Here is a 144,179-nt window from a genome sequence, read left to right as displayed (position 1 = left end):
TCAGGACCATGGAGTGAATCCTTACCACCACTACACCTGGCTATCAGCGGAGCCTTGTCTGGCAGCGAAACAGTTAATTCAGCCTCATTTACTGCCTTTTGAGAAAACATAGCTGATATGGCTGATTTGCTTAAACAAATGGGGTTTCTACTGACAATTGAGATGTACAAACTTATGGCATAAGGGAACGACGAACGCATAAGAGGCAATCTGTAATTTTGATTAAGACATTAATGAGCGAGCAAGGACGGACATAGCTATCAATATAACTATTTGTTCAGCACATTCAGAATTCAGAACAAGTCAGAACCGTAGGATAAAAAAAGGGGGCATATAAGCAGACAATGAAAGCTCTTACAATATTAAATGATTACATTCCTCTAAAACAGGCTACATGTGCACCACGAAGTCAGAACGGTAGGCTAAGTTACTAACAGGGCACATGGGCTACTAACAGCTTACTACACAACATACACTTAGTATTACTTTCTTAGCCACATTCTACATATCTCCCTGGCATATTACATCATTTATGCAGCAGCATACAAGACATTTTTGGACTCACCTTGTTGTGCTGTGCTCACTTGAACAGGAAGGTGGCGTGGTGTTCCTTCTTGTGAGCAAATTTTGTCATCAAAGTCTGTCATTCTCTGGATTTATGGTGCTTTCAAGACAACTGGGAACTCTGAAAAAAACAAGGTCGAAACATGATGTCCGTGATCTTCAGATCGCAGCTCTAGGAGGCCTGAGTTCCCAACTTGGAATTCCTGAGTTGGATGACCGTTCAAAACGTATTTTCCCAGTCAGAGCTAGTTTTTTCTCAAGTTTCCAGTTGTTTTGAATACGGCAGAAGCCATGCTGGATTGACAGCATGAACAATATATTCAACCTTTACTGGCCCACGGTGTGTTGCTTGGAAAGAGACCCTTAAACCCAGACTTGGACCTCCACTGAATAGCAGGCTAGTGATTGCTTTGCAAAGCTTGAAGATGGTCACTAATTCCTTCCAAACCACACATTGTTGAATTTAAAATTTCCAACTTGTTGTGTAATGTTTATGTCCAATGGCCGATAAGCACTGATACGTTTTATCTATAATTTCTCTTCACATGACAAGGATTGAAAGGGTTTTGCCAGTAGATGGTCGACTTGATTCATGATGATGACTGCTTGCTAGCTAAGATTTTGAAACTATGATGTTGACCTGATCAGTCCAATCAAAGCTACGGTAGATATAACATGATTTGATGTCATTTTATCTCTGGCCAATGACCTTGAGCCTTCTTGGATGGGCACAACTAATGTAAATCTATGGAAGCACCCAAGGGGCTTTGCATTTTGAGCTCTCCCTGTATATTTTGCAGTGATGCAGTGTCCCCATGAGTGACAGAACAGTGAGCCAATCACGGCACAACTAGAGAACATTGCCAACCAGTATGCGCCGTATTTTCCGCTTGCTGCCCCACTAGCACAGAAAGCACTGAGCTGCCTTACTCAAGAAAGCAAAAAAGAGACCATGTTTTTATGCGGCTTTATTAGCTAAATTATTATTATTTTTGACATTGTTTGCAAACTGATATGTGACGTGCATTAATGCCAAAATAATATGCAAAACAGGGGTCTCTGCCCCACCTGTCCTGGATGAAGGGTTGCTACTGCCATAGCCACATGCAAAACAGCAGAAACTGGATCAGCAGCACGACCATGTGGACTGGGGACAATCAGGAGTCATCAGGCCAGGTAGTCCTGAGGCATAGTCCTAGCGCATCTGACGATACCCCCGGATAGGGCCAACCAGACAGGTCCAACCAGGCATGATAGAACCCCACTCACTATGCCAATGCACAGCCCCCACACCACTAGAGGGATATCGACAGACCACTAACTTTCTACCTTGAGATAAGGCTGAGTATAGCCCATGCAGATCTCCTCCACCGCATGAGCCCAAGGGGGCGCTTCAGCACTCGGCTATGCGCTTCAGCACATGGCAGTCCCATTCTGTGAACTTGTGTGACCTACCACTTCGCGGCTGAGCCGTTGTTGCTCCTAGACATTTCCACTTCACAATAACAGCACTTACAGTTGACAGGGCAGAAATTTGACGAACTGACTGGTTGGAAAGGTGGCATCTTATGATGGTGCCACGTTGAAAGTCACTGAACTGTCCATTCCCCTGCCAATTTTTGTCTATGTCTATTGTGTAACCGATCTGAAATGGCTAGCTAGTTAGCGGTGGTGCGTGCTAATAGCGTTTCAAGCGGTGACGTCACTCGTTTTGAGACCTTGAAGTAGTGGTTCCCCTTGCTCTGCAAGGGCTGCGGCTTTTGTGGAGCGATGGGTAACGATGCTTCGTGGGTGACTGTTGTTGATGTGTGCAGAGGGTCCCTGGTTCGAGACCGGGACCAGGAACAATTGCATGGCTGTGTGCTCAATTTGATACACTTGTCAGCAATGATGGGTGTGGCTGAAATAGCCAAATCCACTAATTTGAAGGGGTGTCCACATGCTTTTGTATATATAGTGTATCAGACTAATTTCAGTGTCCCAAATTTTCGTTTTCTATGTTACATCTACTCTATGAGACCAGCCTGGTACTAACAGCCCCCTACACAGATTCTACAAGTACCACCGTCCTCCTCCACACCGACGGCCAAAAGCAGCAGTGCCTAATCATTACTTCTCAGCACTCCGTAAAGCCATCTCCAGGTGGCGTGGTGGTGGTGGTGGGGGGGGGTTGAGAAGGAGAAGGGGGGCTCTGGAATAATCACACCTCGCTTGAAAACTTTGACAAACACACTCCTCATCACAGTGAAGTGTGGGGAGCCGGGAGGGGGCACAGGTCAGTGGAGCTGTGAATAGGCCTCATCAGCGAGGGTGAGGGATCAGATCCTCATATTAGTTACACTGCAGTCACTCTCAGCGACCCAAGCCGCTTTATGCAATTATTTGCAATCAGCAAATGTGGGATTCATTATAAAATATTTTTTACCCTGACATAATTTGCTATTGTTCATGTAAAAAAGCCACACAAAAGAACAGTTTTAAGTGTTATTGTGAAGAGCAGGACCTCTGTTTAAGACACTTTCACATTGCAGCTTTGAAAGTCTGATTAAACTTTCAAATTGTGAGCAAATTGTGAGCAAATTATGCACTGACCCTTGCTGAGAGAGAAAGTGGCAGGCTTCTTGAGCACCCTTTCTATTGGGCTGATTTGTAAATATAAGCTTTTGAAATATTGTACTGTACAAGCTCATGAATATTTCAATTTGTTGCGTCTCATGGTGCCATAGTAATCCTTTGCATCTTGTGTTTTAAGGATAGACAATACTGACCCAGCTAACTACAATCTCCATATATTCTATATTGATGGCGGGAAGAACTCAGTGTAGGCCTTAAACTGCTGCTGACACTCTCATAATGAGATATACTTTAGACTTTCAAATATAACCTGAATTCTAAGAGGCAATTAACCGCTCGAGGTGTTTGTCTGTACATCTGTGTTTGTCTTAGTTTCATTTGTTGACAGGAAATATATGGAGCCCAAACTCTTCAGCATGCTGCTATCTGTTTTGGTTGGACTGTGCTAGTTAGTAATGCCAAAGAAATATCAGTCTAATTAGCAATTTCCTCACGTTGCTATACGTTGTTTCGCTCTGCATATTTTTGCCTTCCAGATAGTAATGCAATTAGGCACAAAAAAAAATTCTCCCAACAAAATTGCTTAAGTAGATGTAATTACGAAGTACATGCAGTGATGAGGGGAACATAACTTAAAGAATATAGCCATAAACCTCTATAGTGTAGAATCGCCACATTAGAAAAAAAGCTATTTTTTGTTTCGCAATTTGTTCTTTAATCCTATAAAAATGTATTGTATGTTAGTATAATGCATAAGTTTATGGACACCCTGTTTATATGGATTTGGAGACATTTTTCAAATAGTCAATTGAGTTTCACACTAGCTTGAGAAATTCTGAGTGAATGTGGGATAACTCTGTTGTCCACGAAATGTGAATTCCTATGTTTGAGAGTCAACCTCCTGGCTTGTCACAAAATACCCCACAGCATATGGTATACCATTTCAAATTGGTTGGTTGACAAGAAGATAATTATGTGATAGCATAGACTGCATTGTTTTCTATTGTTTAATTAACATTGTGTCGTGACCCAATCTCAGCACCCAGAACCAAAACAGCTACTCAATGTTAATGTTGTTGTTAGAGATTAGTGACCAAAACACACCAGTTATTGCATGAAGTGTTTTTGTGTTTTGTACAAGTGGGAATACTCAATGAGCAAACAATTCACTCAGGTATGGAACGCCGTTTGGGTCTTTGCATGTCAAAAACTATACATGTCAATTAACACTATTTGACGCGTCAAATAAGCTTTTAATTTGACACGTCAAATAATACAATTATATTAATGCAGGGAAACTTAAATCCGTTTTACCTCATTTCTACCAGCATGTTAAGTGTGCAACCAGAGGGAAAAAAACTGTAGACCAGCTTTACTCCACACACAACGTATACAAAGCTCTCTCTCACCCTCCATTTGGCAAATCTGGCCGTAATTATATCCTCATAATTCCCGTTTACAAGCAAAAACTAAAGCAGGAAGCACCAGTGACTCGGTCAATAAAGAAGTGGTCAGATGACGCAGCTGGTCGTCCCCACAGTGAATGTACGTACATACCCCAACCAGAAGCCATGGATTATATACCACCATAGTCCCTGTGCCCAAGAACACTAAGGTAACCTGCCTAAATGACTACCAACCCATAGCACTCACGTCTGTAGCCATGAAGTGCTTTGAAAGGCTGGTCATGGCTCACATCAACACCATTATCCCAGAAACCATAGACACACTCCAATTTGCATTGTGCCCCAACAGATCCACAGATGATGCAATCTCTATTGCACTCCACACTGCCCTTTCCCACCTGGACAAAAATAACACCAATGTGAGAATGCTATTCATTGACTACAGCTCAGTGTTCAACACCGATGTGCCATCAAAGCTCATCACTAAGCTAAGGGACTAATCACCTCCCTCTGCAACTGGATCCTGGACTTCCTGACAGGCCACCCCCAGGAGGTAAGGGTAGGTAACAACACATCTGCCACACGGATCCTCAATCTTGGGGCCCCTCAGGGGTGCGTGCTCAGTCCCCTCCTGTACTCCCTGTTCACTCAGGATTACATGGCCAGGCACAACTCCAACACCATCATTACGTTTGCAGACGACACAACAGTGGTAGGCCTGAGACAGGCTATAGGGAGGAGCTCAAAGACCTGGCCGTGTTGTGCAAGGAAAACAACCTCTCCCTCAACGTGATCAAAACAAAGGAGATGATTGTGGACTACAGGAAAAGGAGGACAGAGCATGCCCCCATTCTCATCGATTGAGCTTGTAGTGTAGCAGGTTGAGAGCTTCAAGTTCCTTGGTGTCCACATCACCAACAAACAAACTATCATAGTCCAAACACACCAAGACAGGCGTGAAGAGGGCATGACAAAGCCTGTTCCCCCCAGGAGACTGAAAAGATTTGGCATGGGTCTTCAGATCCTCAAAAGTTCTACAGCTGGCTGCACCTCTGAGAGCATCCTGACTGGTTGCATCACTGCCTGGTATGGCAACTGCTTGTCTGCCGACCACAATGCACTACAGAGGGTAGTGCGTACGGCCCAGCATGTCACTGGTGCCAAGCATACTGCCATCCAGGACCTCTATACCAGGCGGTGTCAGAGGAAGGACCTAAAAATTGTTGAAGACTCCAACCTCCCTAGTCATAGACTGTTCTCTGTGCTACCGCACGGTAAGCGGTACTGGCGCACCATGTCTAGGTCCAAGAGGCTTCTTAACAGCTTCTACCCCCAAGCCATAAGACACCTGAACAGCTAATCAAATGGCTACCCAGACTATTTGCATTGTTGCCCCCCCTTTTACGCTGCTGCTATCCTCTCTTTATTATCAATGCATAGTCACTTTAACACTACCTACATGTACAGTACATATTACCTCAATTAGCACATTGACTCTGTACCAGTACCCCCTGTATATTGCCTCGCTACTGTTATTTTACTGCCTCTCTTTAATGATTTGTTATTTTTTACTTATCTATTTTTTACTTAACACTTGTTTCTCTTAAATTGCACTGTTGGTTAAGGGCTTGTATAAGTAAGCATTTCACTGTATGGTCTACACCTGTTGTATTTGGCTTATGTGACAAATAACATTTGATTTGATTTATTATAGAATGTCGTGTGTGCTGAATTTGCAAGTGCATGCCGAGCTCCACCACTAGGATCAGTTGCACTGTCAAAGCAAACAAGCACACAACTGCCACGAACGATGTGTTTACAATGCCGCGTTGGTAATAAGGCATTATTTGTTTGACGGAATGGTTCAACTTCTGTGTGAGCATTTGAAATAAGTATAAAAATATTTGCAAATATCTTTGATACAGATGTTATTAGCAACTTCTGCGGTAGCTAGCTAGCTTTAGCTTTGTACCTAGCTAGCACCAATGCAACCAGCCTGAAAACAATGAGCAGTAGAAACTGCAGTCATTTTCAATATTCTTAGCAATGATTAGGAATCCATGTGAGTAAGTATTAGCTAGGTAATCATTACTCTGTAAAGCCATCCCCAGGTATGGGGGGGGGGGGGGTGAAGGGTTCAACTTGTTGTTGAACTTCAGTTTATGAAAATAACTAGCTAGCTAGCTATTCAACCCTGTTGCCCAAAGCTGACATTATAAGCGGCCAGATAGCTTCCTCTGGCTAGTGAGGATTGACCACACCGGATATGTGTCGTGAAGCTAGCCACAAAAAGGAATAGCCACAATAGTAGAATTTGAGATCGGCCATCAAAGTCCCTCTTTGTTTATTTATGTAACTTTTATTTAACTAGGCAAGTCAGTTAAGAACAAATTATTATTTACAATGACGGCCTACCCTGACCAAACCCTAACCCAGACGACGCTGGACCAATTGTGCATTGCCCTATGGGACTCCCAATCACGGCCGGTTGTGATACAACCTGGAATAAAGCCAGGGTCTGTAGTGACACCTCTGGCACTGAGATGCAGTGCTGTAGAACGCTGTGCCACTCGGGAGCCTTTGAAAGTGACGCAGAACATTACAATTGGTGGATTCATGCCATATTTAGACTAGATAATGTTAAACAAGGTTGGAGGGTTGTAATGTACAGCAATGAAATGGGGTATCAGTCTACTGCTTGGTGACACCCGCAGAACACAACTGTGAAGGGTTTACACAAATATTAGCGTAGTAGCTCTTATCAGGGACTTTGACTGAGAGAAATCACCTGCCCTGTCAGCCTATTTTGCACTGACAATCATACTGCACTGTACAGCCTTACCTAAGGATTGGGGATTAATGAAATGGGGGTATCAGTCTACTCAGTACCCAAGTGATATTTTACCAACATCCTCCTCAGAGTTATCAGACTCCAAAACATCCACTTGTATTGTTTTTCCTCTGGAATAGTGTTCAATACACATTGAAGGTTGACTGGTACAATACAGGTTCTCTGGGTATCATTGACAAGACTGATACCCCCATGTCATTGATCTACAATCCATAGCTAAGGCTGTACAATTAAATAAGTATGTGTCACGGATCCCTCTGGAACTTTCATTGCGCACACCTGGCCCCTATTCCCACTGATTGTATTTGTATATATGTGCCCTTTGTTCATCATGGTGCTGTTGATTATTGTTACAAGGTCCGTTGGTGCGTGTGAGTACCTGTGCTGTGTGTTTTGGCTTTCGTGCCATTGTGGATCGCGCAGATGATTACCGGTCTCGTCCCGTGTGTTAATCATTGTGCGCGTGTGTTATTTATTCGAGGTACTCCTCGCTCTTTCGTTTTTGGGTTTCTTCCCCGTGTTTTTTGTTAAGTGTCTTCGTCCCGTGCCTTTACTATTACGCATTTCTGCACCTGTCTCTCGAATCATTTATGTCGACGTGGCAGAATAATCGGCCATTAAGGGAGACAGCGGGAATGGCCTGTCCGATGACGCTGCGACTCTGACTCTGGTCCATCTGGCACCGCTACAACTTCGGCAGCTGCAACTGGGCCATACGACGTCGCCACAATGGGTCCGTCCGACGACGCCACTTCAGCAGCTACAACTGGCCCGTCCGTCGCCACTGCTGCTGGTCCGTCCGACGCCACCGCATCTTCGGCAGCGCAACTGGCCTGTCCGACCACGACGCAACTGACACAACTTCGAACTGATCGACCAGCACTGAGTTCCTGTGATCATCCTCGAGGTCGATGTCATTGCGCTGCTGGTCTTCGTCCCCGTGCCTTTACACGGCGTGCTGTAATTTGGGATCAATTAAAAAAAAACTATATTACGCATTCCTACACCTGTCTCCCGAATCATTTATGCCGACGTGACAGTATACCCCCAATACAATTCTAAAGTCTAATACATTTTTATTTTTGTATTCATTTAACTAGGCAAGTCTTAAGAACTAAGTCTTATTGACAATGACGGCCTACCCTGGTCAAACCCTAACCCGGACGACGTTAGGCCAATTGTGCTGGAACTCCCGATCACGACCGGTTGTGATACAGTCTGGAATTCAACCAGCATCTGTAGTTATGCCTCTAGCACTGAGATGCAGTGCGTTGAACCGCTGTGCCACAATCCAGTGTGATTTCAACAGATTTTTGTCAAATTAACAAAATTATTGTATTTTGTTGAATTGATATAACATTCCAACCTCGTTTAGCATAATCAATTAAATTATTCCATAATTCCACTATTTTTATTAATTTGCTTCACCGTCAATGACGTACTTTTATTTTGAAGGCGAACCGCAAATTCCACTAGTGTGGCTAATCCTTATTGTGGCTAGTTTAATATAGGGGAGCCTTCCACCGTTAATCAAATAAGAACTGTCTTATAAATTAGGGGTATTTTAGATGATGATACCTAGCTATATAGTAACCTAGCTAACTATAGCTACTGAAACAGATTGTCGTTTTGCTATGTTTTTGTTGAAAGAACATCCAACTTGCTAGCTTTTTGTTTATAACCAGCACTGCCCACAGTTTGGGGAATTGAGTCTGTGCTCGTGCGGCTGCGTTAGGTGCGCGAGACAACTTGACCAGCATCATAGCATATGTATCGGTGAATCGTGACATATGACATACGAGTGATAGTGTAATCCATGTGTAATAACTACGTAAAAAATGAATGATCCTGTTAAATTATTATGTGACGTCCATTGGTCAACAAGTTTATTTGACTCATCAAATCGCGTTATTTGACGTGTATCTTTTTTGACACGCAAAGACCCAAACGGCGTTCCATACTCAGGTTCTAAAACAGCTCCCTCTTGTTCCCTTTCCCATATCATGCATAGTGAAGGCATGCAGAGAGTTTATGAACATGTGTTGGCATGTGCATGCATCTGGGTGCAGCAGAAGGATGCATTACCATCGCCCATATATACGATCAGTTACAATGGAAATAAATAATTCATGACGGGGAAATGAGTCTAATTAGCAGGCAGTTTTGGGTCCTTTGATAAAGCTGAGGACTAATTCTGTGAAGGGCAGGAAGCTCTGTCATCAGTCAGCCCTGAACAGATTAGCATCTATTATGAATGAGGGACGAGCACCCTGGTGAAACCAAGTGTGTCCTAGAGACAAACTTAATAGCTCCTGCAATGGGACAAACTTCACCTCCCCCTTCCCTCCTCCCTCAGCCAGCTCCACACACACTAGTGAGTCCCCGCAGGGCTATTGTGTGCAGGTAGGAGCATGCTGCTACTGTGGAATTCCCAGCCTCCCTGTCCATCATTTTGACAGCTGTGGAAATACATTCGCCAAGCAGTATTTAAAAGCATCCGCTGTGTTCAACAGCACTTTAAGCACAAAAGGAACCTATAATTCAAACTCTGCCCTTGGGGTAACTATGCATGTGTCCAATTTAAGAGTTTTGGCAACGGATTCTCCAGCGTTTAAAATATTCGGGGAAGGTGTTGTGATGTTTTGTAGTTTGTTTTTATTCCACAGGATGCTGGCACGTGTAAAAGCCTGATATTTAATCTAAGAGTAGTGTATGTGATAAGGTGTGTTAGTTTTGGTGAGAAGTAGAAGTAAATCTTACTGAGCTGAGTGATGTCATATTTATTTTCTCTGATGAGAGCCCAACACAATGAGGGCCAATTAGAAGCTGGTGTCATGGCAGTGGCGGCTGGCGTGTGTGAGGTGCTGGGGACAAGTGAGGGCCCGGTGTCAGGGGGACACGGGTGGGCGTGGTATGCCTGTCAGGAGTGCATTGGGAAAGATAACAATAAATGGCTAGTAATGACACTTAATGAGCTTGATTAAGTTGATTTGTTACTGGGAAAAAATGAAGTAGCAAAGGGTGGATGTAGGCGATGTAATAAGAGATTCATTTTAATAGATAGCAAATTCTGTAGGGCTTTGAAACACAATGGGACTGGAGGGGAAATTAGTGCAGGGTACAAAGGGATGCTAAATTAATTCTTACCAGACATATTTAAGATAATTACGAAAAATGAATATCATCTCTCATTTAGCTGAGCACACTCTAGCTCTGTTTATACCTGGTTCTAACATGTGGCCTTTGTCCTGATCTTGTCTTCATTCTGATTGTGCCCACATTTTTAGACAAGTGTAGAGAATCAAAAGACGCATTGTGACCTGATTGTGATCATATCTAATAAGTGTAAACAGACAAAATCAGGTTACGATCAGGACAATGGACGCACGCTAACGGCAGATGTAAACAGGGCTGTTGACTGTGTTATGGCTTTCAGGTGTACTTTTTCAACATATTTCATAGTATTTTCCAGATGTCCTTGGGTTTATTATTTTTTTTAACACATTTTTCATGAGAGAACAAGTTGAAAATGTTCCCATATGAATATATCATACTGCTATTATGGATATGCTGATGACTGTCAGGTAATTATCTCACCCACTCACAGTGTTGAAGGCTGTAGGATTCCTTTCATTCCATCTGATAATTGACTATGAATGGGTGGGAAATGTTATATACAGTTCATATAAGCTCACTTTCCCTTACACAATACCAGTGGAAATTATTACAGCCTATACACGTTTCTGAATGAATCTGTAAACAAAATGCCATATTATACAATGTTTTTCACTGCTTTTGAATATGCCTCTCCCAATTTTCCTTTGAAAGCATCAGAAAGTCAGATGAAGGGAAGTTTAATTAAGTAAGAACCTGTTGAGGAAGATTTCCAATCATGGTCTTCAGAATGAGTGCATTCACCGTATTCATCTCCAGGCGATATCCTCTCTCTTTATCCAAGTGTGCGCTGGAGTTCTCTAGAGGGACCCCAGTTAATTGAATACATTAAAGGAGAGCGCCGGGGGCTTTATTTATTTTCTACTTTTCTTAGACTTGTTTAAATGAGACCAACTGCTGCTGTTTGGTCCCTTCTAGAGTCTAAAGGGTCTCTACACTGGGATTGGTGGGTGGCAGTGGCTAGAGCACAGGCTCAGTGGAATCCAAAGTGTTATTTATTCATGTTGGACCCCTGAGAAAGACGATCTCAAGCATTTGCCAATCATTCAAAGATAGTAAGGCCATTGCCAAATGTCCCATATAGCTGCTGTATGAAGTGGTATGAGCTGTTGAAACCACTAGGCCTTATATTTGATCTGTCTGGCCCTCTATACCTCTAAATTGCAATGTTGTGTGGAACTTTTGTCAAGAAAACACAGAGGTGGGTTGTTCTCCTCTTCGTCCTTTACATTGTTGGTATTATTCTCCTCTCTAGGACAAAGCTGAGCACCATCCATTTCCTCCTGGCCTGGTTGGCATAGCTGCCCTCTGTGGTTTCAGACAAAATGTAAGATTACTTGCGTAGTAACCTCGGTTCTCTGATATTGTGAGTGAGATATGGAGGTTCGCAAGGACCACCTACTCTCTCGGAAGGGGAAAGGTGATACCTAGTCAGTTGTACAACTGAATGCATTCAATTGAAATGTGTCTTACGCATTTAACCCAACCCCTCTGAATCAGAGAGATGCGGAGGGCTGCCTTAATCGACATCCATGTCTTCGGCACCCGGGGAACAGTGGGTTAACTGCCTTGCTCAGGGGCAGAACGACAGATTTTTACCTTATCAGCTCGGGGATTAAATCCAGCAAACTTTCTGTTACTGGCCCAACGCTCCTACCCACCAGGCTACCGGCCGCCGTACCTATCAAAAGAGTTGGATACAGACAGGTAGAGTGGTGAGTGGCGAATAAGGGGAGACCCTCACTTTCCAAACCTGTAAAATGTCATGTAAAAAAAATGTAGATTTCCGCCTAAATAGACACCCAAAAGTATTGATTTATCATAACAGAGCCATAAACAATACCCTGTAATGCTTATACTGCCAGAAATATTCAAATCTCACCATTCTGGTAAATATAGTTAGCAAAATATCTGCGGTGTAGTCACTTTTGAGGACACAAGCTCAAGTACACCGTACAAATATGATAAAATTATGAAAATATGAAAGATTTGCTAAAAAAGTGGGGGAATACAGCTTGAAATGATTAACTGCTTTCTATATATAGTAATTATCAAATCATAAACTATTTACTGTAATATTTCACCTGTCTTATAACTGTAAAATAAATATGATCATACTTAGCGACAGGACAAAATTGGCACCATTTCATATAACTGATGACAGAGCATTTTCTGCCCAGCGTCCTGTGAGCGACACACAGATGCCATTCAAATGCCTGCTGACTTGTTACAACTTCCACTTTAAGCACAAGGGGACTTCCTCCCTCTGTGACCAAGAGAAAGTGGTCTTGTTTAAATTCTACAAGATTGTTTTGTATTTCATGTTGAGAGCTCTAAATCCTTCTGAGAACATTACGGCGAGATTAAACTGTTTTTGCTGCAATCGCTAGTCTCCCATTCATATGCCATATTGTAAGCCATATTGTAAGCCGAGCTGCGAGGTTGACAGACAGGGAAGGTCGATCTTTCATATAAAATGTATAAAATGTGACGTGTCGCTCCTTATGAAAATTAGTTGTACGATAACACATACTGCATTTTAGATGAGAACGGCTTGCGAAGCGATCAGAGCTGTCACGGAGTGCACAGCAATTGATGTTGCTCCATTTACAGAAACCTTTTAGTCGGAACTAGTCCCCCAAAAAGGACTTTGTGTTTAAGTTAAAAGGACAACTCTCCCGCCTTCTGTTTATTATCAAGCATGCCTATCTTCTTCACGCTCTTGTAAGCAATGGAATGCTGAGAGATACCTCACTCACAATATCAGAGAATCGGGGTTACGCAAGTAAGCTTAAGTTCTCTTCAATTTTACGTTTTGATATCTCACATGGGGGGATATGGCCAACTCCCGTATCGTAAGACATGCTCTCCGAAGCCAGGGTAGTCCCAACATCAGCATCCCTTAAAGGTCCCGAAACTAAGGGAGTACGCATCAAAAATGTTCCAAGACAACCCATCAGAAAACACCTCATTACAAAGTGAGGGGAAGCCCAATACAAGGTGCACACAATCTTAGTTTAATGAGATATGTCCCAAAAACAGTGCCCAAGAGGTAAACTCCTCTGTAGGATTGGGCCCTTCCAGTCCCCTCCGAAGGCTATCACCCTCTCGCCATTATAAATCAATATAATAGTCCCAAATATCCGGCAGGATTAACGTCAAAAAGAGAGGGTGGTTGCCCAATGATCGAAGAGCATAATACCCTTGCCCGAACACGCCTACAATCCAAGTAGATGTGCACTGCGCGTACTTGACAACGACAGCCTTCTAGGGAAGGTGACAGCTGAAAATCCTTAGGCTCCAAGGTGCGCCAATAGGAAAAAGTTGTCTCGGGCCAAAGATTGGGTTAGGTACATTAACCTAAAAAAAACAACCAGGGCAGACTGTGGGCGTGACCAGTGGTTGGTAGAGCCAGTCCACACGTACACTTAGGGACGCCAAGGGCTGTAGCAAAGTGAAATATCAATGAATTTGACATTTTCCCACTTTTCAGAGGCTATTAGCTGCTGTGGAAAGATCTTAAGGACAATAGACATGTTCCAGGACGGGCTAAAGGCCTAGAGCAGGGTTCCCCAACTGGTGGTATGCGTGATCGTATACTGTAAAAAAGGTTTGAAATTATGTTTTAGTCAAATATGATATCTGTTTGGGCTTCTTGCGGTCAATTCGTAGTCCCTCCAACCGTCTGCTCAAGAAAAAATCGTCCCGTGGTTTGAGACTAAGGCTTTTTTGGCCAGCAATGCCCCAGCCCCCTAAAGAGACAACACAGCTGTTATGGGTAAACTGTATCACTGTCTGGTCCTATGCACCTTGCAGGATCTTTTTGATTGAGACAAGGTTGATTGATGTTAGGTCGTCCTGGGATGTGTCTATTGTGCTTAAGATATTTTCACAGCAGCTACTAGCCACTGAAAAGCGGGGAAAGGTAATATTCCTTGATATTTCAGCCCTTCCTTGCTACAGCCCTTGGCGTTACTAAGCGTATGTGTGGACTGTGCTCTACCAGCCACTGAACAACAATGAACCTTCTCTCTGTCCAAAAGATCCTGCAAGGAGCATTGGACCATGGAAAAAGTGTAGGAAGAAACATAGTCACACCACTTTTCCACACAAAAAATCACACCAACTAAAACAGAGAGTGTACATAATGGGCTGGCACTCTTTTCCAAGAGTCGTGGTTTTGTCTCTTTCTTTTTTTCTTTCTCTCTTACTGGCTATGACCCGAAGGCTAAAGCATCCAAGTGAGGATAGAGAGTGGCTTTGTTCGCTAGGGTATAAGCCCTGCATGATGATAGCTGCCAGGACTGGTCGTAAGCAGCATTGACTGGAAAATCACTGGTCATCGAGGGGCTCGAAGATGAGGAGGGAAACCATGCGGCATCACCAACATTTCCCTTGGTGTGTCAGCAAGTCCACCCCAAACTGCGTGGTCCCTGTGTTTTGGTTCCTCATAGGGTTGTCGCTTCTACCAGGCTGCAGCAAGTCAGTCTGGATAGATGCAGGAAGCGGACTGTCTCGGGACAGAGCAGCCAGCGCCATGACGTCAGATCTCAGGAAATACAGGACAGCAGTATTCCTAATGCTGGGCAGTAGGACAGCTACGTAACTGGTATGTCTTGGTCCTGCTCCGTGGAGGATGGCTGTCAAGAGCAAAGATAGTTCCTCAGCCGCTCGCTCCTCCATTGGGAGGCAGAGCAGGCAGTGGTCTGGCTAAGTGAACCAATCGCTGTAAAACATGGGACGAGGAAAACCAAAGCTTTGTGGACTCAGGAGTACCAGATAGCTGTCTGGGGCTCTGATGCCTGATTAGGGAATTACTATACTTACTGATCTCTAGCTCAATGGAGAGTGTTCTCAAGAACAGAGCCAAGTTCCGCCACTCAGAATCCTAAAAAGAGCTGAGGGGGTTTCAGAGTGAGCCCTGGAAACCTGTCCTCCAGTAGAACAGGGGAGCGGAATGTTTATGGTTCCCCTGCCGTGTTGTATAAAGTAGCAGTGCCCTCTGGCAGGAAAACCGGAGTGGCGCACACAAGAACTTGCTTGACTGTGATAGCTTGCGCCATAGCAGTCAGAAGCAAATGGGCCACACTGGATGGCGAAAGACAGATTCCTGTCCTGCTCCATGTGTCTGTGAGACCGGAGGGAGGGCTAATATGCTGACTTCTGCTCCCGACACGAAACCTGAGGGGAGAGCCTCAGGGAGGGAGGCATTCGGGGGGCAACAAAAAAGTGCATCTCCTCCAGGAGTAGCAACCGTTAAACCTGAAAAGAGAATGTAGGGGAGAGGGCCGTAGGCCCTACACACTATACTCCTCAGCCGCCAGGGCTTCGCCCTAGGTTAGCTAACCATTCTTACCTCCCTTAAGAGGGTTAGAGGGGCACAATACTGTTTCCCTACAAGTTTGGCCTGGCTCATTTGGCAGACTGCTGAGGTCGCCGGGGATCTTAGTCCCCCAATGCCAGCTTGTTGTCCCCTCCCTAAGGCTGGGGCGAGATGCAGAAACCAACAGGCTGTCACGGAGCCCGGATCTGTGGGGCAGGCAGAAGATGAAGGCTTCGTCTTCTTTTTTGTTTATGTCACACTTCTGCCGCATGGCAGCGACAGTGGGCCTGAACAACTCCTTGAATGTCACTGGAGCATCCAAGAGGACCACTTTATCTTTGTCTGTTAAGCTAGATGAGCTCATCCAAAGTGCCCTTTCTCTCACTCTCAGTAGGCTCATGGTACATCCACATCCTTGGATGACACTACGGGATGCATGGAGGTTCAGGTCTGTAATCTCACAGATCTCCTAAGCATCTGGGTCTAGGGTGTCAAAGTTCATTTGCTTCCCCACCACCTCCAGTAACTCAGCCTAATATGCCAACAATAAAGAGGTCACATTCAGAACTCTAATTGCTTGGGCTGAGGCCTTGTACATCTTCTGAAAAACCGGAGGCAGTAATGTGCTTCATCTTCCCAGGGACTGAGGCACTGATGTCGTTAGCAAAATGGTACAAGGTGGTTGGGGTGGTAAGAATCTTTCTGGTGAGGGTTGTTTCCCACAATCTCCGAGCTTCCATGAGGCAAGCTGGTACTGCTGGGAGTAGTTACTAAAACGAAGCTGTATAGGTCATCCCTAACTAGCCTTCCCCTGACACTACATCGTCAGTCAGTGAGGGGAGGGAGTCGAGGCTATCCATGACCTCGACCCAAGTTGCGGAGAGCTGAGCCTCATCTTTCGTTGTTGGCTCTGAGGCAAGAGGGGCTATCGAGATAGAAGCATGTATAAGCATCCTCTTCACTTGCCCTCATCAGCAGTGCTCACAGAACTCAATATCTTCGAGCGCCTCTAGAGCATGTACCTTATCAAAGCAATTGCTGCATAGAGGGTGGGAATTGTTTCCTTCAATCATGGAACCACAAGCACAAGAACGTGGGGGTTAGAGTGCTGGGCTAGGCTCGTCCTGGGATGGGATAGTAGTAGCCATTGTGAGGAACAAGGCTTGCTAGGGGGACCGAACAACACCTGTCGTAGGAACAACGTGTAGACAGTGTATGTTGCAAAAAATGTGGGAAAGAAATACATTTTATGTCCTGAATTCAAAGTGTAATGTTTGTGGCAAGTACAACACATCACTGAGTAACCCTCTTTATATTTTCAAGCATGGTGGTGGCTGCATCATGTTATGAGTATGCTTGTCATTGGCAAGGACTGAGAGTTTTTAAGGATAAAAATACATGGAATAGAGCTAAGCACAGGCATAATCCTAGAAGAAAACCTGGTTCAGTCTGCTTTCCAACAGTCACTGAGAGACAAATTCACCTTTCAGCAGGACAATAACCTACAACAAAAATATACACTAGAGTTGCTTACCAAGACGACATTGAATGTTCCTGAGTAGCCTAGTTACAGTAAAAACACCACGCACAATGAATCTTACAAAGGCAAAATGATCTTCTCTCCTATTGCATAATTGTTCATTTTTGTCACTTGACTTTTGATTTTGCCCAATATTCTGTGTTCCTACCTTGCCACCTAATTTCAAAGGTCTATGCACAACAAGGACATCATCATAAAATTTGTTCCATGTTTCATGAGCTGAAATAAAAGATCCCTGAAATGTTCCATATGTACAAAAAGTTTATTTCTCTCAAATGTTGTGCACAAATTAGTTTACATTCCTGTTAGTGAGCATTTCTCCTTTGCCAAGATAATCCATCCACCTGACAGGTGTGGCATATTAAAAAGCTGATTAAACAGCATGATTATTACACAGGTTTACCTCTAAAATGTGAAGTTTTGTCACACAACACAATGCCACAGATGTCTCAAGTTTTGAGAGAGTGAGCAATTGGCATGCTGACTCCAGGAATGTCCACCAGAGCTGTTGCCAGATAATTTAATGTCAATTTCTCTACCATAAGCTGCCTCCAACATTGTTTTAGAGAATATGGCAGTACGTTCAACCATCCTGGGGGGGGGGCTGAGTCACTGGCTTGCTGGGGCTCTCTCGTGCCGTCCCTGGGGGGGGTGCGTCACCTGGGTGGGTTGATTCACTGTTGTGGTCGGCCTGTCTGGGTTTCCCCCCCCCCCTTGGGTTGTACCGTGTCGGAGATCTTTGTGGGCTATACTCGGCCTTGTCTCAGGATGGTAAGTTGGTGGTAGGAAGATTTCCCTCTAGTGGTGTGGGGGCTGTGCTTTGGCAAAGTGGGTGGGGTTATATCCTTCCTGTTTGGCCCTGTCCGGGGGTGTCCTCGGATGGTGCCACAGTGTCTCCTGACCCCTCCTGTCTCAGCCTCCAGTATTTATGCTGCAGTAGTTTATGTGTCGGGGGGGCTAGGGTCAGTTTGTTTATCTGGAGTACTTCTCCTGTCCTATTCGGTGTCCTGTGTGAATCTAAGTGTGCGTTCTCTAATTCTCTCCTCTCTTTCTTTCTCTCTCTCGGAGGACCTGAGCCCTAGGACCATGCCCCAGGACTACCTGACATGATGACTCCTTGCTGTCCCCAGTCCACCTGGCCATGCTGCTGCTCCAGTTTCAACTGGCCTGGGCCCTAGGACCATGTCCCAGGACTACCTGACATGAGGACTCCTTGCTGTCCCCAGTCCACCTGGCCATGCTCCTGCTCCAGTTTCAACTGACCTGAGCCCTAGGACCGTGCCCCAGGACTACCTGACATGATGGCTCCTTGCTGTCCCCAGTCCACCTGACTGTGCTGCTGCTCCAGTTTCAACTGTTCTGCCTTATTATTATTTGACCATGCTGGTCATTTATGAACATTTGAACATCTTGGTCATGTTCTGTTATAATCTCTACCCGGCACAGCCAGAAGAGGACTGGCCACCCCACATAGCCCGGTTCCTCTCTAGGTTTCTTCCTAGGTTTTGGCCTTTCTAGGGAGTTTTTCCTAGCCACCGTGCTTTTACACCTGCATTGTTTGCTGTTTGGGGTTTTAGGCTGGGTTTCTGTACAGCACTTTGAGATATCAGCTGATGTACGAAGGGCTATATAAATAAATTTGATTTGATTTGATCCTCACAATCGCAGACCACGTGCAACCACGCCAGCCCAGGACTTCCACATCCGGCTTCTTCAGCTGAGCGATTGTCTGATAACAGCCACCCGGACAGCTGATGAAACGATTGGTTTGCACGTCCAAAGAATTTCTGAACAAACTGTCAGAAACCATCTCAGGGAAGCTCGTATGCATGTTCATCGTCCTTACCAGGGTCTTGACCTGACTGTAGTTCAGCGTTGTAACCAACTTCAGTGGGCAAATGCTCACCTTCGATGGCCAGTGGCAGGCTGTAGTAGTGTGCTCTTCATGAAAGAATTTCGGTTTCAACTGTACCGGGCAGATGGCAGACAACATGTTGTGAACAGAGTGCCCATCGTGGCGGTGCGGTTATGGTATGGGCAGGCATAAGTTACGGACTATGAGCGGAATTGCATTTTATCGATGGCAATCTGCTGCCATCACCTCTTGTTTCATAACAATGCATAGTCCCATGTCACAAGGATCTGTACACAATTCCTGGAAGCGTAAAATGTCCCAGTTCTTCCATAGCCTGCATTCTCACCAGACATGTCACCCATTGAGCATGTTTTGGATGCTCTGGATCGTCGTGTACGGCAGTGTGTTCCAGTTCCCACCAATATCCAGCAACTTCGCACAGCCACTGAAGACGAGTGGTACAACATTCCACAGGCCACAATCAACAGCCTGAGATGTGTTGCGCTGCATGAGACAAATGGTGGCCACACCAGATACGGACTGGTTTTCTAATCCACGCCTCTATCTTTTTTTAAGGTCTGTGACCAACAGATGCATATCTGCATTCGCAGTCATGTCAAATCCATAGATTAGAGCCTAACGCATTTATTTCAATTGACTGATTTCCTTATATGAACTGTAACTCAGTAAAATCTTTGAAATTGTTGTGTTTATATTTTTGTTCAGTGTAATTATCCTTGAAACATTACTTTTAAACAAATCATATTTTTGTCTAGTAATATATTTAGTACCTTTTTTACTACCACGTCAGTAAACTAAGCCTATAGGCATTAACAAGTGAAATATTAATCTTTGCTGTTGAAAGATGTCTTTGAACATCAATAGACCTGGCCACAATTCCTCACTGAATATAAAACACTATAATTTGTGGATTGAGATCCCTTTTAATAAAGAGACTAAAGTAAAGATTTAAAATGAACACGATGATTAAGAGCAAATGTGCCAGGCATTTATATAGCACGACTGCAAGATAATTAATAAAGATTCATGCTCTAGACCAAAATTTGAATTTTGAACAAAATGTGCCTGATGTGGGCAGCATTTAATCACCTTACTGACAGGAGTAACTGCTTTCATTTAACCTTGACTGAAGATCATGAATTCTAACGCGTTTAATTGGATACATCATTTAACAGAATGAACAGAGCAAATTTCCCCCAATTCAAAGGCTCTGATTGACAGACAGTGGCAGTAAGACCTGCTACAATTAAAGCTGATCTGTATTCACTGCCCCCGTCACCCAGCTCCATAAGTGATGTGACTGTTTGATCATCGCTGCAGAGAAACTTTGCTGAACTTCACCTTGTTTTGAAAGGGCTAGACGCTGAATAAAAGGGGAAGGTTTTTTTTGGGGGGGGCACCCTCAAGGGTGGAGACACACACAAGCCCCTTGGGTGCCAGCGATGCCTCCCACCTCTGGCCCAACAGCAGTTACCCTCCTGATTCCTGGCAGGGACATGACAGGACAAAAGACAAAACTGGAAGTCTCACACCATTATGTTTATTATCACCATCAGCAGCTTAATTGAAATGTTTCAAAATCAGGAAAATGACAATGCCACCTTTCCGAGACATTGGAAATAATGACTTTGTCTCATAGCCCTCTGCAGACAATTGCCCCGATGATGTGAAAACTGTGTTAAGTGGCATACAGTGAAATGTGTTGCAGACACTTAATTGTTTTCTTGCCTTTGACTCTCGAGAGAACAAATTTAATCTGTGAGCCAGACATTTCCTCAGCGTTGAAGCCTATCCAGACAAAGCATGTTTGGTTAAGCAACCATGCTCCAGGGTTAAATTTCATATTTTGCAATTACAGGGTTTATTTTTTCGAACAAAAAATGTAATGCATTATTTAAATGATCATAGCTTTGGGATGTTTTCAGGGATCATGCTTCCAGGATGTTATATTAGGGAGCTTAAACTGTCAATGTGTGAACCAGTGGCATATAGGCTACTGGCTAATGGATGTATAACCCTGTCAATTGAATGATTCATTTCTTTTGACGTTTGTGTTGGAGAAAGACCCTTGGTTTGGTGCTAAACCTTCTCTTGTTGTTGCAGCATGTGGTACAAAACAGATGGATGTGTAACAGTGAATCTCTGAGTGAAAGTGAATGTTTAACTCACTGACTTCATAGCTTCGAAACATGTACTACCTGACCTGATCAACGAAGAGGTGTGTTGTTTTGGAGATAAGCAAGGTTACGACATGTTATGTGGACAACAAATCTCTCACGCTTGTTCATTGGGAACAATCTGTGGATGTTGCAATAGGCTAACTGGGGGGATGTTGACACAGTGGTTAGGCCAGCTGGGTCAGATCAACACTGATATTAAGGAATAGAAGAAAAAACGTGTTAAAGGAAAAACACATTTAGGGGATCAGATCCAGTTGAGTGTTGTTCATTCTGTTTCACCACAATAATACAAACCATCTGTGCTGATTTGAAGTGGTGAGAATGATGTTAAGATTATTGAGTGGCTTCTGGTGCTAATTATCTAAGAGCTCTTTTCTTTCTCTCAACTTTAGACTGACTACCTCAAAATGTTTTCTCTGTTTCTTTTGTCAACTGATAGCTTTGTGGAGATATTGTTTGAAAGTTGGCTAACGACCATGACAGATCCATTATTTCAGCATGTGTGGTGAAACAGATGTCACACGATGTTCTTCAAGGCAGCAGTTCTAAATGACAATACGTTGAAATGCAGAAACTTCAGAAGCCTCTACTGTCTCTCCAGAAGTCTACAGACAGCCAATGCTTTACATTTGCTACTTTTACCACTGCACATTATTTTGAGTCTGACTCTTTCCTCATTCTCCAGTATTAGACCATATACCAAGTCAAGCGTCAGATCCAACACTAGTAAGACTAGTAAGACTAGTAAGACTTGTTTGTCCAGCTGTTGTACTTAGCGGTCAATCTACAAGGTCACGCCTGGGTGAATTTGAAAGTCACCCCCTATTGCTGCCCCGCCTCCACCCGTTTCCTCTGCGCTGTAAACCAGTATAGTCAACCACCATGGGTTAATAGAGACAGTAGATATTACAGGGCAAAGAAGCATGCGGGTGCTTTCATGATTGATTGATATTGTTGGGTTTAAGACTGTGAGACTATAATATTAAACAAATGGTCCATTGAAAAGTAGGAGGTGCCATGGCAATGATGGATATCCTTGCTGAGGGAAAAGGGACCGCTAGATGTCCATAGATGTTTCAGAAACAGAAGAGTAAACCAAGAGGGCTCATGAGATACTTGCCTTTGTGTGTCTTTCAACTCTGCCCGTCCACACCACTGAGTAAACAGTGGTTCATACATGATTCGTTCATTAATGTACTGCTTTTTCTCGGTCAAGGCAAGAGGGCCTTTTGACGGGGATTTCTATGGTGACATTTTGACGTGGGAACAAGGGTCCGCAATTTATTGATGTAGCAAACATCGTGACGCAACGTAGTTCACAAACATGCAGACTCCTCTGCCAATTATCAAAGTGTTTAACTTTTGAAAACATGGAAAATGACCTTTGCTCCATTTGAACCTCCACAGAACAAACGTACAGTAAATTCCTCTGGATATCAATTCCAGACAGTGTTTATGCTTAACTTCAGTCCCTAGACAAGTCCTGGGATTGTTTCTTAGCTTTTGTTTTCGGGTCCTCACAGCACTGCGGATATAAAGGAGCTTTCACAATAGGATTTATTTGAGACATCATTATATCATTTCTGCAGTTTAATATAAATGCTTCATTTAACTAGCTAGAGTAAAGAATGCTTTGTTTTTCAGACATGTTTTCCAAATGTGAAGACATTGATCAAATGTAGTGAGCTAACTCATAAATACCAAATGCCCCTAAGGTTCTGCATTTTGCATGTGTTTGTGATTTATTCAGACTGTGTTAGTCAGTATATCCATTGCATTGTCTTGTATGTACAGTTGAAGTCGGAAGTTTACATACACTTAGGTTGGGGTCATTAAAACTAGTTTTTCAACCACTCCACAAATGTATTGTTAACAAACTATAGTTTTGGCAAGTCGGTTAGGACATCTACTTTGTTCATGACACAAGTTATTCTTCTAACAATTGTTTACAGACAGATTATTTGACTTATAATTCACTATATCACAATTTCAGTGGGTCAGAAGTTTACATACCCTAAGTTGACTGTGCCTTTAAACAGCTTGGAAAATTCCAGAAAATGATGTCAATGCCTTAGAAGCTTTTGATAGGCTAATTGACATAATTTGAGTCAATTGGAGGTGTACCTGTGGATGTATTTCAAGGCCGACCTTCAAACTCAGTGTCGATTTGCTTGACATCATGGGAAAATCAAAAGAAATCAGCCAATACCTCAGAAAAAAAATTGTAGACCTCCACAAGTCTGGATCATCCTTGGGAAAAATTTCCAAACGCCTGAAGGTACCACATTCATCTGTACAAACAATAGTACGCAAGTATAAACACCATGGGACCACGCAGCCATCATACCGCTCAGGAAGGAAATGCGTTCTGTCTCCTAGTGATGAACGTACTTTGGTGTGAAAAGTGCAAATCAATCCAAGAACAACAGCAAAAGACCGTGTGAAGATGCTGGAGGAAATAGGTACAAAAGTATCTATATCCACAGTAAAACAAGTCCTATATCGACATAACCCGAAAGGCCGCTCAGCAAGGAAGAAGCCACTGCTCCAAAACCACCATTAAAAAAAAGACAGACTACGGTTTGCAACTGCACATGGGGACAAAGATCGTAGTTTTTGGAGAAATGTCCTCTGGTCTGATGAAACAAAATAAAACTGTTTGGCCATAATGACCATCGTTATGTTTGGAGGAAAAAGGGGCATCATGGGGATGGAAAATGATGTGGATATATTGAAGCAACATCTCAAGACATCAGTCAGGAAGTTAAAGCTTGGTCGCAAATGGGTCTTCCGAATGGACAAAGACCCCAAGCATACTTGCAAAATGGCTTAAGGACAACAAAGTCCAAGGTATTGGAGTGGCCATCACAAAGCCCTGACCTCAATCCCATAGAAAATGTGTGGGCAGAACTGAAAAAGCGTGTGCGAGCAAGGAGGCCTGCAAACCTGACTCAGTTACACCAGCTCTGTCAGGAGGAATGGGCCAAAATTCACCCAACTTATTGTGAGAAGCTTGTGGAAGGCTACACGAAACGTTTATCCCAAGTTAAACATTTTAAAGGCAATGCTACCAAATACTAATTGAGTGTATGTAAACTTCTGACCCACTGGGAATGTGATGAAAGAAATAAAAGCTGAAGTAAGTCATTCTCTCTACTGTTATTCTGACATTTCACATTCTTAAAATAAAGTGGTGATCCTAACTGACCGAAGACAGGGAATATTTACTAGGATTAGATGTCAGGAATAGTGAAAGACTGAGTTGAAATGTATTTGACTAAGGTGTATGTAAACTTCTGACTTCAACTGTATCTGATATTGCTGTCCATTTTGCCAGTGCTCTGGATTCATGACCAGCAATGAATTGTGTGTTGTAGGCTCTGGAGGAGACAGTTAATTAAGTAAATTAATGAAGCATGGGAGCACCACCAACTCACGGTGGTAAGCTCCTTCCATGCTCCTTTCGTAATGTATGATCTCAATTCAATCAATCCAATGTACCAGTTCTCATTTAAGGTAAGATTAGATTTACACATTACGGCCCAGCACTTCCCTACATCATAATTAGCTACTCCCTCTGATCGGGACATAGTGGCATGCTGGACTCCCCTCATCTCCCTATTGCTACTCACAAATTTAATGAGAACTTTCACAAGGCTGTGCGCACTGACAATGTCATCACCATCTCAGGTCCCAGCTCTAGGCCCTGCCTGTGTGAAGCCCTCACTAGTGGGACAGAGTGAGCTACAAAGAATACAGACTAGTCCTCCTCCTCCTCAGCTCTCTTGTTCTCCTCAAGTCCCTCCTAAATCAGTCTCTCGGGGGGAATAAGCTACAGTAATGAAATGGCACTGTAAATTAAGCACTATGCTAGCTACAGTATGTACTTAGCCTACATGGATTGGCGACACATCGTTGAAAGTACTACTCTCGTTGACTAAAGACAAATGTATCTGTCAATTTCCTGTAGTTGCGGGTGAAACCATTACCACAACCTCATTGATAAGATGCTTCTGTTTCTCCACCAACTCTGTGGAAGAGTCACTGAAAGTTGTAGCTGTCAAGATGAGGCAGTGTACAGAGTTGCCTGTATTGGAGCTCCCCCTTCAGGAACAGCGTATTGGGTATCTTCCATCAGATGAGGTGATAAGATAGAAAACAAGCATTCAAAATTTGGTGATGGTGTGAGAAGCCATGCTATGTCTGTCCAAACTGCCCAAAATCAGGTATGTATGTATGGTCAAGAGTGTGGAGCATGCAGCACTGACCACCAATGATCATTTGTGTTTGACTACGGTGGTGCATGTGTGATCACAGAGCAGTTAGGGTTGCTGTGGTGAGGAGAGGGTCAAAGGTGAATGTAGTAGAGGTAGTGCATTGACTCATAGCCTAGCTATGGGAGATTAATGACCTTGTTACCCTTCAGAAATTCCCTTTCAGATGTATCACTTATAAACTCAGCAAAAAAAGAAACGTCCCATTTTCAGGACCCTGTCTTTCAAAGATAATAGTAAACCGTGTTTAAACCCCATTGTAAAGGGTTTAAACACTGTTTACCATGCGTGTTCAATGAACCATAAACAATTAATGAACATGCAACTGTGGAATGGTCGTTAAGAAACGAACAGCTTACAGACGATAGGCAATTAAGGTCACAGTTATGAACACTTAGGACACTAAAGAGGCATTTCTACTGACTCTGAAAAACACCAAAAGAAAGATGCCCAGGGTCCCTGCTCATCTGTGTGAACGTGCCTTAGGCATGCTGCAAGGAGGCATGAGGACTGCAGATGCAGCCAGGGCAATAAATTGCAATGTCTGTACTGTGAGACGCCTAAGACAGCACTATAGGGAGACAGGACGGACAGCTGATCGTCCTCGCAGTGGCAGACCGAGTATAAAAACACCTGAACAGGAATGGCAGTTTTCTGCCATGGCCAGGGAAGAGCCCGGATCTCAATCCCATTGAGCACGTCTGGGACCTGTTGGATCGGAGGGTGAGGGCTAGGGCCATTCCCACCCAGAAATGTCCAGGAACTTGCAGGTGCCTTGGTGGATGAGTGGGGTAACATCTCACAGCAAGAACTGGCAAACTTGGAGCAGTCCATGAGGAGGAGATGCACTGTGGTACTTAATTAATGCAGCTGATGGCCACACCAGACACTGACTGTTACTTTTGATTTTGACCCCCCCCCCTTTGTTCAGGGACACATCATTCCATTTCTGTTAGTCACATGTCTGTGGAACGTTTTCATTTTATGTTTCAGTTGTTGAATCTTATGTTCATATAAATATTTACACGTTAAGTTTGCTGAAAATAAACGCAGTTGACAGTGAGAGGACGTTTAATTTTTTTCTGAGTTTAGTAGAGGTAGTGCATTGAATCCTATAGCCTAGCTATGGGAGATTAATAACCTTGTTACCCTTCAGAAATTCCCTTTCAAATGTATCACTTATACCTGAAATATCCAAATAATCAGACAATTAGACTATTTAGGATATTGAACATATGCTCCTCAACAAGTTAGCTTTAAGGAAGCATGCAAAAATAACAGGATTGACAAGTTCAGTTGTATGATGTGTTTTTTCCCCCCCTCTGTGAAGAATTCTGTATTTATAATGTCATTTTGTCACGCGTTCTTTGAAGGCGGAAGCGAGTGCACTTATGCCTTCCTTTGTTGGGGTGAGTTGGCAATTTCCTCAGAGATGGAGCAACTGCAGGCAGCCTTTTTTTCTTGGAAAATGTCCCTGACACCTGGACCAAACTGCTGTTTCCATTTGCTCACAGTCTGGAGTCGGTGGTAAGATACATGTCATAAGTCTCCTGCCACCCAAGAGTCACTCGCTGCTGTTCCTCAACAGCGGCACACTCTCTCTACAGTCTACAGGACACAGAGGTCTGGGGGGAGGGGGATATTATCTAGAAACTTCTGTCCACCTGCACAAGGAATCACAGAAAAGAGAGTACTGAAGACATCTTAGTCCCCCTGAATGGGCTCTCCTGCCGTTCTTTTTGTGCTTGTGTGATCCAGGTCTTACAGTGGCTCCTAACATGGAACATGACATGACAATCTAGTTACGGCGTTCCATGGCAGTGAGCTGAAAAGGGTGTTTATTGCGGAGATCTGACAGATGCATTCTACATTGTAATTCATCTGTTGATTTTGACCTACAGATCCCATCGTGATCATGAATTGTGCGTTCCATTTATTCAGCTGTTATTCCTCTGGCTTCACAGTCACTAGACACTTAGGAAAGTAAAAGCAATTTTGCAACCCTGCAGCCATAATGAAAATATCAATCAATTAAACTGAAGAAAAAAAACATGCATGAAAAATCCTTTATGCAATCTGAAAACCTGCATGATAATAGCTATGCAGTTCAACCAGCACAATATCACTATCATTATTCATGTAACATGATTGTCATCATTACTACTCTAATTCCTCCAGCCCTGGCAGAAGAGGGCATTGTGGGGGCTGAGGGCCCATCTGTGTGCGGTCTTCAGATAAAGTGATGTAGTGCTGGGGTCTGGACAGACAGGACCAAGGAAGGGCTGTGGCTCTGTGTTGCTCAATGTGGCATGGCACTCAGGGCACTTCAACCCCCATTCCCTCCTTACAGGTACCCGACAGCCCACCACCGTGCGCTACTCATTTACTGCTACACTGGTTTTCATAATTAGCGCCGCAAGGCCTCATTAAATCCGCTCTAATGAATAAATATTGTATTTCATAGCCTGATTACCAGATCAGCTCAATGCTTGCACGTCGTAAACAATTATTTCCCTAAATATTCATCACCTCAAAGTGGATGATCATTGGTATTTAATACCAGTATTTTCAAGTGCATCTTTATTATGCTAATAATAGATTTTTAAAGATTTGTTTCTGGGGGAGAAAAAGATGATCCAAAAAATGTGAAAATGTAAATGTGGGAAACAGAGATGACCTAAACACAGCATCACTGTATGGATTTGTAGAGAACTGTTTAAAGCAGTAAAACTGGCTTCTTTTTCTTTGCACATCTCCAGATGTCTACGTTTATAAACTGAGGATGCTATTCAGACCAAATCTGTGGCGTGCCTTGATCAGTTTATGTGAAACTCCAAGATTTTTCCAATGTCAACAGAGCCATTTTCAACTGCATATGACAGAAGGCAATAGACTACAAACTTGTGACCAAACATGTATCCTTTCGTAACCCAGCAGGACAAGCTTCCAACTGTTTTCCAAATATTGAACAAAGCAGCGCACTCCGAATTAGAGTAGCTACTCCTGTAATAAGAGAAAGTCTTTCGCCGAACACACTCAAGCGTTGACTGAAATGTCAAAATGTAAAGTGTCAGTGTTAATGAGAGCATGCTCACTAGAGACGGTGCAGGTCAAATGCAGTACATTTTCAAAGGCTTAATAGCAATGAACCACCAAAGAGTCACCGCACATTTCCTGTGTGGTACCACACTACTGAAGAGAAAATACAGGCAATAACTTCTTTGCTACTTGAGTGACAACTGAGAACATTACTATTTGCACTGTAAAACATAGCTGGAAAATGAAAGGAGAGAACGAGGAGAGCGGGAAAGTGCTTTAATAGAATTGATTTACAGGTATGAGATTCCCATTAGACACTGCTAATTGTTTCCACACCATTAGTGACAGTTATCTAATGAAGGATATAACCAGGCACTGTCAGATATCACAGTTCCTCTCAGCCCGGGGGGGGTCCAATGGCTCACTGTGTCCTCTCCACCCCAGGGGCATTGTGGGACAGTGACAGACTACCAAATAGTCAAGAGTAACCGTGACAACATTTTGTACTTTCCAACAGCTGAGACTAAAACAGCAGATAAGCCTTATTGAAGTTAAAAGCTAATTCTCTTACAGAAAAATGTATGAATCTTGAGTACAATTACCATAGAGCCCAACTAGCCCTTACACATTTGATATATATTTGGGTTTATAACAACTTGCAGGTTAAAAGTGAGATCATGAGTAAACACAACTATAAACATTGAAGATATTCATCATAACAGTATAAACAGTGAGGAAGACTCATCAAACTACGTCATGTAATTGATAATAAAACTTTATACATTTAAAACAATGTAAAAAAAAAGAAATACAGAATCAGGAACAATAGAAGAATGAACCGTTTTGCATTATGGAATATAGAGATATTTAACACAGCGTTTGTCAGTCAGGTCCAAAATCAGGTGACGCCCTCTGTGGTTTACTGGCTCTCGTCCATTTCCTTTTTAAGGCTGCAGAGAGAGAAAGAGCCATGGTTGACTTCCCAACACAGTAGCAATCACAGTCTGTATACGATTGAAGTGCTTCAGCGGAAAGAACATTTACCTTTTTAAGTAGGCATGGGCGTTGTCATACCCGTGGTATTTAGCCAGGTAGACCAGGACTCCAGTGGCACAGCGACCCTCTCTGGCTCTACAGAAGCTGCAGTTGCAGATCCCTCTGCATGTCGGACACTCCCACTCCTGCAACATACCAAGGCGAGTTCAACCAAGGCTGCACAACAGTCAAAGAATGAGTCACCGTTTGATGGCTCGGGAGTAGAACAGTGCAGTACTTACAGGATCCAGCAGGGCATCTCGGACCTCCTCTCCGTAGCGGTTACGGAGACATGGGCCACAGAACTGACCCCTCACCCCCACACACTCCGGGTTACGGCAGTTGGTCTTGGTGTCGATCGTCTTCTGGCGGCACTGGTGGCAAGTGGATCCCTAGGTCAAGCAAACCAGAGGGGTGAATTTGCTGAACATGGCAGTACGAATGTGAAACCTTGCGTTTGAGAACCACTGTAGGAGAATAGGAACTTACAGTGGAGCTGTTGTACACCTTCTCCCGCACGTTGTTGGCAATCAGATCCAGCTCCATCTGGGAGATGTCCTCCACAGGCCGCACCACATGAGGAATAGCTAACCCTGAGCTGTAGTTACGCCGATGAGGCGCCTTCTATAAACACATTCACAAATATATCAACCGAACTGGCAATTCCTGGAGTTCAGATTCACTATTGTTGAACGGACAGATCAGGAAACATCTAAATATTTAACTTTACAACAAGGGTATGGGTGTGCCACTCACCGCCTCATCCACCTCCTCATAGTAGCGGCTCCTGCGCACCAGGTTGAACTTGTCCTCCTCTGCCTCTGGAGGAGGGCTGGGGGGGCCGTCCACCAGGGTGCGGGAGCGAGTGTGGGGCCGAGAGGTGCGTTCAGGGTTCCTCCTACGGGGTCCCGAGGCTCCCAGAGACTGGCGGGGGGCACGGCGAGGCTAGAGGAAATTAAAACATACCCAATCAAATACAGAAAAAAAACACAAAAAAAACACGGTTGCTAGACATCAATAGCCAAATCTTCGGTTTCCTGATATGCGTTTTATAGTACAGCCTCATCCTCCATCTTGACCCACTTACCGTATTCATCATAGGCAGAGATGATCTTCTGGGGAAGCCAGGTATTTTGTTGAGTTCTGCCATCAGCTTTGCAAGCTAAACAAAATATTTCAAAAATAAAAAAAATTAACACTCAAATGTCACTCAGCAGGCAACTGCCAGAATGACTCCTGTGAATGAGCCCGTCCTACCATTGCTTTGTTCTCCTTAATGTTAAGCGCTCTCTTGTCCATGAAGTTGCCTCCCTCCTTGGAGTCAGACTCTTTTTTGGGCTGTTTAGAGGGCTCTGTTGCAGTCGTCTTCTGGGTGGCCCTCCTGGTGGGGAACTTCATGGCCACCTTCAGGGTCTGGGACCGACGGCCCTTCCGCCGAGGCCCCAACGACTCCTCCGAGTCAGAGTCCACTCTCTGAAACGCACAAGCAACATTCTGAAAGGTTATTGTTTATAGTAGCCACCATTGTGTGATAAAATTAAGCTGGTAATATCAAGAACATGTTTTAATATTTTTTAAATTTAAATAATCACCATGGCACTCATTTTACTGCTGAAAGCATTCTCGAACCCAGTGAGAGACTCTTCCTCCGAGCTAGCCTCAAACACCTTGTCTCTCTCCGCCACCTTCTTAGCTTCTCTGAAGCTACTTTTCTGCACAAAGTAAAACCACAAACTTCAGTTTCATTAACAACGAACTCATTAAAATGAGTGAATATGGTAAAACATTAATTCTAACTGGGTGGAAACGTAACAATTCGGCTTACCGTGTTGGCAAAGCCACCGTCCGAGCCAAAACTATCACAGCTGTCATCTGAGGAGGAAGAGGATGTCTCCATGGGCACGTTACGGAAGCTCCGCAAACTCATCCTGGTGGAAGGAGGCTGGGGGGCCTGCTGGAGCGACAAGCGGAAAAAGTTAGGAAAAACTGAATGACCATAGACAAACACTGAGTACTATTGGTTTTAGAAACTGCCTGTACACTGCTGCCCTCCTAGACAGGGAGAGAAGCAGCAATACCTATGGTGGTAGGGGTGTGACTGCAAGATTCATTCGGGACACCACAAGGTAAGTTAGCTAACGTAGAGCTATATCACGGCTAACACAAATGGATCTTACAAGGTCAATGAAGTTGGCTATAGAAAAAGGAGTTGCTAGCTACAGTAGCCAAGTAAGATTCACTCACGTTGATTTAGGACACAACCAACATTTGAAATGACAAAACATGTAAGGATAAAATATGAATCTGAGTAGCCAGATCTGTGGTGTAACTAGTTAGTAGCCACTGAAATGGTTGATTAAAAACATAACTAGTTAACGTTACGTAATATATATTTTTAAACTGTTTAGATTCAGACATGGTAGCTAGTTAGCGAAGCAGGATACTTGATTTGAAGCAAAGGCAAAGCGACGGTTGCATTGCAACTCAAATGAGACTGCAGGCAGTCTGCAACAGCTTGACTAAAACGTGAGCAAGAAAATAGAAAAGTTAACGTTAGCTAGCTACAAGTTTACCACAGGAGAATTGTAGGTAGCTATCATTCTCTGCAGCTATCTAGAAGTACCCTATAACTTTGATATAGCTAGTATATATAATTATACATTCCTTACCCTAGAGCGAGATGGACTCATTTTGTTTTCTTAAAAAAAATAGCAAAGAAAGTCAATCTAAACTCGTGTGCTCACGCTTCTTCAGTCCTTTAATGAATGCAGAGAAACACCTCCCAGACTTGCAGATGGGGCAGAGAAATTTCCCGCGCAGGAAAATGTCCTAAAAGGTATATAAACTTCTTTTTTTTATACGAGCTAAAAGGAAAATAGAACACACAAATCTGCGACACCAAATTAGCAAACATATATATATTTAAATAAGGCTCTTCAACACATTTTTATTTTACAAATATTTGAAAATATTATGTCATATACTGATCCACCAACGTGTAACCTTTCAAGTACTACGCCCTGGCGCGAAATCATAGCGTAGAACTGTGCATAAAGGGGCGGGTTTATAGTAAAACTCCCGCGTCCTTGCCACCAGGTGTGGTGGTCGTGTTCTTGGATAATAAGAGAAGCGTATGAACTTCATATGTTTCTTTTTTTTAAACCCTACATATAGTTAAAACCTATATAAAACATATATTACGTACATGAACTTTTCTATATTGTAATAAAAGGCACAATTACCTCTCAAATAGAAATATTACAACAATGTAGTCAATACAATTTACAATAGCCTTATATAAAACAGTTCACATATAAAACTACACATATGTAGGCTTACATGTTAAATATAAAATATATTTGAGTGCATACAGTACAATTCAGAATTCAGCCCTAAAAGACTGAATTGTGTGCATTCCCTAAATCACAATTCTCACAAGCTCAAATGACTCATAAAAAGATCCCTCGAGAGAACGTTTAAAAATGTATATTTGTGAAGTAGTGTGAAGGATAATTTTCAAAGTAAACCTGCTGTCCAGTCTATTCAGACATGTAAACAGTTTCAAACAGCAAATGATCCTCAGCTTCGAACACTACAGCCACCTCTACCCCCTCTCCTCGGTCTTCCTCTGACCTGTTTATTGTCCTGTCGCGGTAACCTTTTCTGGCGCTCCACTTTGATCCATCCCCCCTCACTGACTTTAGCCCCCTCTTGCTCTGTACTGGGGTTTTCCACAGCTGGTGATATGCCCGGTATCACCCTGGGCCGGTTCTGAGCTACTACACTGTAACTATGGGACCGAGGCCTCCCTGTTTGCTGTGAGGTTCTGCTAGACTTATTCTGTGTGAAGTTTCCCCTTGTATTGGACCATGCACCTTTGTTGTGGCCCCCTGTCACAGTCAATGAGTTTTTAAAGTAGCTGCTGTGCCTGCGGTAACCTTGCACTGCCCCAGCACTGAGCGGGCGTTCACGCTCCAATGCGCTCTCTGAGGTGGTGCTGGAGGGGCTGCTGCCCTTTGACCCCAGGTAGAGGGGGGAGAGCATGGTGGACAGGCCGGTGGTGGGGGATGAGCTGCGGGAGCACCAGGGAGAGCGGGAGCTGTGGTTGGGAGACCTCCGCACTGCTGCAGCGTAGGAAGAGGCCTGGTCTCCATACGCAGACAGGAACTGAGACAGGGTGCAGGTCTCTGAGCCACCGGTGGGGGTCCGGGCACCATGCTGCTCTGCTGCTGACTGGTTCTTCAGCTGCCTCTGTCTCAGATTGTACATCCATCTGGGATCCACATCTGGAACAAGAAAGAACATCCACTGGTAGGATCGGCTACATAGAAGTGCTCATACATTTGTTCATTCTGTTTTTAAGACAGCTTTAAATGCACCACGTGTCAATGAAATCTGCACCTAAAGCACAATAGAAAGGAAAGTTGACCTTTTGAGTCTGATCTGCTTCTGGGGTTCCCTTCTATGTTCAACTGGGTTGTTTCTATCAGCAGCTCCACAGTCTTGATCTCATCTCGTCCACCGGTGGGGTTCCACATCACTGCATGGCTATATCGCGTAGACCTTGGTGATCTCACATCATTCTAGTGGCAAGTGTAGGGACACAACAATCACTGTAGGCGATTTTAAACATCAGATCACATTTACACGTCAAATTAAATTCTATGTATTTCTTTTTTTTTTAAGCGTACCATACGGTACACTGTGAACCTACATTTTACTGTAGAATTCTTATTATTGGTAATGACTAGCCTAAAGGTGGTGTAGTGTAGGCCTATGTAATGCAATGGTTAGGTCATTGTAGGACTGTCTCCCTATAGGATATGTTTTGAATGACTCACCTCATAATTAACAATGCAGTCAACAACCTGATTGTCCCGTAGTCCAACTACCCATTTGTCCATCACAAATGGGGGCTGCAAGGAAATAGTTTGATAAATGGTAATTAATCATCATGCATAAGCTAGCTAGCACTGTGCATCTTCAACACTGCAATGACATCAATTCAAGGAATAATTACATTTATCTTGAGATACAAAGAGGGACTTTAAATGTCATAACATTTAGCAAAAGGGTACGCTCCTTCAATGGTCATAAAAACCGCCAACAAAGAAATGTAAAGGACAAGTGACTGTTGATTTTAAGTCCGGATGCCCTTTCAGCACATGGCACGGCGTAATGCTTATGATCACACCTTGGTCATCTTCAGGACATCCACATCCTGTCTGTTGGCATCAAAGGTCACATCCTTGATGTACGTTATTGCAACTTCATCTCCGTCAAGTTCCATGTACATTTTCCATTTGCAGTCCTAAAAAAAGAGAGATTGTAGGTTTTACAGTATATTTATTTATCCCCGGCTGGCTCCAAACTGTTGCTTTCTGCAAAAAAATATATAAAATAGAACTGCTGTCAGTTGAGAACCTAACTTCATTTTTTCCTAAACCAACAGCACAGCCTAGAGGTAGTTCCTTAGAACTGAACATTTCTGTAATGTGAATGTATATGAAATTCTGATCAAATTTGACAGAAGCACAAGTTATGTTATACTTTTAGATTTGAATTCTGCTTTCACCTAGTATCCTGTGTGAGTTACGTTCAATTAAGACATAATGATTGAATATTGAGTGCTTTCCACACACTTTTGTTGTTGTTGATGTGCTCTCAAAATCACAGAGGATGGCATGTCTCTTGAATTATCATAGCATGAAGGATGACCTAACAAGTGGTCAAACATGAATAATAATAATGAGAATATTAACAACCTATGCTTGCAAAGACATTTATTTTACTTCAGGGGTAAACATAAGTTGCTATGGTGGATATCTAGTATTATTTCCTGTAGTGGATATGGTTTGCAGAATCTTGACACATGGTGCTATTTTTTGTGAAAAAAATACAGTGTAATGCTAATATTATTCCAGTTAGCTGAAAGTAAACTCCGTATTTCAATATTTTCTGCTCAATGGACATAGGGATCAAATCCTCACTAGGAAATACAAATCTGAGCAAACCCCAACGCCATACTCCTTCTGAATATTGCATGCTGACAAAGCAGTAATGATTTTGCCATCCCCAAAAGCCAGCCATGAAGCCACAGGTCACTGCTTAACCACACAGGGTTCACGGTGTGGACCAATCTATTGTGTGGAAGGATCACAGAAGAAGACCTCAAAGAAGTGCCACTAACACACTCGTCTGAGGAGCCTCAGCCCACTCCTGCACCGTCCCCAGGGGCTGGCCGGGGCTCAAAGGGGGAGCAAGTGTGAGGAAGGTTCTGGCTCCGAGACACACCAGGCAGCGGCACTGTGTCGGCCCTGGCCAGTCGCACCAGGGCCCCCAGGTCCACGCTGGTCTAATCACTCCAGCAGAAACAATGTCTGATAATGATGCCCAAGACCGGAGTACGTCTGCTCTAATGACAACTCATACATAATTCAGCACCTTTCTCTTGGCTGCGCGGTGATATCCTCATTAGTAGGGGACCCTCAGTGGTTGTCAGATGGTGGCCGCACAATCGCAGGCCCTCATTTTGTCTTTGAGAAGTGCAGCTGCTACCATGACACCGCCAGCAAAGAGAGGCGGGAAAAAAAGCAGTGCGGGTTTGTTTTATTTAGTGCAAAAAAACCTTCCAGTTTGTAAAAACAAGGCTGACACAGAACCTGACACCAGGCAGGGGAAAATAATTAGCTCTCATTTTCTCAGCCTCCTGTTTCCTTCTCCCTGCTGTGTTTTCTACCCACTAAAGCACCACATGTCAGAAGAAATGGGAGGCAATTAGCAGGCTCGTTTCAGCCCCGCCGAACTCACTGAAAGGGGACTATTTATGATGGGACAATGAACAGCTGAAAGATTAAATAACATTTGCCTTTTAAAAAGAAAATGACTTCTGGCTAAATGGGCTATTTTTTTATGAAATTCAAAAAGCAAGTGGAGAAGCAGCCTCTCTCCAACGTTTGAGACCCTAACAAAGGACGATGAGCAAGTGGGGGTGGATGGGATTATATGAAATATTTATTAATCTGTTTCTCTTGTAAGGATATGTCTTGAAGGCAAAGCAAGCTCAGTGAAACAGTGGTCAGTGTTTGCTTGAGTTTGATGGGGAACATATGGGCATCTTTACCTAGAGAAACAGCATCTTGAAGATGAGCATTTCCATCTTGACATACCAGTTTCAATCTTATCTGACAACAAGTTTGCTATGACTATATGCATTTGAACCAAACCAGAACTGAGACTAAATTATTTTACAGATACATTTGAAAATGCAGGGACAAAATAACAACAAAAAAGAGTCCCAAGACATCTTGGTTATTTGTCATATAATATTTTCAGTGTCCATTGAAAGCCTACCGAGTGACCTGTTCCTGCTTTCCAGTGGTACCCAAACACCAGCTCCAGATGAACAATCTTCCTCCTCTCCTCCTCCTCCTCCTCTGCCCACGCATCCTGTGGAACAGAGATTTCCAGATGGAACATATTGTAAGAGTAAACAATGCCAACCATTTCATAACATTAAAGAGAAAGGACATACAGTACCTTCATTAGTGGAGGGAAGTGGAAGAGCCCAATGTAGTCATTGGTTAGCTTCTCAATTTCACTCTGTTGGAGAAAGCATGTTATACATAGACTTCAAACTTCAAAATAATTAGTATGAGCATATTGCTCAATTTCAATAATTATACCATATGGACACATTGTGAAATGGCTGGCTAGTTCATGCTAGTGTGAAAGGTAATATGGTACCTTGAGGTGCATGATGTGACCTTTGGACCTGACCCCCAGGTCTCGCATGTCTGTTTCCGTGAGCAGCAGCAGCCTCTTGCCAGTGATGTGGTTTTCCTTAAACAGGTCACCATACAGCTGCATGCCATATGCCCCCTCTTCTGAGAACACGGGGGAAACAAAAGCAAATTAAAACACATACACGCCAAAACGATGGGTTCATTCATTTGAACATACCTACAATATAAGAAATCTATATGGTGACTTTGAACATACCCGCCCCAAATATCTGCTGCATCCAAAAGTACTGTGGGGATGGAATTGGAAAAGCATTACTATTCATAGTCAATGGAGGCATAAATGGTTATTAATGGTCAAGTAAACTAAATAAGTAATCGATTGATACGTGTTGATACTGACCACATGTTCCTCTGTCCAGGAATGAATATGAAGGTTGGGAAGGAGCTGTGTAAAAAAAGAGAGAAGAAGACAAAACTGAATTAGCACTAGGGAATACTGCTCTAATGGTCACATAGTACAAATGTGCAGAGCTCAAAAGAAAGAAATGCTGCCTATTCTTTATGTTTGGACTCTGACACAGATTTTGCATTCATGTGTGCAAGTAAATCATTATGAACATCGGTGCATTACATACAGTATACATTACATACAGGCTTACTTCATTCCAAGACATGTTTACCATGTCTTATAGCAATGGTTTTTGCAGCTAGTGTTCTGCAATCAAGATGACTGGGTCCTAAATGTCTATATCAAACTAAAATGTGTCCAACGACCATCTGACTGGTCTTTCATGGTCCATTTTAAAGATAAATCGTTTACTGTTCATTAAGTATAAACAGGCAGAAAGTAGCCAGACAAAATGCAAATGTCATCATTATGATCACGAGGCTGCTATGTGGTGGCAGAAACGATGCACCGGGAGAATTGAGGGGAAGATGACTACATTAATTACTAATCGGAGCATTCTCTATTTGCTTCCCATGGAATCGTATAACAGCCCAGAGCCTGAGATGAATGGCAATCTCAACAGATCGCATTCAAAGAGGGCCGTTTTAGAATTAGCGCGATACACTTCCTTGCAGCCTCCTTCTGAAGTCCTTCGCCCCCAGCTGCATTTTTCGTCTACTCCAGTGGTATGGTTCGGAAGTAATCACATAAAAAAAACACCACCCCTACACTACTGCCACAGTTCCATAACAGATTTTGCCTAATTAAAGTGACATAATATCGTGATTACAGGAGTCATATTGTATACATATGACTTCAAATCGTTTAATAAAATCCTTAGCATACTGTTGACAAACTGAAACAGATCTTAATTGATGACAGGAGGGGAAGGATGGGGGGATATCAGTAGCAATTGCTCAGCCTTTGGGATTCCTTTGGCAGGGAAGAGGAGTTCAGTAGTTCACCCAACTCTGCCCCCATGTGGAATGGGAGTATACTGTAGCAAGTTGATTACACTATAGAGGCGGAAAAGCATTGGAAACCTGTTGGCTAGTGGCTACACCACAAATTCAACATGACTTTGTCAATCCCCGCAGGGGCAATTAAGCAGACATTGTCCGTAAGTGTAACATATACAATACAAATTGATGTTCTGCGCCAAGTATGAGTGGTTCCCAGTTAGCTAATGATAGAAGTCCCACCATTGACTATATATTTATTTGAAACCTTGAGGACTAGTGTGAACATGGGTCTAATGCAAATCAATTAATGTAATGTGACTGATTTCAGGTCTTACATGTGAAAACATAGTTATTCCAGACCACATCTGAAGTTATATTTCTAACACCAGTCACATTTTGTTCATTTTCCCCCAGCACAAAATGTTTCTTATAGTCTTGGCCACATTTGGAATTTTGTGGCTAACAAACCTTTGTTGTGAAGTTATTGTAACGTTTTTTTAAATTAGTCGTTAGTTTCAAGGTAACAACAAAACAAAAAAACTGGGAAAACCAAGAGGAAATGTGAGAAGACAAAGATTGAGGATGATAGTGGGAGAATGGCATCCCTTAAGAGGGCAAGAATGAGATTAATGTTAGAAGTACAACATTACCATAACAAGACACATACATATTCGGAGGAGGAATGGAGGGAAAAAGAGAGGCAGAGGAGGTCAAAGAGAGAGACGGAGGAAGAGGGTGAGCTCGAGTCAGGTAAACACTTTGGGGGGGGAAAAAGGGAGATGGTTTGTCGAAAGAATGGCAGAAAGTGGAAGCAGTGTGAGACCTACGCCAGATTGAAGACAGGAGGAGAAATGGAAGTGAGTGAGTGTGAATTATCAGTGGTGGCAGGTGTGGTGAAGTCCTCGGAGCCTGAGGCTTGCACTGATGGTCAGGATAAAGACGAGTCTGTGACTGTAGGAGGGATATTTTTAGAGGAAGTGGACCCCTGCCTTTTGTCTGATCCATTTGTGGTTTCAGTGTGTGAAAAAGGTGTTTGGTACTGTGGAATCGGTGAAGGTAACCCGAAGTGGTCTTGTGATAATTGTTTGCGTTTCTGCTGGTCAGAGGGAGCAGAGGCTTCGCGCCAAACTAATTGGGACAATAGATGTGACTTGAATTGCTCGCAAGAATAGGGCGCAATTGAAAGGAGCGATTACCGGGGTAGCAGTAAATGTGAAGGTTGACCAACTGAAGGGGAAGACTCCCGGTGTTTGTGATGCTCGTCGTTTTGGTGCGACACAGACCAGGTGGCGTGGGTGGTGAAACAGAAGAGTCATTGGCTGTTCTTTTTGAGTGTTTATGTTGAGTCTGCCCAACAAAGTGAGGTTAGGATATTTTAGTTCTCGTAAAAGCTTGTTACAGGTTGTTACGTTGTAACAGGTGTCAAGCTTACGGGCATGTGGCAGCAGTGTGTAGGAGGGAGGGTCCTTGGTGTGAGCAGTGTGCACAAGGGCATGAGACAAAGGAATGTGTAACATTGGGGAAAGAAGCTGTATGTGTTGATTGTAGGGGTGCCCATGGAGCTGGGGATCAGAAGTGTCCGGTGTAAGAGAGGCAGGTTGAGGTTACCAGGGTTACAGTAGAGCAGAAGGTGTCCTATGCTGAGGTAGTGAAGAAAGTTGAGGAAGATGGGTCAAGGGGGAGGGATCCTGACAGGATTTGTGTGAGTAGTAGATCTGTATCAGTACAGAGGGATAGGCCAAAATATGATATATGCTTCAGTAAGAGTTGCCGGGTTAAAGGGTTTGTTGAGTGGTAGTGTGTACCGTCCTTCCAGGCTGTTGGCCTGAGGTAGGACTAGAAACGTTTAAATAGTGGAGTAGGGTGGTTGGGTTTTAATGAGAGTAGGGTTAGATGGTAGGGTATTTTAAATGTATTTGACTCTTTCAAGCAAAGTATAAGGGAGTTATACTACAGTCTAGTTGGTGGCGGTAATGCAACATTTATTGGATGCCAACCGCCGTTAAACCTCATCGAAGAAGAAGGAAATGTAAGAAAACAGGGAGAGTAAAGAACCAAAGCAGGAAGTTTAATGAGAAAATGTTTATTGAAAAACAAGGAACAGTAGAGGTTGCAGAAAAACATGTTCATATCAAACAGCAGTCTGTCTAATAGTGTCTCTTTAATGGTGTGCCATAACTATCGGAATAATCCAAGGAATTGGACTAATCCAAGGTGCTGAAGTTTGCATAGTTCATATTGTAACTCTGGGTATTCGATGTCCTGAAAATACCTTACAAAGTGGTTGACTTTCACATCAGGAGGTGTATCGGTTGATTATTGCCTATGTCAATGGATGTGTTTCGGAGTGACTAGGTTTAAGAACTACACAACAGAATACAAAAACATACATCAACTAAGTAGAAATATGTGGAACCTGTAGGGCCAGAGTCAGACAGAAATATCCTCCATATTGGATATGTTTAGACGAGAGGAGGTCCCATATGACCATAAATAGCAGAATTTACAGGGCATTTGGTGATGGAACTTGTTAAGGTGAGCTTCAATAGGCTCAGTTTGGGCATGGTTAAACACACTTTTGTCTGTGGTCAAGACTGTTGGTGCAGATGCATACATGTTTAGCTGAAAGATAATCATTGGCTTAGAGAAGTCATCTAAAGAGTATTTCATATCATCTCTCCAAAGAGATACTGTTATTACTTCCTAAATAATTGAATGAAAGGCCAACCTACCACTGAATAACAGAGTTAGGGGAATAAAGGTTGCCTTTTGTCTATGAGAACTTACCCCTCTCAAGGTGTTGTAGTCTATGGTACTCCTCACAAACATCCTGATTATATGCATCTATAACATGCAGCTGTCAACCAGCACACGAAGCGAGACGACACAAACACCTGTAGTGCCCTTTACACCAATAAGCCATGGTATGAGGGCCTGAAATCCAGATATTCCAAACACTGTATATACAGAAAAAGAGCACAGGAAGTCTGAAGTTTAACATGGATATCGGGAAACTTTTTCTCTCTCTCCTGCTGACACGAGTCAGGGTCAGCTGAGGGACACAACATGTACATTCTCGTCCTGGTGAGAGACTCAATCAGAGCAACTGCACTCCACCACATTCAGAACAAATTGGCCAATCTTAATGTCAGCAAAATGTCATAAAAGCTTTGCCTCCTCAATGCAAGTTGCTCACATGACTCTTTACAGCATGGCACTATACATCCAGTACATTAGGCATTAATGACATCCATGTGAGCCATGTAGGAGGAAGGTTTCTAATACATTGTGTTCATACGGCGAGAAGAACATCTCTGTGCTACAACAAGTATTGTATCTTTGGATATGCTTTATTGTTTTTCAAAAGAATGTGTGAAAAATGGATTGTTCCAACAACAACAAAAAAAGTCAAGGAATAAAAAGCTATTAGTAATGAATGATCTAATGTTTGAAGATGGTGTCCATAACACCAGTAATGTGAAAAGGAATATGCATGGGAGCTTGCTGCAAGACCACAGTTTAGACACAGGCCAAAGTGATTGATGGACAGATGTTACGGATGCTACCAATCAGGTTGCTCTAATCACTGTCGTCTGACATCCCCAAGGCCATGTTGATTTTGCGGCCCTCTCTGACACTGCTGGACTTGGAAGAGTTCTGCTTGGCCTGCATGTTGCCCTGCATGCCAGAGTGCAGGACGGGGCCCCCCATGTCCAAGGCAAACATGTCCCCAAAGCCCTTCATCATGGCCTGCAGACTCATCCCCTCCACCTCCCCGTTACTGGAGGATGTGATCTGACACGTCATCTCCGAACTGTTCGACTCCTCCGTCTTAGACTCATAGAACGACTCAGTGCTAATCTGAGCCGCCACGGGTAGGAACAGCAGAGAGGGAAAGATTGGGGAGAGAGGAAAGGAAGGGAAGAAGAGGGAGGAAAAGAGGACGGGAAAGGAGGGAAGGAAATCAGTCTTTGACCACACACACTGTACACCAAGACGAATGATTAAATGTGTTTTGTTTTTATACCCATTATAAAAAGGTGACTGTCAAACACTAGAAGAGTAGAGTTGAGAGATATAGTAAATTGGATTATCAGAGAAGGTTGGACTGAAACAATTGGAGTCTACAGGACAGATTAAGTTAGGAGAAAGGGAGAAAACAAAGAGATAGCTAACACGGTAACATCTCTCAGGATGACAGTACTGATTCTTACCCAATACATCAGTGCATGTATCAATTTAAACTAATGTCAAATTGATGCCAAGGCAAAGCACTGTAAGACATTCCCAAATGCATGGCTGTAGAACGCAATTATACAATGGACAAAACAAAGTATTAGTGCTACAATGTGGAAGTGAGGTAAACAAATCCAACCAACACATCCAACTAGAAAGGTCATATTTAGGTTAAATGTGTTGCATGCCAAAGCAATAACAGAAACAGGAGGCCAAGGCCAAGTGGGGTGTCCCTTTGAAAGCTTCACATAGAAAAGGGTAGTATAGGCAAATACACACAAGCAGCGAAGCGTGACAACATTGGCTTTACGAACATTACAATCACACTGACCTCTAATTATCACTGACGGCCAATGGGGGCTCAGTGACATAGTCCCACACAGAGTAGCACCATGAGCTAATACCTCTACTCAACACAACAGCCCATCGGTGAGACTCAGTGAGCCTAGCCAAAGCCTTATTTTTATATTTTCCCTCCATTCCAGACTGAAATCTGAAGTAAACTGAATTATTTGCTTCCCCTAGTGACCAAGAACATAGGCCGTGACACATGGACCAACACAGTGAAGGTGGTGCTAAGCTGGGGTGCTGTTCATTTTCAGGGACAAGACGGTGTGTGGGGGTTGTGCTGAGGGTGTGGGGTGCAATGGGTATTGGCTCCTGAGGAACTTACCGGGGTGTTGGACTGCTCGATGAGCTTGCGCTCCCACATCTTCAGGCGACGTTCTCTCTCCTTCAGTTCCTGCTCTTTGGTGCTCAGATCCCTCTCCAACTTCTTCAGTCTCTCGAGTGTGGCCTCGATCTCACAGCTACAGCACAGACAACATAGGGATGCGTTTCAGTGGCGTCAGTTTAGTTAAACCGAGGGTATGGCAAAGTGAGGTGGGGTGTGCGAAGTTGAAGCTCATTTGCTGCATTTCTACAGAGATTTAAAAACTCTCAAATGCTATTTGGAGAACAGCAAAAACAAAATTACCCCAGCAATGAATTATTATCCGCAATATTAGGTTACAAGGTCTGTGGAACGGCATGTACAATGTCAACCACTACTCAACTCCCACTCATCATTAATTCACTAATTTACTTGTGGAACGGCGCATACAGTGCAACATGAAATAGATGCATAATACACTCTATCAAGTCACAACCAGGCCGACGTCAAATGCAGACATCAATGTGAAAGTAACTAGTGCATAAAACAGCTGACCGCGGAAGCAAACTATGCCAGATAAATCCTACACACGCATTGAAATAAAAAGGCATAGGTCTACATCAAATGACTTTACTTACAATCGACAAGGACACATGAAGACAAACAAACTCGTTCAAAGAATGTCAAAAATGACAAAAGCCCCTTTACATGTCAGTGTCAAACCTATGCGTTTCGTGTAGTCAAATGTTCTTCTGATTGCCCCGTAATGTGAGCGCCCAAGCTAGTTTTTGCATTTGCCTGTCTGCATTATTCGCCAGGGAAGGGAAAGCATTGTATCAACAAGGCTGCTCAGAGAATATTGAAACGTTTTGTGTCAACAAGGCGGCTCCGAAATATTAATACAGCCAACGAGGGGGCGGTCCGCGAAAAAGTTTCTCCGGGCCATTTTCGTCTCCTTCTGATATCATTGTGTTGCCTACAAAGCAGTTGCGATATCTGACTGCTCATTATGTCAACAACAAAAAACAGCCATACAGCTACACTATAGCCAGTACTTGACGTGGACTGAAATTAGGTGCCGGTACTGTTTAGGAGCTCCACATTTTTTAGCTAATATTCTATAAGACGTGCAGTGCAGGACCTCTAGCAGTAGAAGCATAACATAGCAATATTTAGTGACGTTTTGCAAGCATGATTGATCTGTTAGAATATCTCATTTTAATTCAGGAAGGTGGACAAACTAGACTGAGAGGTGGGAATGCATTATATCAGAGACAGGTAGGGATTATGAATGAAGGCTGAAGATGATGTAGGCCTAAGAAGTCATTCATGATGTGCATTATCTGAATATTAGCATTCTGTCACTTCATGAAAATGCACATTTGGCATAAACAGGACATGTATTATGGGCAGATGCTCTAAATAGCAAGTTGTTCAATTGTGTCTATTTTCATACATTCATGTATTTTCATACATGAAACCAAAATTGCACTAGCCTACTGGGCAAATTAATGAAAATATCAATTAGGCCTAGAGCTATCACAACCTATATTTTAATATCAATAATATACACTGAACAAAAATATAAAACGCAACATGTAAAGTGTTGGTCCCATGTTTCATGAGCTGAAATAAAGGATCCCAGAAATGTTGCATACGCACAAAAAGCTTATTTCTATAAAATTATATGCAGAAATTTGTTTACATCCATGCTAGTGATTATTTCTCCTTTGCCAAGACAATCCATCCACCCGACAGGTGTGGCATTTCAAGAAGCTTATTAAACAGCATGATCATTACACAGGTGCATCTTGTGCTGGGGACAATAAAAGGCCACTCTAAAATGTGCAGTGTTGTCACACAACACAATGCCACAGATGTCTCCCCTAAACAGATGCATATCTGTATTTCCAGTCATGTAGAATCCATAGATTAGGGCCTAACGAATTTATTTAAATTGACTGATTTCCTTATATGAACTGTAACTCAGTAAAATCTTTGAAATTGTTGCATTTATATTTTTGTTCAGTATAGATTTTGGTTGCGGATGATCACCAAAAAGGAGGGCTCCCTCAACTCCCAATTCCCAATTCAAATAATCCCTGGTTATCAGATTACAGCAAGGTTTAAAATCACGAGTTCAAATGCCAACATTAAATTCAAAACAATCAGCGCACTGCCTAAACGGCTGACAGGCAAAGCAAACTCACACCAGCCACCCAATACGCTAAACAGCCATTGGGATTTAAGTCTACTTTTTTGTTGTTGTTGCCTACTTTATATTTTTGGTCTTGAGCTAAAGTATGACACCCCTGATGTGTTTAGTAACCAACATCATCCACCTCAACACTTATAATACTGGTGTTAAACTGTTGATTTGAGGTACTTGTGCTTAACTCAGATTCCAACACATATCTCTCCCTGACATCCATGCAATATACATAAGAGTTCAAAGTTATGCATGTGTTTCTCAAGTTTGGATTCTGCCCTTTTAGTGACAGCTCTAAGGCCACAGACAGTAGAAGAACATTTACCTTCCAGTGTGTTTGCTAATGTGGTTCACACACTGAGTGGTCGGGTCTGCTTTGCCCAGCAGGTGGGGCTGTGTGGTGCACCATGGGTAGCCATGCTGAGTCAGAGGCCAAGACAATCGGCTCCCAAAGTAACTATTTATAAACAGGCACGTGACACAGACAGGAACTCCTGCCCTGTTCCTGCATCCTCCCACACTCCCTCCCATCCCCTCAAAGACTTTTCACTAATACTTGAAATTTCCCTCATAATTGATTCTCTTGCTTGTCGCTTTCCTGACAAACACTCTCTGTATTTCTAGTCCTATCCTGCTCATTTACAGGTTTTCTAATACCTCTCACATTTCCTCCCCCAGCACTCTAACTACCCCCTTTCTTTTCCTCCCCGACTAACTCCCCCTCTCTGCTCCTCCTCCCTGATCTAGACAGGTGCCAGAGAAACAGCGAAAAGAGGAGTCCCTTCATGCTCTACTGGACCATGTGCAAACTGCCTTAATATAGACTGCAACAAGAGCCCTCTGAGCCATCGTTACAGAGCAGTGAGCAGCTTCTAACTGACACTATTACACAAATGAGTGCATTGATAGCTAATGAGACAGCCAGCCACTGTTCGCTGGACTAACAGTCTGATAAAAGAGAAGAAACATAGCATGAGGCCAGATTTAATATAGCCAACACCAGGAGCCATTTGTCAGCGGAGGCTACCGAGGGGAGAACGGCTCATAATAATGGCCAGAACAGAGCAAATTGAATGGCATCAAACACCTGGAAACTATGTGTCTGATGTATTTGATACCATTCCACTGATTCCGCTCCAGTCATTACCACGAGCCCATTCTCCCCAATTAAGGTGCCACCAACTTCCTGAGATGCAAATACAGGACACCTACTCCTAGTTTTACTTTTTTCAAGTGCCAGAATTGACAATACCATTGAGCCTTCATCAGTGGGACACTTACTTATTATAATAATTTGTTGGGTGCTTATATATGTACAAGTTTGTATTGTAGACATGTGAATTGGAAGAGTGGGGTCGCGGCCAGGGTCAGCCAATACCAATGGCGACACTAGGGCAATTAGGGTTAACTGCCTTGCTCAAGGGCACGTCGCCAGATTTTTAAAAATCTTCTCGGTTCTGGGATTCGAACAAGTGACCTTTCGGTTCTGGCCCAATGCTCTAACTGCCTGCCACCCTGAGAAACTATAACACATCGCTCCTGCAACCTGTTTGCCTCTGATGCAAGAGGAGCTCAGGCCACACCACTCCACTCTTCTCCCGTTTCTTACTAGCTAGTTACTACGACTGTACTTGGTGTGCAACATTTCCCCTCACTCTAACGCACATGTTCTTGATCGACTCTCACTACTGAGCTGCTCACCTGCTTGGACACATCTCTATGAAGAGTTGTGAGCGTAGAAAAGCCCAGAGAGAGAGAGAGAAATCAGTAGCAGCTGACACCCAGGCTGTGCTGAACATCACTAATCCTCCAGCTGCTCATGCAGGCCAATTAAACACTTGGACTTGAAAAAGATGTTGATTATTTTTTAGACCTTATGGGTATAGAGAGGAAGGAGATCCAGATGGGGGATTCTTTAGATATTTGATGCCTTTATGTTATCAGTGCAATTATAAAAGATCTGTATGCACACTCCCAAAAATCCCTTCAGACATTTAGTGGCCCACAAAAGCAGCACTTGCGCATAGATGGGCCTATTGATTTGAAACAGTTCTGGCGTATCCTTAGAATATAGCGGTGTTGGTCTAGAAGAGATGGAGAGGATTGCAGTCGTACAGTATGATCTCAGTACCTCCATTCTGCCTTGTTGTGTAGGAAGGAGTTGCACTGCTCTGGAAGCTTGCTGTCATTGGACATGGTCTCCAAGGTTGTAAGGATAAGTTTGAACATGGGTCTTTCCTAGGTGGAAACGAAACAAAACAGTTTGATATTCATAAGCAGTCATGTAGTATATCTACCTGCTCAAGACTATTGGACTGGCCTTGTAACTGTATGTAACATAACATTACTCTTTAGTATTATCCATTGTAGTACTGACTTGTGTGCCGAGTCTACTGTGCACAGTGGCTATGTGGGAGTATGCACAGTTGAAGTCGGAAGTTTACATACACTTAGGTTGGAGTCATTAAAACTAGTTTTTCAACCACTCCACAAATTTCTGGTTAACAAATTAGTTTTGGCAAGTCGGTTAGGACATCTACTTTGTGCATGACAAGTAATATTTCCAACAATTGTTTACAGACAGATTATTTCACTTATAATTCACTGTATCACAATTCCATTGGGTCAGAAGTTTACAAACTCTAAGTTGACTGTGCCTTTAAACGGCTTGGAAAATTCTAGAAAATGATGTCATGGCTTTAGAAGCTTCTGATAGGCTAATTGACATAATTTGAGTCAATTGTAGGTGTACCTATGGATGTATTTCAAGGCCTACCTTAAAACTCAGTGCCTATTTGCTTGACATCATGGGAAAATCAAAAGAAATCAGCCAAGACCTTAGAAAAAAAATTGTAGACCTCCACAAGTCTGGTTCATCCTTAGGAGCAATTTCCAAACGCCTTTAGGTACCACGTTCATCTGTACAAACAACAGCACGCAAGTATAAACACCATGGGACCACGCAGCCGTCATACCGCTCAGGAAGGAGACGCGTTCTGTCTCCTAGAGATGAACATACTTTCGTGCGAAAAGTTCAAATCTATCCCAGAACAACAGAAAAAGGACCCTGTGAAAATGCTGGAGGAAACAGGTACAAAAGTATCTATATCCAATGTAAAACGAGTCCCATATCGACATAACCTAAAAGGCAACTCAGCAAGAAAGAAGTCATTGCTCCAAAACCGCCATAGAAAAAATCCAGATTACGGTTTTGTAACTGCACATAGGGACAAAGATCGTACTTTTTGGATAAATGTCCTCTGGTCTGATGAAACAAAAATATAACTTTTTGGCCAGAATGACCATCGCTGTGTTTGGAGGAAAAGGGGGAGGCTTGCAAGCCGAAGAACACCATCCCAACCGTGTGGCACGGGGGTGGCAGCATCATGTTGTAGGGGTGCTTTGCTGCAGATGGGACTGGTGCACTTCACAAAATAGATGGCATCATGAAAAAGGAAAATGATGTGGATATATTGAAGCAACATTTCAAGACATCAGTCAGGAAGTTGAAGCTTGGTCGCAAATGGCTCTTGCAAATGAGTCTTCCAAATGGACAATGACCCCAAGCATACTTCCAAAGTTATGGCAAAATGGCTTAAGGACAGCAAGGTCCAAGGTATTAGAGTGGCCATCACAAAGCCCTGACCTCAATCCTACAGAAAATGTGTGGGCAGAACTGAAAAAGCTTGTGTGAGCAAGGTGGCCTACAAACCTGACTCAGTTACATCAGCTATGTTGGGAGGAATGGGCCAAAATTCACCATACTTATTGTGGGAAGCTTGTGAAAGGCTACCCAAAATGTTTGACCCAAGTTAAACAATTTAAAGGCAATGCTACCAAATACTAATTGAGTGTATGTAAACTTCTGACCCACTGGGAATGTAATAAAAGAAATAAAAGCTCAAATAAATGATTCTCTCTACTATTATTCTGACTTTTCACATTCTTAAAATAAAGTGGTGATCCTAACTGACCTAAGACAAGGAATTTCTACTAGGATGAAATGTCAGGAATTGTGAAAAACTGAGTTGAAATGTATTTGGCTAAGGTGTATGTAAATTTCCAACTTCAACTGTATGTGTGCGATAGCATAGAATTACATATAATTCAATAGGATCTCAGTGTGCGTGACAATGTGGGTATGTGTGAGGACGTCGTACCTTGGGATCAGTCACCCAGCACTTCCTCATCAGCTCAGCGAAACTGACTGGGCAGCTACTGGGAATGGTTAACCTCTGGAACAGGCAGACACAGACACAGTCACACACACAATCACTAAAAGGATTGCAGCCATCTCAGCTTTCAGTTCTGTGGTCAGAATGTGAATTTAGAGCATGTCAGGAGGCAGGTCAAATATACGGATGACTTATGTGACTGGAGACCTGGTTCTGAGAATGCGGATATTGCATGAGTGGGATCAATTGGCTTTGGCCCATATGACGATCCCCCAACTAGTTATACTGGTGTGTGATGACTGAAATGATTCCTGTAAAGATACACTGGCTCATTAAGAAAAACTGTCAGGAATCGGTCTCTTCACAAAATCTATTAGCATAGATTGAGGAAGCTACAGTACATCTACAGTCAATCTGTTCCTAGAAGACTGCATAATGTGGAAAAAGGAAGTGCAGCTGTACCTCACTCTTCTCCACCACCAGCCAGGCGACTTGTAAACCCTCCAAGCCTTTAAAGGGAATCTCCCGGGTGAGCATCTCCCACAGAACCTGACACAGGGAAACGAGAGGGGTCATGGTCAGTCAACGAGCAAATGCATCTATAAACTAGGGTACCAGTGCGGATTTCCTACACTGGATAACTTATTACAGCTGATGATAAGTCATTGATAATAATCTGCCAATTTTCTTCATGTCATTACATTAAGATCAGTGGCGGTCGGTGCCGTTTAAGATGAGGGAGGACGATTTTTTTTTAATGAGCATGGCCTTATTTCTATTACAGCATATTGGATGACAGTCATTCATATTCCATTCACTCAGCTCAATGTACCATCGATAGGTTCAGGCTACTTCATGATACTCAAATGTTCCCTATACCCATCATGAGGTTGCTACAACCTAGCTTATGAATTACATTTTTGTAGGTGCACAGTTGAGATAAATTTGAGTAATCAAGGTCACAAACAGTAACACATTCAAGACCACCTTGCACACTCTTGCCTGCATGTAGCTGATCGATAATTCCTTCTCGTATATACAGTATGCGCTCTGCTCTCAACTTTTCCCTTCGCTTGTGGACTTCAGTGCACAACACATCAGCTGTCTGTGACCAGGCAAAAAAACTTTCCAAACCAAACCTTCATATCATAACCGCTAACCTCTACACACAGCCTACACCATTGTCACCATGTTAGCTAACGCTATAGTCAAAATAGCTAATAGAACTAACGCATTAGTAAACTTTCTACAATCATGCAGTACAGTGTACAGTCAGCAAGCAGTTTAGCTTACCTTGACTTGGAAGAATTCCAGTGTTGGATAGCCAAAGCCAGCTAGCTAACATAATGTAGCATCCCTTTCCGAGTGTTTGAGTAGGCTAAACTAGCTAGCTGCATTCACTAAGGGAGAGTGAAAAAATACAAGGAAACCTCTCTTGCTTCTCTATCATTTTTGAAGAAGTTAATTTGTTCAAAAATGTTCAACTATTCTCTCTCTCTCTTGAGTAAACTACTCACCACATTTTATGCACTGAAGTGCTAGCTAGCTGTAGCTTATGATCTCAGTACTAGATTTATTCTCTGATCCTTTGATTGTGTGGACAACATCTGTTCATGCTGCAAGAATTCTGATAGGTTGAAGACCGTCTTCTGGAATTTGACAGAATTACTGTGTAAGTCTATGGAAGGGGGTGAGAACCATGAACCTCCTAGGTTTTTGTATTGAAGTCAATGTACCCAGAGGAGGACGGAAACTATGTCTTCCGCCTACACCATGGTGCTACCCTACAGAGTGCTGTTAAGGCTATTGTAGACCTTAATTGCAAAACAGTGAGTTTTAATTCATTATTTGGTAACATATTTTGTATAGTTCTAACTAAACAGGATAACTTTAGTAATGTTTCACTATTTATATTTTTATGAAATTCACTGAGGAGGATGGTCCTCTGAGGGATAATAGCTATTTTCAATCAAATTCAAGAGTTCATTGAAATGTTTTATGCTTTATTATGGTTGGTGTCTTGACAAATGTGTTCAAAATCCTGCGACATAAAACATAACTTTTCTGTCCTTGCATTTATGGCAGTGTAAATTGTCATTATATCATATATTAATCATTAATCAGTTAAAATAGACATTGAACTTGAACTCTGTAGAATCCTGGATCCAACTCTCAGAAATGCAGTGTAAATACACAACATCTCCTTATGTTATGGGGTGAAAACAGATTTCATCGGCACACATATCCAAATGCATTGGGAAATTGAATACTTCTAACCGAAAGAATCACCTCACCTTAATACTTAAAACCTAAAAATCGGTACTGTCATTAACGTGGTTCTTCAATAATTATACATAATACACGTTGGATTTGATTTGGTGTCCAGCTGATTAGTTGTTCCTTAATATTTTCACACATCATCATCATCTGACCCAGAAAGGAATTTTCTGAATGACAGTCAAGTGGTGAACAGCTGTTGTGATAGCGCATGTGATGCGACAACAGCCCAAGTGCTGGAAAAAAATTGTGTTTGCGAGGAATGTCCAGAATATTTTGGTGTCTCACTCCTTACGCCAGTCAAGACAGTTGTGCCGGGATCCACATTGGATCTAAGATCCTTAGCGAATTGATGTTGATCATCGATTGTTGTCTGCTTTATTTATAGCAGGATCTCATTACATTTTTGAACAGAGAAAAAAAGCATCACGGTAACGAGTTCATGTTTTCATATGTTTGTGTGCCTCGGATTGGACAGTTTACTATATATAGTTGCGCAATAGTCAATACTACACAACACCCAAGCAATTTCTATTCATTATTCTGGATATAATGACAAATTACCGTACACAGCCTGTACAATATCATCTGGTAATGAAATAACATGATAAATACATTTTGTTTTCCATGTTAGACCTGCATTTTTAAACAATACAAGGAGCATGGAGGAGCCTACTTGAATTTGAATTGAGCTCAGAAATTCAAGTAGCCTCCTGGAATAGGCCTACCTTGAAAATCAGACATTTTCTCAATTTGATGCTTGAAAAGTTATTCTAATTATTGTAGGCAATTTATAAATTGTCCTGCTCCCTTATAATTATCTGTGATAAAAAAAATATCTGTTTTTGTGAGAGATGTGGCCACTTTCTTTTTCCGCAGCTTCAAATGAAGGGTGTTGCGCCACGCTGTTGCGGTAAAACCACGTGCGGTTATTATGAGGACGACATCTAATGTTGGCTTCAACTTGGCTTTCCATACAGATCCTTCCATTAAAAAAGGAACCTGGTTTTGGGTCACTTTCTCATGATAAAAACAGCGATGGTGAGATTCAAATGGTGAGATTAATGCTACCGCTATTCATGTGTGCCTGCATCGACCACATAGGATACAGAAAAATCCCCATGAATCCAATCGATTTAGTCGGGCAATGTCCACATTATTCTCACATACTGTATTTTAGAATGTAGTAATAATTGAAATACCAATGTATTGGCAAGGCCTAAAAAATACATTATTCTTAAAGTGGTAATGGCCTACTTTGACACTTTTTGTATTCCTCCAAGTGCACATGTGGAATGCATGAAAGTCCTTTTTATTTTTGTTCAAACCATTCTGAAATGTTTATCCAATGTCACACACCGGCCCCATTATTTATAGAAAGACCCATCTACACCACAGAATGCATGGTCTGGTCAGAGTCTTCCACTGAACTGAGATACAACACAGACTAAGACTAAGACTTTAGTTATACATTAGTTACCATATTTGGAGAGTAAAAAAAACCTTGAATGACGGGCAAATTGGCAAATCATACAAGTCACTACACATTTATAACAATACAGTAAATGACATTGTGTGTGGTAAATACACCCCAGTTTAAGTGAAAGCCAGGTGGATTGAGATAGAGAACAGTGGGTTGACCCAGACACTGGCTGACCTGACCTCAGGCCCTGCTCTTTATGTCACTCAGGAGTCAGGCCCTTGACTGGCTGGGTGACTCAGAGCGTCCCCTATATGCTCTGTCACTCTACACTTCACACCTTCTCCATGCAGGAATGTAGCGAGCAGATGCAGCCAGCCAGCACAGCCAGCATCACACACACACACACACACACACACACACACACACACACACACACACACACACACACACACACACACACACACACACACACACACACACACACACACACACACACACACACACACACACACACACACACACACAGATATGCCCAGGCTTCAAACTCTCTACTCAGGGATGAAAGATGATAGAAATGAGGAAGAAAACGTATGGAACTGCTGCTAGCACTTCTACAAAAGGTCAATAATGCCGCTCCCGACTACTTTCCCAGTGGCAGTAATGAAGGCATGAAAATGTCATCTCTGAAAAGTCTGTTCTTTCAAGTGCTAGGTACTGGTTGATTGACAGTCTACTCTCTCAGCCATGCAGTTGCAACAGTGACATTAGAGCTTTTTCTTAACCATACTTGTTCTTTGGCTTCCTCTACAAACTAAGCAACTTCCTTACCAAGCTGATTCAGTCCCAAGTCAAACACGTCTCTCTCTGATGGTTTCTGTACTAAATAAAAGTCTATGTATGAGCCGATACATATGAACATCACAAGCAGATTGTCTTGCAGAATCAGCTGGAGAAAAATAGCCCAGTCTCAGTAACTATTGGATTGAGTATGAACAGCTGATCTGTGGTCAGTGTGTGCCCTATGTGTTGGTCACTCACCACGCCGTAGGAATAGGTGTCACAGGTCTCAGACACGGGCAGGCTCTGGATGACCTCCGGGGCCATCCAGGGGAACGTGCCTACCAGGGACATGTGTGTGGTGTGGGAGTGGAACCGGGACGCCCCAAAATCACAGATCTACACAGGGAAACAGGTACTGGTGAAGGTCCGGGTTTTAGCAAGAGTTGTGAGAAAAAGATTTTGGGTAAAACCAGTATGCAAACGTATGATCCCATGTATTCAGGAATGTGCAAACAAATGTACCTTAAGAACTCTGTCTGCCGTCACAACCACTGCAATAGAAAACATGTCTGTCAAGTCAGGAAAAATATGTATATTCAGGTTTCTTCTAATTCAGCTTATGTAATATTTGCCTCTGGCTATATCCATTAGGTGTCTTTTGTATAGACTCAGACACATAACAGAAGGCTAGATGATGAAGATGAATCTGAAATCTTACCATTCCTGGACTTCAGGTCTCTGTGGATAACCTTGACCGGGGCCTCTGAGTGTAAATAGTGCATGCCTGATGGGGAAATAAAGCACATTTCCTCTGACCAATCAACGGGCAACCAGGCTGATATAAACAAGTCTGTGTTCATCTGTGCTCTCATAAATGCCTCATCCATGCCTTCCTCACAATGTCCATTACTTATGTAAACTAAGGACACAGATTAATCACATGTAGGCCTTCGTGTTTTGACTTCACTTGTTCTCAATGAGACCGTATTGTTCTCAATGAGTTGGAATAGACCCCGAGCGTACATATCTGAAGTATATTCTACTGCTGAGTTGCTAACGAGCCAAAACAAATGTGGAATCTCACTCCGTGTTTAAGTTTAGTCAAATGGCTTTGCAAAAATTCGACAAGAACACGTACCCTTGCAAGTTTTAAAGGAGCTAAGACAATGAATCATGACTGTACCTTTGGCAATCTCCATGGCCCAAGTCATGACCTGTTCCTGGTCCATCTCCTCACTCTCTGCACTGGACAGGTAGTCATACAGGGACCCTCCACTGGCATAATCTGTGGTGAAAACACATACCATTATAAAACTCCCAAAATAGCATTCACATTGCTCTGCACTATCAAATATGTCTTTATACTATAGTTAAAGGTCCAATGCAGCTGTTTCCATCTCAATATCAAATCATTTCTGGGTAACAATTAAGTACCTTACTGTGATTGTTTTCAATTAAAATGGTCAAAAAGAAACAAAAATAGCTTCTCAGCAAAGAGCAATTACTCAAGCAAGAACTCTGCTAGGACTGTCTTGGGGTGGTCTGAGTGGGGAGGGGAAAACTGAAAACTAGCTGAAATTTCAGGCGGTCTTTTAGAACAGCTCTTAAATGCTGACCAAACCGGCGGCATTGCGTCTGCATAACCAGGCGCTAAAATATAACTTGGTTCTAGTTTAGATGCTTGACGTGCTGCAAGTCCCGCCCCTCCCATCTACTCATCGGGTGATTGAAAGAGGAACAAGGTCCACGCTTCAGCCCAGTTTGTGACGGTAATTCACCTTAAAGTTGGTTGCCAACCATCATATAAACTGAACAAAAATATAAAGAGATATACATCTGTTGGTCACAGATACCTTAAAAATAAGGTAGGGGCGTGGACCAGAAAACCATCTGGTGTGACCTGATTTGCCTCATGCAGCGTGACAAATTTCCCATGCATGGAGTTAATCAGGCTGTTGACTGTGACCTGTAGAATGTTATCCCACTCCTCTTCAAAGGCTGTGCGAAGTTGCTGGATATGGGCAGGAACTGGAACACGCTGCCGTACATGTCAATCTAGAGCATCCCAAACATGCACAATGGGTGACATGTCTGGGAGTATGCAGGACATTGAAGAACTGGGACATTTTCAGCATCCAGGAATTGTGTACAGATCTTTGCGACATAGGGCCGTGCATTATCATGCTGAAACATGAGGTGATGGCGGCAGATGAATGGCACGACAAAGGGCCTCAGGATTTTGTCACTGTATCTCTGTGCTTTCAAATTGCCATCAATAAAATACAATTGTGTTCGTTGTGTGTATCTTATGCCTGCCCATAACATAACCCCACTGCCACCATGGGGCACTCTGTTCACAATGTTGACATCAGCAAACCGCTTGCCCATACACGCTGTCTGCCATCTGCCCGGTACAGTTGAAACTGGGATTCATCCATGAATAGCACACTTCACCAGTGTACCAGTGGCCATCAAAGGTGAGCATTTGCCTTCTGAAATCTGTTACGACGCCGAACTGCAGTCAGATCAAGGCGCTGGTGAGGACGACGAGCATGCAGATGAGCTTCTCTAAAACGGTTTCTGACAGTTTGTGCATGAAATTCTTCAGTTGTTCTATCCCACAGTTTCATCAGCTGTCTAGGTGGCTCAACTCAGATCATCCAGCAGGTGAAGAAACCGGATGTGGGGGCCCTGGGCTGGTGTGATTACACGTGGTCTGTGGTTGTGAGGCCGATTGAATGTAGTGCCATATTCTCGAAAACAATGTTGGAGGCAGCTTATGTTAGAGAAATAAACAAATTCTCCAGCAACAGCTCTGGTGGATATTCCTGCAGTCAGCATGCCAATTGCAGGCTCCTTCAAAACTTGAGGCATCTGTGGCATTGTGTTGTGTGACAAAACTGCCTGTTATTGCCCCCGGCACAAGGTGCACCTGTGTAATGATCATGCTGTTAAATCAGCTTCTTGATATGCCACACCTGCCAGGTAGATGGATTGTCTTGGCAAAGGAGAAATGCTTACTAACAGGGATGTAAACAAATTTGTGCACAGAATTTGAGAGAAATAAGCTTTTTGTGCACATGGAACATTTCTGGGATCTTTTATTTCAGCTCATGAAACATGGGACCAACACTTTACATGTTGCATTTATATTTTTGTTCAGTATACATTTCTTTGATTGTTTATACTGTACGTTATATACAATGCCTTCAGAAAGTATTCACACCCATTTACTTTTTCCATATGTTGCTGTGTTACAGCCTGAATTTAAAATAAATTCAATTGAGATGTATTGTTACTGGCCTACACACAATATCCCATAATGTCAAAGTGGAATTACATTTTTTGAAAATGTATAAAAAAACTGTCTTGAGTTAATAACTATTCAACCCCTTTGATTTATGGCAAGCCTAAATAAGTTCAGAAGTAAAAATGTGCTTAACAAGTCACATAATCTGTTGTATGGAGAGGAAGGAAACCACTCAGAAATTTTACCATTAGGCCAATGGTGATTTTAAAACAGTTAAGAGTTTAATGGCTGTGATAGGAGAAAACTGAGGATGGATCAGCAACATTGTAGTTACACCACAATACTAACCTAATTGACAGAGTGAAAAGAAGGAAGCCTGTACAGAATAAAAAGTAACAAGGCAGGCACTAAAGTAATACTGCAAACAATGTGGAAAAGAAATTCACTTTTTGTTCTGAATACAAAGTCTTATGTTTGGGGCAAATCCAATACACACACATTACTGAGTACCATTCTCCATATTTTCAAGCATAGTGGTGGGTGCATCATGTTATGGGTATGCTTGTAAGGACTAGAGAGTTTTTCAGGTTAAAAAAATAAATGGAATGGCGCTAAGCACAGACAAAATCGCTAAGCACAGAGGAAAACCTGGTTCAGTCTGCTTTCTACCAGAACACTGGTAGATGAATTCACCTTTCAGCAGGACAATAATCTAAAACACAAGTCCAAATCTACACGGGAGTTACTTACCAAGAAGACAGTGAATGTTCCTGAGTGGCTGAGTAACAGTTTCAACTTAAATCTACTTGAAACTCTATGGCAAGACCTGTAAATGGTTATCTACAATCTTAGAAAAAAAGGGTTCTAAAAGGGTTCTTCAGCTGTCATCATAAGAGAACCCTTTTTAGTTCAAGGTAGAAACCTTTTTGGTTCCATGTAGAACCCTCTGGGGCAAAGGTTCTGCATGGAACCCAATAGCCAAATAACCTTTTTAGGTTCTAGATAGCACCTTTCTAAGTGTAGCAATGATCAACTACCAATTTGACAGAGCTTGAAGAATTTTGAAAAGATTAATGGGCAAGTGTTGCACAATTCAGGTGTGGAAAGCTCTCAGAGCTCTTAGAGAAAGAGACTCACAGCTGTAATCGCTGCCAAAGGTGCATCTAAAAAGTACTGACTCAGGGGTGTGAATACTTATGTAAATTAGATATTTCTGACATGCATTTTCAATAGATTTCCTAAAAAAAATCAAAACATTTGTTATGGGGTATTGTGTAAAAAAATCACAAAATGTGAAATAAGTCAAGGGGTATGAATACTTTCTGAAGGCACTGTACATAGTCTTAGCAAGAGTTTTGGCAGCAAGTTAAACCTATTATAATATTCAGCTACCTACGTTAGTTTAGCTAGCTAGCTACCGGTCTCAGCCTCCTAGTTTCCTAAATGACAGTGGCCGAAGAATCTAGTGTAGGCAATAAAAAATGTCCGTAAAACCAGGTCTAGCTTAGTTTACAAGAAAGACTGATGTTTATTTGACAGGAAAATGTATTTTTATGCCCACGTAGTGTACAGCAGCAGCAAAAAAAACAACAGAAACAGTCATTTCCAGAGTCCCCTGCAATTTGACCCCCCCTTGTGCGAGAGAAAGGCCTATACAGGGCAGGCACTTGCTAGCTAGCTAATGATAGGATGTAGCCAGCTTGTTTTCAATAATGTTCAACTTGAACTGGCTAGGTAACGTTAGCTAGCCAACTAATTTCAACTCAGACAAAAATATAATAACTAACCGGGATTTGCAAGTTAGGTAGCCAGCTAGCATTCGGGGGCTTCGTTTGCTAACCCAAAACAACATGCCTGTTCTTATAAAAGTTTGTGTATTTTCTAGGGCAAAACTAAATGAAGGATGCTACTTATCTACTAAATATATAGCTATGGCAGCATAGCAAAACGTATCAGCAAGCATTCAGTAATGTACACAGCTGGTTGCATAGTAACAGCATCAGCGTCACCAGCCTGAATCTATTCGGTAGTTGCAGTGCCTGTTTTAGCATAAAAAGTACTTTTTAAAATTCATTTTTCTCGCTATATGTTTATTGTGTGATTATATTTGATTTCCTTCACAGGCTATGTACAAAACCTGATGGATTTGTTGTTCAGCAGCGTCATGGGAACCCCCCTACCATATCAGGAATTGTTACAGAAGGCAGAGGCTAGATACCAGTCCCGCTTCAGAGTAATGGAGGACACTTGAATCGGGTTGGTCACATTTGATCTGGTCAATTGTCTAATTACTATGTCCTGGAATTCACCTAACCACCTGTGTCTTGTATGTTGTAAGGAGGTGCCCCCTTCCACTGTGCCAATGGACTACTCCAGAGTGAATAATGCCAACCAGTCAGTGCCATGCTGGCATGTGTCCCTTGTGAATTAGCAGAGAATCAGGAACTCTGACTGGCTACCTTCAACCGTATAGTTACTGTTGGCTTCCATGACTGTGAGCGACAGTCTTTCTCTCTCTCTCTCTCCCTCTGTGAAACAGGAGCTGTGTCGGATATAGGAGCCGAAGCCAGGCTCCTTCATGACTAGTATCAGTGATGAGAGAGGCCTGGAGCAAACAGGTCAGGGAACACCATATACCCTACAGGAAGGTATAATATTTGCACATTGTTATATTAGCAGAACACTCTTAATATATATAAGGAACAATGGTTTCTTAAGTATTATGTGAAGTATTACTTTTTTTCTACATGGAACTGTTACACTTGAAAGGTATAAAACACTTTTTTTCAAAATAAGGCTACTTAATGTTAGATCCCTCACTTCGAAGGCAGTTAGTCAATTAACTAATCACTGATCATAATCTTGATGCGATTGGCCTGACTGAAACATGGCTTAAGCATGATGAATTTACTGTGTTAAATGAGACCTCTCCTCCTGGTTACACTAGTGACCATATCCGCATATCTGCGCATCCCGCAAAGACAGAGTTATTGCTAACATTTACGATCACAAATATCAATTTACCACAACAAAAATGACTGGTGTTTTTATATATCACAACCTCTTTCAATAATGACAGGAATGGAGGTCTTTATTTCAGTGAGATTGCTAAGACGAACACGACCACGTTTAGTTTTGCCCAACCTAGATTGAGGCACAGACATGGTCTCAATGGGGATGGCTGAGCTGACTACATCGACTATGCTAGTGAAGAAAGTCCACTAAGCTGGCTGAAAGCAGTTTGCAACCAGCAATTGAATTGTGAGTGCTGTAGAGCAGAGCTTCTAGTCAGGAAATCTATGCAGCGTACTCAATCACTTTTTATAGCTACTGTTTACAGGCCTCCTGGGCCGTATACAGAGTTCCTCACCGAGTGCCCTAAATTCCTGTCGGACTTGTAGTCATGGCAGATAACAGGGAGGCCTGTACATTCACATTTTGGGTGACTTTAATATTTCATATGGAAAAGTCCACAGACCCTCTCCAAAAGGCTTTTGGAGCCATCAACGACTCAGTGGATTTTGTCCAACATGTTTCCGGACCTACTCATTGCCACAGTCATCCCCTGGATCTATTTTCTTCCCAGTGGATGAAATATTTTGGATCTAAAAGGTTTTTCCTCATAATCCTGGACTCACAGACCACCATCTTATTACGTTTGCAATAGCAACAAATAATCTGCTCAGAGTACAAAAATCAGTTAACCACCTAATCTGAGGATCTAAATGTAACATTGTGTAATACCTTAGATGCAGTCGCACCCTTGAAAACAAAACCAAAATTGTCACAAGAAACTAACTTCCTCCCTGGTATACAGAAAATATTAGAGCCCTGAAGCAAGCTTCCAGAAAATTGGAACGGAAATTGCGCTCTACCAAACTGAAAGTATTCATACTAGCTTGGAAAGACAGTACCGTGCAATATCGAAGAGCCCTCACTGCTGCTGGATCATCCTATTTTTCCAACCTAATTGAGGAGAATAAGAACAATCCAAAAATGTATTTTTGATACTGTCGCAAAGCTAACGAAAACGCAGCATTCTCCAAGAGAGGATGCCTTTCACTTCAGCTGTGATGAATTCATAAACTTCTTCGCCAAAAAGATCATGATCATTAGAAAGCAAATTACGGACTCCTCGTTGAATCTGCATATTTCTCCAAAGCTCAGTTGTCCTGAGTCTGCACAAATCAGCTCAGGATCAATGGAGGATCAATGGAGACGCTCAAGTTTTTTTATCCTACATTTTATTTGTCACATCCGGTGAATACAACAGGTGTAGACTTTACAGTGAAATACTTACTTACAAGACCGTAACACTTATTTTTTCTTAACTGCGTTGTTGGTTAAGTCAAAAATAGAGAAGTTTAAAAAATTAAAAATAACAGCAACAAATAACTAAAGAGCTGCAGAAAAATAACAATAGCGAGGCTATATTACAGGGGGTACTGGTACAGAGTCAATGTGGGGGCACCGGTTAGTCGAGGTAATACGTATATGCAGGTAGAGTTAAAGTGACTATGCATAGATAATAAACAGAGACTAGCAGCACCGTAAAATAGGGGATGGGGGGCAATGAAAATAGTCTGGGGAGCCATTTTATTAGCTGTTCAGAAGTCTTATGGCTTGCGGGTAGAAGCTGTTAAGATGTCTTTTGGACCTAGACTTGCCATGCGGTAGCGGAGAGGACAGTCTATGTCTAAGGTGGCTGGAGTCTGACAATTTTTAGGGCCTTCCTCTGACACCGCCTGGTATAGAGGTCCTGGATGGCACGAAGCTTGGCCCCAGTGACGTACTGGGCCGTACACACTACCCTCTGTTCTGCCTTGCGGTCGAGCAAGGCATTGCCATACCAGACAGTGTTGTAACCTGTCAGGATGCTCTCGATGGTGCAGCTGTAGAACATTTTGAGGATCTGAGAACCCATGCAAAATCTTTTCAGTCTCCTGAGCGGGAATAGGTTTTGTCATGCCCTCTTCACGACTGTCTTGGTGTGTTTGGACCATGATATAGCTTGTTGGTGATGTGATCTTGACACATTCATGAAAATAGTCATGGCCTCTAAACCTTCAAGCTGCATACTGGACCATATTCAAACTAAACTACTGGAAGAGCTACTTCCTGTGCTTGGCCCTCCCAGGTTGAACATAATAAATGGCTCCAAATACACGGGATGTGTACCAAACTCACTAAAAGTGAGTAATAAAGCCTCTTGAAAAATCCAAACCTTGACCCAGAACATGTTAAAACCTATCGGTCTATGGTGAATCTCCCATTCCTCTCAACATTTTTTGAAAAAGCTGTTGCGCAGTAACTCACTACCTTCCCGAAGACAAATAATGTACACGAATAATGTATATGAAACGCTTTGGTCTGGTTTTAGACCCCATCATAGCACTGAGACTGCACTCGTGAAGGTGGTAAATGACCTTTTAATGACGTCAGACCAAGGCTCTGCATATGTCCTCATACTCCTAGACCTTAGTGTTGCTTTTGACACCATAGATCACCACATTCTTTTGGAGAGATTGGAAACATTAATTGGTCTATGGGGACAAGTTCTTGGCTGGTTTAGATCTTATCTGTCGGACAAATCAATTGTAAGTTTCGGTGTTCTTCAAGGTTCCATTTTAGGATCACTATTGTTTTCACTATACATTTTACCTCTCGGTGATGCCATCAGAAACGCAATGTTAACGTTCACTGCTATGCAGACACACAGCTGTGCATTTCGATTAAACATGGTGAAGCCCCAAAATTGCCTACCCTGGAAGTCTGTGTTTTAGACATAAGGAAGTGGACGGTGGCAAATGTTTACTTTTGCAAATCTGAACATTTGCAGAAAAACCGATCCATGCTTTTGTCACTTCTAGGTTAGACTACTGCAATGCTCTACTCTCCGGCTACCCGGATAAAGCACTAAATAAGCTTCAGTTAGTGCTAAACACGGCTGCTAGAATCTTTACTAGAACTAAAACATCTGATCATATTACACCAGTGCTAGCCTCTCTACACTGGCTTCCTGTTAAGGCTAGGGCTGAATTCAAGATTTCACTGCTAACCTACAAAGCATTACATGGGCTTGCTCCTACCTATTTCTCCAATTCTGTCCTGCTGTACATACATACACGTATGCTACGGTCACAAGACACAGGCCTCCTTATTGTCCCCAGAATTTTGAAGCAAACAGCTGGAGGCTTTCTCGTATAGAGCTCAATTTTAATGGAATAGTCCGCCTATCCATGTGAGAGATGCAGACTTGGTCTCAACCTTTAAGTCTTTAGGTCCTATGATTGAGTGTAGTCTGGCCCAGGGTTGCGAAGGTGAACGGTAAGGGACTGGAACGACAAACTGCCCTTGCTGTCTCAGCCTGGAAGGTTCCCCTCTCTCTATTAGGATTCTCTGCCTCTGATCCTATTATGGGGGCTGAGTCGCCAAGGAACTAGAAGCTATCAAACTGCGACACTACAGCCACGTCGATGAGAATGGGGGCGTGCTCTGTCCTCCTTTTCCTGTAGTCCACAATCATCTCCTTTGTCTTGATTATGTTGAGGGAGAGGTTGTTGTCCTGGCACCACACGCTCAGGTCTCTGACCTCCTCCCTATCGGCTGTCTCATCGTTGTTGGTGATCAGACCTACCACTGTTGTGTCATCGGCAAACTTAATGATGGTGTTGGAGTCGTACCTGGCCGTGCAGTCATGAGTGAACAGGGAGTACAGGAGGGGACTGAGCACGCACCCCTGAGGAGTCCCCGTGTTGAGGATCAGAATGGCAGATGTGTTGTTACCTACCCTTACCTCCTGGTGGCGGCCCCTCAGGAAGTCCAGGATCCAGTTGCAGAGGGAGGTGTTTAGTCCCAGGGTCCTTAGCTTATTAATTAAACACTGAACTGTAGTCAATGAAAAGCATTCTCACATAGGTGTTCCTTTTCTACAGGTGTGAAAGGGCAGTGTGGAGTGAAATAGGGATTGCATCATTTGTGGATCCGTTATGCAAATTGGAGTGGGTCTAGGGTTTCTGGGATAATGGTGTTGATGTGAGCCATGACCAGCCTTTCAAAGCATTTCATGGCTACAGACGTGAGTGCTACGGGTCAGTAGTCATTTAAGCAGGTTACCTTAGTGTTCTTGGGCACAGGGTGGACACAGTGGTCTACTTGAAACATGTTGGTATTACAGACTCAGACAGGGAGAGGTTGAAAATGTCAGTGAAGACACTTGCCGTTTGGTCAGCGCATGCTCGGAGTACACGTCCTGGTAATCTGTCTGTTCCTGCGGCCTTGTGAATGTTGACCTGTTTAAAAGTCTTATTCACATCGGCTGCGGAGAGCTTGATCACACAGTCGTCCGGAACAGCTGATACTCTCATGCATGTTTCAGTGTTGCTTGCCTCGAATCGAGCATAGAAGTTATTTAGCTTGTCTGGCAGGCTTGTGTCACTGGGCAGCTCTCGGTTGTGCTTCGCTATGTAGCCTGTTATAGTTTGCAAGCCCTTCCACATACGATGAGCGTCGGAGCCGGTGTAGTACAGTTCGATCTTATTCCTGTATTGACGCTTTGCCTGTTTGATTTTAAGTCGGAGTGCATAGCGGGATTTCTTATAAGCTTCCGAGTCCCGCTCCTTGAAAGTGGCAGCTCAACCATTTAGCTCAGTGCGAATGTTGCCTGTAATCCATGGCTTCTGGTTGGGCTATGTACGTACAGTCACTTTGGGGACAATGTCGTCGATGCACTTATTGATGAAGCCAGTGACTGATGTGGTGTACTCCTCAATGCCATCGGAAGAATCTCAGAACATATTCCAGTCTGTGCTTGCAAAACAGTCCCATAGTTTAATATCTGCTTCATCTGACCACTTTTTAATTGACCAAGTCACATGTGCTTCCTGCTTAATTCTTTTCTTGTAATCTGGAATCAGGAGGATAGAATTATGGTCAGATTTGCCAAATGGAGGGCGAAGGAGAGCTTTGTACACGTCTCTGTGTGTGGAGTAAAGGTGGTCTAGAGTTTTTCCCCTCTGGTTGCACATTTAACATGCTGATTGAAATGAGGTAAAACTGATTTAAGTCTCCCTGCATTAAAGTCCCCGCCTCTGGATGAGCGATTTCCGGTAGGGCTTATGGAGGTATACAGCTAATTGTGTGCAGTTTTAGTGCCAGCATCGGTCTGTGGTGGTATGTAGACAGCTACGAAAAATACAGATGAAAACTCTCTAGGTAGATAGTAGAGGTAGTAATCGGAATGGCCGATTAATTAGTGCCGATTTCAAGTTTTCATAACAATTGGAAATCGTTATTTTGGGCACCGATTTTGCAGATTTAATTTATTTTATTTTTTACACTTTTATTTAACTAGGCAAGTCAGTTAAGAACACATTCTTATTTTCAATGACGGCCTAGGAATGGTGGGTCAACTGCCTTGTTCAGGGGCAGAACGACAGATTTTCACCGTGTCAGCTCTGGGATTCAATCTTGCAACCTTACGGTTAACTAGTCCAACGCTCTAACCACCTGCCTCTCATTGCACTCCACAAGGAGCCTGCCTGTTACACGAATGCAGTAGAAGCCAAGGTAAGTTGCTAGGTAGCATTAAACTTCTCATATAAAAAACAATCAATCATAATCACTAGTTAACTACACATGGTTAATGATATTACTAGTTTATCTAGCGTGTCCTGCGTTGCATATAATCGATGCAACGCTGGGGGATGATTTAACAAAAGCGCATTTGCGAAAAAAGCACAATCGTTGCACGACTGTACCTAACCATAAACACCAATGCCTTTCTTAAAATCAATACACAGATGTACATATTTTTAAACCTGCATATTTAGCTAAAAGAAATCCAGGTTAGCAAGCAATATTAATCAGGTGAAATTGTGTCACTTCTCTTGCGTTCATTGCACGCAGAGTATATGCAACAGTTTGGGCATCCTGGCTCATTGCGAACTAATTTGCCAGAATTTTATGTAATTATGACATAACATTGAAGGTTGTACAATGTAACAAGAATAATTAGACTTAGGGATGTCACCCATTAGATAAAATACCGAACGGTTCCGTATTTCACTGAAATAATAATACGTTTTGTTTTCGAAATTATAGTTTCTGGATTCGACCATATTAATGACCAAAGGCTCGTATTTCTGTGTGTTATTATGTTATTATTAAGTCTATGATTTGATATTTGATAGAGCAGTCTGACTGAGCGATGGTAGGCAGCAGCAGCAGGCTCGTAAGCATTCATTCAAACAGCACTTTTGTACGTTTTGCCAGCAGCTCTTCGCAATGCTTCAAGCACAGCACTGTTTATGACTTCAAGCCTATCAGCCTAATGGCTGGTGTAACCGATGTGAAATAGCTAGCTAGTTAGCAGGGTGCGAGCTAATATCGTTTCAAACATCACTTGCTCTGAGACTTGGAATAGTTGTTCCTCTTGCTCTGCAATAGCCGCTGCTTTTGTGGAGCGATGGGTAACACTGCTTCGAATGTGGCTGTTGTCGATGTGTTCCTGGTTCGAGCCCAGGTAGGGGCGAAGAGAGGGACGGAAGCTATACTGTTACACTGGCAATACTAAAGTGCCTATAAGAACATCCAATAGTGAAAGGTATATGAAATACAAATGTTAGAGAGAAATAGTCCTATAAATACTATATTAACTACAACCTAAAACCTCTTACCTTGGAATATTGAAGTCTCATGTTAAAAGGAACCACCAGCTTTCATATGTTCTCATGTTCTGAGCAAGGAACTCAAACGTTAGCTTTTTTACATGGCACATATAAAAACTTCTCCAACACTTTGTTTTTGCATTATTAAAACCAAATTGAACATGTTTCATTATTTATTTGAGGCTAAATAGATTTTTATTGATGTATTATATTAAGTTAAAATAAGTGTTCATTCAGTATTGTTGTAATTGTCATTATTACAATTCTTTTTTTTTAAATGGCCGATTAATCAGTATCGTTTTTTTTGGTCCTCCAATAAATCGGTATCGCAGTTGAAACTCCTCGACCTCTAGGTAGATAGTGTGGTCTACAGCTTATCATGAGATACTCTACCTCAGGCGAGCAAAACCTCGAGACTTCCTTAGATATCATGCACCAGCTGTTGTTTACAAATATGCATAGGCCCCCGCCCCGTGTCTTACCAGAGGCTGCTGTTCTATCCTGCCGATAGAGTGTATAACCCATCAGCTGTATGTTATTAATGTCGTCGTTCAGCCACGACTCTGTAAAACATAGGATATTACAGTTTGTAATGTCCCGTTGGTAGGATATATGTGCTTTCAGTTCATCCCATTTATCTTCCAGCGATTGAATGTTAGCTAACAGTACGGATGGCAGAGGCAGATTAGCCACTCGGCACCTGATCCTCACAAGGCACCCCGATCTCTTTCCGCAAAATCCCTGTTTCTTTCTCCAGCAAATGACGGGGATGAGGGCCTGTTCGGGCTTTTGGAGTATATCCTTCCCATCTGACTCATTAAAGAAAAATTATTAGTCCAATTTGAGGTGAGTATTCACTGTTCTGATGTCCAGAAGCTCTTTTCGGTCATAAGAGATGGTAGCAGCAACATTATGTACAAAATAAGTTAAACATTGTGTTGTGTTACAGCCTGAATTCAAATGGATTTAATAAAAATAATAATCTTGCCCATCTACACACAATACCTCAGAAATTTTTGCAATTGTTTTGAAAATGAAATACAGAAATATCTAATTTACACAAGTATTCACACCCCTGAGTCAATACATTTTAGAATCTCCTTTCTTTCTTGGTAAGTCTGCACACCTGGATTGTACAATATTTGCACTTTAGTCTTTAAAAAATTCTTCAAGCTCTATAAAGTTTCTTCCTAGACATTTTCAAGTCTTGCCATAGATTTTCAAACCGATATAAGTCAAACTGTAACTAGGCCACTCAGGAACATTCAATGTTGTCTTGGTAAACAACTACAGTGTACAGTGTATATCAGTGTATATTCTGTTTTAGGTTATTGTCCTGCTCAAAGGTGAATTAGTCTCCCGGTGTCTGTTGGAAAGCAGACTAAACCAGGTTTTCCTATAGGATTTTGCCTGTGTTTAGCTCTAATCCGTTTCTTTTTATCCAAAAAAACTCCCTAGTCCTTGCTAAAGACAAGCTTACACATAACCTGATGCAGCCACCACCATGCTTGAAAATATGAAGAGTGGTGTGTTGTGTTGGAATTTCCCCAAACATAACACTGTCTTCAGGACATAAAAGTTCATTTCTTTGCCAAACCTGTTTTCAGTTTTACTTCAGGGCCTTATTGCAAATAGGATGCATGTTTTGGAAAAGTTTTATTCCGTACAAGTATAGAAGTTCCGGCACCTACAGAGATGGCCGCCTCGCTTCGCGTTCCTAGGAAACTATGCAGTATTTTGTTTTTTTACGTGTTACTTCTTAAGTTGGTACCCCAGGTAATCTTAGATTTTATTACATACAGTCGGGAGGAGCTATTGGAGCACAAGCATTTCGCTACACTCGCATTAACATCTGCTATCCATGTGTATGTGACAAACAAAATTTGATTTGATTTGATTTAAGAGCAACGTCAACTCGCCAACATTACGACCAAGAATACAACTTTTCCAATGCGGATCCTCTGTTTTGCCCAACACCCAGGACAATGGATAGGATCCCCGCCGGTGAACCAAAACATCGACGCCGTAAAAGGGGCAGACGATGCGGTCTTCTGGTCAGGCTCCGGAGACGGGCACATCGAGCACCGCTCCCGAGGATACTACTCGCCAATGTCCAGTCTCTTGACAACAAGGTAGTTGAAATCCGAGCAAGGGTAGCCTTCCAGAGAGACATAAGAGACTAACGTTCTTTGCTTCATGGAAACATGGCTCACTCAAGACACGTTATCTGAGTCGGTACAGATCAAATCAAATCAATTTATATAGCCCTTCATACATCAGATGATATCTCAAAGTGCTGTACAGAAACCCAGCCTAAAACCCCAAACAGCAAGCAATGCAGGTGTAGAAGCACGGTGGCTAGGAAAAACTCCCTAGAAAGGCCAAAACGTAGCAAGAAACCAGGCTATGAGGGGTGGCCAGTCCTCTTCTGGCTGTGCCGGGTGGAGATTATAACAGAACATGGCCAAGATGTTCAAATGTTCATAAATGACCAGCATGGCTGGTTTCTTCTTCAGCCAGCTGGTTTCTTCACGCATCGCGCCGACAGAAACAAGCATCTCTCTGGTAAGAAGAAGGGCGGGGGGGGGGTATGCCTTATGATTAACGAGACGTGGTGTGATCATAACAACATACAGGAACTCAAGTCCTTCTGTTCACCTGACTTAGAATTCCTCACAATCAAATGTCGACCGCATTATATACAAAGAACATTCTCTAAGATTATAATCACAGCCGCATATATTCCCACCCAAGCAAACACATCGACTGCCCTGAACGAACTTTATTTGACTCTATGTAAAATGGAAACCACATATCCCGAGGCTGCATTCATTGTAGCTGGGGATTTTAACAAGGCTAATCTGAAAACAAGACTCCCTAAATTCTATCAGCATATCGATTGTGCAACCAGGGCTGGTAAAACCCTGGATCATTGTTATTCTAACTTCCGCGACACATATAAGGCCCTCCCCCGCCCTCCTTTCGGAAAAGCTGACCACGACTCCATTTGGTTGCTTCCAGCCTATAGACAGAAACTAAAACAGGAAGCTCCCGGGCTCAAGTCTGTTCAACGCTGGTCCGACCAATCTGATTCCACGCTTCAAGATTGCTTCGATCACGACTGGGATATGTTCCGCACCGAGTCAAACATTTACATTTACAACATTTAAACGTGTTAACCCTCGCAAGGCTGCAGGCCCAGACGGCATCCCCAGCCGCGTCCTCAGAGCATGCGCAGACCAGCTGGCTGGTGTGTTTACGGACATATTCAATCAATCCTTATCCCAGTCTACTCTTCCCACATGCTTCACGAGGGCCACCAATGTTCCCGTTCCAAGAAAGCTAAGGTAACTGAGCTAAACGACTACCGCCCCGTAGCGCTCACTTCCGTCATCATGAAGTGCTTGGAGAGACTAGTGAAGGACCATATCACCTCCAACCTACCTGACACCCTAGACCCACTCCAATTTGCTTACCACCCCAATAGGTCCACAGACGACGCAATCGCAACCACACTGCACACTGCCCTAACCCATCTGGACAAGAGGAATATCTGTGTGAGAATGCTGTTCCTAGACTACAGCTCAGCATTTAACACCATAGTACCCGCCAAACTCGTCATCAAGCTCGAGACCCTAGGTCTTGACCCCGCCCTGTGCAACTGGGTACTGGACTTCCTGATGGGCCACCCCCAGGTGGTGAGGGTAGCTAACAACATCTCCACCCCGCTGATTCTCAACACTGGGGCCCCAGGGTGCGTTCTGAGCCCTCTCCTGTACTCCCTGTTCACCCACGACTGCGTGGCCATGCACGCCTTCAACTCGATCATCAAGTTTGCAGACGACACTACAGTGGTAGGCTTGATTACCAACAACGATGAGACGGCCTACAGGGAGGAGGTGAGGGCCCTCGGAGTGTGGTGTCAGGAAAATAACCTCACACTCAACGTCAACAAAACAAAGGAGATGATTGTGGACTTCAGGAAACAGCAGAGGGAACACCCCCCTATCCACATTGATGGGACAGTAGTGGAGAGGGTATTAAGTTAAGTTCCTCGGCGTACACATCACGGACAAACTGAATTGATCCACCCACACAGACAGCGTGGTGAAGAAGGCGCAGCAGTGCCTCTTCATTACTACTGTAATGGTCCAGGTTACAAAGTGGCCCAGTGACTCGTGTTTGCATCTCAATGTGAAAAAAACTGTTTGCATGTTCTTCACAAAGAGGGCAACAGATGCTACTGAGCCAGATGTCTATGTGTCAGGGGAGAAGCTCCAGGTGGTATCCGATTTTAAGTACCTTGGCATCATACTTGATTCCAACCTCTCTTTTAAAAAGCATGTGAAAAAGGTAATTCAAACAACCAAATTCAACCTAGCTAATTTCCGATTTATACAAAATTGTTTGACTACAGAGGTAGCAAAACTGTACTTCAATTCTATGATACTCCCCCACTTAACATACTGCTTGACTAGTTGGGCCCAAGCTTGCTGTACAACATTAAAACCTATTCAGTCTGTCTACAAACAGGCTCTCAAAGTGCTTGATAGGAAGCCCAATAGCCATCATCATTGTCACATCCTTAGAAAGCATGAGCTCTTGAGTTGGGAAAATCTTGTGCAATACACCGACGCATGTCTTGTATTCAAGATCCTTAATGGCCTGGCTCCCCTCCACTCAATATTTTTGTTAAACAGAAAACCCAGGCATATGGCAGCAGATCCACAAGGTCTGCCACGAGAGGTGACTGTATAGTTCCCCTAAGGAAAAGCACCTTTAGTAAATCAGCATTCTCTGTGAGAGCTTCCCATGTCTGGAATACACTGCCATCAGACACACATAACTGCACCACATATACTTTCACAAAATACTTGAAGACCTGGCTAAAGGTCAATCAGATTTGTGAACATGGTCCCTAGCTGTGTGTTGCCGCTTTCCATGTTGTCTGTTGTCTGTAGCTTGTGAGGTGTGGAAACACTTTGTTGCTTTTATGAATTTTGTTTTGCTGCTTTTTGTTCTATGTTGCTCTGTCTGTATGCTATGTCTTGCTTGTCCTATGTTGCCATGTCTTGCTTGTTCTATGGTGCTATTGTCTATATTGTAATTGTTTTTAATAACCTGCCCAGGGACTGCGGTTGAAAATTAGCCGGCTGGCTAAAACCGGCACTTTTACTGAAACGTTGATTAATGTGCACTGTCCCTGTAAAAATAAACTAAACTAAAAACTAAACATCAGGAGGCTGAAGAAATTTGGCTTGTCACCAAAAGCACTCACAAAATTTTACAGGTGCACAATCGAGAGCATCCCGTGGGGCCGCCTGATACGGCAACTGCTCCATCCACAACCGTAAGGCTCTCCAGAGGGTGGTGAGGTCTGCACAACTCATCACCGGGGGCAAACTACCTGCCCTCCAGGACACCTACACCACCCGATGTCATAGGAAGGCCATAAAGATCATCAAGGACAACAACCACCCGAGCCACTGCCTGTTCACCCCGCTGGTCCTGTAGCTCAGTTGGTAGAGCATGGCGCTTGTAACGCCAGGGTAGTGGGTTCGATCCCCGGGACCACCCATACGTAGAATGTATGCACACATGACTGTAAGTCGCTTTGGATAAAAGCGTCTGCTAAATGGCATATATTATTATATTTATTATTATATCCAGAAGGCGAGGTCAGTACAGGTGCATCAAAGCAGGGACCGAGAGACTGAAAAACAGCTTCTATCTCAAGGCCATCAGACTGTTAAACAGCCACCACTAACTAGCAGCTGTCTATCGTTGTCTCTGATTGGGGATCATATACAAGTTGTGATTTTCCGGGTTGTTGGGGAGTTCTTTTCTGTTTATCTGTTTTGTTGCCTGACTGAACTGTGCTCTTTCGTTTTTTCTTGTTTTTTATTTTTGAGGTGTTTCAGTTTATTATAAATCATGAACACAGTGGTCTCCTTCTTTAACCCATTAGAGCCGTTACATTGGGAAAAAGGAAACTATGACAATATGTTATGTCACTATCATGCACAAGCACCCTCACACATAAGGATGGCTCGGTTGCGGAAAGACTGATACATGTTTGATAGTGTCTTGATGCTGTATTGTTTGTCCTTCATGTTTTAATACTTTGTTACCCCCTCGTTTTTTTGGTAATAAATAATTATTGAAAATTAAAAAAACAAAATAATAACTTTGCCATGCTCAAAGTGATATTCAAAGTAGGCTTTTTTTTCTTCTTTCTACCCATTTACCAATAGGTGCCCTTCTTTCGAGGCATTGGAAAACCTCCCTGATCTTTGTGGCTGAATCGGTTTGAAATTCACTGATCGACAGAGGGACCTTACATATAACTATGGGTGGGGAACAGAGATGAGGTAGTCATTAAAATATCATGTTAAACACTTATTACACACAGAGTGAGTCCATGCAACTTATTATGTGACTTGTTAAGCACATTTATACTCTTGAACTAATTTAGGCTTGCCATAACAAAGGGGTTGAATACTTATTGACTTAAGACATTTCAGCTTTTCATTTTCTATTAATTATTAACATTTCTAAGAACATAATTCTACTTTTACATTATGGGGTATGTATGTAAACTTCAGACTTCAACTGTATATATATATAAATAAAGCTCCCAGTAATTTATTGGTTAAAACAACCCACTAAATTACTGGGGTTTATATACAGTTGATGTCGGAAGTTTACATACACCTTAGCCAAATACATTTAAACTCTGTCTTCCACAATCCCTGACATTTAATCCCTGTAAAAAAGTCCCTGTTTTAGGTCAGTTAGGATCACCACTTTATTTTAAGAATGTGATATGTCAGAATAATAGTAGAGCTATGCTAGCTAACTGCTGTCAGCTTGGTTAAACAAGGTCAGCGCAGGTTTTAGTCTACACATAAAACTGAATTAGCTGACTATCTTAAGATGGCAAGTCAGTCAGAGAGGAGAAGTCCTGAACTTCGATCTCATAGCAAAGCTAGCTTATCTTACCTCACTACTGGCCTTGTTGTGATTGAATGGCAAAGACACACCCAAGAAACACCCACATCAGACCGACACACACTCATGACCGCTAGCATTTCTTAATGAGCATTGATGGAAAACAAGGCCAAATCAGGAAGTGCAGTCACCCTATAAACTATCAATGTCAAAACTATATCCCTGTAAAAACTATTTTTCTATCATGTTCAAGAAGGATCAGACCATATTACTCTAATGCATACTTTCCCCAGACCAGTAGTGAAGGGAAACACAACGAGCATAGCAATAACAGAAGCATCATGTGGAAGTAGGATGCTTTGATAGTCCATGCAACACCTTATCAAAAGGCCACAAGCACTGCCAATAATCATTGTTAAATCATTGAGACACTTCGGGAACCGGGGAGACACAGAGACAGACACACAGCTCTCCTGTCGCTCCATGAACTATAGAGTGGCTTCACCTGACAAAGACAGATGGCTAAAATTGACATTATCTGATATCAACTAGACTAGTGGGAGTCTGATGTTTGCACAACATACATTCCTATCTCACCACAGATAATAGTGCAAACAAGAATCACGGTTGGGGGAAGGAACCAGGCCTGTACTTGTAATTAATAATATGAATTGACTTGACCATATTATGCCCTAATATAAACCCAGGAAGGATGTAGGTTATAGATCTAATCATTTACATTATGTGGTTTAGATACGAACACCAAGGTCTTAAGGGTTACTCTCAACCCCAATTTCAGCCTTTGCCCAACCCCTTTAAAAACAAAATGTATTCAGGTGTGAATTGCTCATAAATATGAATTTTGGGGGTGGGTAAATGTAGTTGTACCTGATACCAACACTTCCTCACTAAAGCATACTTACCAGAAGTCCACTGGCACTCTGATAATAAAACTACAGTATGTGCATCGTTAGCAAATGTGGCTCTGGACAGGTAGCTCACAGTGGTAATGTCACGTCGGTATGAAGAGATCGGGAGACAGGCGCAGGAATGCGTAATAGGATTTTTATTACCCAAATTACAGCGTGCAGTTGAAAGGTCCCTGGGTTGAAGACCAAACAAACACGTATACAAAACATAGGGTAGAAACCCAAACAAAAGAGTGAGGAGTACCTTGAATAAATACACAATCGCACAATGATTATCACATTGGACAAGACCCATAATCATCTGCACAATATACGTGGCACGAAAGCCAAAACAACATAGCACAGGTACTCACACAAACCAACGGACATTGGAACAATAATCGACAGGACAATGGTAAACAAAGGGCACACTTATACAATTACTAATCAAAGGGAATAGGGACCAGGTGTGCGTAATGACACCTGTCACAGATCCCTCCGGAACTAAGTTCCTGACATTTATTGCCACTTGCCAACACAATCTCACACTTAATTCGTGCAAATATGTACAAAAAGTATTTCAGAGGAATATGTGTGTTTAATGCATTTTTGTGTGGCTTAATTCGTGTGAAAAAAATGTTTGGGGGCAAACTTCTGAACAATCTTTTGAATGTTATTAGAGCAATGCATGATGGGCAATGGTTATCTACACTATAATAGTAGGCTTACTTTTTTTAATGATTTTTTATTAATGTCAATACTGTTTTTTTCTATGCTTGTTTTCTGTTTAACACTTTGGGACACTGGTGCACTTGCAGTCAGAGACCCCCTTTTTCATGTAGGCAACAGTAGGCCTACACGATTTTCTTCATAACACATTTTATATTTTCTGGAGCCTACATTATACAATTTTCTTTATAATGCATTTAATACAAGGCTACACTTTTTGTTACACCATTTCTCTCTTAATGCATTTTATACAAGGCTATGTTGAATTTAATGAGGGTTTCCAGATTGGAGAATATATAAACTACTGTTCAAAAGCTTGTGGTTACTTAGAAATGTCCTTGCTTTTGAAAGCTTTTTTTTTGTCCATAAAAAAAATAAAATAAAATAATAAACAATAGTACGCTACGCAAGTATAACACCATGGGACCACACAGCCGTCATACCGCTCAGGAAGGAGACGCGTTTTGTCTCCTAGAGATGAACATACTTTGGTGCGAAAAGTGCAAATCAATCCCAGAACAACAGCAAAGGACCTTGTGAAGATGCTGAAGGAAACAGGTACAAAATGATCTACATCCACAGTAAAACGAGTCCTATATCGACATAACCTGATAGGCCGCTCAGCAAGGAAGAAGCCACTGCTCCAAAACCACCATAAAAATCCAGACTACGGTTTGCAACTGCAAAATAGGGACAAAGATCGTACTTTTTGGAGAAATGTCCTTTGGTCTGATGAAACACAAATATAACTGTTTGGCCATAATGACCACTTATGTTTGGAGGAAAAAGGGGGACGCTTGCAAGCCAAAGAACACCATCCCAACCGTGAAGCACGGGGGTGGCAGCATCATGTTGTGGGAGAGCTTTGCGGCAGGATGGACTGGTGCACTTCACAAAATAGATGGCTTCATGAGAAAGCAACATGTCAAAACATCAGGAAGTTAAAGTTTGGTCACAAATGCGTTGTCCAAATGGACAATGACCCCAAGCATACTTCCAAAGGACAAGAAAGTCAAGGTATTGGAGTGGCCATCACAAAGCCCTGACCTCAAACCTATAGAAGATTTGTGGGCAGAACTGAAAAAGCGTGTGCGAGCAAGGAGGTCTTACAAACCTGACTCAGTTACACCAGCTCTGTCAGGAGGAATGGGCCAAATTTCACCCAACTTATTGTGGGAAGCTTGTGGAAGACTACCTGAAACATTTGACCCAGGTTAAACAATTGAAAGGCAACGCTACCAAATACTAATTGAGTGTATGTAACTACTCAAAGTCTCAGAGCGAGTGACATTTGAAACGCTATTAGCGCGCACCCCACTAACTAGCTAACCATTTCACATCGGTTACACCAGCCATTAGGCTGATAGGCTTGCGAAGAGCTGCTGGCAAAATGCACGAAAGCGCTGTTTGAATGAATGCTTACGAGCCTGCTGCTGCCTACCACCGCTCAGTCAAACTGCTCTATCAAATCATAGACTTAATTATAACATAACACACAGAAATACGAGCCTTTGGTCATTAATATGGTTGAATCTGGAAACTATCATTTCGAACAAAACGTCTAAGTCTAAATATACTTGTTACATTGCACAACCTTCAATGTTATGTCATAATTACATACAATTCTGGCAAATTAGTTTGCAATAAGCAAGGCTGCCCAAACTGTTGCATATACCCTGACTCTGCGTGCAATGAACGCAAGAGAAGTGACAATTTCACCTGGTTAAATATTGCCTGATAACCTGGATTTCTTTTAGCTAAATATGCAGGTTTAAAAATACATACTTCTGTGTATTGATTTTAAGAAAGGCATTGGTGTTTATGGTTAGGTCCAACGATTGTGCTTTTTTCATCAACCACGTGTAGTTATAACTAGTGATTATGATTTATTGTTTTTTATAAGATAAGTTTAATGCTAACTAGCAACTTGCCTTGGTTTCTACTGCATTTGCGTAACAGGCAGTCTCCTCGTGGAGTGCAATGAGAGGCAGATGGTTAGAGCGTTGGAATAGGTACTGTAAGGTTGCAAGATTGGATCCCCTGAGCTGACAAGGTGAAAATCTGTTGTTCTGCCCCTGAAGAAGGCAGTTAACCCACCGTTCCTAGGCCATCATTGAAAATAAGAACGTGTTCTTTACTGACTTGCCTAGTTAAATAAAGGTTATTTTTTAATTAAAAAAATAAATAATAATAATCGGCGCCCAAAAATACCGATTTCCGATTGTTATGCAAACTCATTAGTTGCAAAATCCGTGCTTCCACACCTGCATTGCTTGCTGTTTGGGGTTTTAGGCTGGGTTTCTGTACAGCACATTTAGATATCAGTTGATGTACGAACGGCTATATAAATACATTTGATTTGATCTCCAAAAACTTTCAAAATAATGTTCCGAAGTTTTCCCCCCCAAAAATGTATTTTTTCCTATGAATGTAGTCACAAAGAGTTGTGTATTTTCCTAAGAATTAAGTCACACAAAAATGTGTGTATTTTCAAAGGAACTAAAAACACACAAAATCTGCTGAAATATTTTTGTATATATTTGCACGAATTGAGTGTGAGATTGTGTTGCACTTGCAGTGTAAGTTCGAATCCCCCATGGTGCGCAAAATAAATCTTTGAAATGTGGACTCGCATTTAATAAGGTATTCACATTTATATATTGTATTGTGAAGTGTAATCATCACCTTGAAAATGAAGATCAGGGGCTCAATTCAATCCAACCCACATTGCAGTATATAAGCAGTAGCTTTTTATCCAATGGTCAAATTAACTCACATATTTGTCTTGGGTACTTTATAAAAACTACACTACACTCTTAAAAAAGAGCTATCTAGAACCTAAAAAAGTGTACTTCAGCTGTCTCCATGGGAGAATCCTTGGAAGAACCCTTTTTGGTTCCAGGCAGAACCCTTTTGGTTCCATGTACAACCCTTTCCAAAGAGAGAAACGTCAAACCTACAACTTTTCCAGGTATAACCTCAAAAGGGTTCTAACTGGAACCAAAAAAAAAGTGATCTTATGCGAACAGCCGAAGGACCATTTTGGAAACCTTTTTTCTAAGAGTGGCAAATTTAATAGATAACTTCCTGAACTGCTTTTATCATACAAAGTGTTGCTGTCCATCACAGTATAGCCCCCTCCAAGTGAGTATGAATCCTAAAATCAAAGGAATAACGATATAAGGTGTTAAAACAAAACAAAAAAACATTTGCTTTCCTCCAGTAAATGTAGGTAGTTATTGACAAACACGATGCCACGTGGGTCAGCCGAGACAAATGTCATCACCTGATAGACATTGTTTGTTAGATAGCTGAGACACCAGCCCCTGATATATGAGCAGACAGGAGAAATGCATAACTGAGCTGATGAATGTGGAAATGGCATGATCAGTATTGTCATAAAACACTTTCCTTCATCTGGTGCTAATTAGATTCTGCTTTGATAAATAGCGACAGCAGCTCCTTGACAACCAGCCGACCCAGTGTTTCCTTTGGATATTGCGGGGTGTGTGTGGCATTTTACCCAAAGTTACCCTACAAGTGACCCGTGTTACATATAGCCCCACTCTCCCCTGTGCACTCACAGTGCATTGCCGAGAAGTAACCTGCTTAACCATGCAGCTGCTAAGGTCTCTAGGTTTAAAATGGTGCAGTTGGCACATATTTAGGGGTTGAGAAATAAATCAATCGGGAATGGAAAGCTGGGAGCCCACCTCTTTTTAATAAAGGCCATTAAAACTGCTGTTTTCATAAATTGCAATTATTGTTGTGCATTGACTGCTTGTCAGAATGCATGTTTCCATCCCTACGGCACTCGTAACTTGAATGCACCTCGAGATGAATATTTATCTAGCATAGAACACACAACAACAAGGTAAATAGATAAACTATTCCACTATGGGGTAGTCTGATTTTTCTATTCATTACTCCTTTTGTTTGCAGAGGAAAAGTAATTGTGGGCTGTTCTATTATCTTCAAAGTGCGCGTCGGCAGAAACATTGTTTTATGTTCCTTATTGTTTTTGGCGAGGCGGCAAAGGTTTTGTCATGGAGCAGAGCCACAGCAAAACGACTGCAACAGAAACACTGTGCCAACCCCATCTCTCGCACCCATGTAACACTGGCTGGAGGTTGTGAAATGTAAAGTCGGAGAACACCGTGAACGATTTGAACATTACTGCCTCGTGGCGACTAAAGGGTAAATATGACTGTATTATAAGACATAAACAGACAGAGGAAACATCAAAGGGGCATCTGTTTTCCTGTCCGAGCAATACCTGATTTTAACAAAGATATTTCCCAATTCCTCAATCCATGAAGTCGCACAATGCTTATACAATGTGATTCCCTTTCTTTTTTCCCCCCCAACTAGGGCTGCGTGTTTCCATACAACCACATTCCACCATCTATGGGATCAGAGCAGGAGCAGGTGGAGTAAGCATGGGAGATGGGGAAAGAGTACATGTAGTTAAATGTCATTTGTGGAAATCATCCTAAAAGTAGTGGTTGGACACTTCCAAAATAACCTGATTGCTTGTGTCACTGAGGCCAAACTGCAAAAACTTAAAAAGGAAAATAACACTGTTGTTTGTTTCATTAGTCCACTGTTGATACAGTCCCAACATGTTTTTCATGTCAGTAATCAAGCTTTCAAAACACAGAGAGTTTGGACACATCACTTTCTGTATTTTGAAAGTTCTAGATCTTGAAAAATGTGTTCATGAAACAAATACCAAAATATTGTTTTTGAGTGTTATTGTCCTTCAAGCTTGCCCAATAAAACGAGTTATAGAGAACAAAGATATAATCATGTCTGAGGCAAGGCTGCAGACAAGAGATGAAAGGTGAAAATCCACAAAGTATAACTCAATACAGTAAATAGATAGCTAGTGAGCACTATTTCTATCAACGGCAGTGTCATTCACCACTCAGTGGCTGAAAAGTTCATAGCTAACATCCTAACCATGGGAGTATTGAGTCGGCCAATGACTGCCATGTGATGTGATACTCAGAATATGCGCAGGGAGGGGTTTCTCATACCACAGGGTGAGGACTGTCACATGGTATGAACTCTAAAAACATCTCAGTCGCTAACATTAACAAAAAGCCAGCAACATGTAATCTTACTGAACCATAAAGCCATCTACTAGCTAATGTGTTAATATAGACCACAGCACCATTCAGTTCTAAGCAAACAAAATAGCTATGAAACAAGTATGAACAGATGGTGTTTGTTGGTTTTCCATTAACACGATTAGATATAAACGTGGTCTGAATCTCCTGAGGAGATAATAGCTCTGGTTACTATTGCATGACAAACTAGCAAGATTAGGGTTGTCGAGACTTACCAGTGACGATTCCATAGTTGGGTGCTTCAAGGATCGCCCCATAAAACTGAATGATATTCCGATGGCTTAGTACACTGAGGATTTCAGCCTGAACATGGGGACACACCGGCAAACATAGAATTCACAAACAAAATAGACTGAATATACAATGCCTTCAGAAAGTATTCACACCCCTCGACTTTTTCCAAATGTTGTTGTGTTACAGCCGGAATTTAAAATGGATTAAATTGAGCAGGGAGGTTTTCCAATGCCTCAAAAAGAAGGGCACCTATTGGTAGATGGGTAAAAAATAAATAAAAGCAGACGTTGAATATCCCTTTGAGCATGGTGAAGTTATTAATTTCACTTTGATTGGTGTATCACTCAAACCAGTAACTACAAAGATACAGGTGTCCTTCCTAACTCAGTTGCCGGAGAGGAAGGAAACCGCTCAGAGATTTTACCATGAGGCCAATGAGGACTTTAAAACAGTTACAGAGTTTAATGGCTGTGAGGCTGGATCAACAACATTGTAGTTGACAGAGTGATAAGAAGGAATGCTGTACAGAATAAAAAATATTCCAAAATATGTATCCTGTTTGCAACAAGGCATTAAAGTAATTCTGCAAGAAATGTGGCAAAGAAAATTAAGCAATTCACTTTTTGTCCTGAATTCAAAGTGTTGTGTTTAGGGCAAATCCTATACAACACATTACCGAGTACCAATCACCATATTTTCAAGCATTGTGGTGGCTCCATCATGTTATGGGTATGCTTGTAATTGTTAAGGACTGGGGAGGTTTTCAGGATAAAAAAAAGACATGGAATGGAGCTAAGCACAGAAAAAATCCTACAGGAAAACCTGGTTCAGTCTGCTTTCCACCAGACACTGGGAGAGGAATTCACCTTTCAGCAGGACAATAACCTAAAACACAAAGCCAAATCTACACTGTAGTTGCTTACCAAGAAGACAGTGAATGTTGCTGACTGGCCGAGTTACAGTTTTGACTCAAATCTGTTTGAAAACCTATGGCGACTTGAAAATAGTTGTCTAGCAATAATCTCCATTCAATTTGACAGAGCTTGAAGAATTTTGAAAATAATAATGGGCAAATATTGTACAATCCAGATGTGAAAAACTCTTAGAGAATAACCCGGAAAGACTTTCAGCTGTAATCACTGCAAAAGTTGATTCTAACATGTATTGACTAAGGTGTGTGAATACTTAAGTACATTTATTTGTATTTCATTTCAATTTATTTGCAAACACGTCTGAAAACATGTATTCACTTTGTCATTATGGGGTAATGTGTGTAGGTGAATTTTTAAAATATTTAATACATTTTGAATTCAGGCTATAATATTACAATATGTGGAATAAATCACTGGGGTATGAATACTTTCTAAAGGCACTGTAGCTGACATCTAAATTGTGTAGAATATCAGTGAAAATATTTCTGCAGGCCCCAAAATAGGCATATTAAATAGAATAAGTATGAAAAGGTACACCATATATACAAAAGTATGTGGACACCCCTTCAAATTAGTGGATTCGGCTATTTCAGCCCATTGCTGACAGGTGTATAAAATCAGAGCCATGCAATCTCCATAGACAAACATTGGCAGTAGAACGGCTTCCATGAAGAGCTCAGTGACTTTCAAGGTGGCACAGTCATAGCATGCCACCTTACCAACAAATCAGTTTGACAAATGTCTGCCCTGCTAGAGCTGCCCCATCAACTGTAGGTGCTGTTATTGTGAAGAGGAAATGTCTAGGAGCAACAACGGCTCAGCTAAAAAGTGGTAGGCCACACAAGCTCACAGAACGAGACCGATGAGGGCTGAAGCTCGTAGTGCGTAAAAAGCATCTGTCCTCAGTTGCAACTCTCACTACAGAGTTCCAAACTGCTTCTGGAAGCAATGTCAGCACAGGAACTGTTCGTCGGAAGCTTCATGAAATGGGTTTCCATGGTCGGGCAGCACCACACAAGCCTAAGATCACCATGCGCAATGGCAAGCGTTAGCTGGGGTGGTTTCACGCCACCATTGGACTCTGGAGTTGTGGAAAGCCTTCTCTGGAGTGATGAATCACACTTCACCATCTGGGTTTGGCGGATGCCAGGACAACGCTTCCTGGCCCAATACATAGTGAACACTGTAAAGTTTGGTGGAGGAGGAATAATGGTCTGGGGCTGTCTTTCATGGTTCAGTCTAGGCCCTTTAATCTTAAGGCTACAGCTTACAATGTCATTCTAGACGATTCTGTGCTTCCAACTTTGTGGCAACAGTTTGAGGAAGGCCCTTTCCTGTTTCAGCATGACAATGCTCCCATACACAAAGCGTGAACCATACAGAAATGGTTTGTCGAGATCGGTGTGGAAGAACTTGACTGGCCTGCACAGAGCCCTGACCTCAACCCCATCAAACACCTTTGGGATGAATTGGAATACCGACTGTGAGCCAGGCCTAATCACCCAACATCAGTGCCCAACCTCACTAATGCTCTTGTGGCTGAATGGAAGCAAGTCCCCACAGCAATGTTCCAACATCTAGTGGAAAGCCTTCCCAGATGAGTGGAGGCTGTTATAGCAGCAAAGGGGGGGACCAACTCCACATCAATGCCCATGACTTTGGAATGAGATGTTTGACGAGCAGGTGTTCACATACTTTTGGTCATGTAGTGTACATCAGATGTATTTTTGTCACTTACAAGAAATCTCCAGAATCAGAATCATCCATTCTTTAATTGGGCCTAATATGATCCCTCATTTGGCAATAGTCATTCTTTAAAGCATACAGCATGTGAAATTCTGTGCACAAAGCGAGGGGGAGTATAATGACTATGACTGATGGGTACCAAAAGTCACCACAACCCACTAAACGGGGTAGCAATTAAAATGATTACTACACCGACAATTAAAAAGTATATGAAAAGCCTCAGCAATTAGGACTCCTACCTCATTTTCGATCTTGAGCAGCTTTTTCACCGCCACCTCTTTGTCCTGAGGGATCCACCTGGCTCGGTACACGCTCCCGAAGCTGCCGCCGCCGCAGTTCTCGTAGAAGTGGATGTCATCAAACTTGATTTGCACGAAGGAGGCACTGAGAGGCAACATCTCATAATAACACTCAGCCCCAACTCAACGTCTGTCTGGAGGACCACAGGGAAGGAGATAGCGGAGGAGGAAAAATAAGCACAGAGCTCACTAAAAAGCAGTTAAGAACCGATGCTCAAATCTGTCATAGGCTTGTCCCCCCCCCCAAAAAAAAACTCTGATTCCTCAAAGTAAAAGTGCTGCACCAGTGACACAACTGAGAGCAGCTGTACACTTGAGCACACCATTAGTGTGTGTGACTGGGAAGCTGGATGTGCTGCTAACAGTACCCCAGGGAGGCCTCTGTGTCATTGGCTATGTCTGCCCGGAGTGGCACCGCGATATCCCTGATCTCAGCCAGTGATTTACGGGACATTCAACGAGCCCGCCTGTCCCAGACCTACGCCACACAGTCACCAGTAAGCACTAAGTGAGGGTCCCAGGATCCTCTGCTTGTATAAGGACTATTGATGGCATCCCTGGCATGCATTCTCCCTCTACTGTGATCACTAAGCACAAAATACACACGGCCAAAGTCACCGACTATTCCAGTAGAGTCTAGAGTGGTCTGTACAGTACATGTAAGGCTACAAAGCTAGACACAGCAGAGCTCTTAAAGGGATTGCATCCTCTAGTCTCCCATGAATCCCTGCAAACTTTTCATGACACACAATCACTACACACTTGTTTTAAAAACAAACCCAAAAGGTGCTACACAACTCTAATTCTATATTCAAAGAACAGGGACCATGTCTTCCTAATGTATATAAATGAAAGTGCGATAATAGGTAGAGGGAACACCAAACCAACTTTTTGCCCACAGACAACAATTAACGCACACTTCCCTTTGTTTTTAAATATCAACCTAAGTGCATCTTGTAAAGAAAGAATCCCTTCATTACAGGAAATTGTAGCTCGGATATTGTTCAGAAGTTTCCCCATTTACTGCTCAGCAATTATGGCTTTTAAGAGGCTGTTACCTGGACCTAAATCAGGATTGCTATCCAGCCCAGCAGGAAATGCCTCCATTGTCACAGAGGGGAGCCAATTCTCTCTACTGATTTACGGCTATTGATGCTATACTTAGCTTCACACCAATCTTTTCAGTACATGAGCAGCTCCGACATTTTCTGTAGACACTTAAGCACGAAGGGTTACAGGGTTATTGGAGCTCGTTTGTGTCTGTCCTCACTGGAAAGTCAACACTCTGCCCCAGACATTAAAATTATGGACCAATACCCATGTGAACATATATAGGCAAGTGGATACCTGCCAGAGCTCTACAGATGAACATGTAAAAATGTAGCAGAAATAATCCAAATGTATTGAGTTAACCTCGTCTGCTTGACCCATTCATATCATCCCGGTGGCGGATATGATTACATACTGTCCCCCATCAGGAAGTACAAACTTCATCTCCAGAGTTTAAACTACCACCCGAAGCAAAACTAAATAGAAGTCTCACTGCTGTGACTTACATAATCAAAATGTCTCCAGGCATTTACAGTAAATAATTCAACCAGGAACTGGTCTGTGTATGTATGCAGTTTAGACTGCATACATACACCACACACAAAATATGTATAGACTAGTGTAAATTGTGTTAAATATAATTTTGCAAGATTAAGACACTTCAGCAGCTCAGGATCAACAGGAGTTTAAAGGCAAGAATACCAATTTCCTCGACACGCATGTTGCGATGACACGCATGAGACCAACGCTTTTGCCAAACAGACAACTGTAAAACAATGGAATTTGTTATTCACAACTTTCCCAAAAAGTATGTAATTGAAAACATGTAACGGCGTGTAGGCCTACTCACTGAAACATAATGCGATATTCGTGCATAGCCTACCTTTGAATTTTCCAACAAATACTAGAAACATTCAGTTTGACAGATCCAATGGGTAGCTTAACTTCTGCAGGTAAACATAGAACTACTGTAAAGAACCCACTTTCATGGAAACCGGGCGTGACGTTTATGATTTCCCCACACCGGGATTTCTAGTTACACAACTTCTTCCTTGACTTGGGCTGAGTGCTGAACGCTATAGAGAAATAGCCATAGACATTAAAACCAGGGAAGTATCCCAACGTTTTTCAAAGAGCTTCACAAATTCCGATGACAACAGCGCCACTCAATGGGTAAAACCGGTACACCTCCAACGACACCATTAAAATGAAGCAGCAATCTATGTTATAACAACCAACACCTACAGGGAATCGAATTCGTTTTCCTATTATCAAAAGATAATACTATGACAGCATAAAGGTTTATTTTAAATATTTTTTCAGCTCAGCTCATAATTAGTTATTATACTAATTATCAAAACAATCAAATGGACAGCAGATACATCGAATTCATTTTTAATATTTACAGAATACACATGGCTAAAATGTTTGCAGAAAACGGTTACCTTAGAGACTTTAAAAGAGGAACGTGCTCACATTCTGTACATCCCAGCCCAACATCTCAAATCATTGCATGCTGAGGCCATAATAGATATATGAACACATTGTACACGTGTAATAAAAAGCATCAAATCTGATTTAGAAAAAAGATTGGAAACATCATCTGAATATCATGATTTGGAATTTAGGAGGTTAGAGTGAAGTAAGAGCCAATGTTTCCACCTGGAAAAGTTATCTGTTTAACAAACCTCACAGATTATTGTACAACAATCAAATGGATGATTATTTCCAAACGATAATTCGCTTTATAGATTGTGTCCTTTTCGTGGGGCTGGTGACTTCAAAGAATTAAATAGAGCTTCAGGGACATGAGAATGAGATGAATTTGAAAATACTTGGTGAAATTTAAAGCAGAGTGACTGCTGCCCATTGATAACAAAAATGAAAATGATACACAAAGGAAAACAAGCAGCAGAAATGATACTGACACTTGAAATACAGTTGAAGGTGGAGCCGATGAACTCTGCAGCTTACTTCACTAAACTGCATGAATAATAATGTGAAGTTCCATGTAGCAAAGTGGATATGTGTGTGTACTGGTACAACATATAAAGCAAGCTTATTGTCGGCAGTAGAGCAGCAGCATGTGACATGTCCCGTGTCTGTCCAGTGTCCATCCAAGCTTCATGTCCTGCGTGGTTCCAGTCTGTGGGAAAACTGAGATAGGGTTCTCTGGTTGTCAATCACAGTCAGCTGGCGCACATAGCTCCTCACGTCCAGGTGGTTCTTACTGGTCTGAGATGGTTCTGCACCTGAGAGACGATGGGAAAGCGAAATACCACCTTCCTTATAAACCGTGTCCTGTATGCCCCAAGCACTTAGAAACCTTCCCAGTCAAGTGAAGACTTAAAGACGGATATGTTTACTTACTGAATGGCAGACTTCTGCAGTATCTCACTATTCTCACTGTGTTTGCGATCATTCGCTGAAAAACAAAAAAACACAAATAGATGTTACCATGATGAATTTAGACTTCCAATATAATATCATGTCAAAATCAATATCCTTAGGGGAGGGCCTTACCATTTTCTCAAAATTGACCAAACTGTCAATGAACGTCTTGTTTCCATCATGAGTGAAAGTCATGTCTGGAAAGATTATAGCAATATGATTGCACACATAGAACATAGACAAAAGAATAAGGATTGGAATTGACAAGAGCAAACAATATAGAAGCTAGATACACTGTGTCCCAGGCTGACACTCCAAAAAGATAATAAAGCATTAGAATGACACATTTCCAGAACAAATTCAGTGATAGCTGCTAACCAGACCTCTCATTAAGCGATGGTCAGACAATGGTCTTGTATTGCTAAAGAATAATAGCTGATAATAACTTCTTCACACAAGACGCAGTGAGGACAAACCTCTCAATAGTCAATCAATAGGTAAGATAATGGGTAAAACAACATGGAGGGTCATGTAGACTGTGGGAGAGAGCTGTGTTGGGTAAAACAACATGGAGGGTCGTGTAGACGGTGGGAGAGAGCTGTGTTGGGTAAAACAACATGGAGGGTCGTGTAGACGGTGGGAGAGAGCTGTGTTGGGTAAAACAACATGGAGGGTCGTGTAGACGGTGGGAGAGAGCTGGGAGAGAGCTGTGTTGGGTAAAACAGCATGGAGGGTCGTGTAGACGGTGGGAGAGAGCTGTGTTGGGTAAAACAGCATGGAGGGTCGTGTAGACTGTGGGAGAGAGCTGTGTTGGGTAAAACAACATGGAGGGTCGTGTAGACGGTGGGAGAGAGCTGTGTTGGGTAAAACAACATGGAGGGTCGTGTAGACGGTGGGAGAGAGCTGTGTTGGGTAAAACAACATGGAGGGTCGTGTAGACGGTGGGAGAGAGCTGTGTTGGGTAAAACAACATGGAGGGTCGTGTAGACGGTGGGAGAGAGTAAAACAACTGTAGACGGTGGGAGAGAGCTGTGTTGGGTAAAACAACATGGAGGGTCGTGTTGACGGTGGGAGAGAGCAGTGTTGGGTAAAACAACATGGAGGGTCGTGTTGACGGTGGGAGAGAGCAGTGTTGGGTAAAACAACATGGAGGGTCGTGTAGACAGTGGGAGAGAGCAGTGTTGGGTAAAACAACATGGAGGGTCGTGTAGACGGTGGGAGAGAGCAGTGTTGGGTAAAACAACATGGAGGGTCATGTAGACAGTGGGAGAGAGCTGTGTTGGGTAAAACAACATGGAGGGTCATGTAGACAGTGGGAGAGAGCTGTGTTGGGTAAAACAACATGGAGGGTCATGTAGACGGTGGGAGAGAGCTGTGTTGGGCTGCACTGACCTTTGATCAGCAGCGGCATGAAGGGAATGATGGGCGGGTCCAGCTTGGCCACAGTGAGCCGGTACGCCCGGTGGTTCCTGGACGGGTCCTGTGGAAATACTCACACTGTTCTGAGATCTGCCACAACCATGTTAAGTGGGCACATCAGTCACAGCCAAGGGTGGTGCAGCTCAATACATACATTGTTAGATGACAAATGACCATGCAAGAATGTGACGTTTCAATTAAATATTTGAATAAATTGGAGCTTTAGAAAGCAAGGCTAGAGACTGAGTGGATGAATGGTTGATATGGGACTAAAAATAGTTTAGGGTACTCACCATTAAGCTTTCAAATTCGCTGTAAAACTTCTTAAATTTGCTGGGTAGTTTCTGGCAACACAGTAACAGGGAAAGTTAACAGACAGTTGAAATCATTATTGGGCAGATGCTAAACACATTTGAGTGTTGTTGGACAGACAGATGGACAATGTCAGACAGACACAGTGAGACAGACACACACAGTGAGACAGACACACACAGTGAGACAGACACAGACAGTGAGACAGACACACACAGTGAGACAGACACACACAGTGAGACAGACACACACAGTGAGACAGACAGTGAGACAGACACACACAGTGAGACAGACAGTGAGACAGACACACACAGTGAGACACACAGTGAGACAGACACACACAGTGAGACACACAGTGAGACAGACACACACAGTGAGACACACAGTGAGACAGACACACACTGAGACAGACAGTGAGACAGACAGTGAGACACACAGTGAGACAGACAGTGAGACAGACAGACAGACACACAGTGAGACAGACAGACAGACACCCACCTCCCATGTCTGACTCAGTCTGCTCACGGCTGGGTTACTCATGCCCATGATAATAGCGAAGAAGGAGTTGAGGTTCTTATACTCCTTACAGCTGTTACAGAGAGAAAGTAGTCCAGAGATGTATCACTATCAGGTAACATGTTACACGTGACTAATTTAAGTCATCACAGGGGGTCATGAAGGAAACACTTGTCATTACCAAAATGATACATGTACAGGTCATTCATAAAGTATTCAGACCCCTTCCCTTTTTCCACATTTTGTTATGTTACAGCAACTTTGATACAATACAAATTGATCAAAGAAAAATACATCTCAATCTTCATACAATACCCCATAATTAAAGCAAAAACTTGTTTTTAGACATTTATACAAATGTACAAAAAATAATAATAAACAGAAATACCTTATTTGCGTAAGTATTAAGACCCTTTACTATGAGACTCGAAATTGAGCTTAGGTGCATCCTGTTTCCATTGATCATACTTGAGATGTTTCTACAACTTGATTGGAGTCCACCTGTGGTAAATTAAATTAAATTCGGTGCCAACCTTGCTAGGCGCCTCAGAGATTTGGGAGAGGGCAGTGAGTACTCCCTAATCTTGAGGGAGGACTGTGAGTGCTTCTCACGGTCCCTAATCTTTGTCGGCTGGGTATTGATACACTATGTGCGTAAGATACCTGCTGTTCGTATGTATGTGCGTATGATATCTACTGTTTGTGTGGAAGTATGTGCGCCGCTATAAAATGGATGTCTTAGGATTGTGGACTTCAGAACGTTCTCGTGAATAAACATTCAACTATTGTAGGCTGGGCCTCTGTCTATTTTCATTTCAACCAGTATCTTACAAATTATGGGTTGCAGACTGAGTAGTTAATTGAAGTTCAGTTTATGAACATTGAGAACATAATTCTCACAACAAATGGTCACTCTGACAGAGCTCCAGAGTTCCTCTGTGGAGATGGGAGAACCTTCCAAAAGGACAACCATCTATGCAGCACTCCACCAATCAGGCCTTTATGGTAGAGTGGCCAGATGGAAGACACTCCTCAGTAAAAGGCACATGACAGCCCGTTTGGAATTTGTCAAAAGGCATGTAAAGCGCACTCCGACCATGAGAAAAACGTTTCTCTGGTCTGATGAAGAGATTGAACTCTTTGGCCTGAATGCCAAGTGTCACATCTGGAGGAAACCTGACACCATCCCTACGGTGAAGCATGGTTGTGGCAGCATCATGCTGTGGGGATGTTTTTCAGCAGCAGGGACTGGGAGACTAGTCAGGATCGAGGGAAAGATGAATGGAGCAAAGTACATCCTTGATGAAAACCGTCTCCAGAGTGCTCAGGACCTCAGACTGCGGCGAAGGTTCACCTTCTAACAGGACAACGACCCAAAGCACACAGCCAAGACAATGCAAGAGTGGCTTCGGGACAAGTCTCTGAATGTCCTTGAGCCTCCAGTCAGACCCCGGACTTGAACCCAAAGCCACTCCTGCATTGAACCCGAATCCATCCCTGGAGAAACCTGAAAATAGCTGAGCAGCAACGGTCCCCATCCAACCTGACAGAGTTCTGCAAAGAAGAATGGGAGAAACTGCCTAAATACACATCTGCCAAGCTTGTAGCGTCATAACCAAGAAAACTTGAGGCTGTAATCATTGCCAAAGGTGCTTCAATAAAGTACTGAGTAAAGGGTCAGAATACTTATGAAAATGCAATATTGCAGTTAAAGATTTAATTCATTTGCCAAAATTTCTAAAAAGCTATTTCTGCTTTGTCATTATGTGGTAATGTGTGTAGAATGATGAGGGAAAACAAAACTATTTAATCAACTTTAGAATAAGGCTGTAACGTTACAAAATGTGGAAAAAGTCAAGGGGTCTGAATACTTACCGAATGCACCGTACATTCAGCCATTCAAACATTTGTTAATCTTGACACCTTTCCTTTAGGGATTGATTGGGAGGGTTGACTGTACCCTACAGCTAAGTGACACAGGTATGCAATTCTATTACTACAGCTCTGCAGTCAGGGGAGACAGTGTGCGCGCAAATGTGCATGCATGAGAGAGAAGGCGACAAGGCAAGGGCCACTCACTGGGCAGCGATCTTGATGAACTTCTTGAGCAGCTGAACACGCTTGCTGAGCTGAGCACACAGACAGATCTCCGTGATCACCCACAGCTGAATCTCATTGAACCTCCTGAGGAACAGGTCCATGTTGGCCGTAGTCTTCTTGAAGTTCTTCCTCCCAAATGTATAGTAGATCAGCTCATGCTGTAGTACAGGGCAAGAGAGAAAGTCAATGACCGTGTCCCTGGTAGTTTCCATTATAATGTATCACTATATTGGTTTAATAGTTGCCATCTAGAACCTTCTGAAGAAACCTTTTTGTTTCCAGGTAGATGATTTTACATGGAATCCAAAACGCTTTCTTCAGAGTGTCCCAAAAGGGTTCTACCTGGAACCAAAAACGGTTCTACCTACTATGGGGATAGCCAAATAGTGTAGGAAGACATAGCCTGCACCCAGAATGGCACACTATTCCCCATAGGGCAGGGGTCGAAAGTAGTGCACGAAACATGTATAGGGAATAGGGTGCCATTTAGGTCGCAACCATAGAATCAAGTCATTCCTCATTCGTCATTGGTCTGAGGTACCTCATGTACACAGTGGAAGAGTTCCCAGTCGTAGAGAGTCATCTGGTAGGCCAGGTCTTTAGAGCTCATCAACTCAAAGCTGCCCAGGGAGCCTGTGGAGGGTCCTTCCTGCTCTGGTAAGGGAATCTGAAATATTGTGCAAATGTAATATACTGTATAATTTACAGTTGTCTGTATATCATTCTTCATCATACAATTCACACTGATATGAAATACAGGACTGTTTTGATAGCTACAATGACAGTTATACAACTATAAACAAGTCGAATTGCAACAGTAGCCTCAGGCCAGTGATCATATATCAGTCGATTAAAACAAATATATTCCATTAGAGAAACACAACATGAGACGCAACATGCTTCATAGTAACAGCTGCAGGAGATGTAGCTTGTAGGAAAACCTCTGGGAATTAGTTGGGTGGGTCTGAATGCTTGTTTTTCTGCATTGTTAATTTGTTGGGCAATATGGTTTTTTTCTGCGGGGTATTTACGTACCAATGAATCCAGTTGATCCCCGGGACAGACAAATAGACGGCCGTTGATGCTGAGTGTGGAGAAGACGGAAATATCGTTGGGGTTTAGCACCACTTTATCTGAGGGAAAACAACAAACGAGCGAGAATTAAAACATGCTCATGTACTGTATTTAATAGGATCATGTTATTATGGTCTGTCGTGAAGTCGCATAACAAGGGTAAGGAAAAGATGGCGCTGCAGTGGATTTTGACCGTTTAACGGACCAATTCAAACCAAATCTTATTAGCCACATGGGCCAAATACAACAGTGTAAATGCTTACTTACAACGATGCAGTTTAAAAAAACTACAGATAAGAATAAGAGATAAAAGTAACAAGAGCAGCATTAAAGACCAGCAGCAAAATAACAATAGCGAGACTAGAGTCAATGGGCGGGGGAGGTAGTATGTACATGTAGGTATAGTTATTAAAGTGACTATGCATAGATGACAACAGAGAGTAGCAGTGGTGTAAAGAGGGGGGAAGGGGAGGGCAATGTGAATAGTCTGGGTAGCCATTTGACTAGCTGTTCAGGAATCTTATGGCTCGGGGGGTAGAAGATGTTTCGAAGCCTCTTGGACCTAGACTTGGCTCTCCGGTACCGCTTGCTGTGTGGTAGCAGTGAGAACAGTCTATGACTAGGGTGGCTGGAGTCTAACAATTTTTAGGGCCCTCCTCTGACGCCGCCTGGCATAGAGGTCCTGGATGGCAGGAAGCTTGGCCCCAGTGATGTACTGCGCCGTTCGCACTACCCTCTGTAGTGCCTTGCGGTCAGAGGCCGAGCAGTTGCCATACCAGGCAGTGATGCAACCAGTCAGGATGTCCTCAATGGTGCAGCTGTAGAAACTTTTGAGGAACTGATGACCCATGCCAAATCTTTTCAGTCTCCTGAGGGGAAATATATTTCATCGTGCCCTCTTCACGACTGTCTTGGTGTGCTTGGACCATGTTAGTTTGTTGGTGATGAGGACACCAAGGAACTTGAAGCTCTCAACCTGCTCCACTGCAGCCTCGTCGATGAGAAAGTGGGCATGCTCGGTCCTCTTTTTCCTGTAGTCCACAATCATCTCCTCTGTCTTCATCACGTTGAGGGAGAGGTTGTTGTCCTGGCACCACACGGCCAGGTCTCTGACCTCCTCCCTATAGGCTGTCTCATCGTTGTTGGTGATCAGGCATACCACTGTTGTGTCATCGGCAAACTTAATGATGGTGTTGGAGTCGTGAACAGGGAGTACAGGAGGGGACTGAGCACGCACCCCTGAGGGGCCCCTGTGTTGAGGATCAGCATGGCAGATGTGTTGTTCCCTACCCTTACCTCCTGGGGGTGGCCGGTCAGGAAGTCCAGGATCCAGTTACAGAGGGAGGTGTTTAGTCCCAGGGTCCTTAGCTTATTGATGAGCTTTGAGGGCACTATGGCGTTGAACGCTGAGCTGTTATCAATGAATAGCATTCTCACATAGGTGTTCCTTTTGTCCAGGTGGGAAAGGGCAGTGTGGAGTGCAATAAAGATTGCATCATCTGTGGATCTGTTGGGGCGGTATGCAAATTGGAGTGGTCTAGGGTTTCTGGAATGATGGTGTTTATGTGAGCCATGACCAGCCTTTCAAAGCACTTCATGGCTACAGACGTGAGTGCTACGGGTGTAAGATGGCGCCGGAGCAGACGTTTACGTTCCCCCAGCAAATTGTGTTTTTTGTTTATTTATTTGAGGTTGCTTGTAACTTATTGTTTTTGCATATTTTGTACATAATGTTGCCGCTTATGACCGGAAATAACTTCTAGACATCAGGACCGCGATTACTAACCACGGCTTGGTAGAATCCTTTTTTTCCTTTCACGACTCTGACGAGCCCGACGTGAAGGATATACTGCTTCCTCGGGAACAGGCCTCGATCGCCAAGATCTGCGTGAAGAGGGGGCCGAGGGGCCGAAGGGCGGGCTGCCTTCTGAGAATTCATAGGCTATCGAATAAACCCCCACTTCCCTCCATTCTGCTAGCAAACATGCAATCTTTGGAGAATAAAATTGATGAGTTACGCAGAAGATTAAACTTTCAACAGGACATTAAAAACTGTTACATTTATGCTTCACGGAGTCATGGCTGAACGATGACAATATTAACATACAGCTGGCTGGTTATATGATGTAAGGGCAGGTATAAAACAGCGGCGTCTGGTAAGACAAGGGGCGGTGGACTATAATATTTTTGTAAATAATAGCTGGTGCACGATATCTAAGGAAGTCTCGAGTTATTGCTCGCCTAAGGTAGAGTATCTCATGATAAGCTGTTGATCACACTACCTACTGAGAGAGTTTTCATCGTAGCTGTTTACATACATACCACCACAGTCAGAGACTAGCACTAAGACAGCATTGAACGAGCTGTATTCTGCCATAAGGAAACAAGAAAACGCTCACCCAGAGGCGGCGCTCCTAGTAGCCGGGGACTTTAATGCAGGGAGTCTTCAACATTCACAAGGCTGCAAGTCCAGATGAATTACCAGGACGTGTACTGCTGGCATGCGCTGGTCAACTGGCAAGTGTCTTCACTGACATTTTCAACCTCTCCCTGTCTGATACTGTAATACCAATATGTTTTAAGCAGACCACCATAGTCCCTGTGCCCAAGAACGCCAACATAGCCTGTCTAAATGACTATCGCCCCGTAGCACTCACATCTGTAGCCATGAAATGCTTTCAAAGGCTGGTCAATAGCTCACATCAACACCATCATCCTAAACACCTTGCACCCACTCCAATTCGCATACCGCCCCAACAGATACACAGATTACGCACTCTCTATTGCACTGCCCTTTCCCACCTGGATAAAAGGAGCGCCTATGCGAGAATGCTGTTCATTGACTACAGCTCAGTGTTCAACATCATAGTGCCCATCAATAAGCTCAGGACCCTGGGACTAAACACCTCCCTCTGCAATTGGATCCTGGACTTCCTGACGGGCTGCCCCCTGGTTTGGAGAGTATTTAACAACACATCTGCCACATTGACCATGAACACGGGGGTACCTCAGTGTCCACAACGACAGGACTGTAACGGAGCGGGTCTAGAGCATCAAGTTCCTCGTTGTCCACATCACTAAGGAATTAACATGGTCCACACTAACCAACACAGTCGTGAAGGAGGCACGACAACACCTCTTCTGAAAATAATTGGGCCCTCAGATCCTCAAAAAGTTTTACAGCTGCACCACTGAGAGCATCTTGACTGGCTGCATCACCGCTTGGTATGGAAACTGCTTGGCAGCTACCCCCAAGCCATAATAATGCTGAATAGTTCATCAAATGGCTACCCGGACTATTTGCATGGAACCTTTTTTGCACCGACTCTCTTCCACTGACTCTACACACGCTCACTGGACTCACAAAACACACACATATGCATATTGACGCCACACACAACACACTTTCCCACTCTTCACATACACTGCTGCAACTATGTTCATTTTCAATCCTGATTGCCTATTCACTTTTACCCAGAGTCGTCCTCTAACTTTATTATCAAAGAAAATGGTCATAAATACTATGAAGAGGATGCACTCATGATAGCATTAGAACTGGCAATAATGCATTGATCATGACAGACGGGGGCATCCATCTCCCTCTGAATCCTCAGCAGAGAACTGGGCCCAGATTCTTAGCAGCAAAACAAATGCTAGTAAATAACAGATTTGTGGGCAATATGATTAGGGTCTCAGAGACAAAGGAGCAGTGCTTCAGGGCTTTATATTACTACTTGGTACGGGTGAAGTGCAGGTTAAACATAGGCCAGAGAAAGAGGTGGATCAGTACACCCTGGCAGAGACACTGGAATATCCATACATCAAGTCCCAGCCGATGGTGGTAACATGCCGGTGTAGAATCTTATGAGTTGAAGCAAGCTTGCAGCAATATTGCCCCGACCTTTTCTCTATGCTGCAGGCCATGGCCCTCCTGTCCCTATACTGAGCATACACCGGGTAACTGAAACAGACCAATCCAGCACCAACACCCAATCATTTCTAGTAAATCAGGCCTGATTAATGAGCTTCATAGCATCTGTAAATAGCAGGCCATGTGTGGAAAGACTGTCAACCACCATCGTTTGATTAGCGTATAGCTGTGGCCCTTTTCACCTCCGGCCGAACTGAGGTTGACCAGGAGAAGGTCCTCCGCTGACCCCAGCTTGTCGGCCACCGCGCTGATGACCTCGCTGACCGAGGCGGCCATGGGGACCCGGATGGTGGTGTAGGTGTGGTCGCTGCAGTACACTTTGAACAGGACTGCATGGGGAGAGAGCACAGAGCACAATGCAGGCCCCTTAACATTTAGGGTTGAAGGATGGGTACTGGGAAGACAGATCAGAGGCCAAGTGCATCAGCCTTGTCATGGTAGAGGTTCAAAACAGATTAGAAAACACTGTGTGTCACTCCTGGCTCAAGGCCAAAAGGCTCATGACTGCTAAACTGTGCTTTTCTATAGCTTATAGCTAGCTCTCTTCGAACGCATATCCTGCATGCTTTCACACACACATACACACAGTATATATATATATATATATATATATATATATATATATATATATATATATATATATATATATATTTGAATTTTCATTGTTGGACATAAGACTGTAAAAACACCAGGAAATCAGCTCCAAGTGATTTTAATTTGGGAAATCTGTTCCCAAGTACCTCCACGCATAATAGAGAGACACGTAATCATCTAACATAAACAAAGGTTTGAAATGATTGTTTTGGTCAAATATTAGATATATGTGGCCAGTTGGAAAACCCTGCACTATGCCATACTTACTCTCATCATTACTCTTGATGGCCAGTATATATATATATATATATATATACTGTGTATATATATATATATATATATACTGTGTATATATATATATATATATACATGTATATATATATATATATATATATGTGTATATATATATATATATATATATCTGTTCCCAAGTACCTGTCGTTTCTGCAGCCTCTCATCCCCCATGCTGAACTGCCTCAACAGGATTTTGTGCTAGAACAGAACAGGACAGACAGAAGTGTGTTGGTTCAACAACATGACAACAAAACCGTGGGTGGGAGTAGGATGTAGCTTTGGTGAAATGTAGCTGACAATGAAAACAAAAGCACAGAATGTGACTGCAGTGCTTGGGTCATAGCTGGGTGACATACCTTTTGTTGAGAGGATCTGGCGTCACCAGAGCTGAGAAGGCAAACAAAAGTGAGATTACATCATGCTAAAGCCGGGGACACTAAAGATAAGTACAACGCAGTAACAATACATTCACACACTTACTTGTTTTTAACGATCTTCTCTAACTCTGGGAGTTGATCTTTCAGAGCAGGAATCACCCTGGCATCATCAGATACAGACACAAAGAACTCCTGGAGCACACAACACACTCTCAATGAGGAGAGATTAATGAGCCCAAACTCATTTGGATGATCAAATGACAGATCACTAATACTATTACAGCAAACAGTATATTGTTGAGCAACAAGCTGAATAAGAGCACCTATTAATAAAAGGTTTGTGAGGAAGACACTGGTTACCTCTGCAATGGCAACCTATTCTCTTCATAGGGCACTCGTTTTGACCAGGGCCCTATGCCCTAGATAGGGAATAGGGTGGGACTTGGTATGCATCCACTGACCTCTAGGAAGGCGAGGGAGGCATCCTCCTCTTGCAGGTGGTCTCCATGTACTGAGGCCCACTGCAGCACCAGCCTGATCACCCTCCTCTTGTTGTTCAGGGTATAGTCAAGACGCTCCTGTTCTGAGCCCTGGGACGCCTCAGCATGGTAGGTGCAGGGCAGTTAAGGACAAAACACGTCTTCACTGACTCACATCTAGTCCAGGGGCCGTTTGTAAGCAAGCGTCTCAGAGTAGAGGTTCTGATTCAGGATCCATGTTGCAATTTAAGTCACAATGAATATGATTATTTGGACAGGGCTGACCGGATCCTAGATCCTACTCTGCTATTTTTAATACATAGAAGGGATACTGATTCTCATCAGTAGAAATACACACAAAAACATACAGTAATTATTTGCTATTTTCAGTGACTGAAAGGATATTGGGCCATGAGCACCGGACACAGCTGACTGTTAGGGATGAAGACGCAGTGCATGAGCACAAAGTCGTCCAGAGCTGGATCTGGGCAGACAGGGAGAGAGAGAGAGTGACAGAGAAAAAGAGAAAGAGAGATAGAGAAAGCGTGAGAGAGAGAGAGTAGAAGACAGACAGAGAGAGAGAGAGGGGGGCACCTGTGATGTCAGATGAAAGGATGCCAGACCAGGCTGACAGTACTACAGGCCTGATCACACATGGCTGCTGGCTCTGTCACCGCAGACGGCTGGGACATGAAAGCAGCCAGGAGTTCAAGCGTAATTAGATCAGCCCTGTGATGCGCTGCTAATTATAAACATGAACAAACAGGTCAGCAGCAGCATGGAGTCCGGATGCTCGCTCTCTCTCTCTCTCTCTCTGATGATACAGAGGAGACAATCTAAGCACGACAGCCATGACGAACACAACACATGAATCTACATTAGTCAAATCAAATCTTATTTGTTACATGCGCCGAATACAACAGACGTAAGTAAGCACTTCACTGTAAGGTCTACAAGTCCTTAACCAACAATGCAGTTAAGAAAATTGCCCAAAAAGTAAGAGATAAGAATAAGAAATAATTAAAGAGCAGCAGTAACTTGACAATAGGAGGGGGTACCAATACAGAGTCAATGTGTCAATGTGTGGGGGCGGGGCACCACCGGTTAGTTGAGGTAGTATGTACATGTAGGATCAGTTATTAAAGTGACTATGCATAGATGACAACAGAGAGTAGCAGTGGTGTAAAGAGGGGGGAGGGGGCAATGCAAATAGTCTGGGTAGCCATTTGATTAGCTGTTCCAGGAATCTTATGGCTCGGGGGTAGAAGATGTTTCGAAGCCTCTTGGACCTAGACTTGGCTCTCCGGTACAGCTTGCTGTGTGGTAGCAGTGAAAACAGTCTATGATTAGGGTGGCTGGAGTCTGACAATTTTTAGGGCCTTCCTCTGACACCGCCTGGTATAGAGGTCCTGGATGGCAGGAAGCTTGGCACTGGTGATGTACTGGGCCGTACACAGAAATACAATGGTCCACAGTGGCGAGAGATGTTATTGGAGTGACAGAGTGCACTACTCTACCTGATTCGTTAAGGTGAGAGTCCAGTCGCATCATTTCCAGAAAGTGCTCCAGAATCTTCTCCGGTGTCCCGGACATCACAGTGTATCTGGAATGCCAGTGTCAATCAATCACCTACTTCATTAATCAAGACAAGTTTACTGCTAGTGCTCACTACTGTTCCTATGCCACACTTCAATGACCTGTGTCCTCTCAATACCTGGCTGTGATTACTACATTAGATAACAATCCTCAAACAACAGTCAAAGAGGTCCTGACCACTGCTGTAGATTTTAGGGGGATGGCTGGGTTTGAAAGGGTGTGGAAGCCTCTCCATAGGTAAAACACAGGAAGAGACCACCACTCGACCATAAGAATCAACACGCTACAGCCAGGCTTGTTGTGATTGGCCAGGTAGGGGGAGAGAGAGGACGAGGCGTGTCTGTCCCAAATGGGACCCTATTCCCCATAGGGCCCTGGTAAAAAGAAAGTAGGGAAAAGGATGCCGTTTGGGACGCAGGCGGTGTGTGCCAGGCACTCCACAGGGGAAGGAGAGGAGCTTGACACCCTCACACTCTTCATATGTGACTGGCGCTGTAGTTGATTAGAGGCCTACTCTGGCAGAGTGATTGTGACCCGCGGGTCCTGCCTTCTCCCCGGGAGCCCATCTCTCAGTCATTACCATTAATGTGTCTCTCTCCATTACTGCAGCCGCGGTCACTGACAGCAGCTGCCATTAAGACTAGCTAGTAGCTAACAGACGTCTGCAGCCTTGTAGCCTCAGTCTTGGCTTTACAATAGAACTTCTACCCCCGACAACCAGATCCACACTACTATACACTCTTTAGCCGAGGGTAGCTCACAAACTCACCCACTTTTTATACTCACTCTGTGCAAATTTTCAAGAGTCTCTCACACTAACCTCACTCCCTGTTATGAATCTAACGTCAAGAGACATTATCACACACACATGACCCTCCCAACAGGAGAGAGCATCTCACACACCCACAGTCCCCTTTAACTTCCTAGTGAACTCTACCTCTACTGAACAGTGCTGCTACAGAAAGCAGTTCAATCATATTGTGAGGGGATGACTGGGTGAGACAGATAGAGAGTTAGCTCAGTACTTATAGTGTGAGGAGGTGGCTGTGGTGGTGGTGGAGCCACAGGTGGAGGCCTGGCTGCTGGGGCTCTTCTCCAGGACCAGAACATCCTGATAATGCTCTTTCAAACGCACCGTGTTGGCCTCCACATCCTGGACACACACAATTGATCATTATGTCATCATAAATCATTGTACTGTTGTTATGTTTAATTATGAAATGACATGCCATTCCTAACGACTACAAGTGGTTGTTACCTGGATGTTAAGTTTTTGAAAATGAATAAATACATTTCCGACTGTATAGTACTGTAGCAAATCCTGCAGAGTAGACCATCCCCCAAAATGGCTAGGATGACTTCTCTCTCCGACTCTAGTGGCATGTGGTAGTTAACATGGAGGCGGCACTACATTACATCATCCCATCAGAACTATGGTACTGTAAGCATGGTGGATTAGTCTGCTAGTACAACTGACAGGGAGACTGGGCGGTCAGCATTTTGACTGAGGCGGAGTCACAAATGGCACCCTATTGTCTATGTAGTGCACTACTTTTGACCAGGATGTGCAGTTCATAGGGAATAGGGTGTCGTTTGGGAAGCAGACTGTGTGGCCCAGAAGCCCATCAGTCCAAAGCCAACAGGAGATTTACAGAGGAGGAGGACTCAATGAGCCGCATACAAAGGGTCTGCCTCTGTGAATCACACAGATGTCCATCATCCATCCGCTTTTCAGTAGACACAATCAAGACCCTGATGTCCTATTAAAGTCCAATGCAAGCTGCACGTGGGCGGAGCTAAACAGTAGGCTGTGGAGGGAGAATGTAGAGAGACTGATAGCCCAAACGCAGGCAGATGTCGATATTGATCTAGTATTGATGGTTGCATCTTACAATCCAACCGTATTGTATGCAGCCGGTAATACACTCGTATCCCCTTTGTACCGGTTCGTACTGTGGACAGGTTCGTACTTAAAACATTCTCCACTCAGGCTGCAAAGGCGACGATTTCCTCCTGAACTAAACTCAGTAAGAAACAAAAAATGTCCCTTTTTTATTACCCTGTCTTTCAAAGATAATTCCCCAAAATATATATTTTTGCAAATCCAAATAACTTTACAGATCTTCATTGTAAAGGGTGTAAACACTGTTTACCATGCTTATTCAATGAACCATTAACAATTAATGAACATGGACCTGTGGAACGGTCGTTAAGACACTAACAGCTTACAGACGGTAGGCAATTAAGGTCACAGTTATGAAAACTTAGGACACTAAAGAGGCCATTCTACGGACTCTGGAAAAACAACTAAAGAAAGATGCCCAGGGTCCCTGCTCATCTGCATGAATATGCTTTAGGCATGCTGCAAAGAGGCCTGAGGACTGCAGGTGTGGCCAGGGCAATAAATTGAAATGTCCGTACTGTGAGACGCCTAAGATAGCGATACAGGGAGACAGGACGGACAGCTGATTGTCCTCGCAGTTGCAGACCACATGTAACAACACCTGCACAAGATCGGTACATCCAAACATCACACAGGTACAGGATGGCAACAACAACTGCCCGAGTTATACCAGGAAAGCACAATCCCTCCATCAGTGCTCAGACTGTCCGCAATAGGCTGAGAGAGGCTGGACTGAGGGCTTGTAGGCCTGTTGTCTGGTGAAGACCTGCCTTACATCACCGGCAACAACGTTGCCTATGGGCACAAACACACCTTCGCTGGACTGAAAAAAAAGTGCTCCTCACTGACGAGTCGCGGTTTTGTCTCACCGGGGGGTGATGGTCGGATTCGCGTTTATCGTCTAAGGAGTGAGCGTTACACCGAGGGCTGTACTCTGGAGCGGGATCGATTTGGAGGTGGAGGGTCCATCATGGTCTGGGGAGGTGTGTCACAGCATCATCGGACTGAGCTTGTTGTCATTGCAGGCAATCTCAATGCTGTACGTTACAGGGAAGACATCCTCCTCCCTCATGTGGTACCCTTCCTGCAGGCTCATCCTGACATGACCCTCTATCATGACAATGCCACCAGCAATACTGCTCGTTCTATGTGTGATTTCCTGCAAGACAGGGATGTCAGTGTTAAGCCATGGCCAGGGAAGAGCCCGGACCTCAATCCCATTGAGCACATCTGGGACCTGTTGGACTGGAGGGTGAGGGCTAGGGCCATTTCCCCCCAGAAATGTCCGGGAACTAGCAGGTGCCTTGGTAGAAGGGTGGGGTAACATCTCGCAGCAAGAACTGGCAAATCTCGTGCAGTCCATGAGGAGATGCACTGTAGTACTTAATTCAGCTGGTGGCCACACCAGATACTGACTTACTTTTGATTTTGACCCCCCCCTCCTTTTTGTTCAGGGACACATTCAATTTCTGTTAGTCACATGTCTGTGGAACTTGTTCAGTTTATGTCTCAGTTGTTGAATCTTGTTATGTTCAAACAAATATTTACACGTTAAGTTTGCTGGAAATAAACGCAGTTGACAGTGAGAGGACGTTTCTTTTTTGATGAGTTTAGATTTATTGACAAGAAGAAGGAAAAAAACTGGGGAAAATGTGCATGCTTTCTTTATGGCTAATGCTACTTCCTGATGTTGCACCCTGCATGCAGAATGCTGCAGCCTGATTGGCTGAACGAGATACGCAACATCCGGAACTAGCATTCCTTCCTAGGCATTAACCACTTTAGCATGGTGGTGGAAAATGGTGTTTCATAAAGAAAGTATGCATATTTTTTCCCCCACCTTCTCACCGTGAAATCTAGTTCAGGAACAAATTGATGCATTTGCAGCCTGAATGGAGAATGTTAGGTACAAACTGGTCCACGGGATATGAGTGTATTGCCAGCTGCATACAAGCGTTTGGACGGGTAAGATGGCAACGACTCAATATCGCCATCTGCTGGCCACTGGGCTAAGAGTCTGACAGTTGACAGTTTGGCTTTAGCGTTTATACCGTACCTCTCCTACGGACAACGGTCTCCATTGACCCACGTAGTTGATAGTAGTCTATCTTTAAAACAATTCTATGAAAATGGAGACTTGACTCTTAACTGGTACAACTGGTTAATATATGCATCATTCTGATGAACACCTCTCTTTTTAGGAGCTGCAATGTTGAATCTGAATCTCAAACAATAGAGGGAGACTACACCATTAATACAGATCAAATGGAATTTCACTGAGCTTAGTGGACAGAGAGGTGGAGGGGGCCATGCCATCTCCTGTGAGGACAAAAAGGATTTCCCCAGATAACTCACTTTGAGGATCCGATTGAAGTCCTCCTTGTCCACACGTAGGAAGTGGCAGTTATCGTCTCGTAGGACAATGGAGGCGGCGCGGGGGGCATCGTTGACCAGGGCAAGCTTCCCAAAGTCATCTCCCTCATGCAGCGTGCAAACAACCCCCTATGTGAAACAGGACAAGAATAAGCAAACAAAGAATGGCTGTGCCTTAAAGGGCATAAGATGACAGCATTCAATAGTTTTACATCTGCTATGTAATTTATCCACGCTCATATTTTCTATAATTGGCTATAGTGATTAGCTGAATACTGATCAAATGGGGATGAGTCGTATGAGATGCCAGATTCAAATAACATTTGAACAATCTTTATTTTTTTATTTTTTTTTACCTTTCCATAAATGACAACGTTTACAGAGCCCTTTAGAATGATGTACCACGATGTGCCTTCCTCCCCTTGATTGAACACTGTAAGTGAAAATGATAACGTATCAAAACGGACATTTTCCAACAAAACATTTCCAAGAATGCATCTCAATGCATTAACTTACAGAAACAACCACAAAGGATTTACTATTTCATCTGGGATTTTCTTTCTGCCTCCATATAGATGATGCATTTATAAATCAATGAATAGCGTGCAAAGTTGATGAAGTTAAAAAAGGGGTTGAACTTTGGTCATGGAGGCAGTGTTAAACTACTTACACACGGTTCCTGCTGTGGCATGGGACTCAAAGATTAGGACTCCGGCTAACTCCTTCTTTACCTGTAGAAGCAGGGGGGGAAACACAGCTAGGTTACAGGGTTGACATCATACAGTGCCTTGCAAAAGTATTCTCCCCCCTTGGCCTTTTTCCTATTTTGTTTCATTACAACCTGTAATTTAAATGGATTTTCATTTGGATTTCATGTAATGGACATACACAAAATTACACAAAATTGTCCAAATTGGCAAAATGATTTTTTTAAATAAAAAATGTCAATTGGAAAGTGGGCTATGAAGCCCCTAAATATGATTTGGTGCAACCAATTACCTTCAGAAGTTACATAATTAGTTAAATAAAGTCCACTTGTGTGCAATCTAAGTGTCACATGATCTGTCACATGATCTCAGTATATATACACCTGTTCTGAACGGCCCCAGAGTCTGCCACACCACTAAGCAAGGGGCACCACCAAGCACTATGAAGACTAAGGAGCTCTCCAAACAGGTCAGGGACAAAGTTGTGGAGAAGTACAGATCAATGTTGAGTTATAAAAAAATATCTGAACATCCCACGGAGCACCATTAAATCCATTATGGAAAGAATATGGCACCACAACAAACCTGCCAAAAGAGGGCTACACACCAAAACTCACAGACCAAGCAAGGAGGGCATTAATCAGAGAGGCACCAAAGATACCAAAGATAACCCTGAAGCTCCACAGCGGAGATTTGAGTACCTGTTCATAGGACCACTTTAAGCCGTACACTCCACAGAGCTGGGCTTACGGAAGATTGGACAGAAAAATGCCATTGCTAAAGAAGAAAATAAGCAAACACGTTTGTTGTTCATCAAAAGGAATATGGAAGAAGGTACTCTGGTCAGATGAGACTATAACTAAGCTGTTTGGCCATAAAGGAAAACGCTATGTCTGGTGCAAACCCAACACCTCCCATCACCCCGAGAACACCATCCCCACAGTCTAGCATGGTGGTGGCAGCATCATGCTGTGGGGATGTTTTTCATTGGCAAGGCCTAGGAAACTGGTCAGAATTGAAAGATGGTGCTACAGGGAAATTCTTGAAGGAAACCGGTTTCAGTCTTCCAGAAATTTGAGACTGGAACAGAGGTTCACCTTCCAGCAGGACAATGACGCTAAGCATACTGCTAAAGCAACACTCGAGTGGTTTAAAGGGAAATATTGAAACTTCTTGGAATGGCCTAGTCAAAGCCCAGACCTCAATCCAATTGAGAATCTGTGGTATGACTTAAAGATTGCTGTACACCAGCGGAACCCATCCAACTTGAAGGAGCTGGAGCAGTTTTGCCTTGAAGAATGGGCAAAAATCCCAGTGGCTAGATGTGCCAAGCTAATATAGACATACCCCAAGAGACATGTAGCTGTAATTGCTGTAAAAGGTGGCTCTACAAAGTATTGACCTTGCGGGGGTGAATAGTTATGCATGCTCAAGTTCTGTATTTTTGTCTTGTTTGTTTCACAATAAAACATATTTTGCATCTTCAAAGTGGCAGTCAGACTGTGTAAATCAAAAGATACAAACCCCCCCAAAATTAATTTTAATTCCAGGTTGTAAGGCAACAAAATAGGAAAAATGCCAGGGGGGGTGAATACTTTTGCAAGCCACTCTATACAGGCCGACAATGAATTATGAATGTAACCGAATCTGCACTCACAGTGGTGGAAAGGTGCGATAAGGCTTTTATATGGAGCAGCTCCTCATAAATTATCTCCAAATCATCTGTTGTCCTCTGTCCTGGCCTGGGGAAGGGGAAATATGCACCGATAAAACAAATCATTTTTAAACGTATTAACTTCAAACAGGACCTTCGCATCAGCTTTGCACTTTGCTTACATATTTTCTTTAACTTCGAGATAGGGGGCGCTCTTTTAATTTTTGGATAAAAACGTTCCCGTTTTAAACAAGATATTTTGTCACGAAAAGATGCTCGACTTTGCATGTAATTGACAGCTTTGGAAAGAAAAAACTCTGACGTTTCCAAAACTGCAAAGATATTATCTGTGAGTGCCACAGAACTGATGCTACAGGCGAAACCAAGATGAAACTTCAAACAGGAAGTGAGCAAAATTTGAGGCGCTGTTTTCCATTGTGTCCTTATATGGCTGTGAATGCGCCCTGAACGAGCCTACACTTTCTGCCGTTTCCCCAAGGTGTCTGCAGCATTGTGACATTTGTAGGCATATCATTGGAAGATTGGCCATAAGAGACTACATTTAGCAGGTATCCGCCCAGTGTCCTTTGTCGAAATTGGTGTGTAATCTTCAGCTGCAAGCATTCTTCCATGTGATTCAGATGAGAAAACACACTTCCACCAACGATATATCATCGAAGAGATATGTGAAAAACACCTTGAGGATTGATTCTAAACAACGTTTGCCATGTTTCAGTCGATGTTATGGAGTTAATTTGGAAAAAAGTTTGGCGTTTTGATGACTGAATTTTTGTTTTTTGGTAGCCAAACGTGATGAACAAAACGGAGCGATTTCTCCTACACAAAGAATATTTTGGGAAAAACTGAACATTTGCTATCTAACTGAGAGTCTCCTCATTGAAAACATCCGAAGTTCTTCAAAGGTAAATTATTTTATTTGAATGCTTTTCTTGTTTTTGTGAAAATGTTGCCCGCTGAATGCTACGCTAAATGCTACGCTAGCTATCAATACTGTTACACAAATGCTTGTTTTGCTATGGTTGAAAAGCATATTTTGAAAATCTGAGATGACAGTGTTGTTAACAAAAGGCTAAGCTTGAGAGCTAGCATATTTATTTCATTTCATTTGCAATTTTCATGAATAGTTAACGTTGCATATGCTAATGAGCTTGAGGCTGTATTCATGATCCCGGATCCGGGATGGCTAGTATCAAGAGGTTACCTTGCCTAACACAAACTTTCCAGACATGCATACATCCTACCCGCAGGTGGCGATCTCTGTGATCTTACTGTTTCCTCAGGATCATGCGCATGTGTGCGTCAGGGCCTATTTGGGAGAGGAGGAGGAGGGTATCCTGCAGCTCCTCATCACTCTCCCTGGCCTCCTTCTCAGTGGGCAGGGGAGCGTCATCCTGCTCATCATCCAAGAAACGGTAGAACAGATACTTGTCCTGGAAGGTCAGCTCCTGGTCCACTGCAACCCCAACAAACAGAGAACACAGAGGGTTTAAAAATGGATCGACTTTCACATGCACACAGACAGACGGAGGGGTTACTCTTAGTATGGTCTACTGGACTGTTCTGGCTCACCGTGGTTGAGAACTCCTTCCTCCAGCAGCACCTGCCACATGCCCACTGCTTGAATGCGAGAGCGAACACAGGAGCTCTGCTGCATCTGCCAGTCAACCAGCTCTGTTCCCACACAGCATTGCCTGCAGGAGATACACACATCACATCAGGAAATACATACAGCAAAAAACAAACATAACCAATACACAAACCGACAGATGTACACGTACTGTGATATGAGTGTACCAGGTGTACATGGGATATTCCAACCCACCTGTATGTCTTCAGGTGGTACTTCCTGTCTCGGATGATGTGGGGAGCTCTGGAGAGGATGGCATCACGTAGAACCTTCCCTGCTCGCATGATCTTCTCAGATGGGACCTGTGGGGAGAAAATGGGCCTTATACTAGAGAGGCCAGGCCTTATAATAGAGGAGAGAAAAAGGAGATCAATGGACAGACACAGATGAGATGGCCTCTATTGGTGTGATGGTCTTTACTACCTGAGAAATGGATTTAGGATGGATTTTGTCTGGGCTTTCTGTGAAGGATTTCTGAAAAGTAAAATGACATTGACTGGAAAACGCGCACACACGAAAACATAATGGATTACAAAAACTCCCTAAAACACTTCTGCGAGCAGGCCTTTCTAATCGACCTGGCCCGGGTATCCTGGAAGGATATTGACCTCATCCCGTCAGTAGAGGATGCCTGGTTGCTCTTTAAAAAGTGCTTTCCTCATCAGCTTAAATAAGCATGCCCCTTTCAAAAAATGTAGAACTAAGAACAGATATAGCCCTTGGTTCAACCCAGACTTGACTGCCCTTGACCAGCACAAAAACATCCTGTGGCGTACTGCACTAGCGTCAAATATTCCCCGCGATATGAAACTTTTCAGGGAAGTCAGGAACCAATATACACAGTCAGTTAGGAAAGCAAAGGCTAGCTTTTTCAAACAGAAATTTGCATCCTGCAGCACTAATTCCAAAAGGTTTTGGGACACTAAAGTCCATTGAGAATAAGAGCACCTCCTCCCAGCTGTCCACTGCACTGAGGCTAGGAAACACTGTCATCATCGATAAATCCACAATGCACGAGAATTTCAATAAGCACTTCTCTACGGCTGGCCATGCTTTCCATCTGGCTACCCCAACCCCGGCCAACAGCTCTGCACCCCCCGCAACAACTGGCCCAAACCTCCCACGCTTCTCCCAAATCCAGATAGCTGATGTTCTGAAAGAGCTGCAAAATCTGGATCCCTACAAAATCAGCTGGACTAGACAATCTGGACCCTCTCTTAAATTATCCGCCGCCATAGTTGCAACCCCTATTTACTAGTCTGTTCAACCGCTCTATTGTATCATCAGATTCCTAAAGATTGGAAGCTGCCGCAGTCATCCCCCTCTTCAAAGGGGGAGACACTCTAGACCTAAACTGTTACAGACCCATATCTATCCTGCCCTGCCTTTCTAAAGTCTTCAAAAGCCAAGTTAACAAACATATCACCGACCATTTCGAATCCCACCGCACCTTCTCTGCTATGCAATCCGGTTTCCGAGCTGGTCACGGGTGCACCTTAGCCACGCTCAAGGTCCTAAACGATCATAACCGCCATCAATAAAAGACAGTACTGTGCAGCAGTCTTCATCGACCTGGCCAAGGTGACTGTCAATCACCGTATTCTTATCGGCAGACTCAACAGCCTTGGTTTCTCTAATGACAGCCCTCGCCTGGTTTAACTCATGCTGCCAAACATACCCTCGTAAAACTGACTACCCTACCGATCCTCTGGCGATGTCATTTACAAAATAGCCTCCAACACTCTACTCAGAAAATTGGATGCAGTCTATTACAGTGCCATCCGTTTTGTCACTAAAGCCCCATATACTACCCACCACTGCGACCTGTATGCTCTCGATGACTGGTCCTCGCTCCATATTTGTCGCCAAACCCACTGGCTCCAGGTCATCCATAAGTCTTTGCTAGGTAAAGCTCAGCCTCATCTCAGCTCACTGGTCACCATAGCAACACATGGCAGATAGCAGCACATGCTCCAGCAGGTGCTCCAGCAGGTATATTTCACTGGTCATCCCCAAAGCCAACACCCCCATCACTGAAGTTGGAGATATCTCGCTCACTAACTCCAGTGTTAATTGCTAAATTGTTATTACCTCGCCACTATGGCCTATTTATTGCCTTCCCTCCTTACTTCATTTGAACACACTGTACACCGATTTTTTTTGATTGTGTTATTGAGTGTGTTTATCCCATGTGTAACTGTTGTTTTTGTCGCACTGATTTGCTTTATCTTGGCCAGGTCACTCTAGTAAATGAGAACTTGTTCTCAACTGTCCTACCTGGTTAAAAAAAAAAAAAAAATGGATTTCAAAATTAAAGCACAAAATGAAGGACAGGGATGATAAGAACATTTGAGATTGTATGACACACGATGCAGACTTTAGTGAATGGTCGCAGTTCCCTCCCTATCAATGATGACAGAGATTAGTCCCTTGTGAAGATGTAGCCTTTACCACTATCAACCAAGGACATACTTTCAGATAAACCAAGGGTATGGCAAAATGACAGCTGTACAGATGCACTCTCCAAAAAGCCAGCCAGCCATACAAACAGCCTTCCCTCCCACTCCCAGGCATTCCCATGGTCCTAAAGTCAGCCTGCTGCTAAACTACATTTGCCTTTAAAAATCAGGATTGGAATGATTTCAGTAGCCCATTTTAAAATTGTTGGTGTTGGGCCATACCCAATTGACAACCATGCTAACAACCTCCACTGTCAAAGGGGCCCTGTTAAATCAGAAGTTAAATCAACAGCTGGTGTCTGCTGTCTGTGCTTACATCCCAACCCTTGGACCCACAGCACAGAAACCACCTTGAACAAGTCATGTATGGATGTGGTATTCATGAGTTCTACAGCAGAGAAGAATCAAACTGACCTATACATACAGCAGCACTCTATACTACAAAGCGGACATGACGACGACTGTTCAAACTCTATAACACCTCCTTTCTAACATAATTTCTCTCACAGCCAAGAACAATACTTACATAGATGCTTAAAGGGATACTTCAGAATTTTGGAAATGAGGTCTAGTATGAAGGAAGTTAAGAGATAGTGTCGCAAGCCAATGCTAACTAGCATTAGCACAGTGACTGGAAGTCAATTTGTATCGGGGTATAACTGAATTCAAGTGCATCCCGTTTCCATTGATCACCCTTGAGATGTTTCTACAACTTGATTGTGGTAAATTCAATGGATTGGACATGATTTGGAAAGGCACACAACTGTCTACATAAGGTCCCACAGTTCACAGCGCATGTCAGAGCCAAACCAAGCCGTGTGGTCGAAGGAATTGTCCGTAGAGCCCCGAGACAGGATTGTGTGGAGACACAGATCTGGGGAAGTGTAAAAATAAAATAAGAGTGTCTGCAGCTTTGAAGTTCCCCAAAAACATAGGGGCCTCCATCGTTCTTAAATGGAACAACTTTAGAACCAACAGTACTCTTCCTAGAGCTGGCTGTCCGGCCAAACTGAGCAGTCTGGGGAGAAGGGCCTTGTCGAGAGGTGACCAAGAGGTCTGTCACGCTGACAGACCTCTAGAGTTGCTCTGTGGAGATGGGAGAACCTTCCAGAAAGACAACCATCTCTGTAGCACTCCACCAATCAGGCCTTTATGGTAGAGTGGCCAGACGGCTGCCACTCCTCAGTAAAATGCACGACAGCCCGCTTGGAATTTGCCAAAAGGCACGTAAAGCACTCTCAGACCATGATAAATAAGTTTCTCTGCTCTGATGAAACCAAGATTGAACTATTTGGCCTGAATGCCAAGCGTCACGTTTGGAGGAAACCTGGCACCTTCCCTACGGTGAAGCATGGTGGTGGCAGCATCATACTGTGGGGATGTTTTTCAGCAGCAGGGACCGGGAGACTTGTCAGGGTTGAAGCAAATATGAATGGAGCAAAGTACAGAGAAATCCTTGATTAAAGGGTGAGAGTCACCTTCCCACAGGACAACTACCCTATGCACACGGCCCAAACAACGCATGAGTGGCTTCGGGACAAGTCTCTGAATGTCCTTGAGTGGCCGGACTTGAACCCGATCGAACATCTCTAGAGAGACCTGAAAATAGCTGTGCAGCGATGCTCCCCATCCAACCTGACAGCTTGAGAGGATCTGCAGAGAAGAATGGGAGAAACTCCCCAAATACAGGTGTGCCAAGCTTGTAGCGTCATACTGTTAGAGGAAATTATGGTTGAAATGACTAATTATGTATAAATTCCAATCAGAATTGACTAGTCCAAATGCTATAATGTACTGTACATATGAATTTTCTCTCTTGCTCCCATTCCCAATTGTATATAATGTAGTCAGGAGTTTAGTAACAATGGAGGTCTGTTCCTTAGTTCATTCATTTGTACAATCTCCAGGTGACAGGAACGGACTATCTCCAGACTGTCTAGAATGCTGATTTATACTGACTGACCTTGACTTCAGGCGTGGAGCATAGACTCGAGAGCTAGAGGGCCCCTCTAATGGTGAAATGATAGAACGTTTAGAAAATGCTGACGTCATTTTCAGTTTATAACCTGTGGAAATATGTGTATGTGGGAGTACTCACTTGAATTAAACACTGTTTACCTGGCTTTTAAGACTGGTCTCGATCTACTTCATGCATAATTAATGAACTTACACCTCATTAATGAACTAGAACGAGTGCGAATTTGATTTGGCTATAAAACATACAGGAATTTAGAAATTCCACTAACACATACCCAAGAAGACTAGAGGCTGTTTCAACAAAGTACTGAGTAAAGGGTCTGAATACTTATGTAAATGTGATTTAATTTTCTTTTAAATATATAAAATGAGCAAACATTTCAACAAAATAAACAACTGTTTTTGCTTTGTCATTATGGGGTATTGCGTGTAGATTTATTAAAAAAAAATGTTTTGCCTTAATCAATTTCAGAATAAGGCTGTAACCTAACTAAATGTGGAAAAGGTCAAGCGGTCAGAATACTTTCCGAAGGCACTGCACATGAATTGCGTAACAGTCACTGCATTGGTTGCTGTTATGATTACAATATGTAGAGCCTTCGAGTTAGACAAATATTTACCAACAATTCAACCACAGGGTGGAATTTGCTAAAAAAAAAGAAAAAATTACAACTATCATTGTAGTTATTTATAGTGCACATGTTTTGGCTGGTCTGGAGAAAAAGAAAAAACAGGAACAAAGCCCAAGCCGTAATAAATCACAAAACCCCAGAGTAGCACCGTGTTATCTGTATGGAGGTAAGGAAGACACAACCGGGTTAAGGTGGAACGGGAATTATTAAGGACACGCTGCACACCAACGAAAGCTTGGTCTCAGCTGCCGCCTTGTTTATATTTAGTCAAACTTTAAACAAGCTCGACATTCCAGACTTATTTTGAGCTTCTTCTAACTAAAGAGGATGTTGTTAGATCAGGCCCCACGCAAGCAGCATGTAAATAGGAGTAAATAACCGTCCCTTTACCACCCGCGGTCACTCTTCCATTCACAACAGTGTTCAATCTGGGTGATATTCACTTCACATAAAGTGGTTACTGATCTCTTTCACACAGATGAGTAGCTGGTCATTTACGTTAGATTTAGTCTCTGGGTTGCCAAGATCACATGGTTCCTGCCGTAGACACACAGTGCTTTTTTGAATGTCCACTATCATCATCCAAAAATCAATGTTGGAGGGTGAAACTAAGTCATTCTGATATGTAATGATGAGGTCTCCGTTTTGCGTTCAGGGATGTTCTACTGTACCTTACTCAGATGTTTAGAGATGGATCCAGAAGAGTTGTTGCTTATGTTCTCTTTGTCCGGCATTCCTGAGTGAAAATGTTTAAATGTGTAGTCATTCATCGGTAAAACATTAAGACCGAGTTGAAAGCCAATACATCACTACTTATTTCTCTGCCACAATTGGTGCATTTTCACAAATATACTTTGATGTTAATACATCATCTCAATGCTATGTTGAATGTAGATATGTGTCAACTAAAATCTCCTTGGGGAGTGAGTGACATAACGTCATCAGTCGCCGAGGGAGATTTCTACAGTAAGAAGAGGGTGACGCCCCCCCCCAGGAAAAAACACAATTAGTTATCACACTTCAAAACCTTTTCTGGAGGGGAAATTAGACATGACTTTCAGACTGCTGATATCACTTTTTCCATAGTAAAAAGGTAAGAGGTAGGCCAGTAAGGAAGCATCATAGATGGACATTACTGACTGTTGTCTTGTACTCACTGTCAGGGCTGGGTCCACCACTTTCCATAACTCCATAAGATGGGGCTAGCAGTCCAGCCATGCACTGACGATCTCTCTACAGAGAGAGACAGAAGAGCAGTCTTCTTATTAAACATGGTAGAACAAGCCACAAGCCAAATCCTCAACACTACAAGGTTTATTATACAGTGTGTCGATGCAATTCCATTCAAGATAACGATGTAATTCATTGTGAACCACGATCACCTGTTTGTCAGGTGGTAACCCGTGGAATCATTTGGATTGTAGTATTATGCATCTCTCCCCTATACTCGTGTCTCTTAATCAACGTGTCTATTGAGGACTATGTAAATACACAGCTGAGACTCCCAGCTGGCGGTTATGAGTATTCAGAAGCGTCACAACTGCTGCAGCCTCATTTAAATGATCCTTCATCTCACAAACCAGTGCATTTCAAAGGGCAGGAACAGAATACACGTTTCATGTCGCTTCATTTGAAGTAAAAGCCTATTGTTGTTGGCCACAGTAGCTGACGTGTACACAGGACAACATGCTTCCATACGTATAGTAAGGAATCGATGTGGCAAGTGGGCAAATGTTCAACAACAGTATCTATGCTTTTCATTACATATTTTACTAATGATGGCATCATTGGAGATGAGAAGATTCAGTCAGTGTGGCAAGAGTTGATCAAATACCCTTAATATGTAGTCTATACAGATTAAAAGGATTTACAACAGATTATACCAAGAATCAATCAAAACACACCCTTACATATACAGTGGGGCAAAAAAGTATTTAGTCAGCCACCAATTGCGCAAATTCTCCCACTTAAAGATGAGGCCTGTAAATTTCATCATAGGTACACTTCAACTATGACAGACAAAATGAGAATTTATTTTCCAGAAAATCACATTGTAGGATTTAAATGAATTTATTTATAAATTATGGTGGAAAATAAGTATTTGGTCAATAACAAAAGTTTCTCAACACTGTGTTATATACCCTGTGTTGGCAATGACAGAGGTCAAGCAGAGGAAAACAAGGTTTTCATACAGTGTTGCTGGTATTTTGGCCCATTCCTCCATGCAGATCTCCTCTAGAGCAGTGATGTTTTGGGGCTGTTGCTGGGCAACACGGACTTTCAACTCCCTCCAAAGATTTTCTATGGTGTTGAGATCTGGAGACTGGCTAGGCCACTCCAGGACCATGAAATGCTTCTTAAGAAGCCACTCCTTCGTTGCCCGGGCAGTGTGTTTGGGATGATTGTCATGCTGAAAGACCCATCCACATTTCCTCTTCAATGCCCTTGCTGATGGAAGGAGGTTTTCACTCAAAATCTCACGATACATGGCCCCATTCATTCTTTCCTTTACACGGATCAGTCTTCCTGGTCCCTTTGCAGAAAAACAGGCCCAAAGCATGATGTTTCCACCCCCATGCTTCACAGTAGGTATGGTGTTCTTTGGATGCAACTCTGCATTCTTTGTCCTCCAAACACAACGAGTTGAGTTTTTACAAAAGTTATATTTTGGTTTCATCTGATCATATGACATTCTCCCAACCTTCTTCTGGATCATCCAAATGCTCTCTAGCAAACTTCAGACGGGCCTGGACATGTACTGGCTTAAGCAAGGGGGACACATCTGGCACTGCAGGATTTGAGTCCCTGGCGGTGTAGTGTGTTACTGACGGTAGGCTTTGTTACTTTGGTCCCAGCTCTCTGCAGGTCATTCACTAGGTCCCCCCGTGTGGTTCTGGGATTTTTTGCTCACGGTTCTTGTGATCATTTTGACCCCACGGGGTGAGATCTTACGTGGAGCCCTAGATCGAGGGAGATTATTAGTGGTCTTGTATGTCTTCCATTTCCTAATAATTGCTCCCACAGTTGATTTCTTCAAACCAAGCTGCTTACCTATTGCAGATTTAGTCTTCCCAGCCTGGTGCAGGTCTACAATTTTGTTTCTGGTGTCCTTTGACAGCTCTTTGGTCTTGGCCATAGTGGAGTTTGGAGTGTGATTGTTTGAGGTTGTGGACAGGTGTCTTTTATACTGATAACAAGTTCAAACAGGTGCCATTAATACAGGTAACAAGTGGAGGACAGAGGAGCCTCTTAAATAAGAAGTTACAGGTCTGTGAGAGCCAGAAATCTTGCTTGTTTGTAGGTGACCAAATACTTAATTTCCACCATAATTTGCAAATAAATTCATGAACAGATATATTTGGAAAAATGTCACGTGGGGAAAAAACCAACATGTGGTTTTTAGACATGCGTGAAGATGAACATTTTCACATGACTCAGACACATGGGGTTTCCCATGTGATATTATAAGTTTTACATGTGTGCTTTTGTAACTGCCGGGATTAGAACCCGGGATTCCTATGGGAGAAGCCAACGTCTGGATCATTCGACCAAGAGGGCAAACACAAATGTTGAAGTCTCAAGCAGGACTACCTCATCACGTGACCATGAGCAACCATGGCCGACTCATATCCGCTACACTTTCACATGTGCATTTTCACATTTGAATGGGAATAAATGAAACAAAAACAAAAAAACATGTATTGCAGGATTTCATGTGAATAATCACAAATTCATAATTTGCTGTTTTGATTTTGTCCAAAGGTTAGCAAAATCAGGATAATTGTTAAACATGCTTTCTTTAACCTCAAAGTCAACTTGTTTTGACATCGCGTTGTTGTTTTTAGCTGGATAGATTATATGCACGTGAATGTTTTCGGTGTATTTTCAACGCTTTCAGACAATATGATTTTTTTTTTTAAAGTCAGTGCTTTGAATGATTATAGTGGACAATGTTCGATGCTGAAACTAAGTCATTATGATACGTACCATATTTTCACATGTATTAAATTTAGAGTTCACACGTTAACACCAGCAGTAACACCCCCGAATGGATGGTTCAGAAAGAATACATCTTGAATCGTTATACTCAGGTAAGCCAAGTTACCTTTTACAGAATGGCATTACAGAATTTGCAATTCCATGTGTGGAAACATTGCTCCTGGAACATGTTGACACCACCTTCACACATGTGAGGAGAAAAACACTATTTCACCACCACATGTGAACTTACAATTCCATCTGTGAAAGTTCGATTTTCACATGCGAATGTTTCTTACATGTGAAACTGCAATTGAGATTGTCACTGATTGTGATTGATTTTTACATGTGAACGTGCATATCCAATTTTAACATGTGAACCCGCAAATTACACATGAAACCTCAACCTCAAGTGAGGTGGGGAAAAAATGTAGTTTTTTTCCCCCTCACATATGAAAAGGTGGTGTTAACATGTGAACTCTAAATTGAATACATGTTAAATTATGGTTTCACATGTAAAATTTAAGCTCAAGGTGTGAAAACAGCTATTTCACATGTAAAAGTGCAAATTTGACATGTGTTTTTTTTGTAAGGGCACACACACACACACACACACACACACACACACACACGAGAGGGAAGCATCCAAACCTCTGAAAATGTGTCTGGATCTCTTTACACTGCATTAATATCCAGTGTGTAGTCCCTCCCATCAGAGCACAGGAGCAGCTGGGTTCCTGTGGTTTTCTAGTGCACTGTAGATTAGGCCTCTCTATACGCTCCCCAGACTCCTACTACTGGGCATCGCCTCGACCCATATCAGTCTGTGAGCGTTAGTGCACTCAGCCTACATGTAGAGAGCGATCCTCTGAGGAATAGAGCATGACAATAAGGCCATAAGTGGCTTACACTGCAGCTGTGCCTTGCAGCATGGCTATTACGTAAACAAACATTATACCCATGCCAACGTAAATGCCGTTTCTTAGCTCATGACAACGCAATACGGGCCTACAGGGGTCGAAGGGCACATTAACAGGAATATCACTTCAATAATCCAAACATGCACGAAACCATGTGCATGTGTAATTCTATGTGAAGAGCTTCCCATATCAAGGAGAGTGTAGTAGAGTTATGCTTGTCTGGTAGAAATATAACAACCAGAATGTATAATCTTTCTGCTAACCTTTTATAAGCTGGTACTGTGCCTTACTAGACCTTAGCTGCACAACAACAACAACAACAAATCAAGAAGAGGGTCCTTTAGATTGACACTTTATGCAATTTCACTAATATTAACTGGATTGGCTAGTTACTTACTCAAGAATGCACTTCACCAAACTATTGTGATCAATCAAACACGTCAAAATCCCTGAAATGGATTGCTGTTAAATCAATACCCTATACCAGCATGTGCTGAAGGGCTTCCAAAAACAAGCCTAATACAAGCCTAATACAATGGGCTAAGAGCCTAAATGAAGGGTGGGACTCCGTAGAAGCTGGTTTTAGCATTTAGCAACATAGCTGCTGCCTGACATCCCCCTTTTTAAAAATCTTTTGGTCACTACAGACCTAATGAAAGCCCAATCTACAGAGTCATTTGTTACCGGATGGCAGTTTAGGCCCAGGGGTCAAATTCTAAATTGAATTATACCCACAGCTAATCACTTTAAGATCTCATAAGAGGCAAACAGCTTTTTCGTTCAATTAAGAAGCCTTTTGAAAATGGCTCAATGACCTCTGATTTTTAGAAGCATTTCCCCTTAATGTAGTCCAAAACGCTAATTGACTCTGTGCTCTCTGCATGTTGCTGAAATATGAGCAAAAATGGTATCATAAACCATGAGACTATATACTGTATCGGCGTGTATTCAATCTTAGAACTGACCTTAATCATCACATGTGTCTGAAAAAGCCATTCCAGCAATTGGGTGCCTTTTGATTTAGTGTAAAAACGTAATAAAAATAAAACAACATAGTCATAAAGAGGGGTAATTGAATGCAAGCTTCACGACAATTTTTTAAATGTACTTTTCTAGCTCATCTATTGACGTGTTACTCGCTCTGTTTTCCAGCACAAAACACTAGAAAATTGTCAAAATGAGTAGAACCAGCTCACCTGCTTTTACACTGTGATATTTATCAGATGTTCAATGTTTATTTTGAAAAAAAAGTTAGCTTCATGTAACAGGGTCGACCTTAAAAAATAAGGGACAGGTTATTGTTTTCTCTTAAAACTCGTCACTAATCACATGAAATAAATAATACTCCTCAGAAATGACTGTCAAAAGCAACAAAATAACTAGGGCTTTATAATGGTGAAAATGTGGAGAAATGCCGGCGTTAGTAGATTAAAATCTTCCTAAGAAGAAGTCACAAAGGATGCTTAGAGGGACATGTCAAAAGGCGGACTTTTTGCATTTTAGCAAGACTTTGTTCATATTAAAAATCTGATTTATAGAATTTTCCATGTGGTTTATATTAAAGGGCACTTCATTTAATAGAACAGGCTTTTAAAATTCTATATTTTTGCACAATTTCTACTTAAAATATTAAAGGGATGCAAAAGGCACTCATTTCGTGGAACAATCTATATAACAGCATGCTTTTTCAGTTAATTATTCAATGAACATTAGTGCCACAGAAATAAGCCTTCAGGATCAGTTACTGTAAACATGCCCACCGTTCTTTGTTGACAATTAAAGGGCTTGGGCTTGAGAGTAGCACTTAAACTGCATTCAGTGCACAGGAGACGCCTCCAACACTTAAATGACCCTACTGAACCAATAAGTCTCTCCCCTGAGGGACTGGCTGGCTGAAGGAGAGAGGGTGGGGTGTGGAGAGACGGTGGGTGGGGTGTTGTTTTAGAAGGGTGTTGTTTTACATGGGGATTAGTGCTGATGGCAGGAGTGTCAGCAAACACTCAGTTTTCACAAAGCTACAGTCTCCCCCCTGTGACCTACTGTACTCTGCACTCGCTTCTATAGGAAGCCGCTAGCTATACAGATGAGGAACAATCATACATTATCAATGATTCCTTTTGCCAGGACAGCCGTATTATAGTCTATCCGAAACATGCTCGAATGAAACATTTTATATAGATATTACATCAAATATAATGTATATTTGATTGTTCTTCATCTGTGAAAATTAATTAATCAGCTGACGAAGACAGATAGATAAATATCTATCTCAGCCAATCTTACAATAGTACAGAGTTGTGGGACAACTGAAAAATAGACTGTTCTCAACAATGCAATCGACTCGTCTATTTCCCTACTTTCTTGACACGTGAACCCCTTCATTCTAAACTCAGCAAAAAAGGTCCTCTCGCTGTGAACCGCGTTTATTTTCAGCAAACTGAACATGTATAAATATTTGTATGAACATAAGATTCAACAACTGAGACATAAACTGAACATGTTCCACAGACATGTGACTAACAGAAATGGAATAATGTGTCCCTGAACAAAGGGGGGGGGGGTCAAAATCAAAAGTAACAGTCAGTGTCTGGGGTGTGGCCACCAGCTGCATTAAGTACTGCAGTGCATCTCCTCCTCATGGACTGCACTAGATTTGCCAGTTCTTGCTGCGAGATGTTACCCCACCCTTCCACCAAGGCACCTGCTAGTTCCTGGACATTTCTGGGGGGGGGGGGGGCTAGCCCTCACCCTCTGATCCAACAGGTCCCAGACATGCTCAATGGGATTGAGATCCCGGCTCTTCGCTTGCCATGGCAGAACACTGACATTCTTGTCTTGCAGGAAATCACACACAGAATGAGCAGTATGGCTGGTGGCATTGTAATATATAATAATATATATAATATATATGCTATTTAGCAGACGCTTTTATCCAAAGCGACTTACAGTCATGTGTGCATACATTCTATGTATGGGTGGTCCCGGGGATCGAACCCACTACCCTGGCGTTACAAGCGCCATGCTCTACCAACTGAGCTACAGAAGGACCACATTGTCATGCTGTCATGCTAGAGGGCAGGGTAGCCTAGTGGTTAGAGTGTTGGACTAGTAACCTGAAGGTTGCGAGTTCAAACCCCCGAGCTGACAAGGTACAAATCTGTCGTTCTGCCCCTGGACAGGCAGTTAACCCACTGTTCCTAGGCTGTCATTGAAAATAAGAATTTGTTCTTAACTGACTTGCCTGGTTAAATAAAAGGTAAAATAAAAAATAAAAAAATAAATAAAATTATGTCAGGATGAGCCTGCAGGAAAGGTACCGCATGAGGGAGGAGGATGTCTTCCCTGTAACGCACAGCGTTGAGATTAGAGATTAGACGATAAACGCAAATCTGACAAAACTGCGACTTGTAAGTGAAGAGCACTTTTTGCCAGTCCCGTCTGGTCCAGCGACGGTGGGTTTGTGCCCATGGGCGACGTTGTTGTAACGCACAGTGCTGAGATTGCCTGCAATGACAACAAGCTCAATACGCTGTCCATCCTGTCTCCCTGTAACGCTGTCATAGGCATCTCACAGTACGGACATTGCAATTGGCCACATCTGCAGTCCTCATGCATCCTTGCAGCATGCCTAAGGCACGTTCATGAGCAGGGACCCTGGGCATCTTAGTTTTGGTGTCTTTCAGAGTCCGTAGAAAGGCCTCTTTAGTGTCCTAAGTTTTCATAACCGTGACCTTAATTGCCTACCTTCTGTAAGCTGTTAGTGTCTTAACGACCGTTCCACAGGTGCATGTTCATTAATTGTTAATGGTTCATTGAACAAGCATGGGAAATTGTGTTCAAAACCTTTACAATGAACACCTGTGAAATTATTTGGATTTTTAAGAATTATCTTTGAAAGACCGGATCCTGAAAAAGGGACGTTTCTTTTTCTTGATGAGTTTATTAGTTCGCCCAAATCCCATTAGCAGAGATTCAGCACTGTAATTACAATGAGCACTTTTAACTCTCACAGTTACTGTAGAGTGATCAGGGTTGGAAAAACAACGATGGTCGAAGCTCTGTAGCATCTGTTGCAGGTAAAGTGGTCACAAAGGGCATGGCTGCTCAAGAAAACAGCATTTCAATATGTCATAACAGCTGAACGATTACGTGGGAAAGTTATGCACCTTTCAAAATGATTTTATTCTGTTTTAACCACAAGTCTCATTCAGTCACACCAGATAGATATCAATTCTACTCGTATGAAAATGGGAGGCACTACACAACAAGACAACCATCAAACCGTGTGTGTGCAGAGATTTTACGCAATGTGATATGACAGGTCAACAGAGCTTCATTGATGGCCTGCCTGACACACCTAACACAGCATCAAAGGAAGTGTCCTAAATCACCATGTCAGATTACCTAGCCGGCCCTACTGTATCACTTCACTGAGAGGTTGCTTGCCCCCTGTCCGTTAGAAGTAGTAACGAGGCTAAATCAGATGGAGGAGATGTAAGACTACATGCTAAACCTATCCATCCCACAGTGTTACACTGGTGCAAACATCAGCAGGTAGTTCAGAACTTGTTAAGAACTTGTTTTCACATTAAAGGGTCATTTGTTTGAATTATCTATAGCCAAATGTAAATAAAAAATAAAACGTTTCCTATTGGGTTAACATATAAGGTTCACAGTCCATGATGCCTTCACCCCACCCCCCCAACAAAGCAGAGTCAACAGGATTGGTAGTCACCGTTCAAAGTAAAGGCAGTCTATGGAGATAATCCCTGTCAAGAAGTCCTTGAAGACAGTTTTACAACTAGGCAACAGCCAAAACAATGGCTTAAGTCAAACGTTTCACTCTTTAACTGATATTACTCTTACCAGATAATGAAACAGTTTGTGATCGCGTCATAGCAGCAGATAAGAAGCATTGTTAGAGGGGATTTCCTTAGAGTTAATGGAAGGATTTAAAAGCATACACAGGGATTCTTTGGTGTTCTGTTCTCTGAACTGGAGGACATGTTAGGACCAGATCAGGATCTGAAAGAAGAATCGTGAATTACTGTGGTGGAGTGAATCCAATGCACAAACCCGGATTACACAAATAAAAGCTACTACTGTATCATAGTGCCAAAATCTCTTCTATGCAATTAAATAAAGACCCAAGTATAAACACAGGCCCAAAACACCCCATATCTATATAATAATACACTCATAATAACAGGAGTGAAACTATTCCTCTGAGACTAATCCTAAACATCACTTATCCCATCATATAAACCGAGGCTTTACCAACGCAATGACAGCAGTGTCTATTCTCTTTCTCTCTGTGGGGGGAGGGGGGGGGGGTTCAGGGCAGCTACTATCTGATTTGCCTCAACCACTCTGACACACACACACACACGCTCTGCTCCACCTCTCCAACCATTGTGGCTTTTCTATGTTACTAATTTTTACAAATGCACGTTTCAAATATACTAAAACACTTCTAAAATAACATTATCCATTTGTCAAAAACATACAGTAACATTCTAAAATAATGCTGACATGCATTGAACATATCATACCAGTGATCATATGTATGGCATAGATCTACAGTAATACTGGATTTTAAAATCAAAGTCTAGAAATATGAAAATATAACAACTTGTCACATGACTAAATTCACAGCTCATGTTCTCGCTCCTCCTCTGCATATTTTGCACTCTGAGCATCATTATGCATGGATGTTGTATGTTGAATAATTCGTCCCAGATGACAGAACATGCATCACACAAACTGCTGCCTGCATTCAAGACATTTCCTTAACTAGTCAATACCCTCCACTGTCTGGCAGACTACAGGCTGCTTGGAAAACTATTTGGGGAAGCAGCTTAAGGCTCTCAGCAAACAGAGACGTTTCATGCAAACTTTTCCAAAACATTCTAGTTTAAAGTTATAACTATAGTTATAAATTAGGCACGCTTATCCTTGTGATGGGTTTCTGTAGAAGTCAAGAGACACATTCAAAATGTGCAATTTATTATAATGTATTAATTGTCTAAAAGTGTATCCCATTTCTAAACCCCTTGTGATAGGTTTCTGTAGAAGTCAAAAGACACAGTCAAAATGTGTAATTTATGAAAAATGTATTCAATTGCCTAGAAGTTTATCCCATTTCTAAATTCCACATTAGCATCACACAAAAGGTTTGATAAAGCAAGACTCACCTACACGTGTTCCCAGTCTAGTTATCTTCATGAGATGAGTCTACAGTCCCAGTAGTAGAATCCACCTACAGTCCCGTGTCAGAAACTGGTCTGAATTCACTCACATCCCCCGGTTGTCAGTGTGGTCCAGTCCTGGTGCCCCAGCCTCCATCCCTCTCTCAGAGCAGAGTGAGTTGAACCCAGCCTGCCTGTGCCCAGTAGAGTCCCTGCCTCCCAGCCAGCTGATTTCCCCCCCATGCAGCAGTTGCTAGGCGATCACTCCACCCCTCCAATCGGACGCTCTCTCCGTTGCAGCGGCACACAGCGACACTACACGCAGCGCAGACACAGTTGGAACTTGCTCATGTGGTCCCAAAAGGCAGGGACATAGGAGGGCATTGCACTATTAGTTAAACCATTAAGTCGTGTTTACACAGAACACAGATATGTATTTTAAGTGCTCCCCTGTCTTGATAATAATACAAAGTTAATACTGGAACAACGGTTTGGAAGAACACTCAGCATAGTTGTACAAAAGGGATGCCAAACATTTGTGTCATCTTCCATGCAGTTGCCTACCCTTCAGTGTTACACCTTCAACAGCACCCATGACGCCATCTCCCAAGCAGGGCATTCATGAAATGAATTATTCAAAATTGCATGTTCATACCTACAGTTGGAAGGAAATTAATCTGACAGTCTTGTATTGGCCAGGCAAACTGGGCCTACAGCAAGGTATTATGTGACATTACATCCAGAACAAAGCAGAAAGCCAACTGGAGTAATAGCTTTTTGGACTCAGCAATCGCTCTTGGCCTCCGATTCTCCGGGGGCGACAAGGAGCCATACAACAAACGTCCTTTTTGATGCCCGGAATACTTTCTCCTTTATTTAGTGAGTTCTGACCCTAAAAGGTTCCGTACATTCAGTACTCCGGCTTCTATTACTTAGCCTCTCTTCATTACATCAACGACAGTGGGCAGATGGGATCTTTGACCTTCCAACTGGTTAGAGCCACACAGGCCTACAGCGTTTGAACTCGGGCCTTGTAGCCAAACAGAGAAATACGTGTTTTTGACAACGTTGTTACAATCACTGTTTTGACACTGCAACCTTTTTCCCTTAAACAAAACGTTCCAGACATGTTTGCCCATGGAAGGAGTGTTCAGAAAGTGACTTTATGGACCTGAAGGCCAGAACATTCAAGGGATAAAAGGTGCTCAAAAAGGTGACCCGTTTTGCATACCCTACTATACCATGAGACATCCATGTCTTCATCACTGGGAAAGAGAAATGGTTCCGTTTGATTATATTTAAAAGCTTACAAACAGGGTTGTCAAACTATTGTAGAATAATTCAGATTTTGTTGTCCCTTTAAAAAAAGGGTCAATCTGCAGTTGCTTCATCCATTTAAAATGTACCCATTGATTCATGAAGAACTTCACTTATAAATGCCTCATGAGCTTAGTTCAACTGTCGTACCCCATCAAAACCCAAAATATAAGCTCGTTTCACTCCGTTTATAAACAAAGTACAGGGTAAACAAACTATTTTAGCTTAAAAAAACATGCTTAAAAACACTCATTTTGATATCATGGATAGTCAGTCCATGTATCCATAGCTCTGTCCATGAATTTGAGAGTGGTTACATATCTCCAGCCCCATCGCTTCAGCTTTTTTACTGAAACAGGCATGGGGAGTACACTTTGTTATTGTTTCAACTGCTGATTGCGACTTTAAAAGTCAATTATCTAAAAACATGTGCACGCCGATTTTTGTTCATGTTCGCATGTGTTCTAGCTCAGACCGTATTTTACATACACTTTTTTGCGTGTGTTCCGCCCACCAATCGGTTGAGACACAACGTGTTTATAAACTTTTAAAATGACATCGATCTCAACCATTTCTCTTTTCCAGTGATGAAGACATGGACGTTTCATGTTATGGTAGGGCATGCAAAACGGGTCACCTTTTGAGCACCTTGAATGTTTTGGCATTCAGGTGTTTTCAGCACTTCTACAATGGGCAAATACATATAGAAGGTTAGATTTACCCAGGTTGTAAATATGTTAGTATCGGAAGGGCTGACCACTGCAAAAATGTATCAAAGAATAAAGTAATAATTGGACGACAATGGAGAAGGGCCAGCTTCACTCCGTGCCATAGAGGGAACTCCCCCCACTACTGCAGTGAGGTAGTAATAAAGAATGTCAATTTATTGGTGTGACAGGAAGAACAGACCATAGCCCCAGGTTGTGAACAGTATTGCCAGTGTTGCATAACTGCTCAACTGCTGCAGCCAAGTTAACCCTGAATCAGATAAAAGAGAGACAGTGAAATTGGAGAGAGGTGTCTGTGTGAAAGGGCCCCTCTGTCAGTTGGTTTGGAGTGAAACAGGGGGAGAGGCAAGGAGATGAGCAGGTGCAGATGGATGTGTGTTAGTGGAGAAGCTCTGGTAAATGTGGACACCTCATATCCAGCCTCTGAGGTCAGGTCTGCTTTGGGGAAACAGAAGAATCATGAATTTATTGGAGAAAGATGACATATATAATCATAATTGTAAATCACAACTTGTTTTTGGTTTTCAATGGGCCAAAATTCACACTTTGACCGGTGACCCCCAAGCCTGGCCTGTCTAAATTGTTTTAGTACACTAGCAATTCTTCTCTGTGAGTGAGTGAGTGAGTGAGTGAGTGAGTGAGTGAGTGAGTGAGTGAGTGAGTGAGTGAGTGAGTGAGTGAGTGAGTGAGTACATCTGATGGTGAATATACAGATGTCGTAATCCCTTTGATCACTTATGGTTCCATCTGATTGAATAAAATCAGCCATGAAAAGCTGATTCTCTTCCAGGTTGAAAAACCATTGTTCTAACGTTTATGCAACGGCTGCGAGAACGGATAAGGAGATAAACAGAAGTGTTGTTGATACAATGAACTCAGTGCTCTTTACTTGTGTATATAGATGCACTGTTCTCTGGGAGGGAATTGGGTCTGCTGGCATTTAGATGTAGTAACACACACACACACTTGCCACTGGTCTTACACTGCCTATGTATGTGGATGACACCACACTTTACAGGTCAGCACCCAAAGCCAGTGAGCTTAAAGTGGTCGCCCACCACCCACCCACTGTCCTGCCTCCAACAGAGCCTCACCTCAACACTGCATGGGCTTGCCTGTCATGCACAAACGCTAATTAGGCATGCCTTTGAACACTGTCACTCCACTACAGCACAGATGTACAGCGTATAATATCGCAGAAAAGTGGGCTACGATAAAATCCTGGGTATGAAAGTGAATCCTATGTGCACCACATGCGAATGGAACAGAGACAGGGATCTGCTGGCTAGAGGCTACTGACCCAGATCGTGCTGTCGTGCAAGAAAGCAAAGCACAAATCACAATTGTGTTGTTTCATTCTCGATGACCGACGGAAGCAGAGAACAAAGTTTTGGGTAAATTGGGGCCTCAGCAAGTGTTCCTGTGTGTGCAGAGCACAGCCCATGTCTGATCTGTTAAATAAACAAGCACATGCCTGCCTCTCCCAATAACATAAGCCAGACTCGGATGTGCAGAGCGGGAGCCATGCCTGATAGCAGTGACAGTTGACGTTGTTGTTGAAGGCGGGAGTCGGGGGAGTAGAGAAAACCAACATTTCATGTTCCAGCAACATTTCTGTGACTGCCACCACCTTCAGTGTCAAGCTGAGCGGGACAGTATATCAAACCATAATCACAAATGGTTTGTGTCCCATTCGCCTCAGCGTGAACGGATGCAGCGCTTTTGAAGAAGATTGACGGAGCAAGATGTACAAATGGGGAGCAAAGGCCATCAGTAGAAATACTTGAATATAAAGTATTTGAAGCGAATATCCACGTACCGTCTGGACTTTTCTTGTGATGTTTTGAATTCAGAGACTGGATGAGAAGTGTGTTCTGAATACTTGGCAGCCATTAATAAATAATACCCAGCAGTTTATTCAGGCTGTGCTGTTCTCAGCCTGTAGCGGTGTTGAGGCCAAGGGTTTCTGCAGGGAGAGAGATCTCAGATGTGTGGGTGGAGTTTTGTGTGTGTGTGTGTGTTTGTGTTCATGCGTGTCAAAGGCCCTCCCTTACCCTAAGCATCTTGTTCCTCAGGGGATGGACCTTGGGCTAGGACAACTCCGGTCAGCACCCTCCCTCCCTCCCTCCCTCCTCCAACTACTACTCTTTGTTTCTTCAGACAAATCATTAATTACAGCTAATAAGCTGTTCAATCATTTTTAAGTCATTGCCCGAGGGAGACCATTTGCCTTTTAATGAGCTTTGTGTTTGACTCCATCACAAAAAAACACACACACAATGTCAAGTCAGGTTGTCTATGCCTCTGGTAGTTAGTCTGCATTTATACAATCAATTACAGCACAGTACAAGAGATATCGTAAACAGGCAGGATATCAAACAACTAAGAAAATGAAGAATTTATAAAGACCTGTGCTGCTAGTAACATGATATCAGGAGTACTTTCTGAATTGCGGCAAGGCAGACAGAAATAAATGGCCACCCCTAGACAGTCTCAAACCAAGGCTCCACAGGAAAGCACAAGCAGGGATGAATTTTCCTATAACAAGATGTGTCTAGCACCTTGACACATAGGAGATTCTCAAAAGAACTGAAAGGGATGAACTCAATCGGTTTTCAATCTATGTTCTGTGCACGTGAGCAAAATGCTGAGTGACAGCATACAGTATAGGACCCACAGTCGTATAGGCCCACACCACAGACAAGCTGACAGCATAATTCATTTAAAGCTTGCCAACGGGAAAGCTCACAGGGTTCACTTTTGATTGCCGTTCAGTCATTCCCAGCTTGTCTGACATCGCTAACTCAGCATGTCAAGCAAAAAAGTCATGATGGAGTGATGTTTTGCTGAACCCAAGGTCTGTCATTGGCCTTGGCTGGAGCGGCTGGAGCAAAGGAGATTGCTATCACTGAACACGATTTACAGCAATTAAAGACATGCTCCGGTACTTTGGTGACTAAGAAAGTATTTTCAAACCTCCAGCTTCAGACTGGATGTGTCAATGTGTAGTTCATACATGATTAATCTATTAGCAGAATTACCGTCTTACCTCAAGTAGCCACAAAATGGTTTTCTTGAAGTTGTGCCACGCCATTTTCCCTAGCAAGAAGCCTCGCAGCGTTATCCAATGAGGTTGCAGGGCCGGGCCCAACAGCTCAGTGGACGAGAGAGAGAGAGCGCGAGAGCGAGAGAGGGGGGGGAATGACGTGGGGCACATATCTGCACGCGACATAGTACGCAATTTTAGGGGACCACTTTTGGCTCATGAGTACTACTTTCAGAATTACTGGCTCAAAGGTATACAAAAGTACCAGATAATCTCTTTAAGCACGGAGCTGTGAGCTGCTACCTCCAATGACTAGGCTGCTTTAGTAATAGGAAAAAGTCAATGAAACACAAAACATTAACATCATAGCGGGGGAGATGCAGACACATCTCTAGACACTAAAGAATGTCCATAAAGAATGTCCGATATTGCTCGTCCTAATATTTATACATCTTAATTCCATTCTTTTACTTTTAGATGTGTGTGTATTGTTAGATACTACTGTACTGTTGGAGCTAGGAACACAAACAATTCGCTATACCTGCAATAAAGTCAGCTAAATATGTGTATGTGACCAATCAGATTTGATAACAGCCAAAATTGCTGTATGCCGAGACAAGCTGTTGTTTCACCATCACAAGCTCCCTTCCCATTTGAAAAGTTTGAACTCATCAAACAAGTAGATTCATCCGTAGATATCATTGTAAAGCGGAAATAGTTTGAAACGAACAGCCCGGAACATAACGACATAGTCATCCAAAGTCCTGAGCTGAAACCATCTTTAAATCAAACAGAAAGCTTTATCGACGGTCATTATATCACTCAGTACTCCTTTTATCCCTGCTCTAAAAAGCTAACTGCAACCGTGGGTATTAAATATTATCTGAAGACAGAACAAAAACATGCCACATCAGTGAAGCATGAGCAAATGTACAATGATGATGTTGCTGCCTGGCAGTTAAAAGCCTTTTTCGGTAGGCTCACCTCAGACCAACCTTTCAGGAGAGCTTATTCTCTGGATAGAGATAGTAGTATTTCCATGTGGTTGTCCACAGCCTAAACACAGTAGACTACATCCAGACAAGGCTCAGATTCCAGTTCAAGTGAGGAGGACCAGCGAGTGACATACAGTCCATAGTTTTAACACTAACAGCCCCCCTGCCTGCCCTCTGCTCTCAGAGGAAACCAGCTCTCTCACTCAGGAAGCTAGTGTAGTGGATCCACCAGGACAGACAGGGGCCTCTGGACAGTGTGGCACCTCCATCCCGGCCAACTCAGTCCTTAGTACCTTCCTGTACTGCTGGGGGGGTTGGAGGGTGGGGGGTAGGGGAGAGAGGAGCTCAGTGGAGCAGGAAGGGACACAGTGGCAAGAGATATAGCTGTCTAACCTGCTGCGGAGACATTCAGATATCATTACTACTCTTCAAAAAAATAATTTCCCATTGAATTATTATGCCCAGAGTACAAGGAATAATGTTTCACACATATGGCAAAGAATCTTCGCAGGGGCACTATTTTTCCTAGACTAATTGGAGAGGAGAATGCCTCCAAATGTTGACTTAAATGATGAAGCGAGCGATCGAACCACAATTGTAAATGTATCCACACAACATGAAGAAGTGCACTGAATCTCTATAACACTGCACCTCCCCCTAGTGGTCAAAAGGTCTAATGAAACTCTAAACAGATGCTTCACTGAACTACCGCTAAAGAAATACTATCCCAATTAAAATATATTTTTTACAAAAAGGCTATTTCTTGTGGTCTACTTTAAGAATTCATGTGCTGCTCACATGATCTATACACAGTGTATAAACACAAGTCAAAACCAATGCCTCAGAGACACACCTCAAAGGGTAAACAACTTACCAGCAATTCTGCATGCTCACTTTTGCAGAGATCAAAGAAAATCCCAGAATATAGAACCCCCACAAAGCCTCATTATTTCCAGTGTGGGTATTATCAGTCCCCTGATAATTAACTACAGCTACTATCTAGGTAAGTCATACTGGATGGTGAATTGAAAGCGTGAATCCACAATAGTGAGGAGTACTGCAGAGGTGCTTACCTCCCACAGAGACTTGAACTCCCTCTGGTCAATGCGGAGGAGTTCACTGAATTCCCGGGTAACAATGGTGGCGTGCCGAGGGGTGTTATCCAGGATCGACTCCCCAGAGTGCAAATCGTAACCGCATCCTACAAGAGACACCAAAAAGCATCTCTTCTTGGATGGTTCCTCATTGTTTTCAATAGGAGACGACAGGGGTGGGGGGGGTAGGAAGGACTACGCTAATCAAATGTGTTTATTCCCTTTTCAAATGGGCCTCATTGAGAGGCACTCAAAGTGCTAGGTACGGGCAGTGATCAGATCACGCCCAACGGTGGGGCGCAATCTAGCAGCACTGAACACTTGCATTAGACAAAGGGCTTCTAAAATCACTCCAATCAACACAGGGCCAGGCAGACTTGGACATACAGGTCACTGGTAATGATAGGAAAAGACTCCTGGTGTTCCCAAGGTTAGCATTTTCAGATATAAATCATTGTGAAGTAGAGTGTCCTTTCTAGTTGACTCTTCAGATGAGCTCCAGGGTTAATGTGCATCTTGATCTCCTCATGCACATGCTACAGAGCAGTTCATCCTTTTTGACGTGAGAGGAGACTAATAGAACTAAAGGTAGGATTATTGGAAAGATTTTCACCCATCTCAGGCAATACATAAGGAATACCGATTACTATTGGACACACCTCTGATACAATCGTTAAATACCAAATAAGATAGGCGTATGACAAAAATATGAACATTAGCTATAGTACAATTTATTTTTGGAACCAACGAATCGATTGGATACAGGGGCGAGTGATTTAAATTGCAAAGAAAAGTAATTCACAGTAAGTCAGAGAAGTGGTTTTAATATGCCATTTTGTTTTGCAATCTTGTTCACTTGCAATCTTTTACACCATCGACTGTTTATGGCATCTATTCAATAAATACTATTGCTTTTTCATTAAAAGGGGTATAATTACAGGAATAGTCAACCGTTCTTACCTGATGATTTGCTGTCTCTGACACTTTGACATCAAGTGAGCCAAAGAGGACAGCATACCAGCTGGTACCAATATCTCCTTGACGATATACTAGAGAAGAAAATACATGATGTGAGAACATATTTTTAGATATGCACAGAGTAAGAGTTGCTAACATACTGGTCTTTGAACATAATTGCAAGACTTACATGTGACGCCTCTCTCCACACAGGCATATCTGTTGTAGGAGGCTAGGGTGGAACCGCTCAAAGACCTTCACACATTTCAGCCTGGCCAGTATGATGTCCACATCTTCCCCAGAGCGCTCAGCAGGTCTGAACCGAGAGGAAATATCCTATCAGTCAGTTATTCAGCACAACATTAGAGAATTAGGAAAATAACCCTGTATGACGCGAGCTCCTGTCACCTTAAACATTCCACTCCGTTCATATCCTCCCGTTTAGTGTAAAAAAAAACAACAATTGCAAATGTCTGCTGATGTTTGATCATGTTGCTAACGTTTTCAAGCATTTTCCTATATCTGTATCGCTAAATGTGATTTTACGCCCTGATATGTTCAAATGTATTATGTATTGGCCATTGATATTGAAACCAGTGAAAGGGATGCATTATTAAGTGAGAAATTCCAGTTAATTGATGAAATAGGCCTACCTGTTTAGGTGCATTTTGGAATATCCCAGATGGGTTTGGGCATTTAACCTGTTCAGGGTGCTCATTTAAGGAGGGCTGGAGTGATAGGTTGTCCCAGTGTTCTCTAAGCCTCGTCCGGGGTTTGGCCGGTGCAGGCCGTCATTGTAAATAAGAACGTGTTCTTATCTGACTTGACTAGTTAAATAAAGTTTAGATAAAAATGTCAGTGTTCGTCAAAGTCTTGTAAATATTAATGGCTCCAGCACACCTTCTGCACGTGCAAATCACTACAACTATTTTCCACGTGATTCTGTCTTGACTCCTGATGCTTCACACCCACTGACAAGACTTTGTAGGGTCCACTATCTTACCGTCACATTACTTTGTGGAGTCACTTTCCACAGTAAAAGCAGCAGAATATTTCATCGAGCAATAGCCTGGGGGTGAAGTGTGCAAAAAAACATTCTTGACACACTTTCTACTCTCTGACGTTGAGATAACTTCCCGGTACTGATCAAGTGTAACAAGATGCCTGAAGCAGAGTCAGAAAGATACTTCCTAAATGTGAGGACACGGTTGCATATTCAGCTATTCCCATTTCCTGTCATTCCCTGCCGAAACGGCGCCAAATTGTATCACGTGAGTTAAAACTTTTCATCATGACATATTATGGCTGCTTATTCTGTACCCTATTAGCCAACCATGGTATCACATAATACATATTTGAGAGACTACCTGTCTTGGTATTTGGTATTTTTCTTCCTGTTACGTTAATGCAAGAGTAGAACAAGGAAAATATGAAATGCTATATTTAGCCATTCACATTGTATTTGCGCTTACATTTGGTGGGGAAAGTGACAGAGGAATTTACAATTATACAACCAAAATCTAGTCAAAAAGTCTGTGTTGTAAATGTCAAATATCTACATCATAAGGTGAGCCATATTTGCCTGCAGGTGGCGATAAGCCACACCAAAAGCAACTAAAGTGCCTAGTACGCTCTTCAGTGACAAAGGGACATTTACTGTGTAAACACATCTGGCAAGCGAGTCACACGGTCGTGTGGCTGATGCACTCTCTCAGATGGAGGTGAAAGTGCCGAATGGAGAGACCACTGAGGAGGTTTCCCTGGCGCGCTGGGGCCTCTCTCCTTCCGGTCTCCTGCAGCCTTATCCACAGCTCGGTAATCAGAGCAGCCGCCAGAGGGCATGGAAAACCATGTCTGCCCCCGTTTTATCTCTCTGTGTTAGAAATAACCTGTCAGACAGGAAGCTTTGCACCCTGTTACCTTGGGCAAAGCTAGAATGGCAAGTTTAAAGCTCTAGAGCAAATCAACAGTGAAACACCACGTCCTCCCACCTGTATCACCTAATAGTTGATGCAATACATATCCTTTCTCCTTTCCTGACAGGTTCCTCACCTTTACAGTGCTGTTCCATCACATAGTTTACATTTACACATTTACACATCTCACTTGATTATAAGAATCAAATGAGTAATGTATTTCTGACCAAAGGTTATAATCTGCATGAAGAGTAGTGCAGTAGGAGTAGGAAATATTGATCTGTAAAGGGACGTTCCCATGTGACCATCGTGGCGAAAGACCTGCTGTATCAGTCATAAATATAGTACGATCATTCAACACTCAATGACTGATATTTCCATCTAAATCATTTACCCAGTAGTGCTCCCTAGTCACTCAACAGACTTCACGGAATGCACAAACAGTGGGGACCTTAGCAGTTTGTAAACTGGTTCTTGTCGTTCTCCTTGTGACATTTGATGTAAACTACTGATATTTGGGAAGTGTTTTCTAAAATCAAAATATTTATAGGATACTTTTTTGGCTATGAATTGCAACTGGACATTTGGCAGGTTTCCAAAAACAATACAGACCTGGGAGTTTTTGCTAGTAAACAAACACTGTATAGTCCATAGCATCAAAACATGGTTGAAACTATAATCTTTATATGATGGATGGTCAATCCTTGCATCCGAAGCTCTGTCTATGAATTTGAGAATGTTTATATATCTGCAGAACCATCCCTCAACTGTTCTCCACACGTAATGGGGAACGACCACATTTTAAAATCAGACATTTGTGGTGTGCAACCTTGCCTGATGACCAAGGTTGGATGGAAATCGGTTACAGTGGTGCCTTGACTCCTGTCACCAGAGAGCTGGTATCAGTCAGCTGTTGGGGTTGATAGGGAGAGGAGGTCAACCAAAGGGGAATATAAGGGTGAATGTAACAGAGGTAATTGGATTGTCTGTCACCTTAATGACGATGAAAAACCTTACCTGAGACCTAAAGGCAGCTATTTCCTCTGGAAAGGAAGCTACTGTAGCTCGGATATGCGCAGACTTTGGAATAGGCTACAAAGGAATTATGACTATCATTTAAGTCATTTAGCAGACGCTCTTATCCAGAGCGACTTACAAATTGGTGCATTCACCTTATGACATCCAGTGGAACAGTCACTTTACAATAGTGCAATAGTAGACTATGGAGGTTCGATTGCAGTAGATTATACAAACACACTAAATACAAAGCAATGCAGACAAGCGATAAACAGCACAGGAGCTGTGAAGGCCAATCACTACAGTGACAGCACTGCAGCAAAATGAGTGGGAGGACACAGTCAAATGCATTTTTATCCACTGTAAGAAAATACCTGCAGTCTGACCATGGAAGTGGAATAGTCGCTGTTGGAATTGCACACTGGTACCTGTGGATCACAGGACAATTATGGTGCTATTCAATTGGCAACCCGAGAGAGATTCCGGGTTTTGTAATTTTGCAAAAATCACTCATTAACATTGATTTGAGTGAACCAGAGTACTCTGGTTGCCAATCATCTCTCTGATTGATTTGGAGAACCTCTTGCACTCTGTGCTCAGACATTCAGATGGAAATGAGCCATAGGAGCCCTACGGTAGCTAGCTGCGGGCTCTGTCACTCTCATTCAACACACTGACTACAACACCGAAAAAGCAACTCAAGCCCAATTGGGTCTATGGTTTGGCAGCAGGGGAACGTTCCACACTCCTGCAGATGTCTCCCATATACAATATGCGAAGTCCAGACGGTGTGTTTGTGTGTGCTATACCCAGGGAGTCAAGTGGCAGCAGCTGCTGGAGACAGATGTGCCAAACAGAATGATTTAAATGGCCAGTCAGCACATCAGGGGAATTCTGTGCTGCAGGATATTGGTATGTTATGCAGGTAGGGGTATAGTGTGACATTTGAAGCTCCATACGTTGAAGTCATGTAGCAGGAAGCGAAGACAGATGGGGAATAACATTCACTTATGCCTGCTCTAGTGTACTTTGGCTGCTATATTGGCCATAAAATGTTTTTTTTTTCAGTTCAAATACAGTTAAACTTTTATTACATAGATTGTTTCTTGTCTTTCCCTTTAGAGTTGCCTTGGTAACAAACTGAGACATGGGAATGTAAAAGTAATGGCTATCTTATCTTGCCTCACTAGCTGTGGCAGTATTTTCCTGAATCCACTATGTGTTTGTTAACAAGACTGTAATACATGTTTGAAAGTGCCATCCGATTACTGCTTTTAGTCCATAATGACCTCACTGAATTGGGAATAAAAACAAAGTGGGGAACACAGTATACATTGTTTAAAAACGACTATTTTGACATGCGATTATCGTCACAGTGCTGATTTTATTTAGGAAAATGTCTGCTCTCACCTTTTGTTCACAGCCATTTACTTTTCTGTCAGAAGATGGCAGCATTCAGCGCGCATCCTGTCCAGTAGCATCATGACATCCTTTCATTTCCAACTTTTGAATACTGTATACTTATCCAACTGCGCACAGGCCACAGCTCACATACCACTGTCAAGTTTGATCCACTGTTATAGAGATTGGGTCTATCTGCGGTGGTGACAAACCACAGTTTGTGTTTGTAAACTGTAATTGCCATCATCTGAAGAGAAGTCTGCTGCCATCACCATAGTTACACCCTCTCTTCTGGAGGTGGAATTTGGAATTGGTCAGCAGGATGGGGTCATATGAGCTTCTCAGGCTCAGGCATGCAGTGCCTGGACACAGCACACATTCCGCTAATACTGCATACTGCCAGCTGCAACATGCCACCATATGAAAGACACACCCTGCCAATTAACACTACGCCACACTCCCTATAGGCTAAGAATTAGTGGCCACTGTCGACAAGTTTTTTATTTTCAATAAGACATTTATCCACATTGTTACATATTATATACTATGTTTAAAATACAGTATAGACAGAGTCATGTAAATAAAATGGCTTAATGAATAACCCATGGATAACATAGTGAACTGCTGAGGACATACTGCGTTCAGAATTAATAGAATATATGATTTGATTAATGGAATGTAACATTAAAGTCTCAAAATATGGTACATATTTCCAGTCATGGAGTCAAAAATGGAAATCTGGATGAGGTCTGTAAAGTTTGACTGATGGAATATAATATAATTTCGGGCAGATATGAAACATTGAGGCTGGTTAAGCAGGCATTGTGTCAAGAAGCAGTGTGGCTTGGCTAGGTTGTGTTTCGGGGGATGCACGGCTCTCGACCTTCGCCGGAGTCTGTAGGGAGTTGCAGCGATGGGACAAGACTGTAACTACCAATAGGATACCATGAAATTGGGAAGAGCAAACAAAATACACAAAGTCAAAGTATTCTTTGTTTTATTTATTATTTTGGTTAGGTCAGGGTGTGACATGGGTGATGTATGTGTTTTTGTACTGTCTAGGGGTTTTGTATGTGTTTATAAGTGTCTATGGTTGCCTAGATTGGTTCTCAATTAGAGGCAGCTGTTTATCAAATCAAATTCATTTATATAGCCCTTCGTACATCAGCTGATATCACAAAGTGCTGTACAGAAACCCAGCCTAAAACCCCAAACAGCAAGCAATGCAGGTGTAGAAGCACGGTGGCTAGGAAAAACTCCCTAGAAAGGCGAAAACCTAGGAAGAAACCTAGAGAGGAACCAGGCTATGTGGGGTGGCCAGTCCTCTTCTGGCTGTGCCGGTTGGAGATTATAACAGAACATGACCAAGATGTTCAAATGTTCAGCATGGTCAAATAATAATAATCACAGGCAGAACCGTTGAAACTGGAGCAGCAGCACGGCCAGGTGGACTGGGGACAGCAAGGAGTCATCATGTCAGGTAGTCCTGAGGCATGATCCTAGGGCTCAGGTCCTTCGAGAGAAAGAGAGAGAAAGAAAGAGAGAATTAGAGAGAGCATACTTAAATTCACACAGGACACCGGATAGGACAGGAGAAGTACTCCAGATATAACAAACTGACCCTAGCCCCCGACACATAAACTACTGCAGCATAAATACTGGAGGCTGAGACAGGAGGGGTCAGGAGACACTGTGGCCCCATCCGAGGACACCCCCGGACAGGGCCATACGGGAAGGATATAACCCCACCCACTTTGCCAAAGCACAGCCCCCATACCACTAGAGGGATATCTTCAACCATCAACTTACCATCCTGAGACAAGACCGAGTATAGCCCACAAAGATCTCCGCCACGGCACAACCCAAGGGGGGACGCCAACCCAGACAGGAAGATCACATCAGTGACTCAACCCACTCAAGTGACGCACCCCTCCTAGGGACGGTATGAAAGAGCCATAGTAAGCCAGTGACTCAGGGATAGAGGAAGAGAATCCCAGTGGAAAGAGGGGAACCGTCCAGGCAGAGACAGTAAGGGCTGTTCGTTGCTCCAGAGCCTTCCCGTTCACCTTCACACTCCTGGGCCAGACTACACTCAATCATATGACCCACTGAAGAGATGAGTCTTCAGTAAAGACTTAAAGGTTGAGACTGAGTTTGCGTCTCTCACATGGGTAGGCATACCATTCCATAAAATGTAGCTCTATAGGAGAAAGCCCTGCCTCCAGCTGTTTGCTTAGAAATTCTAGGGACAATTAGGAGGCCTGCGTCTTGTGACAGTAGCGTACGTGTAGGTATGTACATCAGGACCAAATCAGAGAGATAGGTAGGAGCAAGCCCATGTAATGCTTTGTAGGTTAGCAGTAAAACCTTGAAATCAGCCCTTTCCTTGACTGGAAGCCAGTGTAGGGAGGCTAGCACTGGAGTAATATGATCACATTTTTTGGTTCTAGTCAGGATTGTAGCAGCCGTATTTAGCACTAACTGAAGTTTATTTAGTGCTTTATCCGGGTAGCCGGAAAGTAGAGCATTGCAGTAGTCTAACCTAGAAGTGACAAAAGCATGGATTAATTTTTCTGCATAATTTTTGGACAGAAAGTTTGATTTTTGCAATGTAAATGGGAAAAAGCTGTCCTTGAAACAGTCTTGATATGTTCTTCAAAAGAGAGATCAGGGTCCAGAGTAACGCCGAGGTCCTTCACAGTTTTATTTGAGACGACTGTACAACCATTAAGATTAATTGTCAGATTCAACAGAAGATCTCTTTGTTTCTTGGGACCTAGAACAAGCATCTCTGTTTTGTCCGAGTTTAAAAGTAGAAAGTTTGCAGCCAACCACTTCCTTATGTCTGAAACACATGCTTCTAGCGAAGTATGTGTTTATCGTTGCCTCTGATTGGGAACCATATTTAGGCAGCTATCTTCTTTGGGTATTTCGTGGGTTATTGTCTATGTGTTAGTTGCCTGTGTCAGCACTATATTTAGCTTCAGATTCTCGGTCACTTCAGATTTTATTTTTTCCTTGTTTTGGAAGAGAACGTGTGCCTGGTGCGCCATTCTCCTTGCGGAGATGGCGCAAACTTCTTCAACACGGTCTGTCCCTGGGTTTGGGCTGGCCAACACGATTTGTTTTGCATGGAAGGAAAAGGAGATGGAGCCTTTAGGACGGGAAACATTTAGAAGGACCATCTTGATGGGGATCCTAAAGCTGACGGTGAAGGACGTGTTTTGCTTCCAAGGCAACTCATTGGAGGGAGCATACGACGTGGCACTACACACAGAGGTGAGACATGATGAGATCCTGAGAAGGGCAAGAGCAGTGGGAGGTGAGAGGCCGATGTGTCACTATGAAGTAACCAGCTTGGCGAGGAACAACTTTAGGGTTGTGACTGTAAACATTTACAACTCATACGTTAAGGACGAGGAGGTGAGGGCCTTTCTGGGGAGACACATGGATAACATCTCCTCAGCAAGGCACCTCAAAGCTAATGGCTTGCCATGGTCTGGTTGATGGTGGCCTGCACACTACTCTGAAAATGGCCGGTCCTACATGGCGCAACTCCAGGGGTCTTAAGTTTTTCGGAAGAGGGCGCGGTAGGACGGATGTGCCCGGGGGTTATCTCTCTGTGAGGGGGCCCTGAGGATTCTCGGGGTCCATTTTGAGACCTCCGGATCAGCGACGCTGAACTGGAACATGGGTATCGCAGTGGTACGGAGAAAGCTAGCGATGTGGAGGGCTAGGTCTTTGTCTTTTATGGGCAAAAGGTGGATGTGTTGCAGTCTCTATTGTATTTGGGGTACAACTACCCATTGCCGGCTTGTCTGACGAGGCCTCTAGTGAGGCTTGTGTTTCAGTTCATGTGGGGTGGCAGGTACGAGTGGGTCGCCAGGGCACGCATGCTCTGTCCCATCAGGGAGGGAGGTAGGGGGGTACCACATCTCCCCCTCAAGCTGGACGCAATTTTTGTTTCTTTCTTGTTAACGGAGCTTGCTCATCCAGTGATACACCCGTCCAGTTACCTCCTGCGGGTGTTCTTCTCGTATCAGGCGAGAAGCGTAATGGTGTGGTCTAACACGGGTCCTCGGGCGGAACAGCTGCCGTGGCACGCTTGCGTGCGCACCCCGAGGTTGAAGTTGGTGCCTGTACGAGGAGGTCAGACAGGCAGTGAGTCCGGCGCCTGTAGTGGGCATCTCGGCAGTGTTCTGGGAGGGAGTGCAGGCGCGGGCCTGGACAACAGGCTCAAGGACCTGAATTGGTTTAGCCTCCACAAGTGCTTGCCGGTACGTTCCATTATGTACCGGCATAGTTTGGCGCAATCCCCCACCTGTCCAAGATCCTCTTGTGGCAGGGAGGAGACTGTGCGCCATGCCTTTTGGGACTGTGCCTTTGCCGGAGTAGTATGGGCTAGGGCACGGGTGTTATTAGGTTTGGTAAGAGGGGATTTTGTATTGACATGGGCCAGGTTAGAGAGAGGTGTAGGGAGAGCGAGAGGGACAGGTTTCTGCTCTGGCTTCTCATGAGTCTATTCAAACGGGGGCTGTGGGAAGCCAGGCAGAACATGGTGAAGACAGGGAGAGATTGGGGGGTGGAAGGGATAGTGAGGAGGGTGGAAGGAGATTTGAGGGGGAGGATTAAGAGGGAGGAGAGGAAGTGGGGGCAGCATGTTGCCCGGGAGAGGTGGAAGGGGGGTTTAGGGCTGGGTTTCATTTAGATTTGTAAGGGGATAGATTAGGGATGCGGAGATAGGGAAAGGTAGTTTGTAGGATGACGGGGAGGGAAGATGCTTCCCTGAGGTTTTTTTGGGGGTTTTTGTTAAGTTAAATTAAAATACCATTATTTGGAGTATGAATGAAAATTCTGAGTTATAAAGAATGAATGGTATTGAACGTAATAAATAAAAAAATCTAAAAAATATATATATATTTAGCTTTACGTTCGTTTTGTTATTTTGTATAGTTTGTTTAGTGTTCGTCTTCATTAATAAATAGAAGATGTATTCATATCACGCTGCGCCCTGGTCTCCTCCATTCAACGAACGTGACACAAAGGTGTAAACTAGAGGTGACGTGCAGGGATTTGTAGTCTTGCATTGTCTAATTAGCATTTTCAAATCTGAGCGTAAATAAACTAATATATTGATAAAAGTCACCTTGTCCAAGAGAGATTTGCATGCCCTTATTTGAAGTATTTCTAAAATTCCCTATGGGAAAAATAATTGGTGGAAAAACAATTGGAACCATTTCCCTGTTTGACCGCTAGGTTTTATGGGCATTATGACACCTCTAATACGGTGTATCAAGACTAAGTGGGATGCTTTTTACAATGACGATCTTCTGTAACATCTTTAGACATTTATCCAACATATTATCCCACCAATTATACATTTCTGAAATCCTCAAGATGTTTCCTAATCACACACAAAAAAAAATGTTGATATCATATTCACAGGAGGCATGACACACCCATTTGCGTGCACTGAGTAAAAAAACATGTTTTCAGTTTGGATTTGGTAGACAGCAGGGTAGATAAACTGGGACACCATTATAGACCTAATTGTACCCCAATGACAAATCAATTTGTTTGATTAGGAAGCATTGAGGATTTCAGAAATGCATCATGAGTTGGGCTAATATGTTGGATGCAAAAAGTCTCCCACGTTTTCTGAATTCACGTTCTTAACTGACATGCCTAGTTAAATAAAGGTTAAATAAAACGTCCTTAAAAAATATTTAAAAATCCTGTTCCACTTTAGCTACTCCATCATGCTGTTCTATTGAAACATAATATTGGCAACTTCATGTATTTTGATGCGCCAATACACAGTATGCACATTTACATTACAATTTCGCACAGTGCATTATTTAACCTGACCTTCTTTTCTTCTTCCTGTTTTGATGTTATGTCACTGATCTTACCATGTGCTTTGCGGGGTGAGCTCCCTGTTTGAAGCTTACTTGGACTGCAACCCTCTTTGATGTCACACAAATGAATGGATGTGATTTTTACAATGTGGTTTCTCTGCAAGGACTTCACAACAGTTGTGATTGCCTCGTCAGACCAAGTTCTCCCCGTTTGTATGATGTTCAAAAGCTCTGACAAAGGCCAAGATAACAAGAAACACTTTTCAATGAGAAAACAAAAATCCACTTGGGTTAAGAACAATTAAAAAAACGTTTTTCAAAGATGTAGACTCAGACGCAATAGACCTACTCGTGATCAAAAACGACCTACCTTTGTATGTGGTTTGAAATCCGATACAAATCTGATTTAATTAGCACTCAAGTGGTTTTTAGACTGTTATTTGTCTTATCTTGTTGCCTACTAGCGACTCTGCTGACAGTTTGACAAAAAAATGTGGTAGCTAACTAGCTGGTTAATTGTTTACAAACAAATTAGTGAATTTGTTATGAAGATAAACTGCTACCTAGCTAGCCAGTTGACCGCTGTGGCTAGCCAGTTGACCGCTGTGGCTAGCCAGTTGACCGCTGTGGCTAGCCAGTTGACCGCTGTGGCTAGCCAAAAAGGACTTGAAAGTTGGATCATCTTA

General features: G+C 42.8%; 3 protein-coding genes across 13 annotated transcripts; all 3 read right to left on the bottom strand.

The window, feature by feature from the left end:
- Window positions 1-29,062: 29,062 nt before the first annotated feature.
- On the bottom strand, window positions 29,063-32,644 carry LOC124043866 (cell division cycle-associated protein 7-like). 2 transcript variants are annotated; one of them, XM_046362957.1, is made up of 10 exons: window positions 32,506-32,644; window positions 31,662-31,790; window positions 31,429-31,548; window positions 31,094-31,309; window positions 30,924-30,998; window positions 30,593-30,781; window positions 30,326-30,460; window positions 30,079-30,228; window positions 29,846-29,982; window positions 29,063-29,751 (listed from the first exon to the last, which is right to left on the bottom strand). In XM_046362957.1, the coding sequence occupies exons 1-10, from the start codon at window positions 32,524-32,526 to the stop codon at window positions 29,721-29,723; spliced, it is 1,203 nt and encodes a 400-aa protein (XP_046218913.1). In that variant the 5' UTR covers window positions 32,527-32,644; the 3' UTR covers window positions 29,063-29,720. The 2 variants fall into 2 exon arrangements, with proteins under 2 accessions (XP_046218913.1, XP_046218914.1); XM_046362958.1 differs by having other exon boundaries at window positions 31,662-31,787; window positions 32,506-32,639.
- Window positions 32,645-32,763: 119 nt separating this feature from the next.
- Window positions 32,764-86,713, bottom strand: LOC124043865 (mitogen-activated protein kinase kinase kinase 20-like). Of its 3 annotated transcripts, none has more exons than XM_046362954.1 (20): window positions 86,526-86,713; window positions 84,533-84,726; window positions 81,597-81,684; window positions 55,927-56,028; window positions 55,462-55,527; window positions 55,266-55,294; window positions 55,002-55,139; window positions 50,726-50,812; window positions 50,249-50,323; window positions 48,220-48,326; window positions 43,901-44,036; window positions 37,982-38,026; window positions 37,838-37,868; window positions 37,583-37,719; window positions 37,376-37,438; window positions 37,190-37,285; window positions 35,031-35,147; window positions 34,678-34,752; window positions 34,266-34,419; window positions 32,764-34,122 (listed from the first exon to the last, which is right to left on the bottom strand). In XM_046362954.1, the coding sequence occupies exons 2-20, from the start codon at window positions 84,689-84,691 to the stop codon at window positions 33,416-33,418; spliced, it is 2,412 nt and encodes an 803-aa protein (XP_046218910.1). In that variant the 5' UTR covers window positions 84,692-84,726; window positions 86,526-86,713; the 3' UTR covers window positions 32,764-33,415. The 3 variants fall into 3 exon arrangements, with proteins under 3 accessions (XP_046218910.1, XP_046218909.1, XP_046218911.1); XM_046362953.1 differs by having other exon boundaries at window positions 37,583-37,722; window positions 86,526-86,712; XM_046362955.1 differs by lacking the exons at window positions 32,764-34,122; window positions 34,266-34,419; window positions 34,678-34,752; ... (4 more) ...; window positions 37,838-37,868; window positions 37,982-38,026 and adding an exon at window positions 41,955-42,852 and having other exon boundaries at window positions 86,526-86,711.
- A 299-nt stretch (window positions 86,714-87,012) lies between these two features.
- Window positions 87,013-134,466, bottom strand: LOC124043863 (rap guanine nucleotide exchange factor 4-like). Of its 8 annotated transcripts, XM_046362948.1 has the most exons (32): window positions 133,955-134,466; window positions 133,492-133,617; window positions 133,305-133,393; window positions 132,324-132,451; window positions 115,236-115,311; window positions 114,750-114,814; window positions 109,434-109,484; window positions 109,206-109,312; window positions 108,953-109,074; window positions 108,653-108,836; window positions 107,366-107,450; window positions 105,672-105,732; window positions 105,358-105,434; window positions 104,984-105,130; window positions 101,751-101,878; window positions 100,647-100,732; window positions 99,535-99,613; window positions 99,112-99,262; window positions 98,754-98,842; window positions 98,630-98,660; window positions 98,415-98,471; window positions 98,247-98,268; window positions 97,568-97,714; window positions 93,416-93,513; window positions 92,922-93,047; window positions 92,360-92,538; window positions 90,263-90,353; window positions 89,746-89,796; window positions 89,426-89,513; window positions 88,166-88,230; window positions 88,013-88,067; window positions 87,013-87,894 (listed from the first exon to the last, which is right to left on the bottom strand). In XM_046362948.1, exons 5-32 carry the CDS (start codon window positions 115,294-115,296, stop codon window positions 87,767-87,769), a joined length of 2,631 nt encoding a protein of 876 aa, XP_046218904.1. In that variant the 5' UTR covers window positions 115,297-115,311; window positions 132,324-132,451; window positions 133,305-133,393; window positions 133,492-133,617; window positions 133,955-134,466; the 3' UTR covers window positions 87,013-87,766. The 8 variants fall into 8 exon arrangements, with proteins under 8 accessions (XP_046218904.1, XP_046218901.1, XP_046218905.1 ...); XM_046362945.1 differs by lacking the exon at window positions 132,324-132,451; XM_046362949.1 differs by lacking the exon at window positions 132,324-132,451 and having other exon boundaries at window positions 134,305-134,466.
- Between the last annotated feature and the right edge of the window lie 9,713 nt (window positions 134,467-144,179).

The sequence above is a fragment of the Oncorhynchus gorbuscha genome, linkage group LG09 (genome assembly GCF_021184085.1).
Source record: "Oncorhynchus gorbuscha isolate QuinsamMale2020 ecotype Even-year linkage group LG09, OgorEven_v1.0, whole genome shotgun sequence".
Taxonomy (NCBI): Eukaryota; Metazoa; Chordata; class Actinopteri; order Salmoniformes; family Salmonidae; genus Oncorhynchus; species Oncorhynchus gorbuscha.
This window is presented reverse-complemented; position numbering and strand designations above follow the sequence as displayed.

What these genes read in the sequence shown, in the direction of transcription:
- LOC124043866 (XM_046362957.1), bottom strand. Translation starts at nt 32,526, where the DNA reads ATGAGTCCATCTCGCTCTAGG. An exon ending in TGAGTCCATCTCGCTCTAGG is followed by an intron (nt 31,791 to 32,505) that starts GTAAGGAATGTA and finishes TTGTCGCTCCAG; the next exon opens with CAGGCCCCCCAGCCTCCTTC. An exon ending in GCCCATGCCTACTTAAAAAG is followed by an intron (nt 29,752 to 29,845) that starts GTAAATGTTCTT and finishes CTCTCTCTGCAG; the next exon opens with CCTTAAAAAGGAAATGGACG.
- LOC124043865 (XM_046362953.1), bottom strand. Translation starts at nt 84,691, where the DNA reads ATGTTGCCTCTCAGTGCCTCCTTCGTGCAAATCAAGTTTGATGACATC. An exon ending in CAACTATGGAATCGTCACTG is followed by an intron (nt 56,029 to 81,596) that starts GTAAGTCTCGAC and finishes TTTTCACCACAG; the next exon opens with ATTATGCCAGTGGAGGGTCC. An exon ending in CCTGGACAGAGGAACATGTG is followed by an intron (nt 37,869 to 37,981) that starts GTCAGTATCAAC and finishes CCATCCCCACAG; the next exon opens with TACTTTTGGATGCAGCAGAT.
- LOC124043863 (XM_046362948.1), bottom strand. Translation starts at nt 115,296, where the DNA reads ATGGCTGGACTGCTAGCCCCATCTTATGGAGTTATGGAAAGTGGTGGA. An exon ending in ACTTCAATCGGATCCTCAAA is followed by an intron (nt 101,879 to 104,983) that starts GTGAGTTATCTG and finishes GTGTGTGTCCAG; the next exon opens with GATGTGGAGGCCAACACGGT. An exon ending in AGAGGCTGCAGAAACGACAG is followed by an intron (nt 98,269 to 98,414) that starts GTACTTGGGAAC and finishes ATATATATACTG; the next exon opens with GCCATCAAGAGTAATGATGA.